The sequence below is a fragment of the Ursus americanus genome, chromosome X (genome assembly GCF_024610735.1).
Source record: "Ursus americanus isolate L20-20 chromosome X, mUrsAme1.1.p, whole genome shotgun sequence".
Lineage (NCBI taxonomy): Eukaryota > Metazoa > Chordata > Mammalia > Carnivora > Ursidae > Ursus > Ursus americanus.
In genome coordinates, this window is record NC_142164.1 from 84,778,874 (window position 1) to 84,923,052 (window position 144,179).

The 144,179-nt window shown below is 43.6% G+C and overlaps 2 protein-coding genes across 8 annotated transcripts in view; one reads left to right on the top strand and one right to left on the bottom strand.

Annotated features, from left to right (window-relative positions):
- Positions 1-55,754: 55,754 nt before the first annotated feature.
- DIPK2B (divergent protein kinase domain 2B) lies at positions 55,755-96,923 on the top strand. Its single transcript, XM_045812873.2, has 5 exons — positions 55,755-56,337; positions 63,835-64,099; positions 89,355-89,528; positions 92,059-92,347; positions 93,517-96,923. Exons 1-5 carry the CDS (start codon positions 56,105-56,107, stop codon positions 93,855-93,857), a joined length of 1,302 nt encoding a protein of 433 aa, XP_045668829.2. The 5' UTR covers positions 55,755-56,104; the 3' UTR covers positions 93,858-96,923.
- A 37,377-nt stretch (positions 96,924-134,300) lies between these two features.
- Positions 134,301-144,179, bottom strand: part of KDM6A (lysine demethylase 6A) — a 201,829-nt gene continuing 191,950 nt past the window's right edge. For all 7 annotated transcript variants that reach the window (XM_045812868.2, XM_087860317.1, XM_087860316.1 and 4 more), the window contains 3 exons: positions 139,221-139,347; positions 136,852-137,022; positions 134,301-135,703 (listed from right to left, as the gene is read on the bottom strand). In XM_045812868.2, coding sequence (XP_045668824.2) covers positions 135,674-135,703; positions 136,852-137,022; positions 139,221-139,347 — 328 coding nt within the window. In that variant the 3' untranslated portion in view covers positions 134,301-135,673. The remainder of the gene's footprint in view (positions 135,704-136,851; positions 137,023-139,220; positions 139,348-144,179) is intronic.

Below are 144,179 nucleotides of genomic sequence, written 5' to 3' on the forward strand. Positions count from 1 at the left end.
TTATTGCCCATGAAGGAGACTATTCATACCTGTATAGACAAACATCATAACGAACTCTCTTATCTCCTGTTTGTTCTCCTGAAAACCCATTTATCTTTCCAAAAATCATTTGTTTTCTCATAAATGCCTTTGTCTCCCTCCCCTTCACCTATCAAGATGGTATATAAGCCCCAAATTCTAACCACCCCTTTGAGTTACTCGTCACTGGGTTGTCCCATGTGCATGTGTGTTGCATGCACAAATAAAGTCTGTTTTTTCCTCTGTTAATCTAGCTTTTGTCAGTTTAATTTGCAGGCCCCAGTCGCAGAATATAAGAGAGTAGAGGGGATGTTTTTCCTCCCCTCCATAACTACTAACCAAAGTAACTTCTATTACACAGAGAAAACCGCAGGGGGGTGGAATAACTGAGAAATGTCTGTCACACACCAGGATTTTAATGGATTTGTAGAGCTCATGACTACTCATAACACAACTTTCTACGGCCACACACATTCTTTATACAAACTCTCAGTGTGGTAAAAATGAACGCATTCCTTAATAGACTCAATGATATAGCCTCTCTACAGGCATATAAAAAATAAGAAGCAAAAGCATGTAAACTTAAAGTTATGCTTCACAGTCAGTGTTTCAGCATTGTAACTTATTTAGAAATGATCTAGGCATCCATTGAATATCCATTATTTCAATTTAATATCAATCCAATTTTCGAGCACCCTAAAAATCTTGGAAACTATCTTCAAGTGGACAGACTACGAAGCATAATTTCTGTTGAAATAACATTTGTGAGAATAACGATTCAATTTGGTTAAACACAAATTTATGTTTTTATAAGCTTAAATATTAAGTGGAAGAAATGCTCGTTTATTTGGTCGTAAATCTCTGTACGTTAGGAAGAACGTAAGCACGTAGAATAAGGTGTGTACTTATATTGTACTTAACTCTGATAAATCAGAGAAGACGCAGCTGTTTTTATTAAACCAAAAATAGTAAGCTTGTCTTATTTACCAAAGATTTACCTAAATTAAGAAATCGGATTCTTAAAAATTTTTTAGTTCGTTTCTGAAAGAATTTTTTTATCCTAGCACATTTAAAAATTAGAACTTCCATTTTCTCATTTTCTAGTAATTTGGGGAATATTCAATTTACAGAAGTGCTTACTTACCTTTATAAGCCAACCAGAACACAGGTCCTTTAAGAGACTTTATAATCCAGTTTTTCTACAGGGGTTAGGGAAGTCAGTTGAACCTCTACCAGACAGGACAGAACTTGCACGTCTTTAGACAAGAATAATTTTTGCATGGGTGCAGGTTATCTATAATTTATCCTGTGGAATCAGAAACTGATAATCCAGAGTGGTGTCTTCTAGACAATGCCTAGTTTTCTATCAAGGCACAAATGTTTTCTTACACTACCTATGTAATTCTGGTGCTGGATACCAGAATACGTGCATATCATGGTACAACCTTAGTTCCAAAATTTCTGTATCACAATGCCAAGGAGTCTTTGCAGTGGATGGTAGAGGCCATTTCTACGCCAGGATGGCTAGCAACAACTTAACGATACACAGAAGTGACTTTCTAGAACTCATCGATTTTTATCCCACTAAACCCAAACTAAACGTAAGCCCAACTCAACTTCCTCTCAGTTGGATCCTCAGAATTCTTTTTTTTTTTTTAAAGATTGTATTTATTTGAGAGAGAGAGAAACAGCCTGCGAGAGAGGGAACACAAGCAGGGGGAGTGTTCCTCCCAGCGGAGGAGCCTGATGTGGGGCTCGATCCCATAACGCCGGGATCACACCCTGAGCCAAAGGCAGACGCTTAACAACTGAGCTACCCAGGCGCCCCAGATCCTCAGAATTCTAACAACAACTACATGAGGGAAAATGTTAGGGAGTAACATTTGCAACGAGACAAGACAGAGGTCTGTGATGTTTGATATGATGTCTCAACTTCACCGGCCCACAGGGTACCCAGACATTTGGTCAAACATTATTCTGGGTGTGTCTGTGAGAATGCTTCTGGATGAGATTAACCCTTGAATCCACAGACCGAGCAAAGCAGATTGTCCCCCCTAACGTGGGTGGGCCTCACCCAATCAACTGAAAACCTGTAGAACAAAAATGTCGAGTGAGACCCCTGAGCTGGGACCTCAGTCTTCTCTTGCCCTGGGAGTGGAACCTATACCATCAGCATTCCTGGCTCTTGGGCCTTAGGATCGGGACTGAAACTGTACCACCAGCTCTCCTGGGTCTTGGGACTTTTCATCTCCATAATCATGTGAGCCAATTCCTTAAAAATAAAGAGATAGGTAGATGATAGATAGATGATAGATAGATAGATAGATAGATAGATAGATAGATAGATAGATATTCTGTTTCTCTGGAAAACCTTGACTAATATAAGATCTTAACAAATTACAGTTAAAATATCTTTTTCAAATTTTACAAAAATATAGAACCCTGTATGAGTAAGGCCCATCCAAGGGCCTTGGAAAGGCCATGCATGTGAGGGGCTCCGTAGCTTAAGATTGCTAGCTTCACAGTCTCCCTTTATTTCTATTCATTCTTCAAAGCTCTGACCCTCAAAGAAGCCTTCCCTAACCCTCGGATGTCCCTTTCTCCACCCACATAAAAATGATTGCTCGCTTCCCATCCTACTTCTGCGCCTTGTATGGAGAGGTGGCTTTTAGACAACAGGCTTGAGCAGTGGAATGTGAAGTGAAGCAAAAGGGCCCACAGCGACCCTCCTGGCTGAATACAGACAGGCCCATCCGGGGACCCCCCCCGCCCAAGATCTCCATAGGTTCTAACTGACCCATGAGCTCCTTACAACCAGGCACAGTTACCAAAAAAGAGAGAAATCCATATGTCCTCATACCTCCTCACCTTCCCCCCTTTAAAAAGAGCCGCTACCTACTGCTTGGCTGCAGACAGCCTCTCCTTTGCTGTGCGGAGCACAGCTCCTTTGTGGTATATTCCATCAACTTCTACCTCCTTTGTTCTGCCGAGGGGGAATCCTTCACCATGGTACCACCAGCTTCTACCTGATTGTGGCCCCACATTTGGAGGCCCCCATCCTACCAGGAGAGACCCCACATTTGGTGGCTCATGCAGGGAGACTTTATTGGCCCCCCACATTTGGGGGAACCCTGCACGAGGAGCCCCAAAAGAGTCAGTCACCTCGTCGAAGGTCCAGTCCTTTTTCAGGCTAGCAGGAAGCCCTGACTGAAGTCACCACTGTGACCACGAGCGGGAGCCCCATTCCCTTTGGCAGGACACCCTTTGGGAATGGCAGCTAGTCTTTCCCACAGTGGGACAAACCCCCTCGAGTCCCTGGACTCACCCTTGAGCTCTGTTCTTAAAGCTGGAACAGATTTGACCCCCAAGGGCTGAGGAAAAATGTCTCATCTTTTTATGTTTCCTGGCCTCAATCCAAACACCCAAATCAAGAGTTATGGCCCTTCCACAGAACTTTCTTATCATACTATTCTCCCGCTTGACCTCCTTTGCCGGAACCCCTCCAAACGGTTGGAAGTCCCAGATATGCAAGCCTTCAGGGCATTGTCCCAAAAGTCCGACCTCCACAAAAACCGTAAACCGTGTCTCGCTAGGTTTCAAGGCCCTAAATCAGGACCCCGACCTCAGGGCCTCTTACAGAATGTAAGATGATCATTATCTAAATAGGCCTCCTCCTAATAAACCTAGGCTGCTGGAGGAAACACAGGCCCTCCCTAAGGAAGGGGATGCGGACCCTCTCTCTCGGTTCCTCCTAATAGGCCCAGGTTACTCTTGTTATATGTGGGGGCTTCTCCCTCATTCATTTCCTGGGTTAACGGCTATGATAATTGCAGCCAACTCTCTCCAGTTAGTCTACCTCCGGAGGGACTTTAAGGAATATCCCCAAACAGCTGCCAAAGTTCCTTTTGTTTCGGGGAAGTTCCCTGCCTTATCCAGCCTGACCTGGATTGCCAATTTCCCCTCGTTGATGGAGAAACATGGCGTCTGCTCATCTGTCCAAGCTGAGGAGCTTTAGAACAGGAGTCCTCTTTCTCTGCCCTCTGGGCTTTTAGGCACCTCACCTCTTTGGCCTTCCCCTCTCCCTCCTCCTGTTTCGGCACCATTTTGGGTGCAGCCAGCGTGACTGGCTCCTTTACCATTGTCAGTGCCTCTAACACCATTGGCTCCTGCTCCTACCCTCGCCAAGGAGCGAGCACCCCCTTGGACTTACACCACCTGATGTGGGAAAAAAAGGCAAAAGAAAAATTACATTTCCTTACTACTTATAGCCCACTGGAGTCTTAACAGGCAGACTGACCTTCCTCTAGGAACTCAGCTGCCTCCATGTTAATACTTTGCTAAGGGCAAAAGGCAACCTTAGCTTAACATCCCACCCCCCCCAAGTACCCTGTAAGTCCACTTCAACATAAAAATTCCTTTGGAAACTTCTCTTATCTCTAAACCCCCGAAGATACATGTTGGCAATCATTCCCCAAGCATATGGCCCGATAGACATCTGCAGGGTCTCATGACGAAGGTTTTATTAGACAGAAATAAATGATCATTTCCTGACAATAGCTACTCCCTCAAGGTCCTGGAAACCTTGTTTCCAAAATACCTTGGAGGCTTCTGCTGTCCCTAACCCCCTCCCAACTTGAAAGTATATAATCAGTCACCCATCACAACCCCAGGGCAGCTCTGTCTGCCCATGGGTCCTGTGCCCGTGCTTTAATAAAACCACCATTTGGCACCAAAGACATCTCAAGAATTCCTTCTTGGCCATCAGCTCTGAACCCCAACATTTTTCTGCATCACTGCCCACTTCAGATTTCCCCACCGGTGACCCAGGTAAAAACTGACAAATCGATTGACTTTTAAGTGGACCCAGGTGGAACATAATTTAATGTTTAAACTAATTTAAGTTTGTTGGTTTAATTAAGATAGATATGTCTTTATAGAGTTATCAGCATTAAATATGAAACTTCTCTTCTACCAAGGATTACTGAAGGTCACATAAGCTTGTATTATCTGTGACGATTTGTTAGCCAAGAGATGACTCAAAATGATGGTTGATTATATCTGTTTCAAGGTTTTCATGGATAATTGTTTAGATAGCTTTCCAAGTCTTTGGTAACCCAAAACTTTAAAGTTTTGCTTGGATGACAAATTGGATTGAATTCGTTGGACATCTAAGTCTTTTCCAAATGAGATAAAATACTAAAACATTGATTACTGAACGTAGGTTTGTGCTTTTGGCTTCTTATTGTAGAGAAACTAAAGATACTTGGATCTGTTGGAAAACATGCTTTGGGCTTTATGGATAAAATGTATTCATAAACTGGCCATCTGAAGAATTCTGGCGTAACAGACAATTCACAATTGGTTCCTACTTAGTTTTCAGTGGTGACTAATGTTTCTAAGAGTTAAAATTCTGCTAAGTATAATTAAGACTGTTGGAAGTAAAGGCAGCACCTCTGTATGTAGGAAAGTACGAGATGTGTAAGAAAGATGTAAGGAATGAGAATACATTTTTGCTGGAGGAAAAAGGAAGTAATTTTGTCTTAAAATGAGGCTGGTTGTTTGGAGAGAAAGGGCTTGGGACAAAAATCTGAATGCAAAAAAAAAAAAAGAAGAAAACTAGTAGAAGGTTGTGGAGGGAAATCTTTGGAAAGGAATCTTCTGTGTGGTCAGGGCAGACTAAGATTGAAATGAACGGATTTTAAAAGTACGCTGGTGTCCGGTTGAAATTCTGCTTTTCTCTCTGTTAAAACCAGTTTTCTTGGATTGTTGGTCTGCTCTTGATATGCAAATGTAAACAAAGGTTGTTTTTTTTTTTTCTCTTTACCCAGAAAAAACAGTTTCTCTGTTTTGTCCTTATCAGGTCTTTGATGGTCTGTAATCCTATTTAGGCCTATGCTTTAAAACTTTTTAGGGTTTTAACAAACTTCCAAGATTTGAATTGTAAACAGAGTCTTTTTTGACTAATTAGGCTTGTTTATTTGGTATGTTATGTTCTAGTATAAGGTCATCAGTTGATATTCTAATTATTAAAGTGTTGTGTGTCACAGAAATAAGTGAATTTCTTTGTCAATTGCATTATAATGAACTCTCATATCGGATCTTTAACCATGTCTATTTTTGAGTCTTTTGTTATTTATAGCTATTGTTTTGATGCTCTTGCGAAATGTGTTTCATCTTTAAGGAGATTCAAAAAAAGACTTTTTTAAAAAAAAGATTTTATTTATTTATTTGAGAGAGAAAGAGAGAGACAGCATGGAGGGGGAGGGGGAGGGAGCTGGAGAGGGAAAAGCAGGCTGAGCCGAAGGCAGACACTTAACCCAGGTGCCCCAAGGACTTTTACCAAATACAGATTTTTTGATATCTTTAAAATCATAACACTAAAATGGGTAAGAATTTCCAGAGCCAACTAAAAGGCTGCGTTCAAACTAAGAACTAGTAGCATAGGACGAAATGAACTGAGGAAGATGATTATAGTTGGTATGTCTCTACTTTGAGACACTGCTGGTTCTCTAATGTTTGCTCTTCCAGATTAAGGAAATTATCTTTTAAAATATCTATGATTTACAGAAATGTGATAAAGTATTCACTTGTGAGCAAATGGGAACATTTAACTTTTCCCTCTACCTGAGCCCTCTAAAATTCAAAAGGTCTCAGTGAATATTCTTTCTTCCATGGCAATCCTAGTTATGTACTTAAATTCAGTAAGAATCTGTTCTCCTTGTAAGAGAACACCATTGAAAACGTTGGTTTTTTACCAAGGCTTTGACCGGAATGTCATATTTGAGAGAGACATGCATAGACTCAGATATGATCAGATAACTTTAAGGAATTAAGGTTGACTTTGTGGGGCCAATGGAGCCCCTTGGAAATGTTGGCCTGATACCTTGTTTACAAAGATCCCAGCAGCCTCACCAGGTGAGGAAAGAATGTCACTTCCTGGCAGGTGCAAGAACCTCAGGATATTTTGGGGAGCTCAAGAAGAGGAATTCGCCCAAATCTACAGGTGTTGTGGGCATGTCTGATGGCAAGGATTTGGCTTGGCTCCTGGCCTGGAGAGGCTACTGAAAGTTCCGTGGAGGTTCCTTATTTTTTTTAGGGAGAGAGACAGAGGAGGGGTGGGGCAGAGGGATAGAATCTCAAGCGGGCTCCCCCTCCCCAGTGTGGAGCCCAACGTGGGGCTCAATCTCACAACTCCGGGACCACGACCTGAGCCGAAATTGAGAGTCAGACGCTTAACCAACTGAACTACCCAAGCACCCTGGAAATAAGGGTGATTTTAAAGAGAAAAATTATGGGGGCACCTGGGGGCTCAGTTGGTTAAGCATCTGATTCTTGATTTTGGCTCGGGTCATGATTTCAGGGTCTTGAAATCAGACCCCACATCGGGCTCCTCGCTCAGTGAGTCTGCTTGAAATTCTCCCTTTCCCTCTCCCTCTGCCCCTCCCCCTGTTCGTGCTCTCTCTCTCTTTCTCGCTCTCTAAAAATAAATAAATAAATAAACAACAAACAAACAAATCCATAAAATCTTAGAGAAAGCTGTGTTTCCATAACATACCTTCGTGGGTGTTAATTTCTAGTTCAGCATGATTATCTTTGAATATTTGTTGTTTGCCTAAGCTAGACAACTTGAGGTAAACTTCAGAAAAATTGCCACAATAACTCATGTATAGACTGTCTTTTTTTTAAAAGATTTTATTTATTTACTTGACAGACAGAGGGAGCAAGAGAGAGAGAGAGAGAGTACACACGAGAGGGGCAGAGAGAGAGAGGGAGAAACAGGCTCCCCACTGAGCAGGGAGCCCGACATGGGGCTCGATCCCAATAACCCGAGCTGAAGGCAGACACTTAACCGACTGAGCCACCCAAACACCCCTATAGACGGTCTTCATGCTTGTTATTCTGTGGGGATAGTAACAGAAGCCCATGGGCGTATGATTATTTAAACAGCTGGAAAATGGGATAGACTCCCCAGCAACTGTATAATTCAACTCTCACCTTGAATAATTCTGTGTGGCTGGGATGACAAAATCGCCCCTTAAAAGCCAGGGTGCCCCTCACATCATGGGGTTCCCTGTGAACTTGTGGAAATAATGGATGGCCCCACTTATGATTGGATTGTTTGATGCACTTGGGGAGGCCCCTATTCCCAGACTGGTCTTCTCCCACTTGCCAGTGAACCATAGGATATGGTTAAGGCTAGACATCAAAGAGGGCTTCTGGATGGTTTCACCCCTTAGGCGTATTTGCCCTAGGAGCTGCCTCTATTGAGGTAAAATTGCAGATCGAGGCTTTAGCCAAGCACACAGCAGCTGCCTTAAATCAAGTGCGACTCGGAAGTGACCCTTCAAAACCAAATCGCTTTTGATAGCCTGACTGCAGCTCAAGGAGGAACCGCTGCTTTATTAAAACAGAATGTTCTGTATATACTCCAGATTACCGCAGGAACGTGACGGGGTTGCTAGAACACGGGAAGACTCCAATTGGCACTTGAAAGGCTTCCTCTCTTTCCTTTAATGATTGGTTAAACCCCCAGGCTGGCGGGAGATTTTTGTCAACTCTCAAAGGACTCTTATTTGGGCTTCTTTTTCTTTTTCCTTCTCTGCTCAAGGAGATTCCCGAATGTTATCACCTCTAGACATAACTGCCTTTGCCTTTCGTAATTCCTACGTATAAATGCCCAGCTGACCAGTGTTGACCCATCGGTAGGGACATCTCCCTGCCCCTAGTGAACAGGAAGAAGTTACAGAAGGTTAAGACCGTCCAACCTCAGCAACCTTAAAGATTTAAGGGTCAAAATTGTTCGGGGCGGGGGTGGGGGGGAATATAGAGGCCACTTTCAGACAACGGGCTTGAGCAATGGGATAGGCTGAATACAGACAGGCCCGTCAGGTGATCCCCTTCAAAATATCCATGAGCCCTAACCGACCAATGGGCTACCTACGACCAGGCACAGTTACCATAAAAGGGAAAACGCCATACATCCCTGTACTTCCTCATCTTCCCTCTTTCAAAACAGCCCCCACCCACCGCCTCGGTGCACACAGTCTCTCCTCCGCTGTCCCGCCCGCCACTCCCTTGCACAGTGTTCCACAAACTTCTATCTTTGCTCTGCCGTGGGTGAATCCTTTCACTGCCCGCGCCACCATCTTCCACCTGATGGTCGCCCCGCATCTGGGGGCCCTCATCCGACCGGGAGAGACCCCACAATGTACACCTTGGATTCTCGGGCTTGTTACCCTTGTTTACCTTACTAGATTGCAGGCTTCTTAAGGGAAGGTACTGGGTCTTGTCTCTGTCTCTATGCTCAGTGCCTCACAAAGCAGGGCCTCAGTGAACTCGAATGCATGAATTACAAATATGGTCAATCTCCATGGCCAACCAGAGCTCTCCAGCTCACCTCCCCCACCCCTACATGCCACCACACTCCACCACCCCTACAGTTCCTTCATTTTCTTTCCCCTTCCACGGCTCCAGTCATCACCTAAATACACTCTTCTGTTCCAGTTGTCTGTTGCTGCGTAACAACTCCCTCAGCCTTAGCGTAAAACAGCAACGGCAGTTGGTTATCAACTCTCCCAGTCTGGGGGGTTGACTGAGCTCAGCTTGGTAGTGTCTCACTCCAAGTCTGTGACGTAATCGCAGCCAGATCGTGGCTGGAGATGTGACTATCTCAAAGGCCTCTTGGCCCACAGATCTTCACCTGGGCTGCAAACGCTCAAACAGCGGGGCCCCCTCAAACCTTGTTCTCTATCTCCACGCGGTCTTTCCGACATGGTGGCTTCAGGGTAGCCAGTCTTCTTGTATGATGGCTCAGAGAGCCAAAGGTGTGTGTCCTGAAAGACAGAGAACCACACAGAAGCTGGATCAAATATTCTGACTTAGATGGGGAAGTAGCCCTTCCCACTAACAGTGGGGAACTATCATTGGCAAAAGTGCCGATTTGAGTGCTATTCCAAGTCCTTAAAGCCAGGCCATATCCCAGGGGAAGGCAGTCAGACTCTACGTCTTGATGGGAGGGGAGTCATTGAATCTGTGGACAAGTTTTCAAACCACCAGCCCATCCCTTGCCCGGTCTCCCAGAGACCTCACTCCCTGAGAGGCGGCAGAAGCCAATCAAATTATTTGACTCCTGAAACATCTTAGCTCCTGCCAGCATCTTCGCTGACAGCCTTCTCTCCCTGTAACCATTCAGCCAAATGAATGTACCGCAGTCTTCAGAAAGATTTGCGGAACAAGATGGCAGCACTTGGTAAGATTCTTCAGCTCGGCATAGTGCAGGGACACTCACACTCTCCCCATCACCTCTTATCACAACCACTCCAGGCACACATGACTGGGGCTCAGCTGTCTTGCAGCTAAAACTCTGATGTTTTTCTTATTTGTCGTAGAAATGGACACTAATTTGCCTAAGCTGGGAAGAAGTCAATGATTCTACTACTACGTATCAATGTATATTTCGATAAGAGTAGGCTTAACGCGACCAGAGAACAGTCTAAGATGGAAATGGCCTCCAAGAATAACTACCTTTGATGTTACTCCAGTTGGAGTTCTGCTTCCTTCTGAGGACACCTGCTTTGTCAGCCACATCCTGACAGGACAGCCGGGCTCTGTTCCTTCACCTTATAAGCACTTCAAAACATTCTTTCATTTCATGTGCCCAAGGGCTCGCTAAGGAAGGGATATGCCTGCAATAGAGAAATGAGGAAAACGAAGTTTGGAAAGTTTAGATCATACTGGCTGAGCGGAAGAAAGACTCGTTTCTGTCTGGCCGTGTATTCGGGTCCTAGGGCTGCTGTAACAAGTGACCACAAGCTGGGTGACTTAAAACAGCAGCAAGGTATTGTCTCACAGTCCTGGGGGCCGGAAGTCCGAGATCAAGGTGTCAGTGGGGTCATGCTCCCTCCGGAGGCTTTAGGGGGGGCTTTTCCAGCTCCCCGGGGGCTGCAGGTGTTGCTTGGCCTGTGATTGCATCACTATAATCTCTGCCTCTGTCCTCACATGGCCTTCTCCTCTGTGTCTGCTTCTTCTTGCCTGTCTCTTATCAGGACACTTGTCATTGGATTTAGGGCCCACCTGTAGAATCCAGGATACCCTCCCCATCTTAAGATCCTTGACTTAAATTACATCTGTGAAGACCCTCTTTCCAAATAAAGTCACGCCACAGATTCTGGGCTTAGGACATGGGCATAGCTTTTGGGGGCCACCATTCAATCCACAATCGACTCTTCCCCACCCATAGGCCACAGCCATGCAGGGCAAGATCAGAAGGTATGTTCAACCACTCGCATGGTTGTTGAGATCACTGGTGCCAATGCTGGACAGACTTAGGTGCCAGGCCTCACTCTGCCTCCTGCCAGCGGCTGAGTGATTCTGGGCAAGCTCATGAACCTCCCTGAGCCTTAGTTTATTTGTATGTAAAAGGGATGATGAGTACTTTCCTCATCGTTCTGCTGAGACGGTTAGATGAGCAGATGCTGTGCGGGGAGCTACCTTCCAAATTTGCCCAGGCAGGATTCAGCCACTTGTCACCACCTTCCCAGCTGCCACTCTGTTCCAAGTCCATATCATGTGTCACCTAGGTGTCTCCCACAGCCCCCACTGGCCTCCCTGTTTCCCCTGTCCCTTCCCTTAAATCTATTCCCCACATAGCAGCCAGAAGGATCTTTTAAAAATGTAAGTCAAATCACACCCCTCCTCTGCTCAGAGCCCCCCTCTCCATGGTCAGCATCAGACTTTGTATAATGTAGCCCTCGGCTACATTTCTGGCCTCGTTTCCTACCACCCCACTCCCCTGCTTGCTCACTGTACTCTGGAAACACTAGCCTCCTCTGCCTCAGGCCCTTTGCACTTATTCTTTCTCTTGATAGCTACATGGCTCACTCTGGCTCACTCTTTCACTCTATCCGGGTCTCTGCTCAAATGTCACATTATCAGAGAAGACATCCGATTGCATAAAAATAGCAGCCTGTCGTGAGTTGAGTTGTGTTTCCCAAAAGATTTGTCGATGTCCCAACCCTCAGTACCTGTGAGTGTGACCTTATTTGGAAATAAGATCTTAGAGATGTAATCAAATTAAGATGAGGTCATATCCCATCACTATGGGCCTTAATCCAATATGGCTGGTGTTCTTAGAAGAGAAGAGACATGGAGACACAGAAGGGGGAACACCATGGGACAACAGAGGCAGAGATCAGAGAGCTGTGTCTACAAGCCAAACAACACTAAGGCTTGCCAGCAACACCAGAAGCTAAAAGAAAGGCCTGGAACAGATTTTTCCTCCAGAGCCTTCAGGGAGCACGAGGCCCTGCCAATACTTTGATTTCAGACATCCAGCCTCCAGGGCCGCAAGAAATGAAATTCTCATTGCTGTGAGCCTCTCAGTTTGTGGTAGTCAATTATTACAGCCCTAGAAAACGAACACACACCCTCACCCCAGTCACTGCCTTTCTTTACATTTTATTTTCCGTCGTAGCATTTAACATATTATAACCATGTTTGTTTATTGTCAATCTCCCCCAAACTAGAGCGTATGCCCCCGGGAGAGCAGGGACTTTGTTTTCTTTACTACTGTGATTGCTGGTGCTTAGACCAGTGCCTAATACATAGCAAATGCTCAATAAAGACTTGTTATGTAAACATATTACTAAATAGTGTCAGTCGAGCCCTAAGCCTGTGCCTGGCACACAGCAAGCTCTCAATGAATGATAATGCCTATTGTTTTCATTATTCTCGCTGAGGTCCTTTCCCTCAAATAATTGTTCTTCTCATACAGCTCCCTAATGTGAGCCATCGGTCCTTGGATCGTCTCCGCTATGCCTTCTTCAAGATGGCAGGATTCACTCAGAGAATGACTGTGGCTACTTCCTTTTTTACTTCATATCCTCCAGCTCTAGTCCACAGAACCCTAAAATCCATTAACTACAAGCCCCCAAAGTAACCCCAATACTCTGTCACTGTCACTTGCTGTTACTGTCTAGCTTTTAAGCCGAACTTTTCAAAAAGAAAGGTCTCTCTCTGCCCCTGGCAGAGTGCAGGGTGCTCTTGGCCGTCTTAGGTCAGTTAACGCTTAGAAGCAGACCCTGAGATGAGGATTTGTGTACGAATGCCTCATTAAGGAAGTGCTCCCGGAAGAAGCCAGTCAGAGAGTAGAAGAAGCAGGATGACAAAGGGGAAGAAATCAAGCAAAGGGACACTTTCACGTGAAGCCCCAGACTCAACCAGATGTCCGGAAGGAGCTCTAGAGTGCCGGGTTTGCTGTTCCCTCACCAGTTCGTCATAGCTACCTGGCAGCAGACAGGGTGTGAATGGAAACCCCAGGCCCTTCCAACAAGGGATGTGTCGCAGCCTGTGTGTACTGGCTCCCAAGAGGCAATGAATTATCCCCAACTCCAAATTCAGTAACGTCATGTCGGTAGCTTGAAATCAGCCATTGTGGCAGTATTGACACCATGGAAAATGGTAGATGATAAAAAAACAGGACTTTGGTTTTTTAGGGTTTTTTTTTTTTCCTTCGGCTGTTGTTGTTGTTTTTACACAGACAGTTGCTAAAAATTTACCAACTCTGTACAGACGAGGGGACTCTTGTGCTCAGGGACAGACCCCTGCATGTCCTGGGTACCAGTCACTAGCTGCAAAGCCAGCAGACGCTGGGGGATGGGCACACAGCAGGGGTAAAAGGAATGGAGGGGGTCTGGTGGGGTGCCAGCTGGGCTCACTATACCGGCACAAATCTACTCTGCTTCGGTCCGGGCCCACCCTGAGTTACTTCTTCCCTGAGGGAACAACTAGCCACGCAGCTAAGGCTTCGTATAAAGCCAGGGAGCCCCTCCATTCCTGCATGTCCAGGCTGCCCTTGGAGGTTAGGGGGACTGGATTAACTCTGCCGCAGACCCCTATCAACTCTTTTGGTTGCTTCTATTCCAGGGCTTGATGGCAATGAGGAGAAAGGGAGTCTTCTGAAAGCCTGTACATTCATTCCCCTCTTCTTGGCCCCAGTGGTGGGCGACTCGGGGTCTGATCCAAGGCTTTACAGTGACAGTACCTTGCCCACTGACAAAGAGGACAAACAGAATCAAAACCATCGAGAAGAGAGCAGCAAGCCATATACAACCATTGCAGCCATGAACTTGCAGGCTGATGACTAGCTCTATTTCCATGGAAACAGAGAGCAGAAGAGGAAAAAGAAAGACTTGTTAGAATAATAGAGGGCTTTGTGCTGTGAGTTGCTTTTTAAAAAATGAAGCCAGCAAGGTACCACCGTTCTCTAGCCCTGACCCCTGCACTGTTCTCCAGAGAAGCCGGTAGGAAGTGGGAGGAAGTGGCAAGAGGGCACCTGCCCACACATAGGCGTCCCACCAGCGGGGAGGCTTGAGCTAGCTGGAGACCACACAATGTCAGCCCTGACGAGGCAGAGACGTTCAGGAAAAAAAAACAGTTGCCACCGAGGAAAACAAAGTTTTAGGCAAAGAGCTAGCTGCTTTGTAAAGGTTCTTTTGACTTAAAAAAATTATAGAGGCGCCTGGGTGGCTCAGTTAAGCTTCTGACTCATGATTTCAGCTCCAGTCATGACCTCATGGGCCACAGGATCCAGCCTCGGGTCGGCTCAGCGCTCGGCAGGGAGTCTGCTTGACATTCCCTCCCTCTGCCCCTCCCCCACTCAAGCACGCAAGCTCTTTCATTCTCTCTCTCTCTCTCAAATCAATAAATAAATCTTTTAAAAAATTGTATCTGTGCCTTAGAGGAAAAGCAACCTCCCGCACTGAGACATCATTTTGAAATTATGTTTGAAATTTGAAATGGTCATTATAATTGCCAATTATTATTCCAAATATATTATGGTATTTCAAGGGGGCCTCTGCACCCGCCCTCTGGCGCACCGTTTTCCTGGGCACGTTGGGGGAGAGGCTGGCAGAGCAGACTGGCCATGGGGCACTCGGTTCTGTTTTGCGTCTTGGCGTCACTCCAGAGGCCCACCATATCTGTGGGCATCCTGTCCCTCGGCATCGAGCTGGGCCGATGGAGCTCCGTCCTGGGCAATCCGAGGGGCCGCCAAGCACCAGCCTCTCCGCTCACATGCCTGATTCGCTTCTTCCAAGATTCACTGAAAGAAACCATTTTAAGAGACGCAAAGAAACCATTTTAAGAGACGCAAAGAACCCTACAGCCCACACAACCGCCATGGAGAGAAAAAGTAGACTGGAGGAAGAAACAAAACAAAACAAAACAAAACACCAAGATAAGTGATGAGGGCCTTGTTCTCTTTTTTTCAGAAAGTCTAGTTTGCCTTGGTAACCATGACTCATAGTTGCCATAGTGATGAGTCCGGTTGCTAAGGAAACCTAATTTTATAGGCAGAACCTGAAAAGAAGAGTTCCACAGGGCCCTGAAGTTTGGACTCGTAAGTTTTATGGAGTGGCGGGGTTCTTCCAGAAGCAGCCTCTGGGCTAAGGACTCAGGCGGAAGTGATTCATGCAGGAGATGCTCTCAGGAGAGACTGCGGAGGGAAGGGGGAAGGAGCTGAACAAGGCCGTGGGTTTAAGAGACACCCAGCCTCAGCTGACCCCACAGGGAGCTCCAAGGCGGAAAAAGCTCTTCAGAGTTTGGTAGGTCTGGAGGCGAATGAGCTGGACTTCTGCATCTGTCAGACAATGCTTAAGGATCACTCCAGGGGCGTAAATCTTCCAGCACTTCTGGCCCTAGTGACCAAGGGGAAGGTCTCTGTGGAAGGTCGCAGACAAAGGCCATGAACAGCAAAGCCCACCAAGGGTGGGGAGAGACACATTGCCCCCAGTAAAGGGGTCTGAGGGTTTCAAGAGGCCCATTACCAGTGTCCAAGCTATTTGCGACACCACGTGAAAACAAGGTGGGGGCCAACGGGGCGAGGATAAGGCAAGGGGGCCACTTGCTTCAGGCACAAAATTTCAGGGCGTGCTGAAATCTCAGCACTGAAGATAAATAATACCTTAATGTATTATTTCCAAAAATCAAAATCAGTGTGAAAAAAAATCCATGATGACAAAACAGCTCTATTTTGTATAAAGACAGGACCCAGCTCTGCCCCACTGCCGCAATCGAATCCAGACTCTGGGTCCTTACTGACGATAACAGGTGGTTGGCCCGTGGGCTCTAGCTTGCCCATGTGATTTTTTATATTACTGCGTTAAAATACCATGCATCTCGATGGCTGAGTGTTTGGGCATGCCCTTAAATTTGGTACCGAAGCTGTGCCTCCCCCACCTCACCCTAGTCCCAGCCCTGCTCAGGTGAGACAACTTCCTGACAAGTGGGCAGCATGCGAGGACTCCTATCCTGTCACAGTTACCCCCCTCAGCACAAGCACACACATGCACCCTCGAATGCCTCCCCTTTCCCACTCTCCAACCCAGATTCTTCCTCCCAATGGGGTAAAAAGGTTTTTTTTTTTTAAATGTTTTCCATTAAGCAAATAACTCCAAATGCATTTTTTGGTGCACTTTTAAATCCTCCAGGGTGGGGGAAATGAGGAAAAGTTGGTCCAAGAGCACAAACTTCCAGTTATAAGGGGACAAAGTTCTGGGGATGTGAGGTACGAGTGGTGGTTATAATTAACAATACTGTGTTGACTACTTGAAATTTCCTATAAGAGCAGATCTTCAAAGTTCTCACCATAACAACAGTAACAAAAGGATGATTCCGTGAGGTGAAAGATGTAAGCCTACTGTGGTAAGCACATATCAAATCATCGCATGCACCCCTTAAATTTCATGGTGTTTTATGTTAATTGGATCTCAATCAAGCTGCAGAAAAAAAATCCTGCGGGCCCTGGGAAATCCCATCTCCCTTTACTGATCATTCCTTCTTGGAGGCTCTTCTCCCTCCTTTGGGGTGGCCACCTCATCCTGGTTCACCTGGGGCATTCTGGGATTTAACACTGAAAAGTCCCGAGTCCCGGGCAACCACGACGGTTGCTCACCCTGCTCGTAAAACTGCTTCTCTAGAAGAGGATTGTGCCTTTTCTTCAGAATCTGGACCCCAGGAAAGGATCCCGGCTCCAGACATTGTTTCTTTTTTTTTTTTTTTTTTTTTTTTTTTAAAGATTTTATTTATTTATTCGACAGAGATAGAGACAGCCAGCGAGAGAGGGAACACAAGCAGGGGGAGTGGGAGAGGAAGAAGCAGGCTCACAGTGGAGGAGCCTGATGTGGGGCTCGATCCCGTAACGCCGGGATCACGCCCTGAGCCGAAGGCAGACGCTTAACCGCTGTGCCACCCAGGTGCCCCCAGACATTGTTTCTGAATAACAAACCTCCCAAACATGGTGATGGAAACCAAGAAATATTATTATTCTGCTCGGAGAGTATATGGATCAGGAATTCAGACTCTAATAGAAAGCAGAGAGAGCTTTTCCCTGCTTCCCAATTTCTGGAGTCCCCACTGGAAAGACTCAAAGGCGAGGGTGACGTAACTATGGGCTGGAACGTCAGCTGGGCTGAGCTCCACTCCATGGCTCCCCCTGTGCTCTCTGCATAGGCTAGGTTGAGCTCCCTAAGAGCATGACGCTGATTCCAAGAGTGAGCATGCCAAGAGACGAAGATGGAAGAAGGGTAGAGTAGTTTTATGATCACGCCTCAGAAGTCATGGAACATTCCTTTCTCCACACTCTGTTGGTTGAGGCAGTCAAAAAGGTCCACTAGATTCAAGGGAAAGGGACAGAGACTTCCCCTCTTAATGGAGGAGTGACACGGGTGTGGAAGAATGTTGGGATGGAAGGTACTGTCTCAGCCATCTTTGGAAAATGCAGTCTGCCACAGTCACATGAGTTCCAGGGAGTCTCTGGAAGAAGCGAGGAGAGCCTCCCCAAGGCTCCTGGGTGACTGTCCTATGGAGATAGGAAGGAGTACAGGGATAGAAATTCTGGGAGGTCCTGAGGGCCCCTAGGTTGCTCCTGGGCACCCGAACGATGACTGAGAAGTGGGGACTGGGAGCAAATTTTTGCATGGTGTGAGGATTCCCAGCCCCCAGGGGCTCTGACCTCTCCCTATCCCATCCCCAGATAAACACTTCTGTTACTAACTAAATTGTGTCCCCCCCACAAATTCTGATGTTGAAGCCCTAACCCCCAATATGATGGTACTCGGGGGTGGGCCCTTAGCAGATGATTAGGTTTAGTTGAAGAGATGGAGCCCCCATGATAGAATTAGTGCCTATCTAAGAAGAGGAAGAGACAAGAAAATGTTCTCTCTCCACGCACTCACGCATCAGGGAAAGCCCATGTGAATATATGTGGAAAAGATGGCTTCTGCGAGCCAGGAAGAGGGTCCTCACCAGAACTTGACCATGTTGGCATTCTGTTCTTGCACTTCCAGCCCCAGAACCATGAGAAAATAAATGTCTGTTGGCTAAGCCACCCAGTCTATGGAATCGTGTTAGGGCAGACCTAGCAGATTAAAACAACTTCTTCCCCAGAGCTCATGCTTACGGGAGTGAAGTAAGAGCATTTGTGAGTCTCTCCTAAAGAGCCAACAGTTCTGACCTCTAGTTCAACCTAGCCACCAACCCCTGGGAAGGACCCCAGAGCCACCAGCTACTGGCCACAGGAACTCCAGGCCCCTGGGTGAAGTGCTCCCTCCTAGGGAGCTTTCTGTCTGTAGGGGGCAGAAGCAAGGGGTCCTCCCACCCCAGAGTGTTCTCTGTGGCCTTCCGTGCCAAGGCCTAGTCAGTGCCTGATGACTGAATGTTTCTAAGAACTCGATCACATGACGTTGAATACACATAATTTGCAGGAAGAAGGAAAAGCAATCAGAGGTCTTACTGGAACTGGAAGACATGTGTTTAAAGTTCATTGACAGTAAAAGTACCAAAATCCCATTGTGTGTGTGTTTTCAAGGCCAAATTAAGATCATTGAGGGCAATTTTAGAAATGCGAAGTTCTGCTTCTTCAAACACAAATACTCAGGGGACAGCACATATCCTGTATGACTTTAATTCTTCTGTTAAAGCTGGGGGGAAAAAAGAATAAAAAGAAAAACGTTTTTGCTTTACATTTCAAGTCTGAATAGTGAGGAGAAAGAACAACCCACAATATGGTATGATAATACCCAACTAAAACAAAGGAACAGGAAACAAACTGGCCTTATTAATGGTTTCTATAAATTAGGCTTGTCAGAAAGAGTTAAGAGTCCCAATGTGATCTGCTGGTATATCTACCAATTTTCCAACAAAATCTGTATTTTTATATTTTTTCCTATACTGGAAAGTAAATCGATGGGTGTGTGTATGCGTTTCGTGGTTGTCATTGTTGTCAAGCTATCTGTTCAGACTCCCTACAAATGAACCGTGTGTTCTTTTTATATTAGGTTCAGACTTCCATGAAACGACTCCATTTTCACAAAAGAATAAATGAACACTCAATGCTACAATGGATTGGAATTCCATTTAAAGATTATACTAGTCGCTATTGATTTCTCAGTTTCCTAAAATGGGGTTCCAGTGAGTCAACAGCTTAGCATACATGTTAGAAAGAAGGCTACAGATTTTTCTGCTCCCAGCATCTATGCCCCTGAAAGGGGCATCGCAAAGCCTGGCATCCAGAGACAGAGTCTATTTTCCACCTACTGGATCTGGGTTGGACGCTGTGCCATGTTTTGGTCAATGGGACATTAGCATACGCAGCACAAGGAGAGACTTCAAACGCATTTGTGCGTCAGAGCCTGCTATCTCCTGCTTTTCTGGAAAATGACCTGCCTCTGTATGAATAAGCCCAGGCCAGAGAAGCACACGACCCAGTGACCCCTGTTGCCATAGCCTCCACCATCCAGCCCCTTGAAGCAGAACCACAGCTAATGGGGAGCCAACGGCAGGTGTATGACCGAACCCAACTGAGGCCAACAGAAGAACTGCCTGAGCCCAGCCCAAGTCACCAACCCACAGGCTTTGAGCTGAATAAATGGTTGCTGTGCTTAGACACCATGGTTTGGAGTGGTTCGTTCTGTAGCAATAGTCAACTAACACAGATAGACTCTCAAGTTTTTATTAGTAAGACAAGTAACAAGTCACGTTAGCATCCGCTTAATCTCATGATACACATAATTGCCATCACCTTTGATTTTTAAGGCATATTTTCCTCTTGTCTCTTCCCATGATGACACTGTGAGTCAGTAGCAGTTAGGCTCATTGAAGGGTGTGACTGATGGTGCTAAAGAAAAAATTATTCACACTTGAGAACGAATGGTAAGGCGGACTTTATCAGGACCATCATGATTGGTGGAGGGACCACGGCTGGGGTTTTGTGGTGGGGAGAGTCACTGGGCACAACTCCGAATGCAGCAAGGAAAAGTGGGAATTTATAGCCAAGGACCAGGCTGGGGGCGGGGTGGTGGTCAGTGTACGGCAATTTACTAAGAAATGATTATTTCTTACATGATTCTTGCTGAGGGTGGGCCAGGGTGATCAGACATCACCTGGGGTAGGGTGGGGGCAAAGGAACCCGATCAGATATGGAGAGCGGTCAGATAGGAAAGATGGAGGGTACTGTCTAGACTGACTTAGCAGGGTTCTTGCTAAAACTGGACAATTCAGAGATGAACACGAAAGCCCCAAAGTCAAGACCTAGTTGGGGAGAGGATTCAGAAGAGCCTGCCTGACTAAAGTTTGATCAAGGAGAGACTCTTGTTGGTGGTTAAGGGGAAGAACATGAAAATGGGCACTCTCAGCCTCTGCGTACCACCCGACACCGGAGGGCACAGCGGTCAAGTGGCCGAAGCTCCCTGGCCCCACAGCCATTGACCCTGAAGATTTCAAGGCTCCTCTCTGTGTCCACCACAGATGGAGTGCAGCCTGCGCTCCCCGCTTTCTTGTCCCATTTCGCAGAGCAAGGCTGGCTTCAATGGAGTGCAAACGGTGCTGTTGCACTGGCCCCCACATTCCAGAAGGTTCCAGAAAAGAATTAACCCAGCAGGCCTACTGCTTATCCTTGGAAAGGCCTGCTTACAAGTTGGGTCCTTGGCTGGCGTCTGGACACTTGGAATTGGAGAGGGTTCCCACCATTCCCAGGACAGGTAAGGGCAGTTCACCGTGCCTCAACTGTACAGTGTTGTTTATGCTGAACTGCTTCCCTTCTGGGAGGCTGGAATTTGGATAGGTGCCAGCCAAGGGGTGCCTACACGACCAGCCCCCAATAAAAATCCTGGCCACTGAATCTCTAATGAGCTTCCGAGGTTGGGAGCATGTCACACGTGTCGACATAATTCATCTGTGGCTCCATTGGGAGAGGATGCTTGGAAAACTGCCCCTGGACTTGGCCTTGTGCACTTTTTCGCTTTGTTGATTGTACTTCATATCTTTTCCCTGCGATAAATCTTAGAGATGAATACAACTGTATGCTGAGTCCCGTGAATCCTCCCAGTGAAGCCCTTTGTTTTTTTGGGGGGTTTTTATTTTTTGGTTGTTTTTTTTTTTTTTTTGAAGTATAGTTGAGACAGAATGTTACATTAGTTTCAGGTATACAACATAGTGATTCTGATTGTGATGCTGTGCTGGACACAAGTGTAGCTCCCATCTGTCACCATACAGCACAATTACCTTATCTATGACTCTATTCCCTATGCTGGACCTGTCATCCCTTCACCCCCGTGACTCACTCATTCCATAACAAAGCCTATGCCTCCCACTCTTTTTTACCTATTTTGTCCATCCCCCAACCGCGCCCCCCTGGAAATCACCATCCCAGCGAATCATCCCCCAAACCCCACACTTGGAAATTAATGCTCTGTGATCACCATCTTGAGGTTCTTAATAATTTAATCTTTGCATTTGCGTTTCCTACGTGAAGTCAGATAGGACCATGGAACATGTTCCAGAGCCTTGGAGCCTCCCATCTCTCTGGAATGGTTCCCACCCCCACTCCACCCCACCTCCAGGACCCATGGAGCACTTGGCCTCAGCAAGGACTTAGGTCCCAGGGTGGGCGCATGCGCCCTTGGCTCTCTGGGCGGGGCACGGCGGCTTGTGGTCCCTGCCTGGACTAGTAGCGCCTTTGAGCCTTTAGCGGTGACTCAGAGGAGGGTAAGCCTCCCACCCACCCCCAATCCAGACACTGAGCAGTGTCAGACACAGAGGTCACAGTCCTTTGGGGAGCACTCCTTTTCATCTGCTCTGGATTGCAGCAGTGGGTCCGTTGGAAGGACTTCCCCACCTGGCCACGCTGTCTGTCTGTTCCACAGCTAAAGGGAGGAGGCGCCGCAAGAATCGTGCCCAGAGGAGCAAGACTTTAAATAGCAGATAAAAACAGCATGACAGGTGGAGAGAGACTATGGAAGAAAAGAAAAAACCTTATTATTTTGGTATCTTTATTGGTACTTTTTCCTGCTCTTCAAAAAAAAGGATGTAACAGGCTACCTTTGTTCCTTTTTTTAGTACAGTTGACACACAATGGTACATTAGTTTCAGGCGTATGACATATGATTCAACATCTCTATATGTTACTCTGTGTTCATCACAAGGGCAGCTACACCTGTCACCACACAACGCCATTACAATACCATTGACTATATTCCCTATGCTGTACCTTTCATCTCCGTGACTTTAACTCATTCTATAACTGGAAGCCTGTATCTCCCACTCCCCTTCACCCATTTTGCCCATCCTCCCTCCCGTACCCCTCGGGCAACCACCAGCTTGTTTTCTGTGTTTATAGCTCTAATTTGAAAAGATGTATTTGCCCCTATGTTTATTGCAGCATTATTTACACAAGCCACCATATGGAAGCAGCCCGTGTCCATCGATAGATGAATGGATAAGGAATATGTTGTGTGTGTGTGTATATACAGTACATATATATGGATATGGATATATGTATGTTAAATATAAGAGAATATTATGCAACCATTAAAAAGAATAAAATCTTGCCATTTGCAACAATATGGATCGACCTAGAGGGTATTATTTTAAGTGAAATAAGTCAGACAAAGACAAATAACATATGATTTCACTCATATGTGGAATCTTTAAAAAAAATGAATTTTTCCTGCTTTTTAAATGTGAAGCCTCCCATTTTCAATGTACATGGGGCCACACAAATTCCCTTTCTCTGAAGCATCTCCTTTCATCCTCCCAGGTGTCTCCCATGCTTTTGGACTGATATTCTAGAACTGTTTTTCAACTTTTTCAACCATGACTCAGTAAGAAGTATGTTTTACATCATGACCCATACATGTAAATGAGTCAAATGTCTCACTAAATAATACTCACTGTTACTACAAATCATAAAGTAAAAAACATAAAGTTAATAACACATATATTTTATGAACATTTAAATGCTATACCCCAAAATGCCGATAAATAGTATGAAAAACAAAACATGGGGGAAAATGTGTTTAATGAAGCTTGGCAGCCCACATCATATGGGGACAAGGATACATGCAGAGTAAAAGCACTGCTGAGCCAGTTTCTAAACTAGCTTCATTTTTAAGCTAATCACAACCTGAAATGATTCCCAGCGTAATTATTGGGGTACTTTACGTGATTTGGAAAACACTATGCTAGAGCAATGCTTTCCTATCTCTGACCCGAACGTCATGCAAAATGTTATTAAGTGTTCCTCAGTAAAAGGGTTCCATGGGCAATAAATGTAGGAAATGCTCCATATTCATTACCCTCCTAGAAATTCACAATGCATATTGCCATAGTATGGTCTCTGAGAAATCCCATAGTGGGAAAAAATATATATTTTTAAAATTCAATCTTTATCGACCAATAGCAGACAATCATTCCTATGTGGTTATTGGGTCAAAGAGAAAATAAAACTATGTTATATGGATATTCAAGAGTGAAAATGACACTGTATCTCAATTTTATAAAATGGGGTCAAGATTATCCTCAGATGGAAATTCACAGCCTTAATAGATTCTGTTATTTTAAAATGGATTTTACAATATTAAAAATTTAATTCAAGAACTTTGTCAGAAGATAGCAAAAACGATCCTAGGGAAATGAAGAGGGCAGACATAATAGAAAATCATAAATAAGTTAATTGAAAATAAGGAAAATAGAATTGCTCTCAAAAAATTAGACAAAGCTTGGCAAAATATAACTTTAAGAAGAGAGGAAATACAAATAAATAGAAATATAATGGGCAAAACGCAGATGTGTGGGTGTGACAATCCTGGTGCCATGAAGAATTTTCTGGAAACATATAAAGAAGGAGGAGAAAGTGCAAACAGACCAATAAGTGATAAAGAAAGAAAAGTTTACATGGAAGCACTTTCAAAGGAAGGCTGAAGGACCAAATAGTTTCACCAATGAGTCCTTTCCAACTCTCAATTAGCTAACTTCTAATGCTCCATAAATTGCTCCAGGAATTAAAAAGCAAACAGAAAACAAAACAAAAACAGGAACCCACTTAATTTGTCTTTTGTAACTAAAACAAATCTGACACTAAACCTGACAAGAACAGCTAAAATTAGATATAGACCATTAGCACTTTTAAAAAGAGCCAAAAGGCATAAATAATATGTTAAGGAAAAACCAAGCCCAAAATGGAGTCCTTTGCCCTCATGACAGCAACCCAAGATTTACAAGTTTCAGTCTCTCCTAGGAATGTGACTTTGTAACAGCCAATCTGAAATTTCCTGATCAGCACAAGAGAGGTAATCTGTATGATAAAAACTTTTCCGTTCCCCTCCCACAAAAGAAGTTGTCCGAGCTTGAAATAATCCTTTCTCTTCTTTTGTTAATAGCTTCCTTGCCCCGCCCTTCTGACCTATAAAAACCTTCCACTCTGTACAGCTCCTCAGAGCATCTCCCTATTTGCAAGATGAGATGCTGCCTGATTCCTGAATCGCTTAATAAAGCCAATTAGATCTTTAAACTTAGTTGAATTTTGTGTTTTTAACACAGATAAAGTCAAATGCAATGGAGTATTAAAATAATAACCTATCCTATCCGTACCTAATTAGAGTTTGTTCCAAGTCTACAGGATTTAATTTATAGTGGGAAGTCTATAAATAGCATATATCCCATCAATAGGTTATATAAGAAAGCTCATCGCTAAGAATGTTTTTAAAGCATTTTAATGAAGTACAAATCCAACTCATGATTTTAAATATCAAAACCCTTTAGGGGCGCCTGTGTGGCACAGCGGTTAAGCGTCTGCCTTCGGCTCAGGGCGTGATCCTGGCGTTGTGGGATCGAGCCCCACATCAGGCTCCTCTGCTATGAGCCTGCTTCTTCCTCTCCCACTCCCCCTGCTTGTGTTCCCTCTCTCGCTGGCTGTCTCTCTGTCTAATAAATAAATAAAATCTTTAAAAAAAAACCCTTTAAAATTAAGAATCAGTGGATATTTCCTTGATATCAGAACTTCTTCACTTAGGGTCCTAGGGGTCCGTGAATAATAGTTCGGGGGGTTGTGATCCCATGAAATTGTGTGCAAAATTGTGCGTGGGTATCTGCAAGTATTTTTTAGAAATAATATTCGTAAAACTGTCATCAGATTCTCAAAGGGTTCTAGGACCCCCCAGAAAACAAACAACCATTATTTTACAGGATAAATACTTTTTATCTTAACCCAATTAACTTTATACTCAGCTGAAAGAATGGGAGACATTTCTATCATAGCAGAAACAAAATAATGATGTTCACTGTCAGATGCTTATTTTAACTTCGTAGAGGAGTCTTTTAGGCAAACAGCCTTGAGCCATGTAATGTAGAAAGGGCCCAGGGCGACCCCCTGGCTGAATACACACAGGCCCATCAGGCGACCCACCTAAAGACATCCATAGACCCTAACTGACCAATGGGCTACAGACAACCAGGCACAGTTACCAAAAAAGGGGAAATGCCATAGTCACCTACCTCATCATCTTCCCCCTTTAAAAACAGCCCCCACCCACTGCCTCATGGCAGACAGTCTCTCCTTTGGTCCTGCCTGTCCCTCCCTTGTGGTCTATTCAATAAACTTCTATCTCCTTTGTTGTGCCTCGGGTGAATTCTTTTCACCGCCCACGCCCCTGGCTTTCACGCCATCGTCGCCCATATTTGGGGACCCTCATCTGATCGGGATGGACACCCCATTTGGACACCACAAACATGACTCTAGGAGCTCTGACCAAGGCAATGATATGGAAGACAGAAATAAGAGCTGTAATTACTGGGAAGGAGGACACCAGTTTACCACTGTATCACGGGCTACCTGGAAACCCTAAGAAAATCAATTAAAAAATACTGGCGAAACTAACCCATAATTTATGCAGGGGAGATCATCACAGAATATCTATTATCAATTTGGTAATAGAATTGGAGCATCCCAACATAATAATTGTTAAAACTTAAAAACCAGGAATGAACTTAACATAAATCTAAGAAATTCTGTGAATAATTCCCAAACTTCGTTGAGATAACATTTTAAGGGCCAGTAAAACATAACTATTTTCCTGGAGGACGATACCTCTATAGTATACAGATGTCAGTCCTTCCCAAATTAATTTAAAGGTCAAACAAAATTCCAATTAAAGTCCCAGTGAGATTTGGTTTTGAATTTTTCAGAGTTTTAAAGGGAAAATAATAAAAATATTATTTTTAATATTAAGATAATAACATGATAATAGGGAAATATAATAACGTAAATAACAGGGGAAAATATAAAAACTATAGGGAAAAAATTTTAAAGCTAATAAAAAATACAAAGAAGACTAATGATGTGTTATTAACCCTTTCAGATATTAAAACATCATAAAACTATAACAATTAGAACACCGTGATACTGATGCAAGAGTAGACACACTCATCACCAAAAATAACTAATCCAGAAACTTCCTAGTATAAGATACATAATGAAGGATCCCATATCAACAAGGAGGGATTTATTGAAGAATCTGACACATTATCTCATTATTTTGAAATCATACAAGATTTGTTGCCACTTATTGAATACTTAGAGCATGCTAGATACTGTGATAAGTATTTCACATACATTTCTTTTTTTTTCTTTTTTTTTTCACGTACATTTCTGACTTCGCCCTCAAAAAAACCTTATCAAATAGATATCACTAGTCTCATTTTACAGTCAATGAAACTGGGGTACAGGGTGGTTATCAGACAAAGTTATAACTTTGGTTAACAGTCAAGCAAAATTTCAAATCCAGGTTGGCCTGAATCCAATACAAAGCCAAATAAATTTCATATGTATGGAAGAGTTTTATTTCTTTTAAAATGATAGAGGCATTTGCATTTCCAGGAAGATGGAGTAGACACATTTTTCCCTATTCCCCTGCTAAGTATAACCATAAACCCCGGACACTATTCATCTATATATAAATATATATATAAATTTTTTTAGACACTGGAATTTAGAGAGAAGACAAACCAGCTAGTGACGTTGATACCGAACAGGGTCACAACATAGAAATGTCAATAGATGCAGAACAGAAATTTATTTTCACACCGTTCTGGAGGCTGGAAGTCCAAGATCAAGGTGTCGGCAGGGTTCTTTCTTCTGTCTTCAGAGGCCTCTGCATTTGGCTTGTAGATAGCCATTTTCTCCCTGAGTCTTCACATGCCTTCATTCCTCTGTGCCTGTGTCCTAATCTCCTCTTTTTATAACAACACCAGGCATATCGAATTAGGGCCAACCCTACTGACCTCATTTAACCTTAATTACCTCTTTAAAGGTCCTATATATACGTACAATCACATTTTGAGGTACTGAGAGTTAGGACTTGAACATATAAATTTTGGGGAACTCATTGCAACCAAAGGGCTTAACATATTTTCCTTTGGGCCACAGAGAATCTGAAATATTCCAGTTCTTATTGTTCCTCTTTACCCCTGGGCCTTCAGAAAAGTCTGATCAACATTGCTTGGTAGTATTGAGAAAAACAAAAGAAAGTGTGATCTTCCCCACGTTCACATGTTTGCCGACACCAAGAGGTAGGGAAAGCAGCAAATGACAACGGGGACCATGTCCAGGAGCTCCTGTTAGGGGCCAGCATCATGGGGGATGGGGAAACTCGCTTGGAGGAGCTGGAAGCCATGAGCAGGGGCAGAAGCCCCGGAGCAGCCCGGCTGTGTAAACAACTCAGCCATGTGAACCCCAGCCCCCCGCCCCACCATGTGCCAAAGCAAGGAGACCAGAAAGGAAGGGGGTCAAGTGATCCAGATTCATTTATTCTTTCAAAAGTATTTATTGAACACCTATCATGTGCAAGACAGTGTACTAGTTCTGGGATATTTAAAGAAAAAAACAGACAAGATCCCTGTGATGAAGAAGAGAGACGATGATGAAATATATATCATTATAGGTAGTGAAAGAACAATGTAGAGAAAACCAACTGGAGTAAGGGACTAAAGAGTGAAGAAGGGGGTGATATTTAAGACATCATGATGAGAGGAAGTCTCTCTGAGGGGGTTACTTTGGGAGCCATCTGAATGAAGTGACAGAGCAAACCACGTGGAGGTCATAGGGAAACATCCTCGCACAGGGAAAGAGAGAGACAGAAAGAGAAAGATTTCCAAAAGATCTATGTTTGTTCTCAGAGTATATCCGCTAGGTTTTTTGTGTCAGACACAGAGATGTGCTCCTCAGACCCCTTTCAAGGAAGGACTTGCTGTCCACTTCCGAAAGGTGTGGTTAACTTACAGCTTCCAGCAGTTTGCTTCGTCAAGGTTCATCTCGGCTTTCAAGCTGAGGTCACACCTTTCTCAGGGTATGACGGTCATTGCTCCCAGTTGATGACTGAGTAATGAGGTGGGAGCTGAGGGCACATTCTTCTTGGGCTGGCCCCAGCAACTGACTGCACAAGGCGGGGGTAACAAGTCTTGCCATCTCCACCCAACGCGAGACTCGCGGAGCTGGCAATCTTTGCCCCCCGAGCTCTCCGCTGGGCTGAGCGAGGTCTCATCACAGTCTGATGGCTTCCCCTGCCCAATTCGGCTTCCTCCTTTCCCTTGCACAGGGGCTACTCCCCAGTGGAACACCCCCCCACTCCTGACTCTGTCTCAGCATCTGCTTCCCAGGGACAGCAAACTGCGACAACGTTAAAGTAGAAAATGGTTCCCCAAATTCAAAGTCATCTGTGAGAGCCAGCTGTTGACTAGAAATTTCATCCAAGACCATAAGGAGATAGATACCACACTCAAAGCGAGTTGTGAGAACTTGTCAAATCACTGTGTTGTATACTTGAAACTAATGTAACATTGTGTATCAACTATATTTCAATGAAAAAAAAAGTGAGTTGTGGGATTTCAAGATAGGTTCTGAAAACCAGTTCAATGATTCATCTTCCCTGAGGGCACAGGAGAGTTGGGATTTTCGAGTTGTGGGATTTTAGACAGATTTTTGTTCTAGAGATAACTGTGTTCTGAGTACTTCCCCAGAAGAAGTTGGGGGTGAATGTTCTTCACTTTAAGCCTATGAAAGATTTCAACAGGACCATGTAGAGGGTTTGAAATGTGTCCCTGGGACTTGGGGGAGACACCATGGCCTGGTGTCCAATTCATGACAAAAAAAGCTCTCACAGGAGAGAGATTTGGTAGCTGGGAAGAGTTTGCTGTGTTGGGGGTAGCCCACACTCCCAGAGTTTGTGGACACAGAGAATGGCATTGGAGAGACAGCTGATCTGGAACTATTTAAATCTTGCCCAAGAGGACCCCCAAGAGAGGCAAATAAAACCTTCGCAGGGAGAATCTGACATCACTGGATTGTGGAGTAGAAGGGAATACAGAGACAGGAAAATGTGTTACTCACTTATGGAAAGTACTGTTAAATATCTTCATGGGGGTCTCTGAAGAGCACCGCCATCACAGCCCAGGGAAGGAGTCAGATGTTAAAACCCACCAGTCAAGTTTGGAAGACCTTAGTGAAAAGCTCCAGTGATTTAGAGAGGGGCCAGCCTGGAGGGATTTTTACTTGCTTTTCCTTTTTGCTAACATTCCTACTCCCCACTCTAGGTGGGGTGCTTTTTATTAAGATCTCACCAACACAGGACATTCGCGTTTAATGTGCTTATTGAAATGTAACCACATTTTCAAACGATGACTGGAGGTTGCTTAGAACTCATCCTGTCTCATAAATACCTAGAAGGCGGGTAGAGGAGGTAAAGGGACAGAAAACACAGACCATCTCCAGATACCATTGACATCGCTGCTTCCCACCTTCCCAAACCAAGGCCTCATTGGTCAAGTTGGCAAATCTCTGGACAATTGTAACTCTGAAAAATTCCTACGCCTTGATGAAACCTACCTGTGTTGTTTGTTTTTTTTTTTTATCACAGTTGGGGGTTTAGGGAACTGTGAAAAGCATCTCAGATCTTCTCAAAGACACATATTCCCCTCTCTCTGACCACAGCTGCTTTGGGAAATACTTTAAATGTCTATTCATTCCTGGCTCTGAAAGCAGCACCCTTTCCAGACAACCCCTTAGTACTCCTTCTCCATCCCTCACTGATTGAACAAGCTAAGGATGTTTGAACTTGGCCTTATTACCAAGGGGATCTGACGGTTTACATCAAGAAGCAACAGCTGCCTAATGAAACGCCACATCTCCCTTCTCCCATGTTGTGGAATCGTTTTGCCAAGTTTATGGCCCATGTTTAATGGAAGTGCCACAGGGAGCAAAGTTCTTTCCAATCACAAACTGTACTTGGGCCAAACCTGCAGGTGATAATAAGCCATGTTGGGAGCACATGCTTGTAACCATTAGCCAGGGGATCCCCACATAGGCTGTGTATCTGATAGTTCAGGCCTGTGAGGAGCTGGCTGAGGCAGACCACTTCGCTCCCACTCTTTCTTTTCCAACCAAGCGTCAAGGCACAGAACCCAGCATTGCTCCTCCGCAGTGAAAAGCTGCCTCTTCTGACTGTGTCACAAGAGAGGAAAGGAAACAGCAGTCTGAAAATGGTTGGGGAATGAGAAGATTTCTGGGGGGAAAAGAAAAAGTACTGAGGGTCCACGTGACCCTGACGGTCCCCTGCTGAGGATCACATCCCAGCCAACCTTGGCAACTCTGCAAGTTGGCCTGTTGGCACTCGTCTCTTTGCCGAGCAAAGGGCCTTGCCAATAGATGACCCTGACTGAGCCAATGCAGACCGCTGAAGCCTTTTCCAAGAGAAGACAGTTAGGAAACAGAATGTAAACGAAACCGGAAGGATCGTCCCCAGTCCCAGGCTCTCAGGGGCCATTGACATTTGTTTCACTGGTTGGAACATAGCTTCTGTGGGTCATCTGAGTTCGCATTTGGCCTGGTGTGGGTCATCTGGCTTTGATCACAAGGCAAGCAGAGTAAGCAGCTATGGCAGGACTGACACAAACCCTCAACCACTCCCGGAAAACGAAGCACAATCCTACTCTATGACGGCATCAGTAATTACCATGGCCCACTGTGGAAGAAAACGCAGCCCAGGCCTCAAGTCCCCCATTCAGAACTTTTCTTATTACAAGATGAATCAGGCAACCTAAGAGGTTCGCAGGAAGTCTGCTTAGGCAGAGACCATGTTAGCATTTCCAAGGGGAGTGTGGGTGAGGAACACTAGCCTGTGAAAGCTTCTGCTACAAAGGGTCCCTTGTTCAAGAGATTGTAGGAAACAGTGGAACGGAAATGACAGCACCACGAGTAAGCCCATTAATTTACGACAAAGAAGGCAAGAAGATACCAAAAGGAAAGGACAGTCTCTTCAATAAATGGAGCTGGGAAAACCGGATGCTCACATGCAAAAGAATGGAACGGGCCACTCTCTTACATCAGACACAAAAATAAACTCAAATTGGATTAATGACTTGAGTGGGTGGGACGCCTGGGTGGCTCAGTCGTTAAGCGTCTGCCTTTGGCTCAGGGCGTGATCCCAGAGTCCTGGAATCAAGCCCCACATCAGGCTTCTCTGCTGGGAGCCTGGTTCTTCCTCTCCCACTCTCCCTGCTTGTGTTCCCTCTCTCTGTCAAATAAATAAATAAAATCTTTTTAAAAAATTTAAAAAAATAAAATAAACACTTGAATGGGTGACTGGAAACCATAAAACTCCTAGAAGAAAACATATGTGGTAAGCCCTGTGACTTAGGTCTTGGAGATAATTTTTTGAATCTGACACCAAAAGCAAAAATTAACAGACTAAAAATATCAAACTAAACAGCTTCTACACAGAAAAAAACAATCAACGAAACGAAAAGGCAACCTACTGACTGGGAGAAGAGAATTGCAAATCATACATCTGATAAAGAGCTAATATCCAAAATATGTAAAGAACTCATACAACTCAAAAGCAAAAAATCTAACAATTCGATTAAAAATGGGCAGAGGGTCTGAATAGACATTTCTCCAAAGAAGATATCCAGATGGCCGATGGGTACATCAAACGGTGCTCGACATCGTTAATCATCAGGGAGACGCAGATCAAAACCCCAACGAGATACCACCTCACACCTGTCAGAAGGACTAGTATCAAAAAGACAAGAAAGAACAAGTGTTGGCAAGAATGTGCAGAAAAGGCAACCCTGGGGCACTGTTGGTGGGGATGTAAATCGGCGCAGCCAATAAGAAACACAGTATGAAAGTTCCTCAAAAAATTAAAAATAGAACTACCATATGATTCAGCAGTGCCACTTCTGAGCATTTATCTGAAGAAAACAAAAACACTGATTTGAAAAGATATCTGCACGCTCATGTTCATTGCAACATTATTTACAATAGCCAAGATATGGAAACAACCCAAGTGTCTGTCCGCTGATGGATGAATGGATTAAGAAATTGTGATATAGGGGCGCCTGGGTGGCACAGCGGTTAAGCGTCTGCCTTCAGCTCAGGGCGTGATCCCGGCGTTATGGGATCGAGCCCCACATCAGGCTCTTCTGCTATGAGCCTGCTTCTTCCTCTCCCACTCCCCCTGCTTGTGTTCCCTCTCTCGCTGGCTGTCTCTATCTCTGTCAAATAAATAAATAAAATCTTTAAAAAAAAAAAAGAAATTGTGATATATATAATCACTATATATATATATCTGTGAATATTATTCAGCCACAATAAAGAATGAAATCTTGCCAGTGGCAACACCGTGCATGGACCTCGAGGGCATTATGGTAAGTGAAATAAGTCAGACAAAGAAAGACAAATACTGTATGATCGCTCTTATGTACGGAATCTTAAAAAAAATGAACAAACAAAACAAAACAACAAGAAACCAAGCGAATAGGTACAAAGAACAGATCGGCGGTTGCAAGACGTGGAGGTGGGGAGTGGGAGAAGTGGATAAACTGGGTGTTTTTTTTAATAAACTAACATTTTTTGAAACTTTTTAAATTATAGGAAACACTTCACACTATTTTCTTCTCTTGGAATTTCATAGAACAGTTTGACATCTCAAGAGCTCTAAAAAGCCTTGCAATTAAACACAACGGAAACAAAAACCACACTTAAGCAACCATAAAAGCCTTCAATCTGTTTTTAAATTTTTTTTTTTATTTGAGTATAGTTGACACACAATGCTCATTCGTTTCAGGTGTGCAACAGAGTGGTTCAACATCTCTATATGCCATGCTATGCTAACCACAAGTGTAGCATCTGTCAATATACAACACTGTATATGTGTGTGTGTGTGTGTGTGTGTGTGTGTGTGTATATAATGCTTGTAAAATCTATGAGCATTCTTGCTGATTTGTTTTTCAAAAAAACACACTTCAGGAAACACCAAACCACATCCATATGTATCTTCCAACTCAACAGTGCAATTCTTTTTTTTTTTTTAAAGATTTTATTTATTTATTTGACAGAGATAGAGACAGCCAGCGAGAGAGGGAACACAAGCAGGGGGAGTGGGAGAGGAAGAAGCAGGCTCCTAGCAGAGGAGCCTGATGTGGGGCTCGATCCCAGAACGCTGGGATCACGCCCTGAGCCGAAGGCAGACGCTTAACGACTGCGCCACCCAGGCGCCCCTAACAGTGCAATTCTTGATGCGGAGTCAATCGGGAGGACAAAACTCTCAGAAGAGCATAGCCTCTGGCCCAGTCATCTGAGCCTGGTTTGGACAGCAGCCCCAGTGACAGGGCTTCCTTTGGAAGGAGTCTAATGTCAGGCAGCGCTCACCAGACTGAGCCCAGAGCCCTGGGGTTAGGTCTAGATCAGAAACTTCAGAAGAAGCCCAAAGTCCTAAAAACATTATATGCTACACCCCATATAGACTATAATTCAAAATAAACCCAGTAAATGTAAGGAAGCTTTTTTTATTGTTCAGTTAGCCACCATAGAGTACGTCATTCGTTCTTGGGGTAGTGTTCAATGGTTCATTAGTGGCGTAGAACACCCAGTGCTCATCTCATCACGTGCCCTCCTTAATACCCATCAGGAAGCTTTGCCCAATGCTGAATGGCAACCTCAATGTTTGAAATAGCAAATTCTTGCCCCCAAAATTGGTACTCCTGTTTTGCTGGGGCCCTAAGCACATGTTTAGTTAGGTTACTAGTCCTCCCAGCATTCCCATCCGAAGATCTGTATTCACTGACACCAAGCTCATCAAGTCACCTCCTTTGGCCTCACTTAAAATGGCAGAGGCGATAAAACTAGTCTAGATAATTGCTAAGATTGCTTCCAGCTCCATAATTCTGTGATTCTTTCTGCTGTATTGACTAGTCCTAGTCTTCAGCCTGACACTGGAGGATTAAAACCTTCCCTGCAGCAATTCTCCAGGTGCCTACTGTGGTATGCCCTGTTGCCTTCCCACCTTAGCAGACACTATGGACATCCAGCCCACTCACCCTTGGCACTGCCTTCATTCCCATACTTGCCATTTAACTGATGGCTTCCAACTTCAAACACTGCAGTGCTTTGCCTGAGGCCTTCCGTTGATGATCACAGTTCACTCAATCTGGGTGGGGCAGGCTCGAAGTACCAGGGAGTTCATATCCCCAAGAGCAGCTCTCCATCGGTTGCTGATAAGAGTGCACCATATGTGCCATGTGTCTAGAAATACCCCAGCCCCTTGCCCTTCAGTTGGAATAACTTTGAAGTGGGTGCAGTCCACTGTCTCTCAGGATTCCCCAGGGGATTGAACCCCAGTTGTCCACAGTAGTAGTTGGCTTGATAAGACACTCTTTATTGGCTTCTTTCATCTCCCTATTTTTCCTGCTCCGTCCTCCCCTATCAGTGCATCGTGGTATCACCTTCCAAATTATTTACTTGCGCTCAAATCCTTGTTTCAGAGTTTCTTTCTGGGGAACCCAAACCAGACTCGTTCAAAGACACTAGTCAGCATTGATTGGCCCCCATGTTCTTCCTCCTCAATCACACCTTGCTTTGGTTTACCGTCTACCCTGCAAGAAAATGTATTCCTATCCACAGCGCTAAAGATAGAGCCAAGCCAACTGCGGTAATCTCGCTCCTCTTCCCAGTGATGAGGTAGGATTTGATCTAATTCTAGCCAATGAGATCTGAAGGGAGAATTCTGGGAAATAGTTCCTTCCTCCAAAAAAAGAGACCTCCCCTATTCTTCCACTGGAGGTTGACATGTCAGAATGTGATGCCCAGAATGGCAGCCACCAATGTAGGAGCAGGAAGCCAGCCTGAAGGGAAGATTGACTCACCTAATATGCAAAGCAGAGAGATGGCAAGATCCTGTCTCCTTGATGACATATTTGAGCAGCCGGAGCCCACTGAATCTCTGGAGTTCTTACATGAGATAATAGATTTTGTAATATTTAGACCAATTTCAGTAGGAATCTTCTGTCACTTGCAGTTAAAGATAATCCTGATATGCCTTCCCAAAGCTCTCAAGAACCAAAATAAAATGCTTTATTTTGAAAACTTGCCACTTGAAAAATTAAATCATGAATAATTTTTAGCAAATATCTTAATAATAGGGACTGGTTCAATAAATTAGAGCACATACTATATATATATCCATGGAAAATCCTCCTTTAAGAAAATTCTTTAATGACACAGAAAATTATTTCAGTGTATTTTTAAGTGAAAAAGCAAGTATGGTATAAATACACTGAAAAATATTAATGTTAATACTCAGAACTGTTAACATTTACTTTATTTTTTTGCATTTTCCAAGTTTTCTGTTTAAGAAGACCCATTGTGGGGCACCTGGGTGGCTCAGTCAGTTAGGTGTCGGACTCTTGATTTCGGCTCAGGTCACGATCTCAGGGTCATGAGGTCAAGCTCCGTGTCAGGCTCCACGCCACGTTTGGAGCCTGCTTGGGATTCTCTCTCCCCCTCTGCCCTTCCCACTCCCCCACCAAAACAAACAAATAAAAGAAGATGCATTGCTTTTATATTTGTTTTTTTAAAGATGGTATTTGAAAAAAAAATAACCTAGGGTCCTTCAAGTGTTCTTTCTTCTCTTTCTTCCTTTCCAGGAAAGGACCACATGTCCAGCATCAAAGGACATGCCTTGGGGCAGAAGGTAGCCAGGACTCTGCAGCAGCCTGTGTTTCAAAAAGTCAGCTTCATGAGCTGTTTGGAGCAGAGTTGTCAAGGAAGTCGTAAAAGGTAACCATTTCTCTTGCTACACAAGGGTTATGGGCAATGAGAGAAAGTTTTACCCCCAGCCGGATGGGCATAGCCGCGTTTGCCTTCCTGCCTAAGTCACTCACCACTGGGAATGAGGCAGGTACAAACTGGTCTCCTGGCTTCAGGAGGGGTGGCAGGGTTTGAGGAACATCTTCTATGAGTTAACTTACTGGAGAAGAAGTAGGGGCTTTTCGTAGGATGGGGGAAAAAAATCCAAAAGAGAAGCCAGAATAAGAAAGCAGAAAGAAACTAAAACCAGCATCATGAGGAGAAAAATAACACAGACTTAAGAGGGAAGAGAAACGGTACCAAGAAGCCTGGTTGCTGGCAACCTCTCCTCGGGTGAGTCCTGGACGACGGAAGTTGCCGACACTTCAGGACAACATGAAGGTCTTCCCAGGCATCAGTAGCTCATGCAGCGGTCCCTGCTGTGTAGAGTGGACAGGACACAAGCTAGTCCCACATGGCTGATTCAAGAAGTATACCATCCTACCGTGTGTGTGTTGCCAAAACACGTGGAAAGCCTTCCGAGAACCCAACACCACTTATGCACATCTGGGGATCCAAGTTAGACGCACTGTAAACCACCCGCACAAGCTCCAACAACATCTTGAGAGCTGGTGTCGTAGAGCAGATGTTGCAATGTGTTATGCTTCTGAAGAGCTGAGTTCAAGCCTCAGGTCTGGTAGTACCAGCTGTGTGACTGGTTGCCCATTAAATATCTCTAAACCCCAGTTTCCTCCATCTATAAAATTATTATTGTTGTTGTTGTTGTTGTTGTTAACAACTTTGCAGCCTATTTCACAAGTTTATCATGAGAATCTAAAGGAATCATACTTGTGAACGTGCTTTATACAACTACGGAAGTCTCTACAGTGCAAAGCATTATTAGTGATTTTGAAGTCCTGGTTGGGAAAATTAAAAAGTAGAGAACTAGGAGCCATAAATATGCTCAGGGGCAATTTTTTAACCAGGCTCATCTAAAGAAGAACCATCAGAGAACAGATCTACCCCTTGGGGTATATAGTGCTGTCAGAAAGAAAGCGGAACCCTATGGGGTTGCCATCTTATATATCAAGGGGACCAATTCTCAAATATTAAAGAGTAGGGCTAATATTGTTGAGAAAGACCCAAAGCTCAAGTGATCTAAAGGAATTAGGAGATCTTTTCCTTGGGACTTCGTGTTAAATTCTGTCTGACCCCCTGTCCCCAAAAGTGAGACGTTCGATCGCAGGACCAATGTCAGGAGAGCATAGAAAAATCATGTTTCTATCAGTGGGATCCTCCAGGAGGCAGAGTTTCAGAGGTGTAGTTAGGAGTGCAAGAGATGTATTGGTAGGAGATGCTTGGGAAAGATAAGGGGAGAGGAAGCAGTTTGGGTCAGGGAGAGCCTCAAACCATGATGCAGATCTGACAAAGCCTCAGCGAACACAACAGAGAGCTCTGGAATGAAGATTCCCCGTTAAAGGTATCCCTCAATGGGCAGAGATAGCCAGACCTTACTGCCTCTGCCATTGGCTCCAGTTGTTGGCTGCGGCTGCCCAGGAAGAGCGTGGCCTTGGCTCAAAAGACGGATCCCGAGAGGGATCCTGAAATGCCAACATTTGGAAAACATCAGCTAACTGTGCTCCTTACGGTTGACCCACGTTTGGAGCAGCCTCTTGAATCGTGGAGCTGCCAGGAGACGGAAGATGTTCAGACACTGTGGATTTTTAAAGGCGGCCTCTGCGAAGTCTAGACTGGACTATTGAGAGAGGCGTTGGAGATCACTAGGGACTACTAGGGATTCACCAAGAAAATGCCATGATCGCTCATCTCACTTCCTATTCTTAGCATTCCAAGTCTGGCACCCCAGCAGAATGCTGATGATATAGTATAACTGGATTTCAGTAAGATATTTATCAAAATCATTCTTATAGCCTTATCCTTGAGCTAGAAGTATGGGCAATAGTTTAGTTGAGCAAATTCTGATGTCTTAAAGCAATCTCATCCACAGAGATCAATTAGTAAGACCTATGTGAGCAACTAATATTTCAAATTCAAAGGTCCGAAACCAGGATTTTTTTCTTCTTCCAACACTAACTCTTCTGCCTCATTTCCAGGTTCTGTCAATAGTATTCTGTTTTCCTAGACATCCAGTTTTGAAAGCTCTGAGTTCCCATGGATTCTTGCTGCTCCCGCATTCTTTTCACTGACTCAGTGTCCAAGTCCGGCAGACTATGCTTCTTACTATCTCTGACATTCATCCCCTTGTTTTCATTCCTACTGCCCTGGCGCTGGCCCTGGGCACCATTTCTTCAAATCAACCCCATGTCGTGACCTGCTAAGTGTTCTCCATATGCTACTAATCCACCCCACACCCCCTACATTGACCTTCCCTGCCACTCCAAACCATTCACCTGCTAGCCAAGGCTCCTTCATCTCTGCCCCTCCTCCAACCATTTGCCCGTGTGTCCCGCCCCTAAGAACAGACGAATCAAAGTACTGCCCTTACTGGGTCTCTTCTTGGTTCTCAGTGCCCTTGCAGATTTCTTCAATGCTGAGCTACGCGTTTTTAAATTCGTCCAGTGTTTCTGAAATTAGGAAGCACCTGATAGGCAAGATGAGAAGAAATAGTCAACCTCAGAACTGAAAAAGAAGTCACGAAAGGGCGACTGAGAATTTTGCAACGTGTAGAAGGGATCGATTCATCTCATTGTCATTGCAACTGCACATTAACTTTGGATCCCTAATTTTTACTCAAAATGAGGCAACATAGGCTCGAAACTGCCCTGGATGCTTGAGGCAAAACAGACAAAAATCTCCATCCTGGTGAAACATATGTCATGAGGAACCCCTGCCAGGTTCTGAAACGTCTATCTGTCACTGGGTCTGGTTGAGTTTTAAGAGAAGCTCTTTAATTTCTAGTGACAAATAACTCAATTGGGGGGGATGAAACTAAGGTTCCCACCAAATAGTACATGGAGACCAAAACTGCTATACTTTTCGTGACCGAAACCAACATTTTGAGACAGTAACCTATGCTTTGTTACCCCTATATTTTCCTCTTGCTGCCCCTCACCCCCCAATTGAAGCAGAGAGCTAGTCCCTTTTCTTATTTCAAGAGGAGAACGTGGCAGCTTAGAAAATAAACACAGCCAGAGAGAGGGGATCTAGGCTCTCCATTTACTGGGTAGTACTAGGAACCCAGGAGAAAGGGAGCAGCAAAACCCCAAAAAGGAAATGGCACTCGAGGTGCATCTAAAGGTACACAGTGGGTGGCCTTGCAGGCTGAAGCAGGTGTCCCAAGTGGAGCCTAGAAGCATTGAGAAACAACTGGAACTGGACATGACAGGCCCCATGGAAAGGAAACATTGGCACCAAATATTCCCATCCAGGGACTGCCTGTTAAATCAATCTCCCAGACCGAAATTCCAGAAGAGGAAAGAAGAACTCAAGAAATAATCATGCTAAGATTTCCCACCAACCCGGGATGGAGGGCTCAAAATAGAAATCAAGTTAAGTCATAAAATGTAAAGTTACATGTCTTACACATCGAAATGTACAGACGGAACATCTTACCTACTATCCTTGCCATGTCATGAAATTAAAGGTGCCAAAGAGACCAAGAATCATGAGAACATTATGAAAAGTAGCAGATCCCTTGGAATGCTTGAGGACAAGAGCAGTTCGGGAAAATCTTCAGACTCCGAATGTGAAAAACACATTCAGAATTTGGTAATGATTCTAAAAAGGAAAGTAGCATATATTAAAAGTTACAGGGATAATTTGGATCACTTTTTAATGAATTCTTGATGTAGTGTTTCTTATATATTTCTTTTCCTTTAAAAGCTGCTATTTAAATTGATGGTGGCTCTTACAATTCATGGCATTTTGGAAATGAGAAAAAAATTGTTTTTCATCATTTTTAGGACTTTCAGCTGTCAAAATCTTATCCATCAGCAAACAAAATGTCAAAAATAAGGGCTTTGTTAAATAAATTGTGCTACATGTATATAATGGAATGCAGTACTTATGAGTGGTCTCATAGAAGAATAGTTGATGACAGCAGAAAATGTTAAAGTTAAGTTTTAAAAAAGAAAATTGTGTGTGTGTGTGTGTAATCTACAGGTCTGCCTTAAGGTGTCTCTCCTGCCCTCTAACCCCAAAGGTTGTGCTCTAATCTAATAGCCAAATGGCACAGCTGAGATCCCTCATATGGGACGTCTACCAGTGCTACAGTGATCAACTGTCCAAGTTTTCCCTAGATTAACGGGTTTCCTTGGATGCCAGGGCTAAACCCCGGACAGTCCCAGGCATACTGAGACAGTTGGTAACCCTAATCAGTGCTCTTCCCAATGTCTCAGGAGCTGAGTCAAGTCCTCTCTGCAACAACCCAGTGCTGTACTGGCCATGAGCGATTTCCCTGGGCTCTTGGCTCCCCCACTGCAGAGCCCACTTGCAGGACCTAAAATAAGGCCTTGAGGTAAGAGTAAGTACCATAAATACTTTTGCTAAATCACATTGAACCTGGAACACCATTCCCCGCACTTTGCCCAGGGCTCTGTTGTTAGTCCTGCGCCTTCTTCAACGTTTCTATACTTTTTATTAACACGATGGATAAAGACATCCTTGCAAATATTGCAGATGACAGAAATTGGTATTAACAAACTCTCAAATCCCAAATATCTCTGAGACTGAAACTAAAGCCAAGCCCAAGATGCAGTGAGGGACAACAGCACCTTGTCTGAATAAGAAGTTTCTTGTTCATGTCACCCTCCTCAACAACAATTTGGTATCCATTCACAGATAATAGTGCCTTTGTGGGAGCTACGGATTCCAGCACCATATAACAACGGACTCAGGAGAAGTATCACCCACCCGCAGAATGGGCAAGGGGCATATAGACCTCAGATCTGGTTGTGGACCCTTCAGTGACCTGTGGACTGGCTCCAGGCCCTCTTGGCCATGTTCCAAGATCCCCTAGAAAACACTATCTTAGACAATCACCCACAGATGACAGAGCCTTTGTGGAACTCCAGGTTTCCAGCTGAGAACTTCCAGCATACTGTTGGAGCAAAAAAATACAAGTTTGGATGCACTGGAGAGAGTAAGAGGAACAGTTTGACTTTACCTGCATCATCCCTCTTCTGAGGCAACACAACAAGGGCCAAGAAAGATCTCAGCTCATGATGTTTCCCACAGGGGAAAATAAGAGCATGCGAGCGAGCATCCGGATTGCCCAGTTGTGTGAGACACTACCAAAGATGCTCTTTTCCCTCTTACCCCAGCCAGAGTATGGAAAAGTGAGCTGTGTTATTGGGGGGTGGGAAGAGACTGGGAAAGCAACAGATAGGACTCTTGGAGAGTATTAAAATGATGCAGATCCTATTTACTGCATGATGGACTCCACCAAGAAGTCTGCCCGTGAGCCACCAGGGGCACCTTAGCCTCAAATCTTTCCAGCTAGCCATGGCACCACCAGCACTCCTTGAACCACAGTCACACACACCTCCACCCCGTGACTGGCTGGCTGTGCATACTCTTGATGGTAACAAGGTTTGTCAAGGGCAAGGTTTGTCAAGTGACTAGTGAGCACATGTAGAAAACTGATCCAAATCTGTGGGCCAGGACGAGACCACAAACTTGAGCTTTAGTGTTACCTTTGGGGGAAAAAATGTGAGAGTGTCAGCACTCTCTTTGATGCTTTGCAAGATGGCGAGAAGGCATACCAGTTTAAGAACTCTGCCACAAGAGGGAGCAAGGAGTATGGAGAAGGTGTATCCACAGAAGCTTCAGAATCCCTAGCAAGGCTGATAGAGGTATTTCTCTCCCAAAAGCATTTAGTAAAGACTGGAGAAGGTGACTGCTACTCCAAATATGAAGACGGTGATGCAAAACTTCTGGGGACATCAAAAATCAAGGAAGCATGACACTCACAAAAGATCACAAAATCTTCCAAGAACTCATCCCAAAGACATGGAGATCTGCAATTTACCCAGTAAAGAATTCAAAATTGCTGTATTAAGGAAACTCACTAAGGTACAAGAAAACACAGAATGACAACTCAAAGAAATAACAGAAACAATACATGAACAAAACAAGAAGTTTAACAAAGTGATAGAAATCACTTAAAAAAATCTGGAGCTGAAAAAAATAAATGAAATGGGGACAAAATGCATTAGAGAGCATCAACAACAGAGTGAATCGAGCAGAAGAAAAAAATCTTTAAGTTAGAAGACAGAAACCTTGAGGGGCACCTGCACGGCTCGGTCGGTTGAGCATCCGACTCCTGATTTCAGCTCAGGTCATGATCTTAGGGTTGTGGGATTGAACCCTGCATTTGGTTCCATGCTCAGCGAGGAGTCTGCTTGAGATTCTCTCTCTCCCTCTCCTTATGCCTCTCCTCCTGTTCTCTTTCTCTCTCTCTTTCTCTCTCTAAAATAAGTAAATAAGTCTTAAAAAAGAAGAAGAAGAAGAAGAAGAAGAAGAAGAAGAAGAAGAAGAAGAAGAAGAAGAAGAAGAAGAAGAAGACAGGAACCTTGAAATTATCCCATCAGAGAAGAACAAAGAAAAAAGAATGAAAACCAGGATCAATGGGATACCATCAAAAGAAGCAATTTGTAAATAATTGCAGTTCCAGAGAAGAAGAAAGGGAGTGGTGGCAGAAAGCTTATTTAAAGAAATAATGGCCAAGAACTTCCCAAATCTGGGGAAGTTAATGAAGCTCATATATCACCAAACTCAATGAAATCCTCTATAAGACATATTGTAATCAAATTTTGAAAAATCAAAGAAAAAGAATTTTAAAACCAGAAAGAGAAAATAAGCATGTAACCTAAAAGGAAACTCCCAAAAGGCTATTAGTGGGTTTTGCAGCTATGAAAATATACAAACATTGGTAAAGGTAAGGATGCAGTCAACTTCAGAACACTATAGTGTTGTAATATGGTGGTGTATTAGCCACTTAACTTGATTATAAAAGTTGAAGGTCAGAGAACTAAAAATAACTGTAGCTAAAGCAAAGTGGGCCCCAGGACCTCAGGACTGTGTGAGGTCTCATGGTGACCATCATTCAGGCTTTCTGGCCAGTGGTAGCATGCACAAAGTTGCTGGCCTCAGGATGATGGCCTGGTAGGTGAAGAAGGACCCTGTTCAGCAGCCTGGGAGGGCTTGAGGGTAGGAGTGAGCTGTGCACATGAGTGCTGCGTGATTCGACATCCAGACTCCTTGGGATCAGTCCCTGAGTCAGAGCCATGTAGGAATAGACCAGGCCAAAATGTTAAATAAATAAATAAATAAATAAATAAATAAATAAATAAAGCCGTAATAATTGATAATAGATATAGAACATAAAAAGAGATAAATTATGACATCAAAAACATAAAATGAGGGGTGCCTGGGTGGCTCAGTTGGTTAAGTGCCAGGCTCTTGACTTTGGCTCAAATTGTGATCTCAGGGTCTTGAGAATGAGCCCTGTGTAGGGCTCCGCACGCAACAGGGAGTCTGCTTGAGGATTCTCTTTTCCTCTCTCTCTGCCCCTCCCCCACTCTCACTTTCTCAAATAAATAAATAAATATTTTTAAAAAACATAAAAGGAGGGAGTAAAAGAGTAGAGTTTTTGAATGTGATCAAAGTTAAATTGTTTTTGGCATAAAATAGACTATAATATCAATAAGATGTTTTATGCAAGCCTCATACAAAGCAAAAACCTACATACAGTAGATTCACAAAAGAAAAAGAGAAGAGAGTCAAAGCATACCACTATGGAAAATCATAAATTCACAAAGGAAGGCAGTAAGAAAGGAAGAAAGGAACAAGGAAACTTGAAAGCATCCAAAAAACCTCCTAAACTATAAGTAATTACTCTAAATATAAAGGGATTAAATTCTCCAATCAAATGAAATAGGAAGGCTGGATAGAAAAAAAAAAAACCAACAAGAATCAACTATATGATGCCAACAGGAGACTCTTGAGCTTTAAGGACACACATAGGTACAAAGTGAAGGGATGGAAAAAGAAATACCATGCATGAGGAAAACAGACAGCAAGGTAGCCACAACTGCATCAGACAAAAGACTATAAGTTGAAAATGGTAACAAGACTAAAGAAGGTCATTATATAATGATAGAGGGATTAATTAATCAAAAAGATATAATGATCATAAATATATATGTACCCAACATCAGAGTACCTAATGTATTGAGCAAATACTAACAGATCTGAAGGGAGAAATAGACAACAATACAATAATTGTAGGGTACTTCAATACCCCACTTTCAGCAATGGCTAGATTATACAGACAGAAAATCAACAAGAAAATGTTGGACTTGAACCATACAGCAGACCAAATGGACCTAAAGGACATTTACAGAACATTCCATTCAACAGCAGCAGAATACACATTCTTCTCAATCGCACATGGAACATTCTCCAAGACAAATCACATAATAGGACACAAAACAAGTCTTGGCAAATTTAAGAAGGTTGAAATCATACCAAGTATCTTCTTTAACCACATAGTATAAAACTATAAATCAACAACAAAAGGAAAGCTGGAAAATGTACAAGCACCTAGAAACTAAACAACACATTTCTGAAAAACCAATGGGTCTAAGAAAAAATCAAAAGGGAAATCAAGAAATATTTCAAAATAAATAAATATGGAAATACAAAAAAAGCACCAAAACCTATGGGATACTGCAAAAGCAGTTATGAGGGGGAATTTTATAGCAATAAATGTATATATTAAGAAAACAGAAAGATCTCAAATAAGTAACCTAACTTTGCACCGCAAGGAACTAGCAAAAAGAAAAACTAAGTTCTAATTTAGCAGAAGGAAGGAAACAACAAAGATCAGAGCAGGAATAAATGAAATAGACATTAGACAATAAATAAGATCAACAAAACTAAGAGCTGAGTTTTTGAAAACATAAACAAAATTTACAAACCTTTAGCTAGAGTAAATAAGAAAAAAGAAAGAAGACTTAAATAAAATTAGAAATAAAAGAAACATTTCGTTGATACCATAGATATACAGAGAATCATAAGAGATTACTTTGAACAATTATACACCAACCTAGAAGAATTTGGACAACCTAGAAGTGGATAAATTCCAAGGAACAAAAAGAAAAGGGGGGGGAACAATCCATAAGAGATTCTTGGGGCATTTGGGTGGCTCAGTCACTTAAGTGTCTGCCTCAGCTCAGGTCATGATCCTGGGGTCTTGGGATTGAGTCCTGTGTCGGGCTCCTTGCTCAGTAGGGAGTCTGCTTCTCCCTCTACTTCTGCCCCCAACCCCTACTCATGCTCTCTTGCACACATACCCATGCTCTTGCTTATTCTCTCTCTCAAAAAAATAAAATCTTTTTAAAAACTGTAAGAGACTCTTAATGAGAGAGAACAAACTGAGGGTTGATGGACGGAGGTGGGGTAAGGGATGGGCTAGATGGGTGATGGGTATTAAAAAGGGCACTTGTTGTAATGAGCACTGGGTGTTGTATGTAAGTGATGAATCACTGAATTCTGCTCCTAAAACCAATATTGCACTGTATGTTAACTAACTACAATTTAAATAAAAATTTGAAAAGAAAAAAATTCCTAGAAATGTACAACCTACCAAGACTAAACAGGAAGAAACAGAAAATCTGAACAGACCAATAGCAAGTAAGGATATTGAATCAGTAATCAAAAACCTCCCAACACAGGAAAACTCAGGAACAGATGGCTTTGCTGGTAAATTCTGCCAAACATTTCAAGAAGAATTAATACCAATCCTTCTCAAATTCTTCCAAAAAATCAAAGAGAAAGAAATGTTCCCAAACTCATTTTCATGAGGCCTTCATGATTGATCCCAAAGCCAGTTAAGGACACTATAAGAAAAGAAAATTATAGACCAATATCCCTGATGAATATGGATGCAAAAACTCTCAGTGAAATATTAGCAAACCAAATTTAACAACACACTGAAAGGGTCATATGTTAAGTGGGATTTATCCCTGGGTTGCAAGCATGTTTCAACATACACAGATCAATAAATGTCATACACAACATTAATAGATGAAAGATAAAAATCATGATCATCTCCATAGATGCAGAAAAAGCGTTTGACAAAACACTGCATCTTTTCATGATAAAAATGCTCAACTCAAATTTGATATAGAAGGAACATACTTCAATATAATAAAGGTCATATATGACAAGTTAACAGCTAACGTCATACTCAACAAATGTGAAAGTTTGAAAGCTTTGCCTCTAAGATAAAGAATAGCACAAGAGTACTCACTCTCACCACTCCTATTCAACATAACTGGAAGTCCTAGCCAGAGCAATCAAGCAAGAAAAAGAAATAAAAGGTGTCCTAAATGGAAAAAAAAAGTAAAATTATCTTTGTTTGCTGATGATACAATCTTATGTATAGAAAATTCTAAAGACTCCAACAAAAAAACCATTAGAACTAATCAACAAATTCAGGAGCTTCAGATTCAAAATCAACATACAAAAACCAGTTGTATTTCTATACACTAATAATGAAATATCTGAAAAAGAAATAAAGAAAAGAACCCCATTAACAATGGTATCGAAAACAAAATTAATACAGTATAGGTTGATTAAACTGAACTTAAATTTTAAAAATTTTTAAAGAAGAAATTTTAAAAAGAATAAATTTAACTGATGAAGTGGAAGATCTGTATGCTGAAAACTGTAAGACTTTCTTTAAAAATATTGAAGAATACACAACATATGGAAGATATCCTATGTTTATGGATTAGAAAAATTAATATTTTTAAAATGTCCAGGCTACTCAAAGCCATCTATAGATTCAGTGCAATCCCTATCAAAATTCTAATGACATTTTCATTAAAAATTAGAAGAAAATCCCAGTATTAGTGTGGAAACAAAACAAAACCCAATAAGTCCAAAGAGATCCTGGGCAAAAACAAACAAGCTGGAGGCATCACACATCCTGATTTCAAACTATACTGCAAAGCTATAGTAATCAAAACAGTATGGTTTTGGCATAAAGAGAGACACATGGACCAATAGAACAGAATCAAAAGCCCAGAAATAAACCCATGCATATCAAGTCAATTAATTTACAACAAAGAGCCAAGAATATGCAATGAGGAAAAGACAGTCTCTTCAATATATGGTGTTGAGAAAACTGGACAGTCACATGCAAAAGCATGGAGATGGACCACTCTCTCACACCATACACAACAATCAACCTAAAATGGATTAAAGACATGAGCATAAGACTGAAACCATAAAACTCCTAGAAGAAAACATAGGTGGTAAGATCCTTTAGATCAGTTGACAATGATTTGTTGGATTGACATCAAAAGCAAAGGCAACAAGAGCAAAAATAAATAAATGGGACTACATCAAACTAAAAACCTCCAACACGGCAAAGGAAACCACTGACGAAACAAAAAGACAACCTATAGAATGGGAGAGAATATTTGCAAATCATATATCTGATAAAGGGTCAATATCCAAAATATACAAAGAACTCCTACAACTCAGTAGCAAAAAAACCCAAAATCTAATTAAAAAATGGGCAGAGTATCTGAATAGACACTCTTCCAAAAAAAAAGCCATAAAGATGGCTAGCAGGTACATAAAAAAGTGCTCGACATCACTCATCATCAAGAAAATGCAAATCAAAACCACAATGAGATACCACCTCGCATCTGTTAGGATGGCCATCACCAAAAAGATTAGAGACAAGTGTTAGTGAGGATGTGGAAAACAGGGAACCCTTGCTGGTGGGGGGGGGGGGTAAGCTGGTACAGCCACCATGAAAAACAGTATTGGGAGTTCTTCCAAAAATTAAAAACAAAACTATCATATGATTTAGAAATTCCACTTTCTGGGCATGTATGCAGGGGAAATCAGTATCTCGAAGGGATAGCTATACTTCCATGGTCATTGCAAGATTATTCACTATAGCCAAGACATGGAAACAACCTAAGTGTCTATCAACAGAGGACTGGATGAAGAAGATGTGGTGTATATATATATAATGGAATATTACTCAGCCGTGAGGAAGAAGGAAATCTTGTCATTTGTGACAACATGGATGAAGCTTGAGTGCATTATGCTAAGTGAAATTAGTTAGAAAGATAAAGACAAACACTATGACATCACCTATATGTGGAATCTAAAAAACCAAACTCATAGAGACAGAGAAGAATGGTAGTTACCAAGGACTGGGGGGTGGGGAAAATGGGGAGATGTTGGTTAAAGAGTTCAAGCTTTCCAGTCACAAGATGGATAAGTTCTTAGGATTTAATGTATAGTATGGTGATTATAGTTAACAATACTGTTTTATATATTTGAAAGTTGCTAAGAAAGTAGATCTTAAAAAGGAAGGATAATTTTGTGATGTGTTGAAGGTGTTAACTAATGCTACTGTGGTGATCATTTTGCAATCTACGTGTATCAAAATCTATATGTTGTACACCTTAAATTTATGCAGCGTTATATAGCAATTATATCTCAATAAAACTGGGGAGGAAAAACTCAAGATGCAATTAAACAAGTGAAACTATCAAGAGCCCAAGTTAAAGCTTTTTTTTTTTTTAATCCGTATGCTAGTATAGACTAAGGGCACCTGACAAAACTGTTCATATGAAAAATAACTGAGTATTTTAGTTTTCTGAAAGTTTGTATGAGCCAAGAGGATTAAATACAGCTGCCAGAAAAAAAAAGAAAAAAGAAAATACAATCTCTGATATATCAATAGATATATCATGCCCAGAACGAATGAAATCCAGACCACATCTACCCCCCCCTTTTTTTTAAGATTTTATTTATTTATTTGACAGAGAGAGACAGCCAGCGAGAGAGGGAACACAAGCAGGGGGAGTGGGAGAGGAAGAAGCAGGCTCCCAGCGGAGGACCCTGATGTGGGACTCGATCCCAGAACGCCGGGATCACGCCCTGAGCCGAAGGCAGACGCTTAACGACTGCACCACCCAGGCGCCCCCACATCTACCCCTTAATATGGAGATCAATTAAGTATATCATTGGTTCTCAGCATGCATCAGAATCACCCAGAAGACTTGTTAAGTACAGATTACAGGCCCTACCACAGAGTTTCTGCTCAGTAGGTCTGGGGTGAGGCCCAAGAATTTGCATTTCTTGTAAGTTTCCAGATAAAGCTTGTCTTAGGGCCACACTTTGAGAGCCACTGAGCAAGAACATGGTCAAAGGCTACACCACACAATGGCAAATGTTCTAGGAGCATTATGATAGGAGAAAATGTTCAAAGAACTGGATATACTTAGCTTGATAAGAGTTACATGATAACTTGCCAGCCGTGTTTGAAGGCTTACGTGGCAGAAGAAATGGACTTGTCAGTTGTGGTTCGAGAGGCAAAATTGAAGCAAAAACTAATTGGAAATTACAAAGAGGCAAATCTGAGCTCAACACAAGGACATACTTTCTGTTAGAATCATTCAAAAATAGAATCGGTTAAGTTTCAAAAAATCAGGGTCTGGATTTAGTATGGATGGATGGATGTCTTTTTTTATGAATATATGTATCTTAAACCTGGAATATTAATGTATACCAAAAGTTTAGCAGTGCTTATCTTTTGGTGGGGGTAAGACAGATATTTTTCTTTTGGTTATTTCTATTATCTAATTTTACCACAATGAATATGGATTATTTATGTAATAAAATACTAAGAGCTGAAAAATGAAATGGGTTGTTTTACAAGATAGATAGGTGGCTCCCTGTTATCTAAAATGATCAAGCAGAAGCTAGTGAAAAATCTTAGTAAATTACTTAGAGAAATGGTTCTCAAACTTTAAAATACATCAGAATCTCCAGTAGGGTTTGCTAAAATACAGAGTGCCCCACTCTCAGTGTTTCTGATTCAGTGGATCTGGGTTTGAGCCAGAGAATTTGCATTTCTTTTTTTTTAAAGATTTTATTTATTTATTTGACAGAGAGACAGCCAGAGAGAGAAGGAACACAAGCAGGGGGAGTGGGAGAGGAAGAAGCAGGCTCCCAGCGGAGCAGGGAGCCCAATGCGGGGCTCGATCCCAGAGCCCTGAGATCAGGCCCTGAGCAGAAGGCAGACACTTAACGACTGAGCCACCCAGGCGCCCCAAGAATTTGCATTTCTTTTTTTTTTTTAAGATTTTATTTATTTATTTGACAGAGATAGAGACAGCCAGCGAGAGAGAGAACACAAGCAGGGGGAGTGGGAGAGGAAGAAGCAGGCTCCTAGCGGAGGAGCCTGATGTGGGGCTCGATCCCATAACGCTGGGATCATGCCCTGAGCTGAAGGCAGATGCTTAACCGCTGTGCCACCCAGGCGCCCCAAGAATTTGCATTTCTAACAAGTTTTCAGTCTTGTCGTTGCCACTGGTCTGGAAGCCATAATTTGAGTAACTCTGGTGTGGTAGGCATCCTTCTAAAATGGCTCCCAATGATTCCCATCTCCTGGTATCCATGCCCTTAAATAATCCTCTCCTTTTATGTGTGGGCTGGACCTAATGACTTGCTTCTAACAAAGACAATGCAACAACAGTGATGGAACGTCACTACTGAGATTAGGCTATAAAGGACTGTGAGGGACTTCTTCTTCCAGAAAGATGTACAGAAGTACATTTCCCTATCACTCCTACTAAGCACAACTAAAAACTCTAGACATCATAAGTAAATCAAACATAAGAAGACACTGACAAGTGGAAAGAAGACCCATGAGCTAGGGAAGTTGAGACCTGAGGAATGACGTGGTTGTGAGCTCCCCGTGTTTTCTTACTGCCTCATACATTCAAGACTTGGTACTAGAGAAGCCAGCAACCTGGAAAGGCCAACTGACAGAGATTATTTTAAAGCCCCAACAAAAACCTTATCTCTCTAGCCAAAGGACTAGGAAAGGGCACCCTAGAATGACGGAAAAAACTGTGACCTTACCCCCACCAGCAAGGCCAAGAAGAGAACCTACATTTCCACTCTTGCCAGTCTATAATGAGGCACCCTAACTTTCCTCCTCCATTGGGGTGATGTCAGACAAGGCCAAGTGGGGAGCCAAGACTTTCATGCCCAGGCAGTAACAAGGCATATACACGCTCTCTCCCCACCAGCAGTGGAGACCATGTGGGGAATCTGGACTTCAATCCCCACCCAGTGGTAAGGAAGTGCCCACTTTGTCTCCCTGACAGGGCTATATCAGAGGGCCTAGTAGAGAGTCAGGACTTTTACCATCATTCAGTGGTAACAAGGACATCATCCCCCTGCAGTATCACTGGAGACCACAGTAGGGAGTAATAATGGGGCACTCGTGACGTCCCAGCCAGGGTGAAATCAGCAGACGCCTAGTGGAGATCAGGAGCTCCCATAGCTCCTTAGAAGTAAAAAGGAGACCCTCCTTCCCAGGTGTCGACAATCACTGAGCGGGAGCCTGAACTTCCCTCTGGAAGTAATGAGGTGGCTCTCTCCCTGCTAGTCCCTTTCCAGTATTACGTCAGAAAGTCAGCTAAAACATAATATTTAAATAAGTTCTTGAATCTCATAACATAATATCAAAAATGTCCAGATTTCAATTGAAAATCACTCATCATACCTAAGACTAGGAAAAGCTCAACTTGAATGAAAAAAAGATGTAGATGCCAACACCAATATGACAAAGATGTTGAAATTATCTAACAAAGATTTTTAAAGCAGCCATCATAAAAATACTTCAGTGAGCATTACTAAAACATCTGACACAAATTCAAAAAATAGAAAGACTGAGTAAAGAAATAGAAAGTCCCAGAAAATAAATAAGACACAAAGAACAAAATGGAAATTTTAGAACTGAAGAATACACTAACTGAAATTAAGACTTAATGGAAAGACTTAATGGAATAGAAGGAACAAAGAAAATAATTGGTAAACTTGAAGATACATCAATAAAAATTACCCAACCTGACAACAAAGAAAATATGCTGAAAAAAATAATAAACATGGCCTCAGTGACCTACTGGAAATACAACAAAAGATCTAACATACATGTCATCAGATTGTTGGTAGGAGAAGAGAAAGAGGGAGGGGTTGAACAATATTTGAATAAATAATGGCTGAAAAGTTTTCAAATTTCACCAAATGCATAAACCCACACATTCAAGAAGTTGAGTTAATTGTGAACAGAATAAACTCAAAGAAATCCACTCTAGTAGACAAAAGTTCTCAAAACTAAACATGAAGTAAAAATATTGAAAGCAGCCAGAGACTAACCTATAGGCAAAGAACAATGACTGAAAGTAGATTTCTCTATTAGAAACCAATGAGCCAAAAGGAAATGGAACATTTTTAAAGTGCTAAAAGAAAAGAATTGTCAGCTCAGAATTCTATATCTACAGAAAATATCCTTCAAGAACAGAGGGCAAATAAAACATTTTCCAATGAAGGCAAACTAAGAGAATTTGTCACTAGCTGACTTACTCTAAAAGAATAACTGAAGGAAATTCTCTCAGCAGAAAGGAAATGACAAAAGAAGAAATCTTGTATCATTAAGAAGGAAGAAAGAACAATGGAAATAGTAACATTATGGGTGAATACAATATACTTTCCTTTTCCTCTTGACTAAAATACGCTTGATTTTTTTAAACAAAAATTATAACACCCTAAAAATGTATATAGAGGGAATATTTAAGACAATTATATTGTAAGTGGAGGAGTTAAGATTTCTACACTTCACTTAGACTGGTAAGCTGTTGACACCACTAGACTGTGATAAGTGGTATATATATAATGTAATACCTGGAAGAGCCACTAATACAGCTATGCAAAGAGATATGCTTAAAAACAATATAGATAACTCAAATGGAATTCTAAAATGTTCAAGTGGTAGGACAAAGAAAACAGAGAGAACAAATAACAGTAACATATGGCATACTTAAGCCCTAACTTTTCAATATTTGCATTAAATGTTAATGATCTAAACATACCAATTGAAAGACAGGGATTGGCAGCGTGGATTAAAAATAAAGCAAACAAAACATGACCCAACAACACTGTCTGCAAGAAACACATTTCAAATATAACGATATAATTAGGTTGGAAGTAAAGGATGGAAAAAGAGACACCATACAAACATCAATCAATAGAAAGTGGGAATAGCTGTATTAACATCGTATAAAGTAGACTTGAGGGCAAGGAAAATTATCAAAGACAGAGAGGGACATTCCTTAGTGATAAAAGGGTCAATTCGTCATAAAGACATAGTAATCTTAAATGTGTACACCAAACAAGACAGCTATAAAGTATGTGAAGCAAAAACTGATAAAATTGAAAGAGAAAAATTTTTAAATCTACAATTATAGTCAATCCACAACTGATAAGCAGCTAGATAGAAAATCAGCAAAAATATAGAGGAACCAAGAGCACTGTCAACCAGCAAGCCCTAGTCAACATTTATACAACACTCCGCCCCGCAAGAGCAAAATGCACATTCTTTGCAAGAGCTCATGAAACATACACTAAGACACACTATATCCTGGACCGTAAACAAACTTGTATAAATTTGAAATAAAAAATTGAAACCAGGGGCTCCTGGGTGGATCAGTCAGTTAAGCATCTCGCTTCAGCTCAGGTCATGATCTCGGGGTCCAACTCGAGCCCCACATGGGCTCCCTGCTCAACAGGGAATCTTCTTGTCCCTCTCCCTCTGACCCTCCCTTTGCCCATGCTCTCTCTCTTTCTTTCTCTTTCTCTCTCTCTCTCAAATAAGTAAATAAAATCTTTTTTTAAAAAAAATATTGAAACCATACAGAGTGTGTTTTCAGACCATAGTGGAATCAAACTAAAAATCAATTAAGAGAAAGAAAGCAGGAAAATGTCCAAACACTTTGAAACTAAACAACACACATTGAAATAATTCATGGGTCAGAGAAGAAGTCTCACGGAAAAATTTTAAAATACATTGAACTGAATGCAAATAAAAATACAACATAGCAAATTTTGTGGGGTACAGCTAATATAGTGTCAAAAGATAAATTTATAATGTAAAATATTTATATTAAAATGAGGAAAGTTGTCAAATATATAACCTAAGATCCTATCTCAAGAAACTAAAAAAAGTAGAGCACGATAAATCCAAAGCCAGCAGAAGGAAATGAATAATAAAGGTAAGACCAGAAATCAATGAAATTGAAAATAGAAAAACAAAAAAGCAGCTCCCAGTGAACACGAGGAACCCAACACAGAACTAGTATCGAGAATATATGAAGAACTCTCACAACTCCAGAATTAAAAACAAACACAACCAGGGTCGCCTGGGTGGCTCAGCCTACCATCTACCTTCGGTTCAGGTCATGATCCCAGGGTCCTGGGATCGAGCCCCGCGTCAGGCTCCCTGCTCAGTGGGAAGCATGCTTCTCCCTGTCCCACTCCCCCTGCTTGTGTTCCCTCTCTCACTGTCTCTGTCTGTCAAATAAATAAATAAAATCTTAAAAAACACACACACACACACAACCAAACATTTCCCTGAGGAGGGCAGACAGTGAGCTTATAATCATATGTGTAACCATCGGAGACCTGCCATTAGCCTGCTCTTCCTGTCAATCATTAGCAAAACTCCCCAATTCTCCTGAGACCATCTCTGGCCCCCTCCTCTCTGCCTTTTCTCCCCCTGTCCTGTCCCAAGCCTGCCTTCCCTGATTTGGTCCTCATACGCTCTCTCTATTCCTAAATCAGCACTCCCTTCCACTCCATGCTGTGGGCTTTTATCTTGCTGCCAGGAGGAAGGCAATTGTGGGGCAGTTAATGCCACCAAGTCAGGCTGGCCATGGAGAAGGGAGGCAGGGTGCAGAAGGGAAGGGCGACCGGTAGGCGGGGTGGGGGTGGGTAGAGGGAAAGACACAGATGGGTGCAGGCAGAAGAATCTTTCTGATGCTCCCGGGTCACATCAAAGGCCACCAAATCCTTTCCCCTCCGTGCTCAGGTCTGTAAGAGGAGCTAAAACGTGGACTAACGAGTTTTTCTATTCCCGAAGCAGCCAAAACTTTTTGCCATTCCAATCAGTGTTAAATGTGCCCCTCAATGGCCAGCAGACTGACCTCGAGTTATTTCACAGCCAAATAGAATCAAAGTGGGGCTGGCATGGCTAGTCAAGGGGGCGGGCCAAAGTATCCACTGCAGAGGGGGGAAATTGCGGGGGGGGGGGGGTGTGCACGCGCACGTGCAATCCATAGGGACAGACGTGCCCAGAACTGAAACAGTGGAGGGTGGAGGCCTTCAGGAATCTTTGAAACTCCCAGGTGGAATCCAGGTTGGACCCACATCCTGAATGGACCTTTCCTGCTCAGCCAGGATATCCTGTGTTTGTCGAAAGGACCGCACAGGGAAGCCCTGACCATTGTCCTTCCCGAAATCTGCCAGTCAGCCCTTCCCCAGCCTCAGGCAGCCGCCCCAGACAGAGGAAGAGTAACTCTGGGAAACGGTGTTATCAGCATCGTCCATGGACTTCCTCACCTCCTCCCCAGCCTCGTTAGCCCCAGGATCCTCAGCATCCTCCAACAGAAATTGGGGAAGCTGGCATGGGGTCCGCGCCCTGAAGACAGCCCCCTTCTCTCTTGCCAAGACCTACCTCTGTGCAGCCCTGAGTGGGCCTCTGAAGGCTGCAGCGGGAATCCCAAGCGGGAGATGGAGCCCTGGCTGGGGCCTAAAGCTGCCAGGCTTTCCCCAGGCCGGCCGGTCCTGCTGCTGTGGGTCTCAGCCCTGAGTGTTTCTGTTTCCTCGCTGGCTTCTCCCTCTCCTTCTCCGGGGCCCCGAATCAGAACCAGCTACAATCTGGGAAGGACTTTCCTCGGTCTTGATAAATGCAATGCCTGCATCGGGACATCAATTTGCAAGAAGTTCTTTAAAGAAGAAATAAGGTCAGAATCTCCATTAGATAACTTGGAGGGGCGAACTCCTGTTCCCTTCGCGGTGATGATGTCCAGGAGTTTGTGGGGAATGAGTCGGGATGCGATTTCTGGGTGGGAGCCGAGGCAAAGTCATGTAATCGTAGTGGCGATGGGTTGAAGTTGGGGTGGGGAGGGGGGTAAGGTACGAAGCTGAATTCTAGCCCTAGATGCTAAATCCAGAGTTTTCTTTTGAAGTGGGAGCTGAGAGTGTTCTTTTCTACGGATTGAGTAGCCTGGGTTCATTGAGTTTGCCAAGTTCATTTCCCATAAAAAGAGGGAAGTAAAATTAATAGAAGGCCTACTATGTGACGGACATTTTAAAGCTCATTTTTATTCACTCCGCATCACCATCCTGGAACGATGATGCTTTGCACTCATTACTCAGAGAGTGGCCATAGCAAGATTAAGTGACTTGCCCAAGGTTACCACCTGGTAAGTGGCGGATCTGGGGTTCAAACCAGCACGGTTTGCTCCCAAGTTTCTGAACCAATTTTCTGATACAGAGGAAAACCCAAGTTTAGAAAATGGTGATGCATTTGGATCTCCCCAAAGGATGGTATCACACTCTGGAGTTCAAGCCTGTCGGCACATAGTCAATGAGTCTTGACCACAGCCAGGACCCAGCAGGTGCTCTAGTGACATCGCTGTGACTCTGGTCATTGACCTCGAGGGGCTCAGGAGGAGAGAGCCATGTTACAAGTAACAATAATAAGAGGAGGGGAACATGAATTCCAAATGGGGACTGGGGAAGGCATTCAGAGAGAGGCCTTTAAAGGATGAGCTGAAATTTAGGAGAAGGGCTTAAGGTAGGAGGGCCAGCTAAAACAAGGGAGAGGCGAGAAGCACTTAGTGGCTGGAGCATGAGGCCTATGTGGAGGCGTGGTACAAGGAGGCAATTGGAAGAGGCCGATGGGGCCGGGGCCTTGAATGCCATGCCAAGGAATTGGGACCTTCACCTGTGGGCCAGCGGTTCCCCGCCTCTTCCATACTAAAGATCCTTTGTAGTAGGCCTTTTTTCCTCAGTCTTCCCCTCCAGGGACCTATCTGAGGCACGTAAGATTTGGTGACCAAACAAATAGTATTAATTTACAATAATTTGATTTCTGATCTGTATTAACTGAAGACCTATTTGATTATTCAACTTAGTCACTAAACAGATCTAATGAACAGACAATATCAATAAAAAATATGGCCCTTTTGCAAGATGATAGATATCGTATTGATGTGGACTTTCCCCATTAGACCTTTTTTTAAGGCATTTCACATGGCGAAAAGTTGAAAGACCTTCCCAACTGGGGAAGCTCTATTGCAGGCAATGGTGACAGAGTCTAGGGGGGTAGAGACAAGATGAGACTTGTGTTTGGGAAGGATCTCCTGGAAAGCGATGTGCATCTGCCTTTGGCTCAGGTCATGATCCCAGGGTCCTGAGATCGAGCCCCACGTCGAGCTCTCTGCACAGCAGGGAGTCTGCTTCTCCCTCTGCCCCTCCCCCCACCACCCCGCTTCTGTGCTTGCTCTCACTCTCTCAAATAAATAATTTAAAAAAAATAATAATATAATAATATAATTTTAAAAAGGAAACCAGTGTGCAGGATGGACTGGTTGATGCTGGCAGGGGCAGCTGGACCAGTTCTAGTCCAGGAGAAAGGTCAGTGGGATCAGGGGCAGGAAGGATGCCAGTGGGTTCAGCCAGAGAGTCATTTGGTTGACCAACTCCATGTGACAGAAAGTAAAAGATGGAAATGTTGGAAGCACACACAAGATCTCCATCCCGCCTAAGAAATGGGATGGAGAGGACCAAGAACACGGGTGAAGTGGAGCTGATTCCTCAGACAAAGGAGGCGGGGAGAATACGGACAGATTTTCCAACAGGAGGGAGGGCCATTATGGGATTCAACTGAAGGAGAGTCCCAGGTTCACATCCTCCTGGAGGTAACGAAACAAGATTGAATGAATCGCGCCGTTGCTCTTTGCCAAGTGGCAATAAATGAAGTTTTTCTCACCAGGCAGGTATTGGCCAAATTCAGGAAGCATTTCCCCAAATAGGTTTGTGTTCCATTCAAGTTCAGGATATTACCTCAGCTCCCTCAGAATTTATGTTCCATGTGCGCCCGAAAGGGATGTGTGCAGAGACAAGCAGGAAAGGCCGGGGCAGGGGGGTTGGGATTTAGGGCTCTCCATGTTGAGAATGCACATTCCTCAAGCACAAAGCCCCAGACAGAGGCCGTAAGTGGGTCTGGGGACATGGACTTGTCTATAGTCCTTTACAGCATAAGCAACTCTTTCCTTATTTTAAAAAGTAATATCTGTTTATTTTAGAATTTTCCAGAAATATTGAAGAAAGCACAAAATGAAAATCATGTGTAATTCTTGCGCCCAGAAATCACCCCTTAGTTAACATTTTGATGTATATCGTTGCCACCTTTTTTTTAAGTATGGATTTAAAATTTTTTTTTCAGAAAGATGTGATCATACTATGTACCCTCTTCTGTAAACTTTTATTTAACAGTATGTCAGGAACACCTTTCCACATTGTTAACTATTCTTCGACGTCAGCCAGAGAAGCATTTTTCTAGATATGTCTCCTTTGGCAAGGAAAACAAAAGTAAATTAAACTATTTGGACTGCACAAAAATAAAGTCTTTGCACAGCATAGAAAACCATCAACAAAACAAACAAAAAAACCCACCAAATGGGAGAAGCTATTTGCAAATGATACATCCACCATTTGATTTTTAATGGCTTTGTGGTTTTCAATCGCATCAGTCAACCATAATTTATTTAACTAATCCACTGTTGTGAGACAACTAGGGTTTTTTCTTTTCTTTTCAGTATTATAAGCAGTGCTATGTTGAAAATCCCTGTTGCTAGATTTTTGGGCACATCAATCATTCCTATGACAAACTTCCAAAAGTGGAAATTTCTGGGTGGCAAAATATAGCGCATTTTTAGGAGACTTTATATATGTATATATCCCCAAATGGAGATTTCTAGCTATAGAGCTCACTTCTTGCTCGCTCACAAATAGTTACTATTACTACTATTTTTAGTTCGTATGTCTTCTGAGTTGAGCCTTTTTTTCAGGCTTACTGGCTTTCTTTCTTTCTTTCTTTCTTTCTTTCTTTCTTTCTTTCTTTCTTTCTTTTTTGGCTTTGGATTATTCTTTTATTTATTTTTTAATTAATTTATTTTTTAATTTAAATTCAATTAGCCAACATAGAGTACTAGCCATTTCTATTCCTTGTTTGCTAACTTGTCTACAAGTTCATATCCTTTGCCTCTCTTTCTAAGAGTGTTTGTTCGTCTTGTCCACCTCCAAATATTTTCCCACTTTTACAAAAGACTATGATGATACCTTAGGAAAAAGCCCAGCCTGAACTCTCAGATGTTTGGCTGACAGGCTAAAACCAGGCAAGCATTAGCATTCCAGGCCAGGTTCTCAGTAAGAACTGGACAATACTCGTTTGTTTGGCAGCAAAGAGTGAGCCTGGGAAGCTGAAGACCCGTCATTGGTAGAGGAATGTCATCTTTCCTTCTAACCCTTATCTTCTCTTTGGCAAGAACGCTAATGATAAATGCGATGCCTCCCATACCCAACCGTTAACCTTTGAACATTACGATGTTTTCAGTACCAGTTTTCCCATGTGTTCCGTGTGGACTTTCAAATCCTGAATGAAAAAAGTTAAGGGAAGCCAGAAAACAAGAGGAAACCTGATCGATGTAGTCTTCCTGCTGAAAACATGCCTATCGGTGAAATCCTAAGCGATCATGCCAGTTGGCGAGATCTACCAGGAACTGATCGATCAGGAATCATGTATGTGCAGGTCATAGGTTGGGAAGAAAGGTGGAAGTGGGGGACTTAGCAGCAGTATTTCTAATCAGAATTACTCCTAGGGATTCCTGGGCTCTCACCAAGACAGGTGCTTTCCCTCCCCTTCCTTACTGAACTCACTTGGCCTTACATCCCCACCCCCCACTCCCAGAGTCCCAAAGGAAGTTTAAATACTTCTGAGTAGTGGAGGGCTCACAGTCAAGTAAGTAAATCATTAGGCTTGCTTTTGCCTTCTCTTCTCCCTTGCCCTCATCTGTCTCTCACTCGGAAGATGATAGTAATTATTGCTTTAACTCACTTCCTCGAATCAATTCAGAGGTCTCGGGAGATGCAGGGTCCCAGAGTTTATGGCAAAAGCATCCATGTACACATTCTGCCATCCACACATGCGCCCATCCATCCACCCGGCCATCCATTCACCCATTCATTCAGGCATCCGCCCATGCATCCACCCAACCATTCCTCTGCAGACAGCCAGCCGGCCAGTCCTCCACGTATCCCTCCACTCACTTATCATCCCTCTATACATCCGAACACCCACCCACCCATCCAGCCAGCCAGCCAACTAAAATGCACTGGCACTAACTTGGCGCCCAGCCCTCTGCTAGGCATTGAGCGACCAAGTTGAAGAAAGTCCAGTCCTAGCCCCGCAGGAGTTTACCTTCCATTGGGAAGGCAGTGGTGACACTGGGAAAATAGAAGAAAGTATCTCAGACAAAGGGATGGGCCCATGACCCAGTGAGTGGAGGGGCATAGGCCCAAAACAATGTGCTTAGCCAAGGATGAGCACTGGTTGGATGAGAACAAAGCAAGGTTGTAGGGGGAGCAGCAGGAGATGGGCCCAGAAAGAACTCTGTAAACTGCTCTAAGTAGTGTGAGCTGTGTCCTAAGAGCTTTTGGGAAGACACTGGATGTTTGAAGGGCTCTGGGCAGAGCTGAGGGATGGAGAAGAGAAAAGGGAGGCAAGAAATACTTCCGAAGGCATTTCTACAGACTTAGTGCTTGATGGGATGTAAGCATGAGGAGCATACAAGAGAAGAGTGTCTTATTGTCATCGCAATATTGTTATTATTGTGTCGCTCTGCCCCACACCTCTCCCCTGTCCTCTATGTTGAGGGGTTTGGGTGGATTGGACCCCATGACCTTTTTGCTTGCTTCCAGCTCTGGAAACTATGATACTGCTAGCCACAGCCCCTGATAATATTACCTACCAATCTGTTCCCACAAACAAAGTCATAAAAAGGATGACAGGGCGGCCAGGCCATGGCAAAGCGCTTGAGATTGCAAGCTCTGGAGCCTTGAATGCCGCTTCCTCCAATTTCTGGTTGTGTGACTTTGGACAAATTACTTCTCTGTGCTTGTTTCCTCATCTGTATGGTTAAGAACTGTGCTGACTTCACAGGTTTGCTGCCAGCTTTAACTGAATTAGTACACACGAAGCATTTAGCATGGTGACTGGCGTGCTTAAGTGTTTCATACATGCGTGTTGCTACGATCAATGTCTAAGAGAGCCACCTATCATAAATCCTCAGTCACAGGCCTTTCGGGGGGCTGAACCCCCAGGAGCAAGAGCAGCTACAGGAATCTCAGAGGGGAGGATCATTCCTGAAATTGCCCGTGAAAGTGATTCACTCTTAGTTCACAATGTTTCATTCTTTTATTTTTTTTTAAGATTTTATTTATTTACTTGAGGGAGAGGCCACAAGCTGGGGAGGGGCACAGGGAGAGGGAGAAGCAGACTCTCCACAGAGCAAGGAGCCCGATGTGGGGCTCGATCCCGGGACACGGAGATCACGACCGGAGCCGAAGGCAGACGCTTAACCCACGGAGCCACCCAGGCGCCCCCACCATGTTTCATCTTTTTAAATAGATCTGTGGCAACGTTGTGAAACAGAATTCTTCGGGCCTACTTGCACTGCAGTGTGAACGGCTCTACTGCACTGTGGAAGGTGCTAACTGCCAGGTTCCGCTGGGAGCACCTTCTTTGAGAAGCTTGCAGCCTCTTAAGGTGACGCTGCATCATATAAGCGAGAAAACAAAGCAGTGTAGAGTTTGGGGCCAATCAAAATGCTGATTCCCCCAAAAGTCAGGATCATGAGGTTGTCCAATAATACCCACTAATAAGAAGTTCCAGAGTCTTACTTAAATTAACTACAGAATACGTCTCAGAAGCCTAATTGTATTAATCGGGAAAGTAAACGTTACCTTCCTAATTTTTCCTACATAAATCAGAAGCTGTCACATTCTTCCCTCATGAGAATGTTGGCATGCCGCCAGAAGAATGATGGGAGAAAAGGGTCAAGGTGGGGCCTCGGAAACCAGCGATGGGGGCTAGGCCAGTGCTTCTCCCCCGGGGAGGATGAAGGACTGACCAGGCCATTGTGTGGCATTACACACCTCTTGGATCCCAGGTGGCTTTGAATTTGTGACAGTTTACCAGCCACTGTTTGCTGTGACTTGGTTGGTACGGATGACTGAAATCTTTGGACTGAAGGCATAATCGATGGGGCCACTTAGGGTGGAATATGGAGAGGCAGTTCTCCTCCGAGTGCAGGCCCAGAAGCCTCTTCAGGAACTACAGTTCCAAGACCCAGCCATCGGTCAGAGGGTGGACTGTTTCTAGAACCAGTGTCGGGAAGAGGAAAGATCATGGGTTCTGCTGACCGACGGCCCCAGGTCTGCACCTCTGCTCGGCAATGTATTGTCTGAACTTGGGCGAGACCCTGAAGTTCTATAAGCCTCAGTTTCCCCATGTGTAAACTGGGGATGGGATATCGAGAGAATCCAAGGCACCAGCGTGTATAAAGCTGCCATCTTTACATGGAGAAGAAGTTCAGAAAGCCATGGCTAGTCTGTCTTTCTTTTTTTTTTTTCTTTTTTAAGGGTCATGGCTAGTCTTTCTGTGCCAGCTGCATGAAAAGGATAAAGTTTGTCTGACGTGTATCACCCTCACCTTTTCTTTTTTCTTTTTTTTTTTTAAGATTTTATTTATTTATTTGACAGAGATAGAGACAGAGCCAGCGAGAGAGGGAACACAGCAGGGGGAGTGGGAGAGGAAGAAGCAGGCTCATAGCGGAGGAGCCTGATGTGGGGCTCGATCCCGTAACGCCGGGATCACGCCCTGAGCCGAAGGCAGACGCTTAACGACTGCGCTACCCAGGCGCCCCTCGCCCTCACCTTTTCTGACACCACAAATTTACTTCCCTGAGTTTGAGGAAACAAAAGTAGTATGCTCACAGAAAGAGTTTGGAGCCCCCCCCCCCAAGTCGAAGGAGGAGAAATGCATGAGACGGGACGTCGTCTCCTGTCTCCTGTCTGTAGTCTGTTGGCTGGTCTTTCCTTGGCCCCTGATTCATCCCTCCAGCTCCAGGCAGATCCTAAAAGGGCTCTTCTGGGGACGCCTGGGTGGCTCAGTCCGTGAAGCGTCTGTCTTTGGCTCAGGTCATGATCCTGGGGTCCTGGGATCGAGTCCCGAGTGGGGCTACCTGCTCTCCGGAGACTGTGCCTCTCCCTCTCCTTCGGCCTGCCGCTCCCCCTGCTAGTGCTCTGTCTCTCTCTCCATGTCAAACAAATAAATTTTTAAAATCTTTAAAAATACATATAAAATAAATAAAATAAAAGGGCTCTTCTTCCAGGTTTGACAGCTGGCTGGCCTCCCCCCTCGGACTGCCTCCCGACTACTTGCCTTCTTACCCTGCAAATTACTCAGATGATTCCAAAACCTGGCGCCCCGTGGAGGTCTCCAGACTGATCAGCAAACAGCAAAGTGACATCTCGGACAGGAGAATCTGTGCCTCAGCAGCAGCCCCAAAGACCTGCAGCATCGAGCGCGTCCTGCGGAAAACCGGGAGATTCCAGAAATGGCTGCAGGCCAAGCGCCTCACACCGGACCTGGTGCGGGTGAGTGTGCTGGTCGTGGGGGTGGGCGAGAAGGGGGCGAGATGGAGGGAGGCGTCTATTCTCATCTCACATCTCCGTGTGGGGGAAAAGGAGTCCTGCTCTGTCTGAAGTGGGACCAAACCATGTCGCGAAGCAGAGTGGCTTGCAACAGGACGGTAACTAGACAGGTTTAGTTATAGGGACCCTTCCCATGGCCATCCTCCACTCTCGCTGATGTGACCCTCCACAACTGTTTGGGCAACAGTTTCTGGCTGCTACCTCTGGTCTGAAAAAACAGGCGGGATGACCCTCACTGACCCTCCCCCGGCCAAGGTTTAGCCCACCTACAACCTTCTTGGGGGACCTTCGCCAACCTCGCTTGGAAGCTCTCCTAGATACCCTGTTTCTCCATCCAGAGAGCCCACTTCGAACATCAGCTTCCTCGTCCAATTCCCACCATTTGGAAGAACTGAACGTGAGTCCCGACAGAAGCAGGCTCTGGTAATACAGCTCCCTCTTCCCATCTGAGAGCTCCCACTCACCCCCCCGCTCCCGAGTAGGCTGCCTCCGGGCCTTCAACACACTGCTGGTGCCCTCATACCCTGCATGGGTCCCCCCCCGTCCTGCACTATCGTCCCCAGGATCCTGCTTTTACACCCAAACCAGCACAACCATGTACTTCCCCACACACCCCACTGGGCCCCTGATGGCAGAAGATGCCCCCTCGGAGGACTGGAGAGTGTCTCACCTTCAGCCAAGATGGAAAAGAAGAGGCTCATCCCAACCTCCCAGCCATGACAAGCCTGGAAGGCTCGAACTGGCCCCCTGGGGGGGGATGCCGAGGCCACCTCTTGCACTCCCCAGGCCACAGGCCCCCTTCATGTGGACACCTGAGGCTGCCCGAGGGACTTCTGAGCATTCAGACCTTCCCTTGGCCTCTTCAAGATGAGGGACACCAAGCAAAGAAGAACCACTGGTCCCTGGCTATGTCGTCCATGTCACAAGACTACCTGGCTTTGCTCTTGGGTGGTGTGGCCACTGCTTTGCCATCAGGAGGAATCAAGCTGCGGGTAACATGGCTGCCATCTGACATCCAGCTGCCCAACGGGAGCCTTTTGCACTCTGCACTCTATGAATCTCACTGCCATGGGGTTGGGAGAGAAGGAGCCAGAGGAAGTCAAGCTGTTCCCAGGCCAGGGAGGTGGTGGCAGGATCCAACATCCGGGTCTTGTGCAGGAGACAGGAAGCAGAGGCTCAGGTGAGAAGAACCCTGTGCGGGGGTGCTCAACATTGAGCAGAACCTGACAACAGAGGACAGATAACGAAGTCCCCACTGTGGTCCATACCATCGGGATAATCTCGCTGTGCCTCTCTTTCTGCACCTGCTGACAGACCCTCCACGCCCTGGCCTGCGTACCTGCCACCTGCCATTTGCAGGCTGGCCACAGCAAGGACTGAGCCACAGGAAGAACCAACGTGAGACCTTTTCCACTTTGCCTCAACTATGTGCTCAGGAACATGTTACAGCCACACAATGGAATATTATTGACCATAAAAAAGAATCGAGTGCTGATACCTGCTTCAACACGGATGGACCGTCAAACCATTACACTACGTGAAAGAAGCCAGATGCAAAAGGACAAATATTGGAGGACCCCGTGTATAGGAAACGTCCAGAATGGGCAAATCCATAGAGAAAGAAGGCAGACTAGCGGTTGCCAGGAGCTGAAGGGGAGAATTAGGAGTGAACGCTGCATAGGCACAAGGTGTCTTTTGGGGATGATGGAAAAATTCTGGAGTTTGAGAGGGATGACAGTTGTACAGCCTTGTGAGTATACTAAAAGCCATTGAAATACGCACCTTAAAATGGTTAGAATGGTACCTTTTAGGTTCTGTAAATCTCACCTCAACTAAAATTAAAAAAAAAAAAAGGAAGAATAAGCCCCACAGAAACTTCACCAACCCTGTGACTTCAACCCCTTGGAGCCCCAAGAGGTGATGGGCAGCTAATCCAATAATTTAATTCATGCCAGGATGTTAACAGCTAAGAGCATTTCGCTGTTTGCGCTCTGCGAAACCATTTGTGTGTAAAACCAATACGGTATTACTCGTACTTGTCCATCCCATGACTATCTCACACCTTCCTAATACGTCCCTGCGTCTTCCCCCCTGCCCACAAAATCCAGACGTGCCCCCAGAATCCTTCTCAATGATGATCCGAGCAAGCAGCCTGTTTCAGAGTGACCATTCAGCCCAGATTTGGCCGAATGGCTCTGCCGGCTGCAGGAACTCTCTCGACCACGACTTGAGTGGGTGTTCCCCGAATTTCTGAAAAGCCACTTTCTGACCGGGATCTAGGCCAGGGCCGTCCAGAGTGTGTATCTCTGTGCATATGCCGGTGTGTGTTTGGGGAAAGGATAAGGGGCCACAGGGAACCCACAGGTTTGCTCAGAGAACTGACAAGGGAGAGAAGAGACACAAAGAAATAAAAGAAAATTGAAGGCAGGGGGGATGTGAACGGTGCAGGGCCTTCCGAACCTTGATTGTGAGTTCTGCTTACGAATAAATAAAGTCCACTTGGATGAAAAGCTCCAGGAATCACCATCAGAGGCTGAGCCACGGAGCCCGTGGCTCCCCCCTCCTGCGGGGCCAAGCCCTGCTTTGTGTTAAGGACACTCTCTTGAGCCACAGGCCGCATACTGCAGCGAGGAACCAGAAAAATCAGCCAGAGGGTGAAACGATGCAGTGTGTGTGTGTGTGTGTGTGTGTGTGTGTGTGTGTGTGTGTGTGTATGAGAGAGAGAGAGAGAGAGAGAGAGAGAGAGAGAGAGACTTATGCTAATAAAACTGTGACTTTTCTCCTTCTAAAAACTGCATTGTTCTGATGGGAATATCCCACAGCCTAAATTACTAGCCCACAGATAGAACCACAGCCAAGAACACCACCCAGTTTATCACGATGTGCTTGTCCAAAAAACCACAAAGAAAGCTTCCTCTGCTATGTTGCTAATCGGAGGAAAACACATATCCCCCAGTGTGTCCCCCTCCCATCCCCTCAACTCCCGGCTGCCTCTGACATTGTTCTAAACACAGACCCTGTTTTTCCCTCCAGTGGGAATGGATTTTGTGGCCGCCGCAGAGCCTTTTCTCCCACCAGATGGCAGCCTAGAATGTTCAGGCAGCTTCGTTCAAACAAGGATGGCTGGCAATTTCACCTTCTCGGTCTTGGTTATTTTTTTTAAAGAGATAGAATTAAGGGCAGTAAGCAAATTAAGCAAAACGCATGTTAACCATTTAATCGGAATATGGTTTTAGAGGTAAATATTGTGCTTAAAATTAATTCGAAAATTAATTACGGGGTGTTTGCAGGACCTATGCCCTGGGAGGGTATCAGGGTGTCGAGACAGGCTCCCTGCACCCTGGGAGATGACGCCCCAAGGGGGCGGGGACCCATTGTGATACGAAACAGATTATGATAACGTGTTTGAATGAAGATGAAAATCTTCTATGAATCGCAGCTAGTTTTCAGACCATAAAGATTTTAATCTCTCACAGGCTACCAGGTCAAGACCCTTCCAAAAAGTTACATTTGTTTTTTGGTTTGGTTTTTTAAAAAATAACATGGCCAGATTGATGCTAAAAAAAAAGAAAAGAAAAACAGCTGATTGGTGGCCATGCCATTTTCACACAGAGCTAATATGGGAGTCAAAGATGAAATGAATACTAATGGAAAAGGACATATAAGCTACTAAAGGTGCCTGGCCAGCCCCACATAGGTCAATATTGCCGGAACATCAGCACACACCCGCTGGCTGAACCGTCTTCGGAGAGCAGAGGCCCTTCCGGGGCACACTATGGTCATGAGACCCTGCTCCCCATGACCCTTGGGAAGTCGTCATGGTGCTTTGTGTGTCGCCCATGGGAGTTTCAGGAGCCAACTGGAGAGAGATTACAGCGTGGATCTGAGCCCCGCCCAGGCCACTCTCTGTTGACAGTTGAAGCAACTAAGGCTTTGGATCATGGGATTTGTCGAGGGTTCCAAGCACTGAGACTTCATGACCTCGGCATTTGTGGCAACCACGTTATTTGGAATGGGATAGAGACTGACCTATTCATTTCCAGGCCTCCATTTTATATAGCCTCATAGGAAAGGGACTAAGACATCACTCAGCCTGTCTGCTCAAATGAGTCCTAAATTACTCCTGAGGGACCTCACGAATGAAAAAGAAGACAGTGAAAGGTGTTCCCCACCTTGACGCAAACAAGTTGGGAAATTGAAGAGAGGCAAGAGAAGACTCAGGGAAGGCAGACATGAGATGAGTCACCAGGAGTTCCATCATAAATAAATCAAGCCACCCTTTGTTCTTGCTACGATTTCTTCCCTTGCTATCTCAATTATCCCTATTTTGATATGTGCTGGAACAAATACTTTTTGCTTGGCTCAGAAGCCTGAGAATTGACTGTGCCTCTGCATGGGGCCACGTGATATGAAGTAAACAGAGGTTAAACTAATATAGCATATAAGAGTTATCTATAAAGACATTGACTCGAAAAAATTAATGATGAAACTAATTGAGAAGTTGGTTGTGTTCTCAAAACAGTTCATTAGGCCACAGAGCTCTCGATAAATTTTCAAAAGTAGAACTAACATGGACCACTTTCTCTGATTAAAAGGCAATAGCAGGGGCGCCTGGGTGGTTCAGTCGGTTAAGCGTCTGCCTTCGGCTCAGGTCATGATCCTGGGGTCCTGGGATCAAGCCCCATGTCAGAATCCCAGATCAGCGGGGAGTCTGTTTCCCCCTCTGCCTCTCCCCCTGTTTGTGCTGTCTCTGTCTCTGTCTCTCTCTCAAATGAATGAATAAAATCGTTTAAAAGAATTTTTAAAAAAAGGCGATAATATCAGACATTAACAATAATAAAAAGGGGGAGAAAAAAGAACCCTACCAAATCTGCAATTTTAAAACATTGTCTTTTGAACGACAAAGCAAATAACTGAAATTGTAATTATATCAAGAAAATAACAATGATTAAAAAGTCTGTATAGCTCCAGTCTATGATTTAACCTTTGCCAAATCACTGCTCAGGGAACTGGAAACCAATCCCGTGTTGTGTTAGGCAGCTGTCGGTACAAGTTTGGGCATTAATGTGGAGAAATAATGCAAAAAGATATAAAAATGAGGAATTACATGTCAATTTGGTCCTGACTCAGGGCCACTTATAACAATAAAAAATTTTCCAGTTTTGCTAGCCCTTCTCCCTAAGGATTACCAAGAATTCTATGGAAGACTTGATTTGTAAGCCTTTCTGGTGGATTAAGTGCAAAACAAATGTATTTATCCCTGGTTTATATATAAGAGAGCAAACTACAGTGCAATTTAGCAACCTGCTAAAGGTCAAGATAGATTTCTACCCACTGCACCATACGCCTGTCATAGACTCTTGGGATTGAAAGAAACTTGAAAGCTTACCAACTGAAACTCGAAATATTTGCATCCTTTATCTTACCATACAAAACGGGAAACTCACGACCTTCAGAAACAGCCTATTCCTTCTTTGAAGAGAACAAATCATTAGAAAGTTCAGCTCAAATCTGTCTTCTTGTAGCTTTCACTCATTTAAATTATTAAATTATTTTTTATGTAGCTCCTTGGAGTTACATATGACTTTTCCCCATCCCATATATTTGCTCCCTTGTTCCTGGCTTCCCAGTCTAGATAATCCCCAATTCCCTTTCCCATCTAGGTCATTCCCCTCAAATTGATGCACGTTAAACATTGTGTCAGCTAAAACCCCTGCTACAGCTAGATCTTAGTTTTCAAGAACAGAGTCTTTTATTTATCCCGTTAAATATGATCTTCTTAGATTAAATCCATTACTCTAAGAGCCTGTCAACTCGATTCTGTTACTTATCATGGTCACTATCACCCCAACTACGTATCACCATCTGGTGTTGATGAAAAAAATTTTTATCTAGGTCCTAGTCATAAATAAAAATGTTAAACAGAGCAGGGAGAAAGACCAAGTCTTCTTTCTCTATGGGGATTAATCCATTAATTCTCTTTACTGTGCCTCACTGAAGCTGTATATTCTAAGTCTATTGCATTTCTTGGATTAAAAAGCAAATAATCAGGTCAAAGAAAAAAAGTGAAGTTAGTCCAAAATGATTTGATTAAATGAATCCTATATGGTAAAATATAGCTCTTTTCAAAGTTTTTAAAGCAAAGGAGAAATTATATACTTAAATGTAAAAATCCTAAGTGTGCAGCTAGATGAAGTTTTGTGTGTGTTCACGCACGTAGCCATGATCCACATTAAGACTGTGAGCATTTCCAACCCCTCGGAAGGTTCTTTCACATCACTTCTCTAAAAAGACACCCCACCCAGAGGTAACCAATGGTACTGTTTTGTTGAGACTCTCCTGGGTTGAGCACTGAAAGACCCACATCCCAGGAAACCTCTCAGTCCCAAGCAAACTGGAACCATTGATCACCCTACCCCCTCCAATGGTAACCACTATTCTGACCTAAATCACCATGAATTAGTTTTGTCTCGTTTTGAACTTCATTTAAATGAAATTTGCACAGTATATAGTCAGCATGGTGCTGTGCTATTTATCCATGTTGTTGCGTGAATCAGTAGTTTGGGTTTTTTTTTCATCACAGTATAATATTCCACTGTGTGATGATGTCACTACTTATGCATTCCATGGTTGATGAACATTTGGGTTGTATTTAGTTTGGGTGAATTAAAGCTGCTACAATCATTCTTAGATATGTCAATTGGTGAATATGAGCATACTTATGGAAGTAAAACTGCTGGATGATGGCACGTACGTAGGGACCCATTTAGTAGATGCTACCAATTTTCCAAAGTGGTTGTACCGATTTCCTCCTTTTAGCAGTGGAAGAGAGAGTTCCATTGTTCCACATCTCCATCAACCCTTGATATTGTTAGTTTTTCGTTTTCGTCATCTTGGTGGGTGTCTAGCAGTATCTCATTGTGTGGTTTGAATTTGTATTTTTCTCATAACTGATAATATAGAGACCTTTTTCGCATTTTTTGGCTGCTTTGATTTTGTCTTTTGTAAAATCCTGGGTTAAGTTGTCCCTTTTTTATTGGGTCATCTGCCTTTCTTACTGATTCCTAAAAGTTACGTTTATATTCTAAGATACGAGCTCTTTGTTGGATACATGTATTACAAATATCTTCTCCCAGTCCACAGCTGGCCGTTTCGCTTTCTTAATAGTATGTTTTGATGAATTGAAATTTTTCATTTCAATGTAGTCCAATTTATTCACTGTTTATTTTAAGGTTAATGCTTTCAGCATCCTGATTATCCCATGGTCATAAAAGTATTCCCCTGCTTACTTCTAGAAGCTTCCATGAATTATCTCTCATATAGAGCTCACTAATCATATGTTCTGCTGTGCCCAGTTTGGTGTTAACTCTGGTCAGTAAGTTCTTAATTTCAGATATTGCGTTTTGTATTTCTAAATGTCATGTGTTTTTTTTTTATAGGTTCCAATTCTCTGTTGAAATTCTCTCTATTAATTTTGTCTGTCTTTTCCTCTTTTCTCTTAAGATCTTAATCATAGTTGCTTTGAATTCCATACTTGCTAACACTGGATTATCTCTGCTTCTCCTTCTGCTTCTGCTGGTTGTTTTCCTTTTTCTTGATTGCCAATTAGTTTTTCTTGCTTCTTCACATTTTTCGGGAATTTTTTAAATGTATGCTGGATTTTAAGGATAATGCATTGTAGAGGTCCTGATTTACATTATCTTCCTCCAAAGATTGTTGACTTTTGTTCTAGAAGCCAATTACACCGCTCACAGATTACCAAAATCCAGGGTTTCTCCATCTCGGAGCTATGGACCTTTGGGGCCAGATTATTCTCTGTTGGGAGGACGAAGGTGAGGCTGTCCTGTGGACGGTAAAATATTTAGCAACATGCTCGACCCCCGCCTGCTAGATGCCAGTAGCATCACCACCTCCAGTGGAGACAACCCAAAATGTTTCCAGATGTTGCAAAACATCCCATAGGGAGCAAAATTGCCCCCTAGTTGAGAATCACAGCCTTAATCCTGTTGAGGTTGGGGTTAGACTGTGTTCGTGTCAATCTTCTTCATTGTTGCTCTTGCTCCTGGGACATGGTCCTTGCTGGTAGGACATGATCTTTACTCCTGGAGTGTGGCCTTCCCGAGGTCCAGTCCAAAGCCCAGGGTGCTAAGATGTCTGGCTCAAACTCCAGCCTCCATCTTGCCAGCAGTATGCAGCCTCTAAAATCTCTGTTCGAGGATACAGCCTTCTTCTGTGGTTCTCTCCTACGCCTGGAGTCCCATGCAGCTTAGGAGTTGGCCAAAGCCCTGGCAGGCACTTTTACATGTATTTGGGAAGCTCCTTCTCTGTGACTTTCTCCTTGATAGGACCCTGCTCCCAAATCCCAGCCACTCTGGCAGCCCCCAAGCGCTTCCCTTACCCAGCAAGACTCCTCGCCACAGCTTAGAAAAAGCCCTCAGGAAAAAGACTGTGGGACTCTGGGGCTTGGCTCATGTGCAGTCTTTTTCTCAAGAACCACGGCCCTATGTTGGTCGTGGTCCAATGCCCGCAAACTGCTGTTCTCTAGATTTCATCCAGGTTTTAGAGCTATTTACAGTAGAGGGGTAAGTCTGATACCGGTTGTACCGCCGTGGCCGAAACTAGGAATCTCAGAATGATCTACTTTCCAGGAGACAAACAAAACAAAACAAAACAAAAACCAGAACAAAAACAAAAAGCAAAACAAAACAACAACAACAACAAAAACACCTGGTCCTACTGCATTCATATTATCCAAATCCTAAATAGAGCTATTAAAGCCATCTTTCTGGCTTTTGAGAATATCACCTTATTCTAAAAGGCTTCTGCATTTTGGATACTATTTCCAGGCTGAAGGAAGTGCAGGGAACACCTGTGGCTTACAGCTCGGCATAAATGAAAGGAGGGGCGCCTGGGGGGCTCTGTCAGTTAAGCATCTGCCTTCGGCTCAAGTCATGATCCCAGGATCCTGGGATCGAGTCCTGCGTCGGGCTCCCTGCCCAGTGGGGAGTCTTGCTTCTCCCTCTCCCTTTGCCCCTCCCTTCTGCTCATGCTCTCTCTCTCTTTCTCCCACAAAAATAAATAAATACAATCTTTAAAAAAAAATGAAAGGCACCAAGCCTAGCATGGGAGTCGGAGGAGAGCCCGACTTAAAAATACACTTACAGCAGACCAGAAAGGCACTTTCTATAGAGTACATGGCATTGGTTTCCGTTCCTTTGGTTTTTGCCTCTCCAGCCAGATGGGGTGCTGCTTGAGGGCAGGGACGGCTTCTTAGTCATCCATGGGTTCCCTCACCCATGTCTGCCATGGAGTAGACACCTCACAAATGTTTGGGAGATGAAGGAGTGATAGAATGAGTGAATGGATGGGACATCCCTCACCGCCCACTGTTCATGGCTTCAGGGTGACTTTCAGTCCCTACCAGGGCTAACTCCCTGGGCTAACTTCAGAGGCCAGCAGATTTCGGAGTCTCCAGAAGTCCTGACTTTCCCCCAAAGAACATCTTTACTGGCTTGACCCAGGTGTTAGCAAGACTGAAAGTATCATGGTTCCTACTCCTTGGAATATGACTCTTGATACTGGAAAAGTCTAACAGATTCAAGGGAGGAGGGATGGTGACACGGTCTTCCACGAACACTCTCCAAAGCTTGATCTCACCACTGTTATCTTGGAAGAGAGACAAGTAAGACATTTTGACCCAGAGCCAGAGAGGAAGAAGTAGATGGAAAGACTCTTGCTCGGGAGAACAAGGGGTGGTTCCTCCAGGGGGTCGCCTGATAAGCTGGGCCAAGCACTTCTGAGGGCTGTACTTCAAAGGGAGGGTGAGACACCGAAAGACCAATTGACCTTTCATCGCTCTTTCTCCTAGGGTCCTCAGTGCCTCCCTACTAAGAGGTTTCGGGAAGGTCAGTGGTCCAGGGTGACCATGCATCTAGGGCCCCAAAAATGGCACTGGGTGCCGTGGAGACCTTCTGCACACCGTCCTTCAGACTCAGCAGGTGCTCGTTTAGACGTGGCACTTTCAATTCTGGGGACAAGATAGCAGACAGCATGTATGCTTTTGGTAGGGAGGGGAGCTCCTAAAACATAAGTGACTCTTTGTGTTAACCAACAAATATGGCTACCTTCTAGTATTTTGAGATCGGCATCATCTTTTCAGCCTAAAATGACCGTCCTTTCCTGGGGTTCTGGGTCTAAGGAACTCTGTATGTGAAGCTACCTGATTTTTATATGGCCGGATGGCTGCAGTGACGTGCGTACAGTCACGGGGCTCACCCCGTTCTTAACACTCACTGTTCTTGGGTCCATCTGTTCTCTCTGTCCTCCCTGAAGTCCTGCCCATAGCCCAGTGGGGAACAATCTACAGCCTCCCCTTCCAGTTGTCCGTTTAAACTTAATGCCTCAAGCACTCGTGGCGCTGGAGGCCATCAGATTGCCTGAGCATATTTTCCCACAGGAGGTCCCCGTGACAGATCCCCTTCCCTCTGCCTAGACCAGAGAACTCTTTCAACCAAGTCCTTCTACACAGCACCCTCAGCACTTCCCCGTCCATTGGGAGGTAGCCAGCCTTCTGGCCTGACTCAGAGAGCCCTGTCACCTGTCTCCCCTGGCCCCACCTCTGCTTTCCCAGACACATCCTCAGCCCGGCCGCCAGCCACCACAGCCACCCTCCCCCCCCCCACCCAAATCCAGGTCTTTCCCTTCCCATTCAATTTTTAAATCTTACTTTTTAAATGTCTTAAAAAGATTGTATTTATTTACATGGAGAGAGAGCGCATGAGCGAGGGGAGAGGCAGAGGGAGAAGCAGACTCTCCGCTGAGCAAGGAGCCCGATGCAGGACTCGATCTCAGGACCCTGGGATCATGACCTGAGCCAAATGGTCGGATGCTTCACCGACTGAGCCACCCAGGTGCCCCTAAATTTTATTTTTATTATCAAGGTAACATATATTCATTATAAAAATTTCTAAATTATATATGTTTTAAAATCCATAAGGAAGTGGGGGGAAAAATGACTTAGAACCCACCTCCCGGAGGCAACCACTGTGAACACATTGGAGTTCTCCCTTCTAGTCTTCTTTCTAGTCATAGTAACCTAATTAAAAAGAAATCAAAGAATTATCAGTTGAATAAGTTGAAAAATGATAAGAATAATCTTTAAATATATGGAAAATGCAGTATATGGAATGTTACACGTTCCTCTGTAATTAAATATGGTATCACATACTCTCCCCTGTATCATTAATGGAGAGAAAAGTCTCCATGAGAGACACAAAGAAAGGCCACGGTGTTGGGGTGGCTTTGTAACATGTCACCTTGGCCTGGCTGAACTGCATTTCCCAGAATCCCCTTCCCTGTTAGTTTCCATTTCCAGTGGGCTACAGAAAGATTTCACTGGGAGTTTTGAAGGGCAGAAGGGAAACAGTGACCACTTTGTAGCTCACACACAGTGTCCCCTCTGCTGGCTCCCCTTGCTGGGGTGAGGTCAATTGTGTGAGGTCAAATCCCCGTTTTTAAAAAAGAAGAAAAAACAACCTAGTGTTTCTGCTTCTCTGATTGAACCCTCAACGATAGGGGTGGTACAATCTCGACAGAGAGGGGCTGGGGAGAAACAGAAGCCTGGAAGCCCCTCCCCCAAGCAAGCACAAGGTTAGTTTGAAGGTTTTCCTGACGATCGGGATTCTCTCTGAGCTTCCTGGACCACAGGACCTTTGCACAGCAGAAGCCACAGAGCTCCCACGGAAGTTTCTGCAAGGTTGCATGCACAAGTGAATTGTCAGAAGTACTTGGCGTCCTGTCTTCTGATTAAAAAAGAAAGGTGGGGCTGGGGACCCCAGCAGCCCATAAAACGAAATGGCCCAGTGGAGAATTACGACCAGCCTTGGTGTACGTGACTCAAAATGACAGACCATGAAATAATGTGTTTTCATCTGCATCAGCAGCCCCGTCCGTCCCAACTATCAGCTGAATTGCCTGCCACAAAGATTATTTCATCTGCCACAGTGAAAAATCTTTGAGCAGCTCACAAATTCCACAGTGGCAAAGCCTGGGGCCCCAGACTGGGGAAGATGGAGGATGAGATGGGACGAGAGAAAGAGAGAGACTCCAATAGGAGGACGAAACTAGCCACCACTCCCCTAGGCAGGGTCATCCAAGATGTTGGCTACCCCATGGAAGAGGGGGCCATGACTGCCACCGAGTGAGCCTCAGGCTGCCGAAGCTTTGACAGCAAGGAGCACAGGGAGGCAAGGAAAAGAGGAGGCCTGATCACAGCCTCTGCATCACAGGTACCATGAGGGACACCGTGAGGAATTCAGCGACAGTGGTCACCTATGCACCACAAATGGCGCACGTCTTCTAAAAAGAGACAATTGCTTGTAACTTACTCAGGGATCAGAAGTTGCAGGGATCAGAAACCTCCTTGGAACAATTCAAGTATAAAGGGGGGTTCATTGTGCCGGAAGTACATCCACCTGGACCTCATGGAAACTGGGAAGATCTAAGGCGCCTACTCAGCCCATCTCTGCCTCTGGGGCAGACTGGATCCCCCTGTGTGGTCATGCTCCCTGTTCCTCTCCAACGTGATAGGACATAACTGTTCCCAGACCCACCACCGGCTGCCTGGCTCAGCCTCCCAGGAGCTGGGGGTTGGAGCAGACGCCCCGAGTAAGGGCTCTCTGGCACATTCATCCATCCGTGACCAAGGACGTGCTTATCCAGGACCTCCCAGGTGTCCGCCCCAGACTGGGAGCTGAGGAGGTCACAGAAGTGTTGGTATTCAACGTCCCTGTCCACAAGCACCTGAGAGCTGAGGCACGACGGGGCCTGAGGACCAGACTCCAGGAGAAAGAAGAAAATGAGGGCTTGGTTAGGTCAGGAAAGCTGCTTAGAGGATGTGTGATCTGACCTGGGAGGGAAAGGACGGGCTGGGGGAAATGTCCATGGTAGATATTTCAAAGAATAAAAGAAACACGTACCGGGCAAAGATGCGGAAGCAAGAATAAGGTTGTGAATGTGGAAAGTAGTTAAATGTCAAGGCCATGATCACAGTGTGCGTCCACAGCAGTGGGTAGCATTGTAACAGGCAGGACTGGGAGGCAGGGAGTGTTGACGTTCATTCTGTAAGACAGCAGTTCTCAACCTTGAGTCTGTGTCAGAAGCTTCTGGAGGGCTCGTTAACACAGGCACCGCTGGGCTCTGGCTCCAGAGGTTCTGATGCAGCAGGCCTGGGGCAGGGACCGAGAATATGCATTTCTAAAAGACAAGTGACTTGAGGACAGGGGATCTTTCCACAAATGGGCCGAAAAGTAGTAGGCAGGGTGCATGGACAAGGGTCCACAGTGGGGTCGAGGAGGCTGGGTAGCAAAAGTAAGACAGGGCCATACACACACAACAGCCGCCAGTGAAGAAAGTAGCCAGGGCCTGGGGGGGGGGAACATCCAAGAGGTACCGCTTCTGCCACTGGCCAGACGATGCCCAGGGCTCCTGGGGAAGTGAGGACGCCTGGCATCCAGGTCTTGCCCTTGAGGCCCGGGACTGCTAGGGAGAGAAAGCCAACAGAAACCCTGCCCGAGGAAAGAATGTCACCCAGAGTTGGAGGCCCTGTTTTACATGGAAACCAGAGCTCTGCCACAGCCGGGCCTTTCTGTGCCAGGGAAACATTCCATAGCCTGCACCCTGCCCCACGCCCCTAAACCTGTTTTATTTTTTAATTTAATGTGTTCACATCGATACAACCTTCCTGGGGAGGTTATCCACTCGGAGGGGATCCAAAGTGAACTCCAAATTCTGGACCTGCTCCTGGCTCATTTCTGGTCTCTGCTTCTACTCTTCCAAGCCTAACTCGCCATCAGTGACTGACCTGTAAGGGACGGGAATTGATAAGTGCAGGCAAACACTACAGAGAGAAACTTCCCAATGGGGGAAGGGGCCGATGATAGATCCACCGTATCATGACGTCAAAGCCACATCGAAATGATGAGGAGACCAACTACTGTACAAAGTTCCCTCCCTTCTCCAGTGCCAGTGACAGTGGCTGAGGATGATGAGCCGTGCCTGTAAAGGGGCATGCCAAAACTTTTTATTTTTTATTTATTTATTTTTAAAGTTGGCTCCATGCCCAGCCCGGAGCCCAACTTGGGGCTCGAACTTCTGACCTGAGCTGAGATCAAAAGTCGGACGCTTAACTGACTTGAGCCACCCAGGGGCCTCTAGATGTCTAAACTTTTTGAGTCATCCAAGCGGTTTCTATCAAATAGTCGCTGTGGCAGCCGGCACTTGCAGAACGAAAAGTTAACAAACCAAGAACATTCACATAGGGTCGGGGTTCCAGATGAAAAAACAATTAGAAAGCATCTCAGTAAAAGGGAGGAAAATCCGTCTACTGGAGCAGGAAAGAACTGTGAGCTGTTTCTTGTAAGAACAAAAACCAAATGGGTTTTCCTGGCTTTGAACACAATGCAGCTTGAGGAAACATTCTGTAACTTTCAGCTTAATTACCCGGAATAACCGGTACAGTCCGTGAATCATCATTGTTTTAATTACGACACACTGATTAACTCTGATACATAATTAACCTAAACCCTGCTTCACGAGCGTATTTAACAACTAAATCATGTAAAAGGTGTTCGGGTGTGTAACCAGAAAGTCAACTCAAAGAGGTTTATTAGCACTCGAACTTTCTCTTTTCCCCCCCGGGTGCTAGGAGAGTTTGAGAACAGTAAATTCACTAAGAGTAAAAACTCGTTAGTTTGAGATTTCCTTCAGCCCTCCAAATCGAGCCGGTCAGGGCAGCCTTCTCACTAGAAAAGCTGACTTCTGATCTTTTCTTCTTTTTTTTTCTCTCTCGTATCACTGCATTTGTGTATTTATACATCCCCACATAGAACGATGGTAGCCTCTGGGGGCGGTAACGGGAGCTCTTGTTCACTTTCACACTGTATGATTCCATATTGTTCGAACGTCTGACAATGAACGTGCACGGCATGGCCAACTTTGCAAGCCTCTTTCCTCCCAGTGCATGGGAAAAAGTGCACTGGTTAACCACTCTCTATAGACAGTGTGGGCATGGCCTGTGGCTTAATCCATTGATGGGGAAGATGGTGGTGACCCTGGAAAAGGTTCACCAGGGGCACCTGGGTGGCTCAGTCGGCGAAGTGTCTGCCTTCAGCTCAGGTCATGATCTTGGGGTCCTGGGATCAAGCCCCACGTTGAGCTCCCTGCTCAGCCGGGAGGTTGCTTCTCCCTCTTCCTCTGCCCTTGGCCCCTGCTTGTGCTCGCTCGCTCTCTCTCTCTCTCTCTCGTAAACAAATAAAATCTTTTTTATTTTATTTTTTATTATTATTATTTTTTTTTAAAGATTTTATTTATTTATTCGACAGAGATAGAGACAGCCAGCGAGAGAGGGAACACAAGCAGGGGGAGTGGGAGAGGAAGAAGCAGGCTCATAGCGGAGGAGCCTGATGTGGGGCTCGATCCCAGAACGCCGGGATCACGCCCTGAGCCGAAGGCAGACGCTTAACCACTGTGCCACCCAGGCGCCCCAAATAAAATCTTTTTTAAAAAGGTGGGGTGAGGAATAAATTAACTAAATAAAATAAAAAGGGGGTAAAGTGACTTGAGTTAGCACATCTGGTGTCTTTAGCACGTGTGTCATAAGTTGTGAACATGAAATCCTTTCTGTTTGCCTTGTTTTTATGTTCGGTAAAGCCTTAGAAGAACAGATTCTGAGAAGTGAAAACTAATTCTCATTCCGACATGGCGCTTTCCACTGGTCAGCTGACTATGTCCTTGGAAGGAGAGGTCAGAGTCCTGAAGCCAGCTGTGCCTTCAGCCATCTTTATGACCTCAGTCTGCTGACTTCAGGTCTTTACAAAGGAAAGCCACGCTTCTTGCCTTAGATTCTCTTCCTGAGAGCAGCTAGTGTTCTTTTCTTCTCCACATTTACTTCCATCTGAGCAAGTGTTCAAATATGTTCAGTCATGGCAAATCTTTGTCTTCCAAGTAATATTTGCTTTTGGGAAACAGCCCAAAGTCTTCCAGACCCAAGTGGGACGATTAATACGGGAAATGAGCTTGGGGCTAGGATGGCTATAAGGCACCCACTGTCTTCCCGAGTCCTCCTGCCATTCCTGTGAGGTAGAAGAGGCACTATCATCTCCTTTCACATAAGAGGAAACTGAGTCTCTGTCGGGCCAAGATTCCAATCCAAACCCATTGCCCTTCCCTCGTGCCTCAATGAGGCCACCTTCTTGTGAGTTGGTGGACTGTTTGGCTTACCTGGGTTCAGCGAAACCACTCTCTGGAAAAGCGGTTTGTGGTAAGGCCATCCCCGGCCTAACACTGGGCCTGGAAGTTCCTGGGACCTGAGGCAACTCTGGCGTCTGGCAGCCATGCATCTAGCACTTCAGCCAGTCTCTCCTGGGCTCCCAATTACCCTGGTTCATGGCGCCCCTGCTTCTTTCCACAGCTCTTCCCCATCCCCCGTTTCTCAGATGGATCCCAAATCTAAATTCCAAAACAAAGTCAGAAAAACTGCCTTAGCTCTTCACTGGTACCTCACTCGCACCAGGCACCCCCAATCCCATCAAAGATGGCGTCGCCCTGTTTGCCTAAGCATGCGGCCATGGAGGGGCAGGCTTCAGCTAGACGGTGACATCAGGCGTGGAGAGTACCATGGCTGGTTAGAAGGTGCATCTGTAGGGGTGCCTGGGTGGCTCAGTCGTTAAGCTTCTGCCTTCGGCTCAGGGCGTGATCCCAGAGTTCTGGGATCGAGCCCCACGTCAGGCTCTTCCGCTGGGAGCCTGCTTCTTCCTCTCCCACTCCCCCTGCTTGTGTTCCCTCTCTCGCTGGCTGTCTCTCTCTCCGTCAAATAAATAAAATCTTTAAAAAAAAAAAAAAAGAAGGTGCATCTGTAATGTGGCAGTGATGACGCTTATACTGAGGACAATGATGGTGACAATGATTTGTACCATTTGCTGAATGCAAAACACACGCCTCTCGCCATGCCAAGCCTTTTGCATGCATGTTCTGTGAGGCTTGTAAACTAGCTCTGTGCTCAGTTTTCAAAGAGATAGCGGGACAAGAGGTAGTACTTCTCTAGTCTTTCTACCATGTGATAATGGACAACATAGCAGCATAACTTCTGGCACTATTTCCTGGCCAAAATAACTAAACGGGCAATCCTAGTATCTTCACCCATCCCTGACCCAACATAAGAAGTATAAAAACGGAGGCATCTAGGGCGCCTGGGTGGCCCAGTTGGTGAAGCGTCTGCCTTCGGCTCGGGTCATGATCCCAGGGTACCAATAAGCATAATGATCTTTAAAGAGTCGCTTCCCTTTCCTGGTTTTTACCTTCGTATGGCTTATCTGGAAAATGGGAGCATTTTGCTAGATGGCGTGATAATACAGTCTACCATTTGCATTTGCCAGCATGGGTTATGAAAATTAATGTCATTGCATTCTCCACAAAATTTTTAAAAGATTTTATTTATTTATTTGAGAGAGAAAGAGAGCGAGAGAGAGCACAAGTGGGAAGGGGGACCGGCAGAGGGAGAGGGACAAGCAGACTCCCCGCTGAGCAGGGAGCCCAACACAGGGCTGGATCCCAGGATCCTGAGATCATGACCCGAGCCTGAGCCGAAGGCAGACGCTTAACCGACTGAGCCACCCAGGTGCCCCAATTTACCACAGATTTTTGAAGCCCTTTTTTAAGCAATCACTCAGTTTCCCGGATGGTCACCAGGGCAAGAGAGAACTAAAGGCTCAAGGTCCCTGCGTATGTCGAGATAGCGTCCATGAAAAGGCTTGCCACAGGGCCTGACACTTAAAACTTCTACTAAGTGTTCCTCTCCTTTCCCCAACCATGTCCTGCAACCATGTTTTCCGATCGTGATCACCACAGAGGCTTCTGCAGCAAGCAGCTCCCATGCCATCGTCCCAAACCCACCGGGAATGGGCAGCGTGTGCGTGACATTCTCTGGTGGTCGGCGGTCAAACCCCCAGCTGAGACGTGGGCCCCTGCTGCCATCTTCCACTTCTGGTGGGAACACTCAGGCCGAGCAAATCTCACCCATGGGCTGGAACTTGAGAAGGAGCGGGGGCAATTCTGGCATGAGGCTTGCAGACCATGTAACTTTAAGTTGTGGTCTGCTTGGAGGGGAGAGCCCCTTCTAGCTCCACATACGGATGAACTCTCTTATCTCTAGCTTCTAGAAAGGAACAACAAGCATAGCTGTTTTACTTCTTAAGTACCTCCAACAGGGTCACGAAATGTTTGTCTAGACGATTTACCATCAGTGATTCTGTTCTGGTAAGAACCCTTTACATGAGGACAGTCCTGGTGGCTGGTGATGTGTTTTTGAGCCAACACACTCGAGAATGTGGGTAAAAGCCAACCGAAGCTCAAACAACTCATTGCGGAAGTTACGTCTTGTGTCCTCCGATTTCACTAGAAGCTTCAAAGGTGAAAGCAAATCTAGATTTCGATCTCGTTGCCGTCACTTCCACAACGAACAAGTGATTTTCCCTTAGCGGAGTGTATAATCTTTGTGTAACATATCTTATATAGTATATTAATACATTAAATACAATGTTAATCATTTATTAATGAATATTAATGTGGTGCAAATGATTAATATATTTTTGCATAATCTATATATATAACACACAATATTTTATATATGTATATGTATATACATGTATATGTGTTTGCATATATATACACACGCACATACAAGCAGATTTATTTCAAGGAATTGGCTTATGCGATTATGGGGGCTGACAAGTCCCAGATCCACAGGGCAGGCCAGTAAGCCGAGTCCCCTGGGCGGGAACTGACACTACGATCGACAGGCAGAATTTCTTCCTCCTCCTCAGGGAAACCTTCCTTATGCTCTTAAGGCCCTTCAACTGGTTGGATCAGGCCCACCCACTTTATCGAGGATGATCGCCTTTCCTTTAAGTCAACTGACTGTAGATATTAATCACATCTACAGAATATCTTCACAGCAACCCCTGGATTGGTGTTTGATGGAATAACTGGGCACATTAGCCTGGCCAAGCTGGCACATGAAACAGCATCTCAGGGACATACCCAGTAAATTTTATTGTCTGACATACAGACCGTTAGGGATTGTGCTGGAGAAGTGTGACCATCGCTCTCTGTACCCTCTTGCACAGAAGGCCCCTGTTAGATGACAGTAGAGGAGAGCAAAAGCCCAGTCACTAGCTCCACACGGTCAAGACTTTGACCTGCTGGCTGGTTCCCTAAGGGATGGCACCAGACCGGAAATAGAAGGATGAGAAATTCAGGTGGGCATGGGAGGGGAGGCGCAACAGAGGACCAGAGTTTGGTTGTCCTTTTGCCTCTCCTTGGAAGGTGCTGAGTTAGCCTTGTAGCCCACATACACGGAAGGGAGGAGTGACTTGGAAACTCCAGAGCAATGGGCCATCCCCCAAAAGGCTGTATGGCTTCGGAATGAATCATGATTTTATTGAAAAATGTTTAATTTCCCAATTCTGTTTGCCATTAGCCAATATTATTGTGGGCTTGCGCGTGGCCAGCACAGGCCGAAAGGAACCAGATGGAGCCCCACTCTCTGAGTGGGACCCTGGGCAGCAGCTGCCACCACTGTAAAGGGCATCAGGGTACAAGACAGTTTTAAAGCCTTTTCTGGCTATAGGTCGAGAGATGGCCCAGAACCTTCTCTGCAAATATATCACTTGTTGCCATGTGACAAACCGCTTCAAAACTCGGTGGCTTAAAACAACAACGATCATCGGTTTTGCTCATAAATACGCAATTTGGGCTTAGAGGGGAAGGCTCCCCAGGCTCCACTTGGCATCCGCTGGGGCGGCTCAATGCAGCGCAGGAGGAGCCAGTTCCAAGATGGCTCAGTCACGTGGCTGGCAAGTCAGGGCTGGGCACTCCGCTGGGGTGAGGGCTGGGGATCTTGCTTTCTCGCCGTGTGGCCTGGGCTTCCTTACAGCCTGGTGGCTGGGGACAGGAGAGAGCCAAGGAGAAGCTGAGTCACCTTTCAGGGCCAAAGCTCCGAAGTCATGTAGCATCACTCCTATAAGTGTGCCAGTCACTAGACTCCAGTCACCAAGGCCAGTCCGGATTCCAGGGTAGGGAATTAGACTTCACCCTTCGATGGGAGGAGTGTCAAAGAGTTTGTAAACATGTTTTAAAACAACCTCATGGGGCGCCTGGTGGCTCAGTCAGTTAAGCACCTGCCTTCGGCTCAGGTCATGATCTCAGGGTCCTGAGGATCGAGCACTGAGTCGGGCTCCCCACTCATTGGGGAGTCTGCTTCTCCCTCTTCCTCTGCCCTTCCTGCCCCCTCCTGGTGCTGTCTCTCTCTCAAACAAATAAATAAAAGCTTTTAAAAAATTTTAAAAAATAAAGCCACCTCGGCAAATGATACCTCTGCTGTCCACATTTATATTGAGTACCACCTCTGACACCTCCCTTTTTCTTGTTCCTCCTGCCCCATCCAGCCAGTCACCAAGGCTTATAAATTCTACCACCAACAAATATCTTCAAATCTGTTCATTCTCTCATCTCACACCTGGAGCACTGCATCTTCCTGACTTTCCCACCTCCACTCTTTCTTCCTGTGATATTTAGGATTATGTTCAGCTGCATATGACAAAAAATCCAAATAACAGTGGCTTAAACAAGATCAAAATATACTTCTCTTTTACATAAAAGAAACTGATACATAGCTGTCCAGGGCTAATGTAGTGGCTCTTTGATTTTCGGGGATCTGGGCTACTTTCATTTTGCTGTTCTACAATACTTAGTATGCCCTGGCCCAAGATGGCTGCCTAAGCACCAGCCATCATTTCCACATTCCAGCCAGGGGAAGGAAAAAAAAAAAAAAGAATGAAGAAGGAAGGGCGCCTGGGTGGCACAGTGGTTAAGCGTCTGCCTTCAGCTCAGGGCATGATCCTGGCATTCTGGGATCGAGCCCCACATCAGGCTCCACCGCTATGAGCCTGCTTCTTCCTCTCCCACTCCCCCTGCTTGTGTTCCCTCTCTCGCTGGCTGTCTCTATCTCTGTCGAATAAATAAAAATAAAATCTTTAAAAAAAAAAAAGGAATGAAGAAGGATACACCTTCTTCCTTGAAGGATCCTTCCGAGAAATTTCTACTTATATTTCATTGACCAGTACATAGCCACACTACCACGCCTAGCTGCAAAAGAATTTGAGAATGTAATCTTTATTCTGGGCAGCCATGTGCCTCACTAACATCCAGAAGTCCATAAATACTGGTCTTGGACACACTCCTCTGAATCCACACTTCACTCTGCACCCAGAATCACTTCCCTAAAATGCCTATCTGAGTATATCACTCCCCTGCTCAGGGCCTTCAGCGGCTTCCTATCCCTCCTGGATAAAATCAAAATTCCTTAAAATGACACCAACGTTGCTGCTATCAGGGCTTCTTCTCTGTCAACTGTTACTGGAGATACTTCACCTTCAGGGAGCACTAACCTACCTGCAGGCCAGCGTATTTGCTCTCAACTCAAGGGGAATGCAAGGTGTTCCCTCTGCACAGAATCCTCTCCCCGCCCTCTTTACGGGTTTACTCTACCCACGCTTCAGGCCTCAGCCTGGACGTCACTGTCCTCCAAGAAGATTTGGAGGGGCCCATGGACTTGTTTTCGTTTCTTTTAGAATCAGAAGGAAAAAATAAATTCCTAGGTCCAAGCAAATGTTTGAATTCATCAATATTAATAGTACGTACCGTACTAGCTTCTTGTAAGGAGTAAATGAAAGAACACACTACGTGTGAGGGGCTTAGAACAGTTCCTGTCATATAGTTAGCACTCAGTAATGATCTATTATTATTGCTGTTCTTATGGCCTACCTCTCCCAGAGGTATTTTCACTTGAAAGTTGTCTCTCGAAGAAGAGAAGAGATTACTAACCTCTCCCGGTCCCCAATGATTATCTGTAATGGTGAAATTTCAGGCTGCCTTGGAAAAACTATCAGAAGCAAAGAGATGGGGGCGCCTGGGTGGCTCAGTGGTTAAGCATCTGCCTTCAGTTCGGGTCATGATCCCAGGGTCCTGGGATCGAGCCCTGCGTGGGGCTCCCTGCTCAGCGGGGAGGTTGCTCCTCCCTCTCCATCTGCGGCTCCCCCTGCTTGTGTGCGCTCTCTCTCTCTGTCAGATAAACACAAAAAAATCTTATAAAAAAAAAAAAGAAGAAGAAGAAGAAGCAAAAGAGATGTTGTCCTAGCTTCAAATCATCTTCTATGGTCTCCACCTAGGGAGCTTATGGGGCCAGAGGTGGGACAGGACCTAATACAGGGGAAACTGCTAGGACATTCGAGTCTAACGGACTGGGTTCTGTCTTAGCTCGGGCTACTATAACAGAGCACCATAGACTAGGTGGGTTAAAGAACAGAGCACTATTTCTCACACTTCTGGAGTCTGGGAAGTTCAAGATCAAGGTGCCAGCCAATTGGCTCCCAGGGGAAGCTCTCTTCCAGGTTTGCGGACAGCTGCCTTCACACCGTATCCTCCCGTGGTGCTCTCACAGCTCTTCTTATAAGGGCACTAATCCCATCATGAGGGCTCCACCCTCATGATCTAGTTACTTCCCAAAGGCCCCGCCTCCTGATACCATGGCACTGGGGATTAGGGTTTCAATATATGAATTGGCAGCGGGGGGGGGGGGGCGGGGGGGGAGTGGCGGGTGGAGGAGAGGCAGGGAACAGACATGCAGTCCATACCAGGTTCAAATCCTGAATCCAACCCTTACCTAGACTCAGCAGACTTCCAATTCCTCGGTTGCAAAAGGAGGCTCATAATGGCACCTGCCCCATGGGTGCCTGGGAAGATTAAATGAGCAATAGCATAGGAAATTCGCACCCCACTGCCTGGCACGTGGTGGGCTCATCCCCTCTCCTCCCATCTATACACATTCCCGAAGGCTGGAGCACCCATGAATTGGACGCTCACAGGCTCAGAGATGCAAGCATGGAATGTTCTTTCATCTTCTCTCCCAGAGCTAAACTCCTGCGCTCCCAGCCCTCTGGGGAGTAGGAAGTGGCATCTAAACACTGTCAGGCAACCCCGGTCATATTTCAGCATGCCCAGTCACTTCAGAATTTGGACCAGCCTCCTCCCTCCCTGGGGAGCCCAGGGTCTCACTGGGTACCCGGCTGATGGTGGTTCAACAAGCGTCCACGCTGGCTTCCAGAGAAGCCAGATGTGCCCACGGCCACTGTCCATCTGTGACCCTGTGGTAGAGAGCAACTGTCTCGGGTTCCCAGTTTTAGCTCGGAAAGCTCCACGTTCCAGGACACCCTCAGTCCCAAGCAGACCCGGATGGTTGAGCATCCTTCCCCTTGAACTGGTCCATGCCCTCGTCAACCTCCAAGACTCTCGAGACTTCTCCCGGCTCCCAGTGGTGCTTCTACCCTCCTGGGTGCTGGCTGGGCGGAGGGAGGGCTCCAGGCTGCTGGTCCTGCCCTGTGCTCGGGTGTCCGGGGCTCTGGAGACCGCCCCTGGCCACCTACCCCCCACGGCTCCCTGGGCCAGCGCCTCCGCCGGGCAGGCAGCCTGCAAACACGGTCTACAGACACCTGGGGGCACACTTTCTGCGTCTACAGACACCTGGGGGCACACTTTCTGCCCTCCGTCTTTCAGGCTTCGGTCTGTCATGTTGTAAGTCAGGCTCTTAGAATTTGAAAATCCTGTTCTCACCCACAAAGCCTGACTTACTATCCCTGCTATCCCTGGCTATCCCCGCTATTCTCTATGCTGGGAATATGAACTTTTTTTTAAATTCAATTAGCCAAGGTATAGTACATCATTAGCTTTTGATATAATGTTCAATGATTCAAACTTTTTTCAAGATTGATTGACTGATTGATTTGACAGAGAGAGAGAGAGAGAGCACAAGCAGGGGGAGTGGGAGAGGGAGAAGCAGGCTTCCGCCCGGGGCAGGACCCGGGGATCGTGACCTGAGCTGAAGGCAGATGCTTCACCAACTGAGCCCCCCAGGCCTCCCGAGTTTAGACTTTTCTAATTTAATAAGAGCAGACAGCATTTGTTGAGTGCTTACTGCTGGCCAGGCACTGTTCTAGTATTTTACACCTGTTAGCTTTTCTGGAGCCTCGTGATCTCTCAGTGGGCTGTTCCTGGCACCCTCACCTTAACCTGTAACCCAGAGCACAGAGAGGCTTGTAAGGAGCTCTTCCAAGGTCACACAGCCAGCCGGTTGGTGTGGCGCTGGCGCTGAATGCAGGCCAACTGGGCCCCGGGGCCCTATTTTTAACTATGTTTCTTTTCTTTTATTAGTAGGTTGGGTTCATTGTGTTTGTTCAGTGCGCAGAGAAAGGTACAGGGGCGGGGTGGAATATCGTGGGAAATAAACATACGTCCGTGCCTCCCAATTTTATCCCAAGAAGAACAAAGTGGGGGCGCCTGGGTGGCTTGGTGAAGTGTCTGCCTTCGGCTCAAGTCATGATCCCAGGGTGCTGGGATTGAGTCCCGCATCCGGCTCCCTGCTCAGCAGGGAGTCTGCTTCTCCCTCTCCCTCTGCCCCTCCCCCCTGCACATGTGCTCTCTCTCAAGTGGGTAAATAAAATCTTTAAAAAAAAAAAAAAAGATGTGGAATGAGGCAAGCATGACTTCTTCCACCAAAAAAAAAAAAAAAAAAAAAAAAGAACGAAGTGGCACATGGGAAGACACTCAGGTGTGTAGTGTCACGAGTGTGGTGACATTGTCATGAAATGGTGGACGGAATCAAAAAGGTCAATGGCAGAGGGCTGATCTGATAATGCAGCCTGAGACTGGCTGCCTGTGGGGAGGCAGCGTGGACGTGCGGTGGTGCCGGAGAAGCAGGTGCTCCAACTCGTTGAGTGCTTGCTGGGGCGCCCACCTGCCCAGGGTCCGCCTACCCTGCCCCTAGGATGGCTCAGTCCATTCTCCTTGGCCCTCGGGGTCTCTCCCCAGGCCCCGCAGCCAGTGCCTGCACAGCCCCTTACACTCCACCCTCCAATAGTGCCCAGACGCCCCCCCTCCTGACCCCGGGGACTCTCCCCGACAAAGCCCATCTTGTCCCCCAACTCTGGTGTCTCCCCCACCGGCAGAGAGTGCCCTGTCCTGATGGCTCCCCCATGAGAGCTCAGCGCCCTTTCCCCCTCCTGGGGTCTCTCCCACCCACCCCCTGCAGGGCCTGCCCAGCCCCTTCCTGCGCTGCCCGTCGCAGCGACTCCTGGACCGTGTGGTCCGGCGCTACGCTGAGGTGGCCGACGCTGGCAGCATCTTCATGGGCCACTTCACTGACCGCGACAAGCTGCGTCTGCTCTACACCCTGGCTGTCAGTGCTCATCCCATCCTTCTGCAGGTACGCCCTGACCCCCGCCCAGGGAGGGGCTTCGGCTCGGGCTCCAAGGGGGCAGGCCCTGGGTTGAGCTCTCTTCCCCTTTACCGAAAGCCTTGGGGCCACCACCTGGAGACGCGCCCTGCAGCCGTACCTGGGAAGGAGAGGAAACGGAAGTATTGTAGATGTCCATCAGTAGGGGAATGGTCAAATCAATGAGGGGGCACTAGAGCCTGGGGATCCCACGCAGTCATGGTGGCCCCCATCTCCTTGCAGCTTCCAATCCAGCCGTGGAGACAGACACTTAGCGAGTCAGCAAGCATCCGCAGAGCGTGTGGAACCCAGTCACACCTGCTTCCCCCAAACCCCAAGGGTCCAGACACTCACGTTGTGGGCAACAAAGGAAACCAGGAAGCAGGAGGAAGGAGTGGGAAAAGGAAGAGGGCTAGAGAGAGGAGGGAGAGAGAGGTGGGAGAGGGGGAGCAGAAGGAGGAAGAGTAATAAGGGAAGGAGGAGAGAAAGGAGAGGGAGGGGAAAGGAGAGGGAGAAGATGCAAGTAGAGGAGGAAGACACCACAACAAAGACACTTAATATTTATTATCACAATTAGTTACATAATTATTAATTTCATCATTCTAATTTAATTTTAAATATAATTGTATATAATTATTAATTATACATAATCAATAATCATTGATATATTAATTGTTACATTATGTATTTTAGTTATATCATTGATTAAATCTATTTATTATTTAGTTATTTCATTCATTATTTATTATATATAATATATGATGTTTAATTATTATATATTATTTGTTATATATAATTATATAATATATAACTTATATATTTATTATATAATATAATATGTAACATATAATATAATATGATATATAGAAAATGATATATAATAATCATATAGGTTATAATATATGTAATACATAATGTATATTATGTAATAATCATATATATAATATATGATTATGTATTATAATATAGATTATATATACTATAATCTATATGATTATATAGATTAAAGATTATGGATTATAGATTCATAACTTATAAAATTATTATATACATTATAATCTATATGATTAATATATTATTATATATTATATATAATTATAATATAATATAGATTTACAATATATAATATATATGACTATAATATATATTAATAATCTATACTATTATTCATATATAGTTTATTATTATAATGTATAATTATATAAACTATATGTAATATATAAACTATATAATATATTAATAATAATATAATGTGATATATAATTATTAATATATAACTTACCATCTAATGCATATTTATTAATATATGAATAATTATTATATATAGTGATATACAATCAATGAGGTGCTCTCACTTATTGAGCACCCGCTGTGTACCGGGTTTTCTGTTGAATGTTTTACATCACAACTCCACAACCCCACAGAAATATTATTGTCCCCTTTTCCAGTTGAGGTAGGTGGGGCTCAGAGACGTGAGGTGACTTGACCACAGTCACTTAGCTAATGCCAGCAATGGGACCCAAACCCAGAGCTGTCTGACTGCAAGGTCCATATGCTAAAACCTGCCTAGTAACCCTGGCATTTTAAATCTTAGAGAAGGAGAAGGAATTGCTGGTTGTCCCTCTCGGGGCGTCTCCTTTTCCCAGCATTCTAACCTCGGTGGTGGCAGCGGACTCCTGAGAGGCCTGGGCCGGGTCCCTCCATTCCCCCTGGGCCCCCCACCCGGGAAGTACCGGGATCTTGTCCCCCTTGTCCAACCCCGGGATGACCCTGGGCTGCGCCGGCAGAGCCCGCCAGGGGGCTGGGGCCGGGGCCCTCCCTCCGCCGCCCTTGATGGGAGAGGTCCTGGGTGGTCAGGGGAAGCAAGAAAGGTTCTTTACAACAGGTGGGTGGGTTAACATGGGCAGAAGACCACAGTAAATAGTCGGAGAAGGGGATAACTTCTTCTTCCTTTTTTTAAAGAAGGAAAAGAAGAAAAAAAGTGGTACTTAGAGTTTGTCATTTCCCCCTCGTTTAAAGAAACACCATTCTAGAATACAGCTGCTTCCATGAACAGTCAAGAAAACAGCAGCCAGGATTCCCTCCTTCCTTTTCCGTCTCGGAAATCCACGAATGTGGTGCTCTCACGAGGACACAAAGGAGACCCACCAGGGCTGTGTGCTTCCTGAGATCAGTGTCAGGCAGTCAGAAGGTTCCAGAAATGGGGGGGGGGCATCTGTGAATAGGTAGGTACCTCAGTGAGGCAGATTCACCCAGAGCCAGTGCCCTGGTTCCCAAAACACTCGAGCCCCAAAGGGCCACTGTCGTGGTTTTGGCATGGGCCGTATGGAAGGAAGGAAGAGCCGTCCATCCACAGCGGAAGGAAGGGGACGCGGGGCACCCGGTCCAAGAGGGGACAAGGGGCTGAGGCCTCTGGAGCCGGAGGGGGGCCGGCGAGGACCCCCGGGGGGAGGCCGGGGGAGCGGGGTCAGGGCGGGCGGCTCCCCGACGCGCTCGGACGCCTCCTCCGCCCCGCTCGCAGATCTTCCCGGGCGCCGAGGGCTGGCCGCTGCCCAAGTACCTGGGCTCCTGCGGCCGCTTCGCCGTCAGCACCAGCACCAGCCCGCTGCGGGACTTCTACGGCGCCGGCCCGGACCAGGCGGCCGACCTGGCCTACCAGCTGCTCGGGGTCCTGGAGTCCCTGAGGACCAACGACCTCAACTACTTCTTCTACTTCACCCACGTGGACGCGGGCACGTTTGGCATCTTGAACAACGGGCAGCTGTTCATCCGCGACGCCAGCGCGTTGGGCGTCATCGACAGGCAGGAAGGTACCCGGCGTGGGCCTGGCTGAGCAGCGGGCAGAGGGGAAGTCAGGGTGACAGGAGCTAGGGAGGGGTGATGGGGGGGGCCAAGGGGAGGGTCGCACCCCGGGGCCTTTCACTGCGAGAGCAGTCCCAGTTCGTAAAAGGTCCCCCTCCCCCTTTCGACTCTGTCTCGCCTTGACCTTGTCCATGGCGGCCTTGTGCCCTGCGGCCCTGCCCCGCCTACACCCTCAGGGCGCTGCTGGTGTCCCCTGCGGTCTGTGTGACCCAGGACACCTGCCCTGCCCCCCCTTCACACACGCAGGGCCTCTGGATCCGCCTTTGCAGAACCTCTCTCTCAGAAGCTTCTAGCCTTTATCTGAAACGTGCCTATCTGGCTGATTCCCTGGGACACGGGGCCACCCATTTTGGTACTTTTGCTTTTTCTAAACTTTTCCAGCTAAAAAGTATGGCATCGAATGTGGTATGTGAATGAATCGGGTTTCTCCCCGCCTACACAGGCTCAGCCAGGGTTCTAGAACTCTTCGAACATCCCTGTCTCTAGCGGTGACCGCGTTTGCTGAGCCCAGGCACAGGACAGGGGATTTTCTTCTCTGATCTCTGATTTTGCTGATATGAGAAGGCCTCCGAAGACAGACCAGGGGAACCGCACCGACTCATTTCCTGAGTTGCCTTTCTTAAGAAGAATCAGAGTCAGAAGAAACGAGGCTGATGGCAGAATATTGGGGCTACAGAAACCCCTGTGCTGGGCAGCCTGGCTGGTCCCCCTGAATGCATATTCTGCCATCGCCTGCTGTTTCTCCCAACGTTGCACCCCACAAGCGCAGATGACGGGTCCCAGCGAGTTCCTGTGTCCATTCATTCCGTAATAATCAAGGAGACAATCGCGGTGTGGGTGCGAGCCCTACAGTTAGAAACCCAACCTCCGGCAGGGATCGGCGTATTTTCTGGGCCCCGGCCTCTTCCTGCCATAGCACAGAGCCCCTCTCCCGTGTTGTCCTCAGCAGGGACCACTGTGTCCCCAAGCTCTAAATCCCCTGGTGACAGGAGATGCTAGGACACTAAACATTCATCCAGCGATTCCCGTTAGTGGTGCCTCCCCCCCTCCACCACCCCCCCCCCCCCGCAAGGAGCACAGGTCGTAGGGTGTGTAATATTGTCCGTCTCTCTTCTAGGCAGCCCAGCAGCCGCCGGGGCAGGAGAGAGTAAAGACGTCTTTAGCTGCCTGCTTTCGGGCTGCCAGGCCGAGCTGCCCTCCTGCTACGGCATCCCGGAGAAGCAGAGCCTGGTGCTCGTCTGTCGGCAGCTGCTGCCCCAACTCCTCCAGCGGAAGTTCCCCTCCCCCGTGCAGGAGGAGATAGACAGCGCACTTGACCAGTGCGGGGAGGATGCCCGCCCCGACCCCGAAGTCCTTGGGGCCGCCAGCCGGCTGAAGGACATCTTGAGGCCCCTGAGAACCTGTGACCCCAGATTCGCCTACCGCTACCCAGACTGCAAGTATAATGATAAGTTCTGAGGGGCTGGAGACTTGCCGGCCCCCGGGGACAAGGTCCCTGGCCCTCCCTTGCCCAGGCGGGTCAGACATTCGGAGAGATGCACCTTCATTTCCTGGGAATGAAGGAACACGCTGACAACCAGAGGGGAGTTGTGCCGCACAGTGCGGTTGCCCCTGCTGGCTATAGCGTCACGGAGAAGCCAGGGGCCGGGCGGCAGAAGACCCGACCGTGGACACTCACTGGACCTCGCCGAGCCTCATTGTCCTCTGTTCTTCAGCAGACTCGAGTCAGTGAAAGAAGACAGGGGTGTGAAGGGCCAAGGACACGTGCAGGAGGTTACAGAGGGTGTTCCCAAAGTGTACGCAGGCAGGACCCATGGGACAGAGCCATGGAGGTGGAGGCTGACACGGAGGGAAGGCAGGGGGAAGGCGAGGCCCCTGGCCAGGATCATGTCAGACTCAAACAAGAGGGGCCCCCTTCCTGCACCCCGTGCCCTTGCACTAGCCCTCCTGCCGTGCTCCCCACACTGCCACGGGGTGAGGAAATGCTTGGACAGGTCCACACTCTGGGTGCCTGGGGTCCCGTGCGCTCCTGTGAGGCACCTCGTGGTGTGGGAAGGAGCCCCGGGTGAGAAGAGATGAACGGTGGGCTGGGGGTCAGTGTGTTCATCCGGGACCTCTGAGAAGCAGGTGTCACGACAGGGTGAGACAGGCAAGGATCGTATTAAAGAAGATCCCTGCGTAGAAGGGAAGAAGGAGGTATGGCCGGTCTGAGCCCAAGTGAGGGAGAGAAGGTCAGTGGGGGTATTCTAAGACTGGCATCTGTGCTATCTAAAGGAAGGTTCCACAAGGCCCTGCTGCGCTCAGTCGTTGGCAGGGAACAGCCCGTGGGAAGCGCGGCCTTGGCCTCACCGCAAAGACAGATCTCAGAAGGCAGCGCAGGGCCGGCAGCCAGCTCCGCTCCCCCGAGCGGGAGGCCTGTGAGCGGCACCCGGCAGCCACAGACGGGGCCCAGGCCAGCTCTGGCCTCACCGCGGCCTCCAGTGTAGCAATCGAAGGAGTCTGAGAATTTTCACTTGAACTTGGCCTTACAGGTCGTTGTAACAGTATTTTTTTCAAGGTCAGCCAACAGAACGTATTTTATTCCAGTTTGTTAGTTTGCTTTATACCTTTGAAATATTTAGTCACATGGTATGTGGGCTTCCATGTGGATTCTTGCCCCGGCCTCTCAAGCCTTAGTGGGGGGCTCTTTGGACCTTTGTCCAGCCTCCCTGTCAGCCCCCTCCCCTTAGGGACCTCCTAGTCGGCCTCCTCTCTTCTCCCTCTGAATCACCACCTTTAGGTCAGAATGCCTGACTTAGTAAGTCTCACTACAGACGGGGAAACTGAGGCCCAGGAAGAGGAGCAACTTGCTGAGATAGTCCATGCTCCTCTTGCCTTCCCCTTCGGCTGCTGATTCGCACCCTGTCCTACCCAGTTTGGGCCCCTTCACTCACATTTAAAGGCGGGCCAAGAAAAGTCCTATCTCATCGTCCACTAGGTTGCTTGTCTTGGGGGTTTGCCTTTTGACCGCTCCAGGCACTAACCTCTGGGGCAACCGTGACAGCGAGGACGGCAGGCCAGGCTTCTGGAAGGGCAGGCCTGGGTTGCCTGAGAGTCTTTGAGACGGTTGCCTTCTGGCTCGGTCTGGAGGGGCGAGGATTAACCACCTTTCCCAACACCTTGCTCTCAGCCCCGTGAAACTGACTTTTGACTTCCGGCCTTCAGAACCATGGAAGGAAACATTTCTGTTGGTATACACGGCCCATTTTGTAGCCATTTGCTAGGGCAGCTACGGGAAACTGAGACGCACCCCGAACCCCGTCTTAGTGTCCGCTTCGAGAGAACCCAACCCGCAATATTGCCCAAGTCCGGTGTATAGTGATGGGTTCAAAGGCCAGACCAGACCAGGAGGGAGTGTGTTAGGTGCTTCTCCTCGGGGCTGAGGCTCAGACGGCTCCATTTCTCCATTGACTAAGTCCCACGCATCATCTAAGATCCTGCCTGAGTCCCACCTTGACCCAGAGCTTTTCCCGACAGCCCGGCCCCCAGGGAGCCCTTTCTGAATCCCCTGTCTGTACCCCTGAACCATCGGTCTGTGCCCATCTGAAGCTGACCCTCAGGGTATTCCAGAGAGCTCTGTGTCCCACCCTCCCATCCAGCTGAGGGCAGCCTCCAGATGGCAGGGGTGAGGGCCCTTTGCGTTCTCCACAGCAGTGTGGTGGGCACCGAGCAGGTGCTCAAAGAATGTTCTTGCTGAGGCCGAGGAGTGCACTCCTTAGGCCGTTTTGCTTGGCGTTTGTCACATACTATGTGCTGTAGACTCAATGTTTGTGTCTCCCTGGAATTCCTCTGTAGAAATCCTCACCCCCCGTGTGATGGTATTAGGTGCTGGGGCCTTTGGGAGGTGACTGGCTCGTGAGGGTGGAGCCCTCATGGATGGGATTCGTGCCCTTCTCAAAGAGACCCCAGAGAGCCCCCTCGCCCCTCCTGCCACATGAGGACACAGAGAGGAGATGGCCATCTACGAGCCAGCGAGAGGGCTCTCTCCAGACACTGAACCTGCCGGCGCCTTGATCTCCGACGTCGCAGCCCCCTAGAACTGTGAGAAATAAATGTCTGTTGCTTAGAAGCCCCCCCCCCCCAACTCAGTCTATGCTATTTTGTTACAGTGGCCCAAACACACTGACACATGTCGCTGGCCAGATGCAGGACAGAGATGCTTCCTTGAGGGTTTTGCTAGCTACTGTCTTTTTTGCCTGCTGGACCAGCTACCTAATTTGTGGGGGCCTTGTGCAAAATGAAAAAGTGGGGCCTCTGGGGCGCCTGGGTGACACAGCGGTTAAGCGTCTGCCTTCAGCTCAGGGCATGATCCTGGCGTTATGGGATCGAGCCCCACATCAGGCTCCTCCGCTATGAGCCTGCTTCTTCCTCTCCCACTCCCCCTGCTTGTGTTCCATCTCTCACTGACTGTCTCTATCTCTGTTGAATAAATAAATAAAATCTTAAAAAAAAAAAACTTGTTTTAAAAAAAAAAAAAAAGAAAAAGTGGGGCCTCCTGTTTTTAAGATTGGCCAGACAACAGAGCGTGAAACTAAGCACTGGCCCCATGAGACTGCGTAGGGTTTGCGTGCCCGTGAAGCTGGCCCTGGGAGCTTGAGACACTAACTCCTCACCTGAGCGGTGTTCCTGGGGTCGCTGGCGCCTCCTTTGACCTCCACCACCAAGGGGACTAGGTGCGGGACCCGAGGCCGCATCCAAAATACCGAACCACTGTGGCAAAGGAACTGATCTACGAGAACACCCTCCCCCCGCTGCAGCCACAACGTCGTGGGTCTAACCACAGCCTGGCCGGCAAGTCCAACTCTTTGAAGGAGGAAACTGGTTCAACCGATTCACTCAAAGTGCCCATTTTCCGGTCTCCTGCTTCCCACTCCTCCCCTGTAGCATCTGACTTCAGCCCATCGGGGATTCCGGGAGCCTGACCTGAACGTCTCCTCTAGGGTTAAAAAATAAATGGTTTGCTAAATAAATCAATCGACACTCTGTTGGATTTGTGTTCTTTTGGGAAAGAGCCCTGGAATCAGACAGACCTGGTTTCAAGTAACGATTCGGCAGTTTCCTGTGTAACCTTGGGCAAGTTGCTTAACCTCTCTGAGCCTGCATGAAATGGGGAGGGAAGGATCTACCCTCGCAGGGTTACTGTCCTATTTCAATAACACGATGTCTCTCAAGAGCCAGGCCCCTGTACGCATCCGGTATTTGAAGGCAAACGTAGGGCAAGAACAGAGGGTCTCCCAGCCAAAAGGGCTCCTCACAGAGCCAAGGAGAGTGCTGCAGGCTCTGGGGGGCCCCCCATCTCTGCCCCCAAGGCTCTGGTCCAGCCCAGAGGACCAGTAAGGAAGCCAGGGTGCCGCAGGCTGGTAGACCGTCTGACTGGGGCCACTGTTAACCCCTCCTGCTAACCAGATTCTGGCTTGATCATGAATGACAGCTGGGCAGCCACTATACTCACCTCCCCAGCCCAGCCCTCCCCCAGGCTCAGAGGGGACTGCTTCCTCAAGCAGGTGATGTCGGGAGCCTCGGGAAGCCCATCCGTGCTCAGTACTGAAGAGCAATGCGGAAGCCATCTTGGCCCGTTGAAAGCTGTTGTCTCACGGCCTGTGCGCGGAGAGGTGCCTTTTCTGCCCAGTTCAGGCCTGTTGCCCACATATACTGGCGCAGCGGGGCTCACGTGCACACAGTATGCTCCTGGTCTGTCTGCAGCTCTTGAGGGCGCTGCTCAAGAACAGTGGCAGCTGCACGACATGTGGGAGGGTCAAGGCCCAGGCAGGGGGCCGTGAGTTTGCAGGTACGATGACCTTCCAAAAGGCAAATGAGAGGAACGGGCCAGCGAAGGGGAGCTGCGCAACCAGTTCAAGGGGCCCCGCCCCCTTTGCAGGAGCAGACAAGGAGAGGGAGCACCCCCGTCCCACTAGGGTGTCAGATCCTGCACCAGCCCCTGTCGCAAAAGTCAGTGCATCAAAGTTATTTATTGCAGTGTTGCTTGTAATCGAAAATACTGGAAACAACCTAAATACTCGTACGTGGGAGAGTGGTTGAATAAACCACGATACCTCCACAAAATGGCGTGCCATGCAGCTTTGCAACCAAATGCGGACAATCTCTATGAACTGACACGGAATGGTCTTCAAGATATAGAGCTGAATGAGGACAACATGAGTGCAAAGCACGAGAGTATTTAGAGGATGCCGCCTTTCATATAAGAAAGAAAGAAAGACTATAAGCAAACATTTATGTATCTGCTCACTTGTGATACAAGTACATATTATACAAAAATATATATAACATATAAAATATTATCTAATACATACATAGAGAGAGAGAAAGAGAGAATAAACCAGAAGCTAATGAGATTGGTTACCTACAGGGTGTGGTGGGAGTGGGGTGGAAAGAAGAGATGAATGGGAGTGGAGGTAGGGATAAAGAGAGAGTGAACGTTCTCTGAGTATACCTTGTTGTACAAATCTGACTCTTAGAACCACGGAAATGCCTCTCCCAACCCGCAAATAAATAATTAAGATCCCCCAGGATGCGGGTTGCACTAAGGTGTAATACACACGATAACGAGCGGACCTAACTGTGGGACACATGAGTAAGATAACCACACCGAAGAACTAGCCTAAGTAACTTGAAGAGTCAGCATTTCGACTACAACAGTATAAGGCTAAAGGCAAAAAGAACCGCGCGCACGATTTCGAACGGTTCATTTTGTGCCATGTGAATTTCACCTCAACTTAGAAAGAGAGAGGAGACAGAGAACCACGCACAAACAATTGTGCTCTAGTTAGTAAATATTTTTCCTATGATGTGGGTCAGCTGTTCCAAAATTATTTTAAGAGTTGAGCAAGTAAGTAAATATATTGTGGATAATGAGAGACAGGTGTCTTACCATTGGAGAAAGGAGTTACAAACAAGGAAAGAGGGAAAGCAAACTTGAAACCTCTAAGGTTGGACTGGAATTAGAGGTATCACTAAAAACACATGGTTTTGCTATAGATACACAGATGGATAGATACAGAAAGACAGACGTGAGGGTTAGAAATATATTTCCCAGCTCTGTCTCTGAGAAGGCCTATAAGCAGCGACACCCCACTCCCTGGTGTCCAGGTCTGGGTTTCTCCAGTAAAAGAAACCAGAGCTCTTTGGAGAAATGGCTGATTCCAAGACTAGGAAAGCAAAAGATGAGTCTGGAATAATCTTGTGCTGCCAGAAAGAAAGGAAATGCTCAAAAAATTGGAGGCACAGAAGCCAGCTTGAAGGGACTCCCAGTAGCCAAATCTGGGACAATCTGAACTACAAAATAAATAGTGATAGTCACAGATTATAATCCATAAATAAAATCAATGCTTATGAGACCATACCGATATAAATCCTCGAATAAGTAAATAAGTGGGGGAGACAAGAGCTCTTCATTACAGTAGAAATCCGATTCATAAGTGTAGAAGAAACGATGGGAGTGGGACATCACCACCTGGCCAACACCACACTAATAACTATTACAGGCAAGAATCCTCAGTGGGGGCTAAAACCAGATGAAAGTAGGAGACACAGGACGTTTGCATCAACTCAAAGTTGTCCTGAGTCTACTCCGTAAGAACAAAGGGAAAAATAGTAACTTGATGGTGAGGGAACCTGGCAGACACGACCTTAGCCAAGCGATCGGGGTCCACCTTAGCAGTGATAAGTGACAGAAACATCGTGTGCCCCCCGAGATGATGCCCTGAGAAGGGTGCAGCATCGCTTCTGTAGTTTTCTTGCCCAAAATGCAAAACGTCAATCAAATCATGAGATAAGACCCAACAAATTGAGGGACATCCTACAGTTGGCCATGAAAGGTAAGGAAGGACTACAGAATTATCACAGACTGGGAGTGTGAGAATTACATGCAATGTTGGGTCCTCGATGGGATCCTGGCCCAGAAAAGGGACATCAGTGGTGTCAATACCCACCGGCCAAAACGTACCCAAGTGGAACAGGTTGGGTTTATTGCTAATGGCAACGGGGGAAATGCACACCACGCAGCGCCATAAGATGTCTCAGGGAGAGGGGGGCAGAAAGGACTTTGTAGAGGAGTAGAGCTTGTTAGGTGAGTTTGGGGAGGGCTCGAGGGAGTGGGCCTTTGCTCTGGATTGGATGCTGTCAACAAGTGGGGGTAAATCCATGACTGCGCACCTCCATAAATCTTACCTCTAGGGCAGGGGGGCTGAAGCAAGCTAACACTGTAGTTAGTAAAGCAGCAGAGACTCATCGTAGCCAGGATAGGGGGACGTTCGGTTATTTGGGGTTCCACAATGTCCGTGCTGTTGTTTGTGTCCAGACATGAGTACAGCGTGGCCTTGGTTTGTCTTGATTTGTTGAGGTCACAGAGTGCCCTTGTTTGATGTTCATGATCTGAGCGATTATTTATGTTCGAGAACACAGAGGCCCCGAGGTGACGGCCAAGCCAGCTCTGAGCCCCACCAAGGGGCCAGTTCCCAGCTGTTGTGGGCTGCTTCTCCCCTTCTCTGTGAGATGAGTGGTGAAATCCCAGTTAAGATCTATTCAATGTTAATTTCTTAGTTTTAATAATTGTCCTATGGTTGGTAAGATGTTCACATTTAGGGGAAATCGGATGGGAATTCTGTATGCTGGTGTGGAACGTTTGGGTCAGTCTGAAATTATTCCAGAATAAAAAGTAAAAAAAAAAAAAAAAAAGCAACTCGGTGAATGAGGCAGAAATTGGCTGGGCACCAGGTGAGGAAGCTGGCTTGCATATTGGAGCAGTTCTGTATACAACAAAAGACATCGCCCAAAACATGAAAGCATTACCTGTGTGATAAGATGGTCCTGACCACGAAAAAAACACGTGGAAACTGAGTTGGATTAAAAGGACAACTCGTGGGGCACCTGGGTGGCTCAGTCTGTTAAGCATCTGATCCCGGCGTCCTGGGATCGAGCCCCATGTCGGGCTCTCTGCTCAGTGGGGAGTCTGTTTCTCCCTCTCATTCTCCCTCTGTGCTCTCCCTCTCTCTCTCTTGCTTTCTCCCAAATAAATAAATAAAATCTTAAAAAAAAAAAAAAAAGGATGACTCAGGTCTCCCATTTGGGGCTTACTCTAGGGTGAAGCTCATGGACCAGGAGGCTTTTTACTGCTGCTGCTGTTTCTCTGCTTCTCGGTCAACTGGCCCAAGTGAATGTGCCCATACTCCAACCAGGACCACCCCTACCACACTGGAAAGCAGTAGAGACCTGGGGCTCACATCCTTGCTTCCGCTACCTTCCCCTCTACACAGAAGCCACGATGCCTCGTGTAGAGAGAGCGTATAGCACAAGTTAAAATCCCCCCTTCACACCCCTGCATGCCCCCTCTTTATCTGAAGCCACCTTCCTGCCTCATGCCCCTACCTGGAGCTTCTCTCTGAAAAATCATTTTCAAGGGGGGAATATGTGCCAAAAGTGAGTTCACATTCCCCTGGTTAAAATAACACATATTTTTGTATTTTATTTTTGTAATGATCCTACCCAAGGCAGGGAAAATTTCAGGAAAAGAGGCGAGTCATGGAAATTCGGTGAAAATATAATCCTATTGAAAATTAATTTGGCAAAGTTCACCAGGAGCCTCAAAAAGGATTGCGTACTCTACCCAGTAATTTCACTTCTGGGATACTACCCAAAGGAAGTAGTCAAGAATGCAGAGAGATTTATGCACAGACTGACTGTTAAAAATCACGACTGAACACTTGTAACCTCTACCAAAATGAGAGTAAGTGGAATTCTTAATAGGCATCGACTACCACACAGGAGGAAACGAGAGGAGAAAAATAGAAACAAAAATGTCGAAAGCTGGAAAGCAAATAATTTAGCAGGACCAAAAGAACGGAATCCTAAGCTGGCAGCGAAGAATACCGAGAACCATCACAATTTACACCCCAAAATCTCTCAAAGAGTTGAGGAATTGGTGGCACTAGGTCCTTCAGGAAGGGAGGGGGGAGGCTGAAATAAGGGTAAGTCTTAAAAGGCCATTGTAAGAAGCAAACGGTCAGTCAGAGAAAGAAAAATACCATACGATCTCACTCATATGTGGAATTTAAGGAAAAAAAACGGATGAACATAGAGGAAGGGAAGGAAAACTAAGACGAAATCAGAGAGGGAGACAAACCTTAAGAGACACTGAACTCTAGGGAACAAGCTGAGGGTTGCGGGAGGGGAGGGGGTGGGGGGATGGGGTGACTGGGTGATGGGCATTAAGGAGGGCACGTGATGGAATGAACCCTGGGTGTTACATGCAACTGATGAACCACTGAATTTGACCTCTGAAACTAATAATACAGTGTGTGTTAACTAAATTGAATTTAAATTTTAAAAAAGAAGGCGCAAATGGAACTCGATCCCTCCCCCCTGCCCCCCCCCGGCACCCCAATCTTCATAGCCAGGTAATGGCCAGGTGATGGCCCTCCAGGATCCAGCAAAAGATCAGAAACTCCTTCCCTGGAGAGAGTAAGTCAAAGGGTCTTCAGGGGCAGCTCAAAGATTGGAATAGTAGGTCACACTGAAAACTGGGGAATCAAGGGCATGTGGGCACGACAGATGCTCCACACCGTCCCCTGTGCTGGGGCAGCCTATCTGTCCTTCCACCCCCCACCCAGGCAGGAGAACTGACCAGGGAGCCCCCAGGAAAAAGGCTAAAAAAATTCCGACATCAGAAGCCCCTTAACCACCCGATTCAGGTCTCTACAGGGAAGGTCACAGCTGGCAATCCCTACTGGCTGTCCAGAGCACCTAGCTGTCTTTCTAGTTCCCTGCTCCCCTTTTCTTTTCTCGTTTTTTTTCTAATATTGGTTTGAAATAATTTCAGGCTTTCAGAAAAGTGGAAATAAAAGTACAAATATTTTCCATATATGCTGTATCGGTGTTCTAACTTGTTTACTTCTTTCCATGTTTGCTTTATCGTTTTCTCCCTCTTCACTTCTCTCTCTTTTGCTCCCTCCCTGTCTCTTCTCCTCCATCTCTCTCTGTCCCTCCTTGTCTCCTTCCTCTCCCCCCGACCATCATTTTCTGAATCAGCTTAGAATAAGTTGCAGATGTGCTCCTAAAAACTTCAGAGTTTATGTCCTAAAAACAAAATAAAGGCTTACATAACCACAGTACAGTTCTCAAAATCAGGAGGTTAACATTGATGCAACATTGTTATCTGACCACAGCCATCATTCACATTTTTCTAATTTCTCCTGTAATGTTCTTCATAGAAATTTTTTTCTGGCCCACTATACAATTCAGGATCATATATTACATTTAGTTGGCATGTTTCTCGTCTCCTTTAATCTGGAACATTTTCTCAGCCTGTGGGTGTGTGTGTTTCATCAGCCTGACATCTTTGAAGAGGAGAGGCTGGTTATTTTGTAGAATTTCCCTCAGTTTGGGTTTGTCTGTTGTTCCCTATCAGAAAACACATGAGGTCAGTTTGTCCCATTATTCGTGATGTTTCCTTGGCTAACTTGAGGTCTACCAGGTCTCAGCACTGTAAATTTAATCTGTAATTGGAGAAGAAATCCTTTGAGATTATGTAAATATCCTCTATTCATCAAAAATCCCTCCCACTTGTTTTAGCATCCATTGTCTATTTTGCCTGAATCAATTATTACTATGGTGGCTGCCAAATGATGATTTTTTAAAAATTTTATTATTCCTTTTACATGTATTAGTTGGCATTCTATTGTAAAACAAAAGAACTTTTCTTCCTCCCTACTTACTTATTAGTACATTTATGTAAATATGGACTTGTGGATTCTTATTTTCTTTTTGCTTTCATATCTCTTTTATGTCCAGAATAATGATGGGAAGATTCTTATTTTATTCAATGCATTTTAATTTATTATTATCACATATTTTGGTGCTCCAAATTTCCCCAGGGTTGGCAGTAGAGAAATTCCTAGGAAGCAGAGCAAAAAGTCAGACTAAAAATGAGGGAAAAACTTAATTACAGAATTAATTGGACCTCCAGGAGGTCCAATATCCAATAACAGGAGTTCCAGAGATAACACACACACACACACACACACACACAGATGCATACATAAACACAGACACCATACAGTGACATAAACACACACGCAAAGACACATACAGATACACAGACACATACACCCAAACACAGATACTGACATAGATGTGGACACACGTGTGCACACAGTCACACAGAGACACACAAACAGAAACACATACAGACAAATAGATACGCACAGAGAAGAGGAAATCATCAACAAGAAAATTAAATTTCCCAGAATGAAACATCATTAGTGTTTACATTGGAAGGACTTTTGGAGCGCCCATTAGAGTGTTTAGAGCCCTAGGGATAAAGGAAAGACACTACAAGTTTCATGAGGCTGGGGGGGGGGCAAATGGTCACATAAAAAGGGTCAGAAGTTAGAATAGCCTCAAACTTCCCACAGCACTAAAAGCCAGAAGACAACGACTTCAAAATTCTGAAAGAAAATGATTTCCCACCTTCAATTCTCTTCCCCAAAATACTATCAATCAGTCCTATACCCAAACTATCAATTTCAGAGATCCAAATTCTAGAAGTTTCCATTTTCAAGCATCTTGTCTTAGGAAGCTATGGGAGGAAGTGTTCCACCAAAGAGTGCAGTAGACCAAGATAAAGGAGACCCGAGGTGTAGGAAACGAGGGCTCAGGCACGGGAGAAAGGGGAAAGGAGTCCCTGTGCCAGGAGACAGCCGTGTGCCAGGTACGAGGCCACCCAGTCCACAGGTGAGCAGGTCAGAAGGCTTCAACCATTCTGTCAGGAAGATGCAACTCATGCAAACCTGAAGCATCTGAGTGTTTTGAGAGAAGATTTAGACCATGGGTGAAGTCTCTGAATTTGATTAAACAATAAATACATAGAGAAACAAGCAAAAGACTCAACACAATTAAAAAACTTCTGAGAATTTTAGAAGTTTCTCAGGAAAGGAAAAGTGAGCATTGTATACTACAGGGCTCAGCTTTGAATGGCGTTTACATAGATAGAGGAATCTAAACACTATTAAAGTCACCAGATTAGGCCCAAGATGGAGTCACTCATGCTAAGCCCTGTGGCAGCAGACCAAAACTTAACCAAGTTTCTATGCTTGGCTCTCCTAGAAAAGGAAGGCCTAGATCAACAAATCAGCACTTAGCCTGCTCAGCACAAGCTTCAAGACTTCCCTTTTTTGGGACTCCTGGGTGGCTCAGTTGGTTAAGCATCTGACTCTTGATTTTGGCTCAGGTCCGGATCTCAGGCTTGTGGAATCGAGCCCCATAATGGCCTGCATGCTGGGCATGGAGCCTGCTTAACATTCTCTCTCTCCTGAGGTGCCTGGGTGACTCGGTTGGTTAAGCATCCAACTCTTGGTTTCAGCTCAGGTCATGATCTTAGGGTCATGGGATTGAGACCCACATGGGGCTTCATGCTCGTCAGGGAGTCTGCTTCTCTCCCTCTCCCTCTGTCCCTTCTCCCACTTGTGCTCTCCCTTTATCTAAAATAAATAAATGAATCTTACAAAAAAAAAAAAAAAAGATTCTGTCTCTCCCTCTGTCCCTATGCCCCCCACTTGCACATGCATGCACTCTCTCTCTAAAAAAACAAAAACACAACTTCCCTTGTTGTCGTATAATCAAGCAGCAAATGCCCTGTATAACTCCCTTACTCCTGCTCACTTTGGTCTATAAACATCTCTTGCCTTGTACAGCTCTTTGGAGTTCCTTTCTATCTGCTAGATGGACGCTGCCTAATTCGTGAATCACTGCCTAAAAGCCAGATCAGTAAATTGTCTGTGGAAAATTTTCTTTTAACAACACTAAATATTGATTTAACCAGAATCATGACATAGCTACATTGGGAGTATGGGAAGAGCGTGCATGGGAAGAGGGAGCCAGGGAGAAGAAAAATAAAGCTAAAAAAACCATTCACCTTCCACAGTGGAGCTCCAATGACGCTTACAACGGAAAAATCAAGAGCATCCATTCAAACCTGTTATTTAGGGAAGTGATAGCAGGTGAAAGAATTAGCTAAAAGATGTTGTTGCCTGGGGGCAAGGGAAATAGAGGGGAAAGGGTGGGGGCAGCTGGTTTTTGTAACAAACCCTGCAGCACTGTATGACTCTCCAAGCTATATAAATCTAACTTCTCCAACATTTTTCTTAAAGATTTTATTTATTTATTTGAGAGAGAGAGAGAGTACGAGTGGGGAGACGGATAGAGGGAGGGGGAGAGAGAATCCTAAGCAGACTCCACGCTGAGCGCAGAGCCAACATGGGCCTGGATCTCATGACTCTGAGATCACGACATGAGCTGAAACCAAGAGTCCAACATTTAACCAACTGAGCCACCCGAGTGCCCTCAAAAGTTTTCTTTTTTTAAATGCAACACCACAAAATGTTAAATAAAAGAAACAGAGGATTTATGCACTGAAATTATAATCACGCCATTATTTTAAATAGCCAAGAGTTGTGTATAATTTAAATTCCCGAGAGCAGAGAAATGACTAAGCAATTTGGGTTGTGCCCACACAATTATATATGTAACTAAATTAAAATACTGTTTATGGAGGAATTACAACGCCATGAGAAAATGCCTAGGAACCAATGCTCAGTGAAACTAACAGATTACCAAATATTCTGTGTGTGTTGAGCTTTTTCTGGTTTTGTTTGAGTTTTTTCTTTCTTCTTATTTTTTTAATAAATAAAGTTTTGCATAGAAATAAGACTGGAAGTAAAGATACTGAAATATTAGCAGCGTTTGGATTTAGATAATGGGGCTTTGGATTCTTTAAAAATCATTTCTACTTTTCTGTATTTAACAAATATTCTTTGGGAACTTAAAAAAAAGATCTAATGATAATACCAAATATGTGCTCATTATAGAAAAATTAAAAATATTAATATGGACCAAGAAGAAAGTAGAAATCATCTAAATGTATTGCTTTTATTATGAAAAAAATGCAGACATTTTTAAAGAGCAGGGATTTTTCTCACCTTCCACAGTCTGGCCGGCCAACTGGGACCTGACCAAGCTTCCGAGTCTGGGCCTTAACTTTGAGACAGACTTCATCTGAGGCACCAAGATTTGCTATTTTCTTCAACTGAGATAAAAACTTATTTTTAAAAAGTATGAACCAGTTTCAATGAGTATTTTCAAGTTAAGTCCCAGGAATTAAAAACAAATCAATGCAAAGTTTCAGAAGAATTCCAGAAACTGGGCGACTAACAAGTAAAGTTGGAAAAAAGTAATTCCCACATGTATCCTTCCTTTTGTTTTATGAGCTGCAGGCCTAGGCTGCTTTCTCTCAGGTCGCATTTCAGTTGTGGGTTGTTCCTTAGAGTCCTGAGTGGTGTGGGGGAACCATCATTCCTAGGGCCTTCGTGGGCTCAGAGGAAAAGAAGGTATTAATACATAAATAGTTTTTGTCTAGGTTGCACGTGCATAATTTTCGGCTACGGCTATAATAAGAGTAATTGTACACCCAAGAGCCCATAATAGAGCTTTCTGTGGATGGATGCATGAAAGCTATGCGTTGGAAGTCAGAAGAGCCAGCCCTCTGAGATTAGGAGGAGACTGAGCCCCACACAGAACTCCGCTGTGAGTTTGGGATGCACTCTGGCCCTTCAGTGAAAAGCAGTCTTGGCCTCCAACTATTCTACTATTTCTTTGCCTTTTTTTTTTTTTTTTTTAAGTCGCCATTTCTCTTCCTGTTTGGCAGCAAAACTGTGGGATTAATGCCCACTCCGTTGCACTCTGGAAACTGTCTCCACTGGCTCTGTGACGTTCCTTGAAGCAGCTGCCAAAAGGTTAAGAGGCTGAATGGAGTTGGCAAAAGCTCCTGTAATTTTTACAAAAATTATCTGTCTTCCCAGAAAGAGCGTGCGATAACCATTTCTGGAGGCTGAGGAGCGCTGGCCCAGTGGAGCCAGATCCTGGACCGGAGGTCAAACCAAGCTTAGCCCTCTGGGCCAACTTCACAGCAGGCCCCCTTAGGAAGCAGACCAGAACGCTGGCTCCATTCACAGGCCGCCATATTGTAACTGCCTGCCTCCCCTCCGCAGAGGATGCGCCCACATGGCACTTCCTGCTAGTCTCGTTTTGAGCTTTCCTGGGTTTATTGATGACTTCATTTCCAGATTCTCACCCCTGTTCTTTCTTTTCTTCTTCCTATTTTTTTTTTTAAGTAGGCTCCATGCCCAACACGGGGCTTGAACTCACAACCCTGAGATCAAGAGTCTCATCATCTATGGACAGAGCCAGGCAGGCGCCCCCCTTCTTCCTGTTTTAATTGAGGTATAACTCAGACACCAAAAAGGTACACAGCTTCAGTGTACAGTTTGATGCGCTTTTCAGATACATACACTTGTGTGAACACCGTGGAGATGTAGAACATTGTCCTTCCCCAAGAAACAGTCTCTGTGCAACGTTCCGTTCAATATTGAGCCCCCACCCACCCGCAACGACGGGAACTGTGAGTTTGGATTCTCTCACCATGGATTTGGTTTGCCTGTTTTTGAACTTCACATAAATGGAATCACACCGCGTTTCCTCCTTTGCCTCCCGCTTCTGTCACTCAACATGTTTTCGCGATTTCTCCAGTCGTGTGTGTGTGTGTACTTTGTTCCGTGTTGTTGCTGAGTCGTCTTCCATCATGCGGAGGTGTCGTGTATGGTTTGTTCATCCATCCATCCATCCAGGGACATTGGGTTGCTGCTAGTTTGGAGCGTACATGTCTTCATGTGACATACCTACACTCCTGTTTTACTGAAGAATCCATTTCTCTGGGGGAAGACCAAGACAATTAAGCATGGGGTCTACTATCTCACACCATACACAAAAATAAACTCCAAATGGATGAAAGACCTAGATGTGAGACAGGAATCCATCAAAATCCTAGAGGAGAACATAGGCAGCAACCTCTACGACATCGGCCAAAGCAAACTTTTTCATGATACATCCCCAAAGGCAAGAGAAACAAAAGATAAAATGAATTTATGGGACTTCATCAAGATTAAAAGCTTCTGCACAGCCAAGGAAACAGTCAGAAAAACTAAGAGGCAGCCCACAGAATGGGAGAAGATATTTGCAAATGACACTACAGATAAAAGACTGGTATCCAAGATCTACAAAGAACTTCTCAAACTCAATACACGAGAAACAAATAATCAAATCAAAAAATGGGCAGAAGATATGAACAGACACTTTTCCAATGAAGACATACAAATGGCTAACAGACACATGAAAAAATGTTCAAAATCATTAGCCATCAAGGAAATTCAAATCAAAACCACACTGAGATACCTCCTTACGCCAGTTAGAATGGCAAAAATAGACAAGGCAAGAGACAACAATTGTTGGAGAGGATGTGGAGAAAGGGGATCCCTCCTACATTGTTGGTGGGAATGCAAGTTGGTACAGCCACTCTGGAAAACAGTGTGGAGGGCCCTTAAAAACTTAAAAATTGAGCTACCCTATGATCCAGCCATTGCACTACTGGGTGTTTACCCCAAAGATACAGACGTAGTAAAGAGAAGGGCCATATGCACCCCAATGTTCATAGCAGCAATGTCCATAATAGCTAAATCGTGGAAGGAGCCGAGATGCCCTTCAACAGATGACTGGATTAAGAAGCTGTGGTCCATATATACAATGGAATATTACTCAGCTATCAGAAAGAACGAGTTCTCAACATTTGCTGCAACATGGACAGCACTGGAGGAGATAATGCTAAGTGAAATAAGTCAAGCAGAGAAAGACAACTATCATATGGTTTCTCTCATCTATGGAACATAAGAACTAGGATGATCGGTAGGGGAAGAAAGGGATAAAGAAAGGGGGGGTAATCAGAAGGGGGAATGAAACATGAGAGACTATGGACTATGAGAAACAAACTGAGGGCCTCAGAGGGGAGGGGGGTGGGGGAATGGGTAGTAAGGAGGGCACGTATTGCATGGTGCACTGGGTGTTATACACAACTAATGAATCATTGAGCCTTACATCGGAAACCGGGGATGTACTGTATGGTGATTAACATAATATAATAAAAAATCATTAAAAAAAAAAAAAGCATGGGGTCTGAAGCCTTCATCAAAAGCAACTAGGAATTTGGAGGGACGGCCTCATCTCCAGAGGCCTGGCTCACAGATAGATTTAAAGCATCGAAGAAGCTGCCCCAATTTTGCCCAATCGAAGAAGCTGTCCAATGCTCTGAATGGTCCAAAGGGGGCTGTGTCTGATGGCAATGAAAGCAATAGCAATGGGAGCCATGACTGGACTCAAAGTTTTTATTTTTAATTAAAATGTCGTGCTTGGCTGAGTTTCTTCAGACTATGGCCTGACAGATACCATCTGTGTGGTTTGAACCAACCCTGTCATGAATGATTCTGTCGTATCCATTCATCCCTAAGCTGTCCTGTGGCCCTCAGGAGGGGTTGTCCGTGATGGGTCTAGAATAAAGACTGCTGATTCTACCCCATGGAAACCAAGGAAAATGATCCAGTCTCCTTTGCAGAATCTATGATGCTTACAAGGGTCCCTGCAGTTATGATGATGTGTTTGCCCTGCCCCCTTTCCAGTTCCTAAGGCTAACTCCACCTCACCTCCCATAGCAGATTTATTGAGTATTTACTGTGTGCCAGGAACCATTCTGACTTTTGGGGGGAGGGCATTGCTTGCTTGTTTTTTGCTTGCATTTACTTCTCACCAAAGCCCTAGGATGTAATTATTTTCATGGGTGAGGAAAGCATGGCTTAAAGAAGACAGGTGTCATAGTCAGCTCGAGCTGCTGAAACAGAACACCGCAGATCAGGAGGCTTAAACAACAGAAATTTATTTCTCACCCTTCTAGAGGCTGGAAAGCCAGAGATCAGGTCACCAGCATGGTCGGGTTCTGGTGAGAGTTCTCTCCCTTGCTTGCAGACAACCGCCTTCTGGCTGTGTCCTCACGTGGCAGGGAGCAAGCTCTCTGGTGTCTCTTCTTATAAGGGAACTAATTCCATCATGATGACCCACCCTCTTGACCTCATCTAAATCTGATTACCTCCCAAAGGCCCCACCTCCAAATAACATCACATTAGAGGTTAGGGCTCCAACATTTGAATTTGGGGGGGGGGGGGACACAGCTCAGTGTACCATAGTAACTTGTTCATGAACACACTCTAGTTAAGCAGTGAACCTGGGATTTGAGCCTAGGTCTGACTCTAGAGCCCATGCACTTAACCACCATACTATGCTTCTTTGATGGCATCAGGACCTTTGCTCACTCTTATGTCCCGCCACCACCCCTCAGGATGGGCTCTGGCCAGACAGATCCTGTGTGCCAGGCCATAAGGTCAGATTGCAGGGGCAATAACCACCAATCCGAATGTCCCACCAGACTCCGAGCTCAAGCCCACCCTTGCATCTGCTTTTCCCCCTGATTGGGATTCCTTAGGCCTAACCATCCTTCAAAATCCAGCTGAGGCCTACCTCCTTCTGGAGGCTTTTCCTGTTGACATGCCTTTCAGTAGTCCCACTCTTAGTAAGCACTTCTTGTCTTTATTATCCAAATTGTTCAATCAGCTTCACGTTCACTATCTCCATAGTCTCTATAAATAAACATTTTGCTATGTCATATATTTCTCCAAGGACCAGATTCCACAACTACATGAGATAGGTAAATCATAGTAATTTTACTATGGTAAGGCTTACTTTGGTATGTTAGATACCAAAATGAATTATAAGTGCAGAGAAGGTCACTCATTCATTAAGCCAACATTCATTCATGACTTAAGATGTGCCACTGACCAGAACACATACTTTGTGTAGGGTGGATTTAATTGTATTTTAACAGACACTCGTTGAGTACCTACTAAGTGCTAAGCCCCAGGAATTCAAAGATGAATATGGGAAAAGCAAGGTCAAAGTCATTGGGTAGAAGAGAAAGATCAGAGTTTGTGAAGAGAAAGAGGGGAAGATAGGGCAAGAAATGTGGAAGGAGCTCAGCCTGCCAAGATATTTGATGACACACCGTGTGCCAAAATTCTATTCTTAAAGCCATGGGAAATGTAAGTAGAATTGGAAAGGGGGATACTATCAGAGATTCAGAATTTTAGGAAGAGGTGAGTGGTGTTATTCTGTCTGAGGAGTGTTAGAGTGAGGCAGGGAAATCTCCATTCCAAGTAAGAGAAAGGGAAGATCTGAACTATGTTGATTTAATGAGAATGCAGGAGAGTGGAGAAGTGCCAGAGAGTGCTCAGTTGAGGGCCTTGATTAGAATGTGGGGGAGATAATAAAAGACCACTGCTCATGCAAGGGCATATAGTAGCTTGAAAGAGGCCAATAACCTGGATCCCTACCTCACACCTTAGATAAACACTCTGGTGGATTATCAAACAAATGTGGGCGAAAGTTTGAAGCCTTTAGAATATAATATAGAGAGAATATCTTCATGACATGAGACTGAGGAAAGTTTTCTTAAGACACAAAAAGCGTAACCATAAAGCAAAAAATGGATTCATTTGACTACATTAAAATTAAGAATTTTTATTCATCAGAGGACTCCATAAAGAGACAAGCCACAGAGAGGGAGAAGATATTTGCAACACATTCATTGAGAAAGGACTCACATTCAGAATATGTAAAGAATAGTCATGTACGAATGAAGGGAAAAAAGACAACTCAGTATAAAAATGGGCAAAACGTTGAAATAGCCATTTCAAAAAAGGGGAAATCTAAGTAGACAATAAACATATGAAAAGCTGTTCAACCTCAGAGTGAAATAAGTCAAGCAGAGAAAGACAATTATCGTATCATTTCTCTCATCTATGGAACATAAGAACTAGGAAGATCGGTAGGAGAAGAAAGGGATAAAGAAAGGGGGGGTAATCAGAAGGGGGAATGAAGCATGGGAGACTATGGACTCTGAGAAACAAACTGAGGGCTTCAGAGGGGAGGGGGTGGGGGAATGGGATAGACTGGTGATGGGTAGTAAGGAGGGCTCGTGTTGCATGGTGCACTGGGTGTTATGCACAACTAATGAATCATCGAACTAAATTTACATCGGAAACCAGGGATGCACTGTATGGTGACTAACATAATAAAAAAATATTATAAAATAAAAAGATAAAAATAAATAAAAATAAATGTTTTCAAAACAAAACAAAAAACCCTCATTGTTAAAGAGGGAATACAAATGAATATCATGATGATACACCACTATACACATATCGTATTGGCAAACAAGTCTGATAATCAAATATTGGGGAGGATAAAAAAAAAGGTAGCTTATAACTGATGATGGATATGCAAACTTGTACCAACATTTTGGAGAATGGCTTAGCATATTCTGATAAAGATGATGACACACCTACCTTATGATCCACTAGTTGTACTCTTGAGTATGTACTAAAGAAACTCATGCGTACATTCACCCCAACTCATGACAAGTTCCTCATGGTTTCCATCCTTGTGTTTTGTTCTACGCTTTGAAGTATTTCTTCTGCTTGAGTTTGCAAGCCACCAAATTGTATCTCAATAATGGCCTTTCTTATCTTCTAATTGGCTACTGAATCGAGCACTTGGGAAGTCACATGGACTCTGAGAATATTTTGCACTACAGGTGACTCCTCCTGTGTTCATATTTTTTGACTCACGGGGTGATCTTGAACAAGTTTTATTGGACATGTGTTATCCTTGTTCTGTTTGATCTTCTTTCTCTACTTTCTTGGACCCCCTCAGATGTGCGGTCTACTTGGAGCTGAGGTCCAGTTATTAAAGTACAAGGGAAGCAGGTCCCAAAGCGTTGGAAGACAAAGTGGTCTCACCATTCGGGAGCTCCGCATAGCAACAGGCAGGCTACCAGTACCCCACCGAAGGCCAGGAGGAAACCTTCCTGCTCTTAGGCCTCCTCCCACCTCCTCAGACTCAGGCATGGGAGAAGTCATAGTCCATCCTTTTAGCTCCTGTTGGTCTCTTGGAAGCCCAGACAATGAAACTCACCTGAGGGGATCCAACAAGGATCCCCTTCCCCCAACCTTGAGTTCCATGTCTTGGTGGCCTGAAAGTTTTCCAGTAGCTGTCTCATTCTAATCCCATCCCTGGTGCTCTCCCACTCTGGTTTCTAAGGCTTAACCAGTCCACCTAGGAGAAAGCTACATCCAAGTTTTTCCAGCTGAGACTCCCAGGAAGATCACAACCTCACTTATCCCCAACTATTAGCTCTAGAAGCAGTCTAAAATTGGATTGCTGCCCACATCAAGTTTGTCATCTTTAGAGAATTCTACCTTCATGTATTTCTCAAAAGGAGCAAAATCCTTATACCAAAACCGGCCCAAAGATAGCAAAAGAAAAAAAAAGAAAGGAAGATAGAAAACCATAAACTAATCTCACTAATATCTAGAAATGAGCAAATGCCAAGTGAATTGTTTTCAGTTGAATTCAATGGCTTATAAGAAAAATGATATACCTATTTGATTGCCAATTGCAAAGTCTTATTCAAAAGTAGAGATGTTTTCTCTGGTCTCTCACAGGGTGGCTTGAAGATTAAGTTATGAGGTCATGTTCTTTAATATGAAGAGATTTCCTCCCCACCAGACCACATGAGTAGACTTCTCATCTTCATGGTTTTTCAGAAAAAAGAAAACAAGAAAAAAAAAAACCATGTAATTCAAGCCATTTGCTACTTAAACAAGTGTAATATGGCATGTGAAAAAGACAAAGGTCCAACTGAAGGTTACGGACCTTCTTTTGTTTCTTTTGGGAGTTGTTGCAGGCTTCTCATTCAGCCTCTAGAGGGCAGCCAGAAAGAAGAAATCATATTTTTCTGTTCTCTTGTACCCCAGTTGTCACTCATCTCAGCAGTTTCAGCCTTATGAAAACCAGCCCTTCAAAATGGCCCTGGTCTGGGAGGAGAGTGGGGGAGTGGGGAGAAAATAAAGGAAACATTTTAGGGTGATTGAACTGTCCCGAGGTGGCAGATACATGACTCTTCCCATACGGAGTGAACTTTACTGTATACAAATTTTTAAAAATCAGTAAAGGTGTCAGGGGAGCGCTGCGATGATGGATTCAAGTCACAAATGGATGGAATACTGACTGTGGCAAGAGAATCTAACTGTAATACAAATGTACGACAAAACCTCACGGAGGCGTGGGGATAAAAGGAGCAAGAGTTCTCATCACAAGGAGAAGAGTTGTTTTCTTCTCCTTTCTTTTCTTTCTATTGCATCTATGGGAGAAGATGAACCTATGACAGTAATTTTCTCACAACTTGTGTAAATCAAGCCATCATGTTGTATGTCTTAAACGTATACGATGGTGTACACCACTTATTTCTCGATAAAACTGGAAAAATAATGGAGCTGACCAAAGTAACTTCAGAAAACAGTGTTTTAATTACTCAGATTACAGACAGAACTATATGTAAATATTGTATTCTGAAGTTTTTTTTTCTCAGAGGGCTATGGCATAGTAATTCTGAAACTATTTTACATGTATTACAGCATTGAACAAATAAGTAAATAAATTGTAGATAGTAGGAGCCTCTGGTACCACGTACCAGAGTAAGTAGTTACAAATACACAAAGGGGGAGGGCAGAAAGCTAAACTGATCTCTGCAGTGCTGGACTCAAGTCACAGCTTTCAGAGTGAACTCACATTTATGTATGTATGTATGTATATAATATTTCTTTTTGTTATAGATGAAAAAATTGTGGAAGATTGGGAAGGCAAGGCATGATTTTAATTTTCTTTTAAGTTTTTATTTGAGGGAGAGAGAGAAAGAGCACAAGTGGGGGGAGGGGCAAAGGGAGAGGGAGAAGCAGACTCCCTGCTGAGCAGGGAGCCCAACTTGCTCAATCCTAGGACTCTGGGATCATGACCTGAGCTGAAGGCAGACGTTTAACTGACTGAGCCATCCCTGTGCCCTTTGATTTTAATTTTTTGCATCAATTTCGTTCTATCTTTTTTATGTGAGTGAACTCATGTTTACTTTAACATATAATACAGGTAGAAACAGAATTATGGATATAGGTGTATTCATGTATTACCACGCATACATATATTTTCTAGTTCTGTCCTTTTAGAAGGCCTAGATACAGTGACATCCCAGTAGCAATGAGCACACGCATCACTCAGATCTTGGTTTCTAACACCATTCTTTAATCAAAGGAATCAGGACTCTTAGGAGTCTAGGACGGAGTAAATACAAGATGAGCCTGGAGGCTTTTGTGGTGCCAAAAAACTCAGAAGTGCTGAAAAAAATGCAAGGGGAGTTGTCACAACTACACAAGAGCCAACTTGAATGGGTTCCCAATGGCCAAAGCTGGAGCAATTTGAACAAAAAAATAAATAATAATAGTATTGGATTATAACTCCAAAACTAAGATAAATATTCATGAGTTCATACCAATATAAATGACTAAATAAATAAACGGAGGAGAAGAGACAAATATTCCTTACAGAAGAATTCCAAGTGATATACACATTGACACTGTCTCCTCTGGGAGGTGGAGATTAATTTCCTCCTCTTTTGTGTGGTCTGGATTTAGTGACTCACCTGGAAAGAATAGAGTATGGAAAGAGAAAATAGTAACTTTACAGTAGAAAAACCATTTGGACACCGCCTGAACCAAATGATCAAGGTCCAAATCACCAGTGATCATGCCATGTGATATCATGACCTCCAATATGATATGGTAAAAAGGGCATTTTACCTCTGTAGTGTTCTTCCCACAAACCCATAATTCAAATCTAATTATAAGAAAACATCAGATAAATTCTAATTGAGATTCTACAAAATACATGAACATCCTTCAAAAGGATGTTTTAGTAAATAATTTAAATTTTAAAAAATCAGCAGTGTGATGGTTAATTTTATGTGTCAACTTGGCTGGGCCACAGTGTCCAGATATTTGGTCAAACATAATTCTGGATGTTTTCTGTGATGGTGTTTCTTGGATGAGATTACCATTTAAATTGATAGACTTTGAGTAGATTACCTTCCATGATGTGAGTAGAGTTTATAGATAGAGAGACAGATATAGATATCTATATCTATATAATTGTTTTATTCTGTTTTTATCAACAATTCTGGTAATACATCAGCATCTTCATGGTTACTGAGAATACAAAATTCAAAAGGCATACAACTAAAGGGTAGACAGAGAAAAGTCTTTCTCCCACCCGTGGCCCCAGACTACCCAGTTTGCTATCCCTGGAGGCTCTTTATGTAGCCAGTTTCTTATCTTTCTAGAGCTTCACAGTAGATTCAAAAGTTTTAAGGTCATAAAAAAAAAAAAAAGGAAAGACTGAAAAATTGTCACAGATCAGAAGAGACTAAGGAGACATGATGACTAAATATAATGTAGTGTCTTGGATTGGATCCTAGAACAGCAAAATGATATTAGTGGAAAAACTGGTGAAATCTGAATAGTCTGGAGTTTAGTTAGTTGAACTGTACCAATGTTAATTTCTTAGTTTTAAAAAGATACCATGGTGACGTAAGATGTTAACATTAGGGAAAACTGGGTGAGGGGTATGAAAGAACTATACTGTACAACCATTGCAATTTTTCTGAAAAATCTAAAATTATTCCAAAATAAACATTTTAATAAGAGATAAATAGTCCAGACTTTTGGTTACAGACCAAGATGGAATAGAGGTACTTCTTTCTATACCTCCCACTGAGTGAAGACTGAAACTCTAAATATTATATTAAAAAAAATCCAGAAACAACAACAACAAATACAAGATGTCTTTAAAAGGTAGAGAAAAGGTAGCTGATCAGCCAGAAGCCTAGGGCCCTAAAGAATGACACGGCAGTGAGTTCCATGGGTTTTCTTTTTGCCTCATATATCCTGGACTATGTATTATAAAAGCTGGCACCTCAGAAGTGGCAATGGGCACAGACAAAAGACCACACGGCCCCATTTTTTAAAAAAAGCCTGCTGGGTGCTTTTTCTTTTCCTCCGCTTTATGGCAACGACCCAAATCTTCACTACAATTATGGAATAAAAGTGGTGAGAGTGGATGGACTTGTCTTTTCACTGATCTTGGGGAAACATTCAGTCTTTCATCATTCAGTGTGATGGTAGCTGTGGGTTTTTCATAGATGGCCTTTATCAGGTTGAAGAAGGTTTCCTTCTATCCAAGTTTGTTGAGATTTTTTCTTCCATGAATTTTTTGTTTGTCAGATGCTATGTTGGCTGCTATATTGAAATGATCCTGTGGTTTTTTACTTCCACTACTAAGGTACATTAGTTGATATTTTGGACGTTAAATTAACTTTGCATTCCCAGGATAAATCCCACTTGGCCATGGTGCATACTCCTTTTTGTATGTTGTTGGGATCACTTTGCTAATATTTTCGTAAACATTTTTGCATCTATGTTCATGGGATATTGGTCTATGATCTTTCTTTCTTCTGATATCTTTGTCTGGCTTTGGTGTTAGGGTAATATTGTTCTCATAGAATTAGTTGAGAAGTGTCCCCTCCTCTTTTATCGTATGAAAGAGTTTGAGGAAGAATGACATTATTTCTTTAAATATTTGAGAAAACTTGCCAATGAAGCCATCTGGACTGATGCTTTTTTTTTTTTTAAAGATTTTATTTATTTATTTGACAGATAGAGAGATAGCCAGTGAGAGAGGGGACACAAGCAGGGGGAGTGGGAGAGGAAGAAGCAGGCTCCCAACCGAGGGGCCTGATGAGGGGCTTGATCCCAGAACGCCGGGATCACGCCCTGAGCCAAAGGCAGACACTTAACGACTGAGCCACCCAGGCACCCCGGGACTGATGCTTTTCTTTGCGGGAAGTATTTTAATTACTATTTTAATCTCTTTACTTGTTATAGGTCTATTTAGCTTTTCTATTCTTTTTCTTTGGTAAGAACTTTATTGAGATATAATTTACAAGCCATAAAATTTACCAATTTGAAGTGTATAATTTAGTATATTCACAGAGGTGTGCAACCAAGCAATTTTAGAATATTTGCATCATCTCCAAAAGAAACCCTGAACCCCTTAGCCTTTACCCTCCGCCCCAGTCCTCCCCCTGCTTTAGGCAACTACTAATCTACTTTCTGTCTCGATGTATTCGCCTATTTGGGGCATTTTATATAAATGGACTCATACAATATGAGGTCTTTTGCAACTGACTTCTTACACTTAGTATAATGTTTTCAAGGTTCGTCCGTGTTGTAGGATGTATTAGTACCTTATTCCTTTTTATGGCCAAATACTACTCCATTGTATAGATATACCACTTTGATTTATCCATTCATTTGTTGATGGACATTTTGTTGTTTCCATTTTTGGGCTATTATGAATAATGTTACTATAAATATCTGTATACAAGTCTTTGTGTGGACATGTATTTTCATTTCTTTTGAGTACGCTCCTAAGATTGGATTCTACCTCTACTTGAGTTCGTTGTGGTAATTTGTACCTAAGTCACCTAAGTTGTTTAATTCATTAGCATGAAGTTGTTTGTAACATTCCCTTATGATCATTTCAGTTTTTGTAAGGTCAATGGAAACTTCTCTTTTATCTCTGATTTTCATCATTTGTGTCTTCTTTTCTCTTTTTTCTTTTTTTTTAAAGATTTTATTTATTTATTCGACAGAGATAGAGACAGCCAGCGAGAGAGGGAACACAAGCAGGGGGAGTGGGGGAGGAAGAAGCAGGCTCATAGCAGAGGAGCCTGATGTGGGGCTCGATCCCATAACGCCGGGATCACGCCCTGAGCCGAAGGCAGACGCTTAACCGCTGTGCCACCCAGGCGCCCCTGTGTCTTCTTTTTTCTTGATCAGGCTAGTAAAGGTTTATCAATTTTGTTGATCTTTTAAAGAAACTTTTTTATTTCATTGGTTTATTCTATTTTTTTTGTTTAGTTTCAAATGATTCAGAAAGGCAAAAAGAAAATACACAAATAATACACCTTCCACACGGATATGTGCAAAGAGAGATAATGACAAAGCAACTGTGGCAAAGTATAAGCAATGAGTGAATCTGAATAAGACCTTTGTTCTAATCTTTTAACTTTTCTGTAAGTTGAAAATAATACCAAAATATTACATACCATTAAAATAAAAAGTTATAAAAAATGAGTATTTTTCCTACCCCAGATCAAACTGCACTTGGCAGCTCTAAGAGGAGGGAGGGAGGGAGGCAGTACAGGGGAGGGGTGTGGGGGACTCAAGGAAGACATGCCCAAGGCCGCTTTCCATAGTCTTCTCACATGCCAACATAACACAGAGAGTCCCAGAAGTTGTTTCCATGAAGCAGTGTGGATGGGGCCCTGTGGGCTGGCAGTAGTGGAGAGAGAGGCCTGGTGTCCAGGGTGAAGAACGAGTCTGTGTGGTCCAAGGACAGGAGATAAAAGGGAATGAGTCATACTGGCAGATGCTTGCATTGGCAGAATGATTCCCCTTCTCCAAGCCTTGGTGCCATATAAGCCCCATGCAGAACTGAGATGCAACACTGGGGAGGGTTCAAACCTTGAATTGGCTGTAATTTCCTCTGTCAGTCAGTGAACGGAGGCTCTAAATAGACATTACAGAAAAAAAGTTATATTTCTTATGCACACCTTTCCTGGCCTGAGAAATGCATACCTGCTACACACACACACACACACACACACACACAATAACACTAATTTAAAAAAATCTGTGGAGTTGCTATAGCAATATCATCCAGAGTAGATTTCAGAACAAGGAAAATTATCAGCAATTAAGAGGAACATTGCATAATGATAAAAGATCAATTCTCCAACAAACCATCCTAAATATTTATGCACCTAAATAGAGTCCCAAAATACATGCAACAAAACACAATAGAATTTAAAGGAAAAATGGACAAAATTCACTTCTACTTGGAGACATCAACATTCCTCTCTCTGTAATCAATAGAGCAAGTAGACAAAATCTCCAAAGATATGGAAGATCTGAACAATACTACCAACCAACATAACCTAATTGGTATTTAAAAAGACCACTCCATCCCATAACAGCAGAATGGGTATCAGAAAGATCTTAATGGTTTGGGTGAGGGAGCACCTGGGTGGCTCAGTTGGTTGAGTGTCCAACTCTTGATTTTGGCTCAGGTCATGGTCTCATGGTTGTAGATTCAGCCCCACGGGGGCCTCCCTACTCAGGGGACAGCCTGCTTGAGATTCTCTCCCTCTCCCATTCCCTCCCCATCCCGCTCCAGACCCCTGCTCCTGCACTCTCTCACTCTCTCTAAAATAAATAAATAAATAAATAAATAAATAAATAAATAAATAAATAACGTCTTAAAAAGAAAAAGAAATCTCTTAATGGGAAACTAAGAAGCTTAGAACAAAGTGGATCAGTACACTCATTTATCCATACATGGTGAACATCACCACTTGAATGTTCAGAATGCATCGTTAGACATTCTGGGGACAATCCATTTTTGGATCCTGGATTCTCTCAGTTTGATCCCACTTCAAAAAGAGACTTCATTGGCCACCAGACTGTCCCCTAACTTAACATCATTCTGAGGCCTTAAAAATAAACCTAGCTGATGCAAGTTGAGGGTAGTTATCGATATTATGTTTGAAATAGGAGTGTGTGAATATTTAGCACTGTATGGAGGTATTAACCAGTACAAATAAAACAGAGGCATAAAAATAGGAAGGGAGGAGGTAAAACTATATTCATTGTTGATAAGATATCTGAAAAACTCTAGAGAATCAATGCTAAAACTAATACAAATAACAAGTTTAGGATGGTAACAATAAAAAAATAACATACAAAAATCAATAGCCTTTATATATCAATTATTGCTGCTAAAATATAGTGGAAGAGAAAATTCCATTTACAACAGCAGTGAAAAAGGAAAGATATTCAATAATCATAAAAATAAAAAGGAAGATAGTTCTACATTAAAAAGCAGAGACTTCTAATAAAGATGGAGTAACAAGACTGCTTATCCTCTTGCCTTAACAAGTAAATACCTGGACAAAATTTTTGAAGCAATGGTTTTCAGGACATCAGAATCAGACATCAACACAACACTAACCACTGACGAAAGGGAAATGAATGAAGTGATCCCTACAATTTTCCCCAGCTTCTTTCTTGGAGTTTCCAGGCTACAGCCCAGAGAGAGGAAACCCAGAGCCCAGTGCTTTCGCTGAGTTGAAGTGACAGAGTTGAGAATCCAAGGAGGCCAAGACAGCTAAAGATTCAGAGTCACACAGTAGATAGAAATGCACAGAACAATACCTTTAGAGATATGCCTAGGATTCCTTTAAGTCTTCAAGAATCAGCACGGGTGTGAAGAAACTACTTGAGGACAGGAAGGGTAAGGGAGAGAGGGACCACACAAAAAGATTAGAGGGAAGAGTCTCTGGAACTAAACTTGTCAATAATAGCTCCTGTTCCCACTAACAGATGGGTCAAACCTCACGACCCACGTGGCAGCAGGTAGAGTACTCTGAATGGTTCTGCTTCAGTGTAGGGCAAAACGAGAGCTCACCCGAACACTGCTCTAGTCTCACCTAACAGAGCTTAAAAGACCTGAACGGTTCAAACTGTCTTCAAGTACATCCCAGAACAAGCCCGAGAATATTTATAGAAATAAAATAATATCCAGAACCCAACAAGATAAAATTCACATTGTCTGGCATTAAATAAAGACTCATCAGGCGTGCAAAGAAACAGGAGAATATGATTCATGATTAAAAGAAAAATCAATCAAAATAAGCCTAGACATGACAGATAATTGAGTAGACAAAGACATTCGAAGAGTTATTAAACTATATTACGTATGTTCAAGCAGGGAGAAGAAAGCAAGAGACATGGAAGATACCAGTGAGATCCATATCAAACTTCTAGTGATAAAAATTACAATGTCTGAGATGTAAAAAAAATTAGATGGGATTAAGAGCAAATTAGACACTATGGAAGTGAAGTTCAGTGAAGTCAAAGACAGCAATAAAAACAGTTGAATATGAAACCCAGAAATAAAAAAATGAAAAAAAAAACTGCACAGATGATCGGTGAGCTATGGGACAATTTCAAGCAGCCCAACCTATTCATAATTGGAGGACTCAAAAAACAATATTTGAAGCAATAATGGCCAAAATTTTCCAAATTTGATGAAAACTGTCATTCCACAGATTTAGGATACTCAAAGAACACCAAGCCAAAGATACACGAAGAAAATTTCACTAAGACATTCATAATCAAAGTACTTTAAAAAAAAATCTTAAAAGCAGCCGGAAAAAAAAAAAAACTATGGCAATGTATATGAGGTTTATAATATATGTAGATTGAAAATATGTGATAAAAATATAAGTATGCTGTTGGGAGGTTATTAAACTATATGTGAAGGGAGCCTGGGAGAAGTTCAGATCTATAACACCAACCCTAAAGCAACTATTACAATAAGCCAACAAAGAGCTATAACTAGTAAGCCAACAAAAGTGGTAAAATAGAAACACAGAAATTACTCAGTCTAAAAGAAGACAGAAAAAGAGGAAAAAGAGAACAAAACACAGATGGTATAAATGAAAAACAAACAGCAAGGTGGTAGATTTAAACCAAACCATACCAATAAGCATACTAAATAAAATACAGAAGAATGGCCTTCCCCGCCCAACGTATCCAAACCCCAGACCCTTTGAATATATTATCTTACATGGCAAAAAGGACTTTGCAGATGTGATTAAGGGCATGGATTTGAGAGAGGACATTATCCTGGAATATCCACGTGGGCCCAATCTCAGAGTCCTTAAAAGCAGGGAATAACAATGGGGTCAGTTCATCAAGAGAACGTAACAGTGCTAAATGCTTGTGCACCTAATAACCGAGCCTCAAAATACATGAAGTAAAATCTGAGAGAAATGTATGCAAAAATAGACAAATCCACAATTTTGGGTGTAGATATCAGCACCACTCTCTCAATACTTGATAGGACAGACAGAAAGTCAGTATAGAAATAGACTTGAATAACATGTCCTATCTATCAACCAACTTGTCCTGTCACAGAAAATTCCATTCAACAGCAGAATACACATTCTTTTTAAGCACACGTAACTCATTTACGAAGGGCCATAGTCCAGGCCCTAAAACAGGCTCAATAAGTTTAAAAGGATTCAAGACATACAAAATATCGTCTCTGATTACAATGGAATCAGATTAGAAACCAACAAGAACAATATCTTGAAAAGCCCCAAACAGAAGAACACACTGTAAAAAATCCATGTGTGAAAGAAGAAATCAAAGGGGAAATCAGAAAGTATTTTGAAATGAAGATGAAAATACATTCTATCCAAGTTTATAGAAGGCACCTTGTACAGGAAAAGGTTAAGTCAGTAGGCCTGGGTTGATCAAATCCTGCACATTACCAAGAAAAACTCTTGGCTAGTCCCTGGGAACTGAATACGGAGCTCTTGGAATGTTCTGTCTGTTAAGATTATTTTTGTATGTCTGAGGTATTTGGCCATTCTGTACCAGTTGGACCAGATAGTTCATGCTGCTAATGTGATTTATAGTGAACACCAGGTCTGGAGTCTGACGACCTAAGGTGCTGGTGCTGATCCCCAGTAAAAATCCTGGAGCTGCGCTGGTTGGCAACACTTCATATGTCACACATTGTTGCTGGAAGAATTAAGCATGTCTCAGGAAATTCCACTGGTTGTGGGGGCGGGAGGGGGACACCAGGAAGCTTGAGCCTGGTCTCCCCCATGCTTCTCCCTATGTGCCTTTTCCCTTTGCCGATTTTGATCTTATCTTTCATTGCAATAAACTGTAACCATGCCTAAAACAGTTTCTGAGCCCTGTGACTCTTGATAGTGAATCAGCAAGCCCAAGATTGGTCTTGGGGGACCCCTGACACACAGCTAAAGCATTAATTAGATGGGAATTTATAGGACTAAATGCCTGTACAGAATGTCTCAAATCAATGACCTCAGCTCCCACCTAAAGAAACTAGAATGAAAATAGCTAAAGAAACCCGGCGTAAGCAGAAGGAAGGAAAATAATGAGAGAGAAAATCAATGACAAAAAACCAGAAATACAATAGGAAAAAAATCAATGAAATCAAAAGTTGGTAATTTGAGAAGATCAAGAAAATCTGTAAACCTCTAGCCAGACTGATGGGAGTGGGGGAGAGACACAATTCACCAATATCAGGAATGACACAGAACTATAGATTTCACAAATGTTAAAAGGATAAATGACTTGAAAGACACAAACTACCAAAGCTCACTCCAGAAGAAATAGATACCTGGGCAGCCTATATCTACTAAAGAAATTGATTTTGTAGCTAAACACTTTTCCACAAAGAAAACTCCAGGCCCAGATGGCTTTATTGATGAATTCTATCAAACATTTTTAGGAAGAATTCATACCAACTTTACTCAAACTCTATAAGAAAACCGAAGAGAGAAAATAGTTCCCAACTCATTCTCTAAGGCTAATATTACTCTGATAATAAACCCAGAAAAAAGCATTACTGGAAAATAAAACCATTGACCACTATCTCTCATAAACACAGATGCAAAAATTCTCAGCAAACTTTTGGCAACAACATATAATCCAATGATATATAAAATAATAAAACATGAGCAAGTGGGCTTTATCTCAGGAGTATAAGATTAGTTTAACATCTAAAAATTGATCAGTGCAATTCATCACATTAGCAGACTAAAAAAGAAAAAAACATGTAATCACCTCAGTCAATGCAGAAAACTCATTTTATAAAATTCAACATACATTCCTGATTAAAAAAAAAAAAGTCTCAGCAAACTAGTAATAGTAGGGGACATCCTCAACCTGATAGAGGGCATCTATGAAAAACCTTCAGTTAACATCATACCTACTTTCCCCTAAAACTGGGAACAGGCAAGGATGACTGTTCTGACCACTTCAATTCAATATTGTACTAGAGGTTCAAGCCAGTGCGAAAAGGGAAGAAAAAGGAAGGGAAAAAAAAAAAAAAAAGGCTCCCATATTGGGAAGAAAGCAGTAAAACTCTCTTTATTCACAGGTTACATAAATTATTTATGTAGAAAACTCCAAGGAATCTACAGAAAAGCTACTAGAACTAATAAATGAGCTTAGCAAGGTTGCAGGACACATGGTCAGTATTCAGTAATTGATTAAGTACTATAGCCACACACACAACAAGGAAATTAAAATTTTGAAAACACACAATTCACAATAGCATCAAAAATATCAAACACTTTGGGATAAGAAGGCTTGTTTACCAAAAACTACAAAACGGTGAGAAAAATTACAGATCTCAATCAATGGCAAAATATGCCTTTTTCTGTTCAAAATCATTAGCCATCAGGGAAATTCAAATCAAAACCACATTGAGATACCACCTTATGCCAGTCAGAATGGCAAAAATTGACAAGGCAGGAAACAACAAATGTTGGAGAGGATGTGGAGAAAGGGGATCCCTCCTACATTGTTGGTGGGAATGCAAGTTGGTACAGCCACTTTGAAAAACAGTGTAGAGGTCCCTTAAAAAGTTAAAAATTGAGTGACCCTATGATCCAGCCATTGCACTACTGGGTGTTTACCCCAAAGATACAGACGTAGTGAAGAGAAGGGCCATATGCACCCCAATGTTCATAGCAGCTTTGTCCACAATAGCTAAATCGTGGAAGGAGCCAAGACACCCTTCAACAGATGACTGGATTAAGAAGCTGTGGTCCATATATACAATGGAATATTACTCAGCCATTAAAAAGAACGATTTCTGAACATTTGCTGCAACATGGACAGGACTGGAGGAGATTATGCTAAGTGAAATAAGTCAAGCAGAGAAAGACAATTATCATATGGTTTCACTCATTTATGGAACATAAGAAGTAGGAAGATTGGTAGGAGAAGAAGGGGAAGAAGAAGGGGGGGTAAACGGAAGGGGGAATGAACTATGAGACACTATGGACTCTGGGAAACAAACTGAGGGCTTCTGAGGGGAGGGGGGTGGGGGAATGGGATAGGCTGGTGATGGGTATTAAGGAGGGTACGTATTGCATGGTGCACTGGGTGTTATGCACAACTAATGAATCATGGAACTTTACATCGAAAACCAGCGATGTACTGTATGGTGACTAACATAATATATAAAAAAAATATGTCTTTTTCATGGGTCAGAAAACTCAATACTGTTAAGATGTCAATTCTCCACAAATGGATCTACAAGTCAACGTAATCTCAGTCAAAATTCCAGCAGGATTTTCAGGCAAGCTAATTCTAAAATTAATCCGGAAAAGCAAAAGACCTAGAATAGCCAAATCAACTTCGAGAAAAAATAACAAAGTTGGAAAACTTACACTACCTGATTGAAAGACTTCAGAGAACACAAAAACTAAGTTGAGATGATTTACAGACCTAAATGTAAAACTATAATGTCCCAAGGAGAAAACATAGGAGAGGATCTTTGAGACCAAGGTTAGGCAAAGATTTTCTAGACAGTACACAAAAAACACTAACCATACAAAAATGGATAAAATAGACTTTATCAAAATTAAGACCGTCTACTCATCAAGACACCATTAAGAAAATGAAAAGGCAAATCACAGGCTGGAAAAATATTTGTAATACAAATATCTGACAAATGGCTTAGAAGCAGTTCATATAAGGAACCCTCTACGTATCAAGAACAGAAAGACAACCCAATTTAAAATGAGCAAAACATCTGCACACTTCATAAATGAAGATATACAGATGGTCAGTATACGCATGCAAAGACATTCAACATTAGTCATCACAAAGACCCAAATTTATAACCACAGATATCACACACTGACTAGAATGGTTAAGCTTTTGAAAACTAACAACACTAACTATCTCTGAGGATGCAGAGCAAGCAGAGCTCTCAGATATTGCTGGTGGAAGTATAAACTGGCACCACCAGTTTGGAAAAATGTCCAACAGTTGCTTATCAAGTTAAATATAGACCTACCTGATGATCCAGCCACATTTATTCTTAGTAGCAAAAACTGGAAACCCAAATGTCAATCAGCAGAATGGATAAACATATTGTGTTAGAGTCATACAATAAAATATTACTCAACAACAAGAAAGAAGGAACTACTGATAGTCATCAACACAGGTGAGTTTCAAAAACATGCTCAGTGAAAAGTCAAATACAAAAAAAAAAAAACATTTTGCACACTTCCATTTTTAAGAAGTTTAAAAACAATAAAATTAATCTCTGGGGATAGAAATTAAAAAAGTGGTTGCCTGGGGTTGGGGGCAGCAAGGGAGGAAGAGAACAGAATGGAAAAGGACCCAATAGAACTTCCTAGGGTAATGACAATGCATTATTCTTGATTGGGGCATAACGGACACATTTGCCAAAACTCATCCAACTGTACACTTGAGATCTGTTCAGCTTACTGTATTATGTAACCATATCTCAAAAAGTATCAGGTTTAAAAAATGGACAAATAGTCCTTAGATACATGAAAAATCGCTCAACCTTAGTCATTAAAGAATTGCAAATTAAAACTATCCTAAGGGGGCACCTGGGTGGCTCAGTCGGTTAAGGGTCTGCCTTTAGCTCAGGTCGTGATCTCCCGGTCCTGGGATCGAGCCCTGCATCTGGCTCCCTGCTCAGTGGGGAGCCTGCTTCTGCCTCTCCCTCTGCCCTGCTTGTGCTCTCACTCTACCTCAAATAAATAAAATTTTAAAAAAATTTAATAAAGCTACCCTAAGCTTCCATTTTTCACCTATTATATTTGCAAAACTCCACATGCTCCACAATACAGTCTATTGGCAAGGCTGTAGGAGAAATAGTCTTGTTCATACATTGTTAGGGCGAGTGCAACACAGTATAGCTAGGAAGGGCAGTAACGAGGAAAACTGTACACGCACTTACCTTGTGACCCAGTAATCTACGATTTTACCCTGAAGATACACCTCCACAAATACAAAACAACATATGCCTAAGGCCATTAAGACATTATTTGAAATAGGGAAAGATTGGAAACATCCCCCGAAAGTCCATCATTGAGAGATGACACATGCAAATGATGGAGCACCATGATCTGATAATGATTTTCAGGATCTATTTGGTGGAAAAAAAATCAAGGTGCCAAAATGTGCACACATCATGCTACATTTTGTGTATGAAAGAAGGGAAATAAGACTACACATTCCAATTTATTTACTTTTGGAAAAAGAAACACAGGAGATAGGAGCTAATGAATTAAAAATGGTTACGTACAGGTGGTGGGTAGAGACAGTCTGAAGGTGTTTAAAGGGATGGGAAGAAGACCTCTCTGAAAGTACGTTTTAATATAGTGTTGCATTTTTAATCATGTACATGTTATATGTTTTGAAAACAAAGTTAAGTCAAAAGAAAGGGGGGGAAGGAGGGGGCCAGATGGAGCCTGCAGCAAGTTTCAGAGTGCTAGCATCGCACTTCAGTGTTAACTAGCAGATTACCCACTGTTCACCTGCAGCCCTTCAGTGGGTCTAACTCATGAAGCTTTTGAGGAGACTGGCCTTATCTGGAGGAACAGATAGAGATGGTCTTACAGAGGAATTTTAATTCATGGACTTGCAAGCCCCATCTGATTTAGAAGGATTCACAGCGGGATAATTTGTAGGCTGATCAAGATTTTTAAAACGATCCAGGTTTTGTATACAGTTGTATTGTCAAGTCTTTGGCACTTTCTAGTTTTTTCTTTTCACTGAAATTTTCGATGCATCAGTACCGCATACATTTTTGAACTTCCCCGCCTCCCCGCCACCAATTATTTTCAGTACCTTAACCCAGAAAATCTTGTTGATCATAGATTTGAGTACCGACTTTCATTTATTAAACATAGAATCCTTTCCATGTGCACACATCTCAAAATTTGCATCCGAGTACATTTAATGAAAGATAATGACATTAAAATCACATATATCAAGTTTTCTAAAGATAACATTCTCATCTACTTTCACTCTGCCAAACGTAACATTCTACACAAAGTGGAGCGCTGAAGAAGGCTTGGCTACAATTAACTATATAAGCCTACAAAATCACTGTGCTTGCTTTCTCTTCCTTTCTCCCTTTACACCCCTTAATAGATGTTGTATCTGAGCATCTGGGGAAGTAGGTGCGGTTTGGAGATACTACTTTGTGTTAATCATACCCTTCATCTATTTGAGGTCATCATATACTTAACACACGCATGGTTATAATGTAAATACGTTAGGATAGTCCCTAGGTTCATCAGGAATCTTTCTGTTGTTCAAATCATGTTTAATCACTTGGGAGTAAACTACCTGGCACTGAATGGCTTTAAAATTCTGAGAAAACGGACTGACTCCACATTTTTTTCAGGTTGGCACACTTAGAAATCATATTTTGAGTATGTTAAATCAGATTCCCAATTAAACTAGACTGGTAAATGGCAGACCGAATTTGGAAAAAAAAATGCCTATTAATCATTTTATCGAAAATATTCTATTTATACACTTTCTTGTTACAGTTCCTTGAAGTGCCATTATTTGACTTAAGGACTGGAACTCAGTAGCCATCGCTAAGACTTAACAGGACTCTTTCCTCTATCATTTCCACTTCCTAAAACCCATTGCTTGTACTCTCCCTGCTCACTCACCATCTTTTCCAACCGCAACTGTGGACCCTAATCCTAATGCAGCACTAATCCGTTTCCTTTCCATTCAAAGAGCGCAAAAACCTGGGAGTATGAGTCAAGGAGGAGGCCAATACTACTCCCAAATGCTGCTTCTGAAACCAACTTAAAAACACTATGCCATACATCCCAGCTTGCCCGGGAGAGCCCCCATTTTACGGCTGCTGCCCTATCCCAGTAAGTACTAATTGTGCCCCCTTTTGATCCCAAAACTGTTCTGGTTCGGACTATGAAAGATATGGTTGGCCTAATTATAGGTTATCAAATTTAAAGACATCTTTCTCTTGTTAAATATTTAAAATATAACGTTTCTTTCACGCATGACTACAGAGTAAGCGCTCAGCAATTCCTACTTCTCTGCAGTGGGCAGTAGAACAGCGCTGGTCTGGAGTAGGGTCTCCATCACCACAGTTGGAATCTTGGCTCCAACACTTAATGACCACAAACCTTGGGGGAAGTTATAGTAGCTCTTTGCCTTAATTTACTCATCTGTAAGATGGGGACACAACAGTACCCCACTCAGAGGGTCACTGTGAGTGAGGACTAACGAGAATGTATATTAAATACTTAGCACTGTGCTTTGCACGGGTAGTCAGTAAATGGCAGGTACCTGTAGGTCACACTAAAAAATACCATCCTCATTTCCCTGTTCAACTGAAAAAGTGCATCTTCCTTTCAGAAACAAAATACCATACGGACTGCTTCACAATACACATACAAATTGTTCCTGCGCAGAGCACTCCAGGACAGTGACACAAAATGTTTAGAATTGGTGACGTTTGTTGTTCATCAAAGACCAATATAATTTCATACCTAGGGACCCTGGAAAGACCGGACAACCCCCACCGCCCAGCCCTCAAATTCAATACCTTTTCCCATCCACAGCAGTTAGGCTGTTGCTCCACTGAAGGTGCTCTGGCAAGTGCCACCAACCATGTTGTGCCAACCCAAAGAAATCCCGTAATCCTCATCTTTGCAGCATGGTGTGGTTATTTTTCAAAGGCTCTAGTTTGTCCAAAATCACCCTGGCTGGTTTAGCTTTCTTCTCCTTTGCAATCTCCTTTTCTCTTATACGTGACATTCCTTAGTGGGTATTTGGTCTCTCTCACCTCAACTCAGTTCCTGGATCATCTCTCTTCTGGCTCTAAGTCCCACCTCCATGAACAGCAGACACATGGTTCCAGACCAGGCCTCTCCTAAGTCCAACTACTTAGATGCCCTACAAGCAGTTCATTAGTTTCTGCCTCCAGAACCACACTTCCATATTTCCTATTCTGGTTAGAAGCACCCCATTCACTTGAAGACATCTAGTGGGTCCTGTGGAACTTACTTTTTGTCTTCCCAATCTGTGCTCTTATTTCCAACCTTGGAACATCCAAAGTTCAAATCCAAATCCTCTCTTCCTTAAATTTCTCTGCTTTGGAGATATCCCTCTGGCAGCCATGTACAGGATAGATGGAGTGTGTTAAGGCAGGCAGGAAGACTACTGTAAACTCAGTGCTGTTCTTTTGTTTAAATTCCACGTATGATTCCATATTAGCTACAGGATAAAGCGTCAGCACCGCTCATGGAAGAGGCAGCTTTCCCACATCTCAGACCCTTCCTACCCTTCCCTTTAGCACTCCTCCAACCCCTTGGCCAAAGTTCCCAAATCCTCTTGGCTCAGGAAGGTGTGATGTAAACCCCGCTGAAATGCAGGCTCCGATATTACCCTTCTTGTTACCTCTTCTAGGTTTTGCCTGGTTCATTACATCAATCTCTCATATTAGATGTGTGTGGAGAGGATAGAGGACAGGGATCACATCTTAGATTTGCTTTTAGGAGATAATAAATATACTGACTAAATGAAAATACACATGACAATAATTTAAAGATTTAATGACTAGGTTCTGAGAAGCAGACACTTCATTTCAGTTAAATTCATAGTATTATGTGATCTTAAACTTCAGCTGAAATTGTTAAGGCTGTGTCAATTTACTACTTTCAGAAACTGGGGTTTTATTTCAAAAAGAAGCCGCCACACTTTTTTAAGTTGATTTAACATAATTAGGTTAAAAAGCAAGTTGAACTGCTCTACTGATGGCATATGATTTCCTATTTAACCGGTGACAAAGAGAAAAGAATATGATGCAGTTCCTACTATCTGGAAAAACATCTGCTTTTTTACACACTTTGTAATTAGCTTCTTTCTCTAAACAATGTGTGTTATTAAGGCATCTGGATAAAGTGTGCTTTTAATGGGATTTACCTATACAGAGAGCAGTAAAAAGAAAAAAAAATCTATTTCTTCTGAAACCTGAAAAATGTAAAATATTAAGGATACTAAATTGATGAAAAGAAAGCAGTTTACACAAGACTTTATCTAGTTATACTTCAGAGTAATGTTGATGTGTTTGATTTCTATTTCCTATCCTCTACCCATTCAAAGATAAAGCTGAGCAAGTATTATTCTTGATGTAAAACTTCCAAGTATGTATTGGTGAAACAGCACTAAATTACTCTTAAATGTCAGACAACCTGTATTAATCTTCGCAATAAACTATCTTGATAAAACCATAGAAAATAAGACACTGTGTCAGTAAGATAAACTAGAACTCGTTAAGCAACATTTAGGCATAGCTTTAGCATTCTTATAATCTTTGCTTCTGGGTAGCTGGCTTGCAATTTTTATTTGCAAAAATGTCTGTCTTGAGTTATTTCAAAAATATTAGCGGTTACACATCCTAAGCAGCACTTAGACAAGCACTCTTGCTCCTTAACTAAAATAGATTTCTAAGTATTTCCTTCTGAAGTTATAAATGAGAGATGATTACTGCTACTAGATATTCAATATTTACCAAATTAACTAATTAAATAAAATATCTCCAAGCTTTCCAGCCTTCAAACTGTTTCTAGGAGGACAACATACTCCAGAACTATCTGAACAAGAATACTTGATTAATGCAATCAGCACGGCATTTCCCCAGATAGGATTATAAATTCTCTTCAGTCATAAATATAACTCCATTTCTAGCATACTCTATGCTTCTTCACTAAAGCTTCCTGGAAAATCTTATAAAGAACAATGTGATAAAAAGAGAGTATGTGCCAAATGCAAGGTACATTATAAAACGAAATACTACTGTTAATTAGAAGTGACTTGTTAATGCTAATATAGCTTGCTATATTTTTACCAGTGATATGGACTTGTAGACTCTCCCCCCGCACCCCAACCATGTCATGCAAGCAGGAAAGCATGAAATTTCAAAATTGCCTAACATTAAAAAATAAGTCTCTTAATTTATTTGCATTCTAAAATAGAGCCCTTCATCTGAACCTTTTTCCATATAAAACTCTTAGTGATGTACAAGATTTATCAAGCCCATGTAACATTCCCTTTAAAATCTTAAGTTCAATCACTATTTGTTTTCTACTATTATACTATGTTTTGGCAGCAATTGTTTATTGGTCTGTCATTGCAGTAATTGCAACTTAACAATAAACCAGTCTGACATTTTAGGTCTTGAAGATACATACCATATATATTTCTTTAAAAATAATCATACTTTTGTAAGCAATACTTTACAGTATACACCTCAAAAATCTACCATAGATGTGAAACTTAAAACGAGAAAAATTTAAGTTCTAAATCTTTATACATATATATCCAGATTTCTATATATATTATATATACATACATAAGTATATATAAAATATATATAATCAGATTTGAAAAATGAACAAAAACTGGGCACTGTACATAAAGTCTTTTTAAAACTCAAACAATAGAAAACTCTTTAAACATTAAACAATTTTAATAAAAGTTTCTGTACAATGCTAAGCAGTTTTATTTACACATAGAAAATGTAATAGGAGTAGTGTTTGAAATTACAGAACTCCTTAAAATTTCAATGGCAGGTAAATCTGGAAAAAATAACAGCATTCCATTCACAAATATTTTCAAGCAATAAATATGTATTTATAAATAGTGTAAATTTACATCAAGATTAGAAACAAAAATCACAAATCTGAAGTTTATTCCTTAGTCTATGTGCAATCCATTATCTTTGTGACTTGGCTGTTAATTTTTTAAACATTTTATTTAGGAACCAAAAGTGTAATAACCGTCATGGTTTCAAAACAAGACAGAAAAACATAAAAGCAGTAAAAAAGTTCCTTACCTAACTTTTCACATTAAAAAAAAGTTGACCAAAGAAAGACTTAAAATTGCTAACTACCTTACAAAGAAATGACCAGCTAGGCTAGTATTTTTTTTCCAAGGAAAATTCTGAAGGGGAAAAGATAGATGAAAACCAATTCATCAGCCCAGAAATAGAGAAATATAAAAGAGGTTGTTTTCAAGTCAGTAGTCTGTATGATGTTGCCAGTTTTGTCAGATATATACAAAACATGGAATTTATTATTATTATTTTTTTTTCTGAAGTACAGCTAACCAGCTTTGTGAGAGTCCTGGAGTAGGAGCAGTGCTCTCCCCTGTCCAGTTGGGTTGACACTCCGCACTTGAAAGGTTGCATAGACACAGTTTTCAGCCAGCAGCCTTACGAGACAGCTACAAAAACCAGTGGTGCAGAACCGAGTTACTTCCTGAATAGCAGAAAAGGTCTCATTTAATGTCCATGGAACAATATCAAGATGAGGAGGATGGTAATGGAGGAGCCTGAAAATAAAAGGTATGTTACTTTGGTATACAAACGGTTAACAGCGGTCCCTAGCTCAAGGCTACAAACACAGCCTGCTTTTAGGAAGGTAGGGGAAGAACAATTCTCTTTAACAGCCTGCTACACAATGTCAACTAGAACCTCCCTTACTACTGTCTCCCGCGTGACCAATTTTCCGAAGGGTCTGAGACCATTATTCTATACTCAGCGTGCCTATATTTTTCTGTACTTCACCAATTAGTCGAAGGCTCTTAGGATGTTATTGGGTTGACCATTTTTTAGATTGCTTAAAAAGAAAAAAAAAAAAAAAGGGGCTTGCAGAAAATGACTTCACAGACCAATTATAATTTCATTAGTGACTGGCTTCAGAAGCTATCTCAACGAGATAATATATTTTTGTTTAACATACTCCGGGTAATTTTCTTCTTCAAGAAATCTTAAAGACCATTTAAGTGAAACTAGGAGCTAAACTTCAGTAATTCAGTTTCTGATCACATATGCAGAGGAAAGTATTAGAGGAAATCAACTATTCATAAATTATATCTGTGTTTCTATTCATGAAACTATTGATGTGCTAGAGTAAAATGCTTCCCCCTAAGCATCTGCTGTTTAAAATTAAAAACTGTGCAATATTTCTAAGTATACTTGAATTTCATAAGGTTATATAACGTACCAGGAAGTTAAGCTCCATCAAATATTCCCATGAGGTTAATACTTCTGGCAAGGATAAAATTTTAAATACATATAATTAGCTCTAAAAGCAGAAGTCTATTTAAGACCACACTTACTGATTCATTTTGTGGACACTAATAACTTATGTACACATTTTATCAACTGAAATCAAATGGCATAAAGGATAGGATAGTGTTCTAAAAGCACAGAAAGATTTTAAAATGTAATCACGGTAACATTATTTAGGCTTGGACTCACCCGGGAAGGAAAGTGAAAATGAAATACGCCAATTTTAGAGGAATAAATACTTGGAAGTGAAGGAGGGGGGAAATGATATGAATATTTCCTCATGCAGTAACTAACAAGCAAAAGGAAAATTTAAATATTTCATTACCTCCTACTTATCAGGTGGCAGAACAAACACTGCTCCTTCCCTATCCAGCTAAGTATGTACTCACATGCTGATTTCACTTACTAATGTAAATTGGTCATAGACTTGCATCAGGTCCTCCATTTTATACTGTTCTAGCACCACAAAATTTTCCAGGTTTCCGCTTGTTTTTCGTGCACAATCTTGGCAATGCACTATGTAGGTCTTTCGAGAATTGCTCTCATTTGTGACAAAAAGCAGATCAAAAACCTCCACCTATTTTAAGCAAGAGAAAAAGAGTTCAACAGAGAGAGTGGTTATTTATTTATTGTACTGTTTTACTATAATCACAGAATTCTACTTTACATGGAGTTGTGGGCAGTGATCTCTGGTTAAGAGCAGGTACTAAGGCAAACATGGCCATGTTTGAGAATCTTTAATAGACCAGGTTTATTTTGCCCAAACCCAAAGACATGGGTGGTAATGCATATTTAGGGGAGGGACTTCAAGTAATGACACAGGCTTTACAACCACCGACAAAAGCCTAATTTAAATGTTGATCAAGGTCAGCCTATTTTTGTTTTAAATCCAAAACAATGGTACACAATCAGAACAAAGTGATCGTTATTTTCCGTTTACTTTTCTATTTAACAGTACTCATCATAGAGCACTGTGGATGGATACTTCTCTTCTCCCACAGACTGAGCTCTTCAAAGATGAAGACTATGTTTTACTCACTTTTGCACCTCCAGAGCAGAGCACAGTGCTAAGACAAACCTCAAAACACACATGTTGAATAAATATAATCTGATTATTTTACAGACGAGGAAACTGACAGGTAAGTGACAGTGAGTGTTCAGCTATAAGCCTCATGTTAAGGAATAGGAATACAAGCAAAAGATATATTCATGAGTATAGCACGATTTTAGAAATAATACCTCTAATATTTACAGAAAGGTTGATGAGCTGCTATGGCTTAGGTGGGATAAGAAATAACACTGAGGGATAGGAGTCATTACACCTAACCAGAATCTATCTGATCTTCCAAAGATTTAGCTTTGGCCAGGTTGTACAACATTAAAAAAGCCAATGGATTCAATCATTTCAAATAAAAGTCAACTTCAGAATACAGAATTTCAAGGCTTGGGGTGGATCATTAATAACCCTGGCCTTGGCATATCCTTGAATTTATTCAATGACAGAAAGCTCTCATGACCTCCTGTCTTCTTTGAACAGTGTTTTAATTAAAATCTCAGCGTTCACATTTTACCACTACTATCAAAGGGCAACAACAAGAACCTGGTGATCTGAGCTAGAAAATCTGTGAGCATTCTTCGACCTCTCACTTCTGCCAGGTAATGGGCTGTCTTGTGCATTTTATCTTCTAAATATTTTTTAATTCTTCTCCTTTAATATTCTCATTGCAATCTCACATAGGCCTTAAGATAACAACTCTTTCTTAAAACCACTGCAATAGCTTCCTATCTCTGTTCTCTCCAATCACATTTCTCCTTCAAACACATGGCCAACGTGGCTGCCTGCTCAACATCTTCTGATGGCTTCAATGACCTCAGAATAAATATCAAGTTCCTTAAAATCATTCAAGATGCTCCATAAAGCTTCCTAGCAATTAGACTTGTAAGTAAAATTTGCACAGTCTGTGCGCCAGCCACACTGGACTACTTACCCTTTTCTGAGTAAGTCATTTCATTTCCCATGTTGTGCCTACACCTCATACTAACATTCACTCCACTTCCAATTCTCATCATTTTTTAGCCCACTGAAGTCATACTCATCCTTCAAGGATGGACTCAAATGTTAATACTTTTGTGAATTCTTATGTGAACACCAGAAGGGAAAATTAGGTCATTTTCCCCCTCAGTGTTACCCTAACAGTAAGATCCAACTTTGCGTTCACCACAGTCTAATATATATTACAATTAGTTGTTTATAATTTGTCTTCTCCGAGTAGAATGTAAGCTCCTTCAGAAACAGTACTACATTAATACTTGTTTCTGCTTCTCTTGCAGAGAAGCCATGGCCACAGGAGACTGACCAGTGTATTATGAACTGCACCAGAGAGGCCTGAGCATTGATCTGCCTGGAGCTATACTGAACTACATCCGGTTTATGGTCATCTGCTTACATGTGGATTATTACCAGTTTAAAATCTCAAGACTAAACTTTATCTTGATGATTATCATTTGTTAAACATCTACCAGATAAATGACTCTGTCATAATTACTTTTAGAGTTAATTCACTGTTAGTGAAATAGTTAACGGCTAAATAACAAAATAACAAGACTGAATATAATGTCAATTTCAGTAAGATGCAGGACATGAGAGTATAAATACTCTTTATAAATTTTATAAATCTAAATTTATAAATTTGAAATAAAAGTAACCAAAGAGAAACCAGAAGTAGAGTGGTAAGAGGCTTTATAAAACAACCCTGGATAACAACAGTTACTTACCTCACAAATGCTACAGTAATGTGCCGGTTCTTCTTTTGTCCGCCCATGCCATATAATCTCTTTTCCTGCAGCAATGAGAGCTTCCCTCAATGTCTGACATTGCTTCAGAGTTCTCAGAAGACAATACCTATTATGGGGGAAAAATTATTCGTGACCAGCAACAGAATACTGTGTATCTTTAGCATAAAAGATATACTCCTAGAGACTTGGTTCTAGTATCTGTGACTCTGTCATTTTTTTTGGTCAATTTCTTGCATATTCTCTTATTTAAAAAATAAGGCCAATGCTCAGCAAGTCTGATGATGACAATATTAGATCATTTAAAGTTCAAAATTAATTGAAATCTGAATATCAAAATACAGTGATCTTAATATTAAAAACCTGACTCCTTGCTTAAATAGAAGTCGCTAACTTTATCTCTTATTTGGGCAAGTCAATTAACCTCTTTGGGAGTCAATGTCCTCATCCTTGACATAGGGTTCTAAATTCCAGATCTCAACTGCTATGATTCTATTAAGGCAGGAAGGCACGTTACTTCTGTCAGCACTACCTAGACACTCATAAACTGCATCATCTGTACAGCTGCTTTTGAAACTTTTGAGTCTGTACACAGAAAACTACAGATTTAGTTACTTCATGACACAAAATTGGTTTCACTACAGCGCTAAAGAAGAAAAATAGACATTACTTGATTTTAACTTGAGGATAATATAGAATCTTTCATTTCTATTAACACAAGTAAACTCTTCTTATAATTTATACCTTTTCTAAATTCATACTTATGATGCCAACAATATACTGAATTCTCACAATTTGTGCTGATTTTCCTACAGTTTGCTGCGATTACTTGGACTTGTCTGCTAAAGTCTCTTACTCTCCTGTGAATTAGTGGCTTGGGTTCTCCATTTGAAAGAGAAGTTGGACTAGCTGGTCTCTAAGGCACTTTGCAGCTCTAAAATGCAGACAATGAAAATACCCTAAAGAAAAGGAAATGGGTGTAGCAACTGACTGCTGTTCGAGAGCAAAGTTTTTGTGTCTTTTATTCATTGCCTAGGACAGTGCCCGGCATACAGATGCTTGATAAACATTCAATTACTTAACAAGTAAAATTTAAAGCACGATAAACAGCATATTTAATTTCTCTGAATTTATATTTCCTTGCTGTTTCCTAAGTTACAAGGTTAAAGTATTGTTACTTATCAGAACCCATGTAAATTAAGCCAAGGTAAAAAAGATGACTTAAAATATATGTAAACCTGTTAATTTATGTAACAAACCTTAAAACAACAGCAACTTTACAGTTGTAAGGCAGATCCTTTCAGTATCACAAAGAATTTCTCTCTTAATTTGGCTTCAGCAATTCTTCTGTTTAACTTATTTAAAAACAAAATAATGCTTTAGATTGTGGTTTCCAAGTCAAACATAGGACAGCTGTGTGTGGGGGGGGGGATGGGGGGGAGATGTGTCAGGGGAGGTAGCAAGTAAAAAGTTAGATCATGGCAAAAAGAGAGAAGACAGAATTCTAGACTATGCCACCAGCTCCTGAACAGTACCTGCTCCTCCCTTTCCCCTTTCTGCGTCACATACAATTCACCTCTGATCTTACTAAACAAGTTTTCCAAGCAGGGCTTCAAAATAAGGTCTCGTTCACAGGAAAATAAAGCCTAAAACTTTGCAGATACCTTTGGAAGATTTGCAGACTCCACTATGCTCTCGTGTGAGAAAACCCAGAAAAATAATCAAATAATACAATAAAGTGCATAAATAATTAAAAATAAGAACTGGAGGCATGGTATGAGGTGCTTCAGACATGTTATGCCATGCAGGCCTCTCGATGGCCCTGTGCGAGAGGCACTCTTATCTCCATCTTACCAATGAGCAAAACAGGGCTCGGGGAAGCTCAATTTGTCTAATGTCATAAAGCTCATTTTTAAGTGGCTGGGCTAGGGGTTTGTGAAAACAAAATGTTAAGCCACCCCTCACTACCTCAAACGGTACTGTCTTCTTTCTGGTCTCTTTTCCTGTCGTTTTTACCTGCCTGCTCCCCCTCATCCCTTTTGAAGATGGAGATTCTTGAAGCTCCATCAGGACAGTTTGGTTTTGTGTTTCAAACACAGAGCCTTGGTTCTGGGGAGCAGTACTCCGCTCTACTCAGCGAGTGAAGTTTTGCCTCCAACACTACGGACTACTTTGGCAGTTAGAATGTAGTTTACAACTCATGGCTCCTTTGGTAGTTTTATCCAGAAGAAGGCACTTAGTGTATGTTTTTCCTATACACAATAAAGGGTTAGAGCTAGGGTTATATTAAGAGTAAATACTAAGCCACAAATATGCTGCTTCTGGAATCACAGCTCCAGAATTTTTATTTTGTGAGATACTGGAATCTTAGAAAATCATAGTTCAACTAATGTGATCTGACAACAAATAACCAAATTGTGGTTTCCCCCTTCCCCTTTGATTTTTTTCCTTAACAGTAAAAGTTTTTGTTTCTTTCCATTTTCAAAAGGTAGCAGTTGGAACAGAAGAAGAACTGAGAGAGACAGAGGCTCTTTTGGAGTCTACAGCAATAAGCAGGTCCTAGAGAGAGGGTGTGATTCAACTGAAGGGTAGTGAAAAATAAATAGAAAATAAAAACTTTTGGGGAAAGGATGCCTAGGGAAGACACAGATAAACTATTCAAGACTTAACAGTCCTCTGGTTCTGTTTTGGTTAATCTCAGGCTTTGGTTTTATGTGAAGACAACAACATTTGAGTGTACTAAAGAGCTAAAAACTAAGAGTCAAACAAAATCACTGTTGCCATTTCCTCTTCCTTTTAGTTTTGCTGAATTTTAATAAATTTATCTTATGGCAATTAAAAATGTAACTTAAAATAATAAATCACTAGCAAAAAGTATAAAAATGTAGAGGATAGAAGATGCTGTTTTTAACAAATGCATTTTAGGAACAGGGTCAGAAGTGATTTCAGGAGCTAGAAAAGCAGGAAATTCTGTGACGTTTAAGGATCAGTCTGGTTTCAGGACCCTGTGTTTAGCTGTCTGGATGAAAGACTACACAAAAAGGCAGGGGGTATTAAAGACAGCTCTGGCTTGGAAGAAAACCACAAGGAAGAGGCTAATTGCGGGCGTATTGTGTTTGAGGTTACACAGTAGACTCCAATCCACCCAAAAACCCATCTGCAAAGATGGAACCTCAAGAGGGATGGAATTTTAGTGAACAGCTTTACACAGGGGATAGAAATGCAAATATACTTGAAATATCAGAATAAGAAAACTGAAGACAATAAATGGACAAACGATTATGAACAATATAATCATAAATCAATACACTGGGCAAAAGATAGACGAAGTATGCCATGAATGCTAAAAGGAAGGAGAAGCTCATCTTCCACTGAGGAGAGATGGGAAATCACAGAAGTTTTCATAAAGAAGTTGTCAGTTTAGATGGGAGCAAGGAGAGGTGGGAGGAAGACATCTTCCAGGCAGCGGGAATGCCATGAACAAAGCTAGTATGGGGATTATTCAGGGAACAAACAACTGTTGCTACAAGATTTTAATCTCAGGATGGGGTTTCCGGGGCAGGAGAATAAAGGAATAAAGCCACAGTGACAGTACATTATGTTGAAGTGAAGACAACACTGGGGACTATTCAGATATTCCAGGGGCAACTTGACTAAGTTTCCAAAGTTAGTTCCCAAATACCAGTGTGGAGACAGATGAAACATGGGTTAGCTTGATACCCCAAGTCTTTATGGTAACAATCGTAGCCACTAAGAAGTAGATGGGGTACAAATTAAAGTACACCAAGAGATGCCCTGCCTCGACCGATCTATCTTACTGAAAAAGCCGTGCAGGAAAAGTGAGCCAACATGTGAGCCCTTGAAACATACTTGCCACCTGTCACTCCAGGGTTTCATTCCCCTATGACACCAGTGAGTATCCGAATGTCAGTAAGACATCTAACAGTTTCATTTAAACCAACCACATGGCTGAAAATCAAGGTCTCAGTCAATGATAAAATGAGTATCTTAAGAATTTTAAACTCTTGGATGGAAAAATCAAGCATAAAAGAAAATGTTAACCATGAGGATACAGAGTTTTAGAATTTTTAGACTTTGTTTATTCGGTGTTTATTCGGTCAAGCACTGTATGGTTAACCCAGTGGTGTTTCAGAAGACCCAGCCCCAGGACAAGAGCATTAGAATCTACACTAACTGTGGACTGGTCTTCATGGCTATACCCTCTCAATCAATTATCAGGCCAACTGGATATTACCAAAGAGCTGGAGTATACCTCATTTATCCATTAAAAAATGGGAATCAAAGGGAAAAGGGAGGTAATACTGAACAATTTGCTTTAATGTATACTCAAGACCTCTGTGCTTGTGATAAAGTTTGTATTATGTAGGTAGGGTAATAATCTATAATATGTACCAAAAAAAGGGAAAACAAAAATATTGTTAGTTTTAAAAGATCTAATCTAGTCTACGATATCAGGGACTTGCCTGATCAGAGGATTCATCTAGGCCACTGTGAAATAGATTCCCAGGGTTCTTCCCATAGAGCTTTGAATTTACTTGTTAGGAACAGAGACTAGAAACCTATTTTAGTAAGAGTCTCTGCTGATTTTTATGATCAGGGAAGTTAAGAACCAGTGCAAACCTTTTACTTCTTAAGAGATGAAATTGGAAACACTGTCTAAAATTTGTAGCATCATTCTTCAACAGACATTAGTACAATACCAACTTCATGAATCACATTTTTATGATAAAAGCCTTTAAGAGACTATAGAAAGAAAGCTTCAGGGGGGAGATAAGAGCAGATTCTAGAGCTAGATTGCCTGGGTTCAAATCCCAGCTCCACGCATACTTCATATTCTCTGTGCCTCAGTTTCCTCACTGCAGAAAGAGGACAACTAACTAATACTGCTATTATGAGAATTACATGTGTTATATAAAATGC

Coding starts and splice junctions, on each gene's coding strand:
- DIPK2B (XM_045812873.2), top strand. CDS start 56,105: ATGGAGCCCTGGCTGGGGCCTAAAGCTGCCAGGCTTTCCCCAGGCCGG. Junction 56,338..63,834: donor TTCTTTAAAGAAGAAATAAG/GTCAGAATCTCC, acceptor CTCTTCTTCCAG/GTTTGACAGCTGGCTGGCCT. Junction 92,348..93,516: donor CGTCATCGACAGGCAGGAAG/GTACCCGGCGTG, acceptor TCTCTCTTCTAG/GCAGCCCAGCAGCCGCCGGG.